The sequence below is a fragment of the Anopheles moucheti genome, chromosome 2 (assembly GCF_943734755.1).
Source record: "Anopheles moucheti chromosome 2, idAnoMoucSN_F20_07, whole genome shotgun sequence".
NCBI lineage: Eukaryota > Metazoa > Arthropoda > Insecta > Diptera > Culicidae > Anopheles > Anopheles moucheti.
The window spans coordinates 61,411,065-61,547,553 of NC_069140.1; the positions used below are offsets into that span (position 1 = coordinate 61,411,065).

General features: G+C 38.5%; 15 protein-coding genes across 21 annotated transcripts; 8 read left to right on the forward strand and 7 right to left on the reverse strand.

Annotated features, from left to right (window-relative positions):
• Window positions 1-26,165: 26,165 nt before the first annotated feature.
• Window positions 26,166-27,330, reverse strand: LOC128298773 (testis-specific serine/threonine-protein kinase 3-like). Its single transcript, XM_053034555.1, has 2 exons — window positions 27,238-27,330; window positions 26,166-27,176 (listed from the first exon to the last, which is right to left on the reverse strand). Exons 1-2 carry the CDS (start codon window positions 27,328-27,330, stop codon window positions 26,166-26,168), a joined length of 1,104 nt encoding a protein of 367 aa, XP_052890515.1.
• Window positions 27,331-31,991: 4,661 nt separating this feature from the next.
• Window positions 31,992-58,562, reverse strand: LOC128310409 (liprin-beta-1). Of its 3 annotated transcripts, XM_053047046.1 has the most exons (10): window positions 58,483-58,562; window positions 57,395-57,737; window positions 47,777-47,985; window positions 38,666-38,890; window positions 35,714-36,091; window positions 35,429-35,582; window positions 33,530-34,062; window positions 32,926-33,459; window positions 32,608-32,853; window positions 31,992-32,231 (listed from the first exon to the last, which is right to left on the reverse strand). In XM_053047046.1, exons 2-10 carry the CDS (start codon window positions 57,492-57,494, stop codon window positions 31,992-31,994), a joined length of 2,619 nt encoding a protein of 872 aa, XP_052903006.1. In that variant the 5' UTR covers window positions 57,495-57,737; window positions 58,483-58,562. The 3 variants fall into 3 exon arrangements, with proteins under 3 accessions (XP_052903006.1, XP_052903007.1, XP_052903005.1); XM_053047047.1 differs by lacking the exon at window positions 58,483-58,562 and having other exon boundaries at window positions 38,714-38,890; window positions 57,395-57,772; XM_053047045.1 differs by lacking the exon at window positions 58,483-58,562 and having other exon boundaries at window positions 57,395-57,772.
• Window positions 58,563-64,999: 6,437 nt separating this feature from the next.
• On the forward strand, window positions 65,000-71,612 carry LOC128303362 (choline transporter-like 2). 2 transcript variants are annotated; one of them, XM_053040304.1, is made up of 9 exons: window positions 65,000-65,162; window positions 67,291-67,413; window positions 67,480-67,643; window positions 67,726-67,921; window positions 68,762-68,865; window positions 69,308-69,705; window positions 69,780-70,095; window positions 70,180-70,837; window positions 70,913-71,612. In XM_053040304.1, exons 1-9 carry the CDS (start codon window positions 65,129-65,131, stop codon window positions 71,002-71,004), a joined length of 2,085 nt encoding a protein of 694 aa, XP_052896264.1. In that variant the 5' UTR covers window positions 65,000-65,128; the 3' UTR covers window positions 71,005-71,612. The 2 variants fall into 2 exon arrangements, with proteins under 2 accessions (XP_052896264.1, XP_052896256.1); XM_053040296.1 differs by lacking the exon at window positions 65,000-65,162 and adding an exon at window positions 66,099-67,189.
• Window positions 71,613-76,219: 4,607 nt separating this feature from the next.
• Window positions 76,220-80,700, forward strand: LOC128297743 (pendrin-like). Its single transcript, XM_053033435.1, has 8 exons — window positions 76,220-76,318; window positions 77,814-78,327; window positions 78,399-78,520; window positions 78,592-78,756; window positions 78,844-78,948; window positions 79,020-79,161; window positions 79,304-79,908; window positions 79,978-80,700. The coding sequence occupies exons 2-8, from the start codon at window positions 77,868-77,870 to the stop codon at window positions 80,425-80,427; spliced, it is 2,049 nt and encodes a 682-aa protein (XP_052889395.1). The 5' UTR covers window positions 76,220-76,318; window positions 77,814-77,867; the 3' UTR covers window positions 80,428-80,700.
• Window positions 80,701-81,738: 1,038 nt separating this feature from the next.
• Window positions 81,739-86,353, reverse strand: LOC128296782 (uncharacterized protein K02A2.6-like). Its single transcript, XM_053032269.1, has 3 exons — window positions 85,613-86,353; window positions 84,159-84,883; window positions 81,739-81,742 (listed from the first exon to the last, which is right to left on the reverse strand). The coding sequence occupies exons 1-3, from the start codon at window positions 86,351-86,353 to the stop codon at window positions 81,739-81,741; spliced, it is 1,470 nt and encodes a 489-aa protein (XP_052888229.1).
• Window positions 86,354-89,605: 3,252 nt separating this feature from the next.
• LOC128297083 (uncharacterized) lies at window positions 89,606-98,483 on the reverse strand. Of its 2 annotated transcripts, XM_053032646.1 has the most exons (5): window positions 98,253-98,483; window positions 94,182-94,872; window positions 93,220-93,765; window positions 92,675-92,864; window positions 89,606-92,535 (listed from the first exon to the last, which is right to left on the reverse strand). In XM_053032646.1, exons 2-5 carry the CDS (start codon window positions 94,306-94,308, stop codon window positions 89,910-89,912), a joined length of 3,489 nt encoding a protein of 1,162 aa, XP_052888606.1. In that variant the 5' UTR covers window positions 94,309-94,872; window positions 98,253-98,483; the 3' UTR covers window positions 89,606-89,909. The 2 variants fall into 2 exon arrangements, with proteins under 2 accessions (XP_052888606.1, XP_052888607.1); XM_053032647.1 differs by lacking the exon at window positions 94,182-94,872.
• A 442-nt stretch (window positions 98,484-98,925) lies between these two features.
• On the forward strand, window positions 98,926-103,389 carry LOC128300488 (moesin/ezrin/radixin homolog 2). 3 transcript variants are annotated; one of them, XM_053036600.1, is made up of 7 exons: window positions 98,926-99,530; window positions 99,603-99,941; window positions 100,008-100,235; window positions 100,310-100,759; window positions 100,866-101,305; window positions 101,385-101,591; window positions 103,240-103,389. In XM_053036600.1, the coding sequence occupies exons 1-7, from the start codon at window positions 99,441-99,443 to the stop codon at window positions 103,262-103,264; spliced, it is 1,779 nt and encodes a 592-aa protein (XP_052892560.1). In that variant the 5' UTR covers window positions 98,926-99,440; the 3' UTR covers window positions 103,265-103,389. The 3 variants fall into 3 exon arrangements, with proteins under 3 accessions (XP_052892560.1, XP_052892718.1, XP_052892642.1); XM_053036758.1 differs by having other exon boundaries at window positions 101,385-101,515; XM_053036682.1 differs by lacking the exon at window positions 103,240-103,389 and having other exon boundaries at window positions 101,385-102,042.
• Window positions 103,390-104,022: 633 nt separating this feature from the next.
• Window positions 104,023-105,265, forward strand: LOC128299301 (superoxide dismutase [Cu-Zn]-like). The gene is made up of 2 exons (XM_053035219.1): window positions 104,023-104,188; window positions 104,652-105,265. The coding sequence occupies exons 1-2, from the start codon at window positions 104,123-104,125 to the stop codon at window positions 105,045-105,047; spliced, it is 462 nt and encodes a 153-aa protein (XP_052891179.1). The 5' UTR covers window positions 104,023-104,122; the 3' UTR covers window positions 105,048-105,265.
• Window positions 105,266-105,344: 79 nt separating this feature from the next.
• LOC128296793 (uncharacterized) lies at window positions 105,345-106,221 on the forward strand (the record flags this gene model as incomplete). Its single annotated transcript, XM_053032281.1, has 1 exon — window positions 105,345-106,221. A coding segment is annotated over one exon (435 nt), but the record flags the coding sequence as incomplete, so codon positions are not given.
• LOC128299300 (uncharacterized) lies at window positions 106,013-107,445 on the reverse strand. Its single transcript, XM_053035218.1, has 2 exons — window positions 107,285-107,445; window positions 106,013-107,206 (listed from the first exon to the last, which is right to left on the reverse strand). Exons 1-2 carry the CDS (start codon window positions 107,399-107,401, stop codon window positions 106,115-106,117), a joined length of 1,209 nt encoding a protein of 402 aa, XP_052891178.1. The 5' UTR covers window positions 107,402-107,445; the 3' UTR covers window positions 106,013-106,114.
• A 715-nt stretch (window positions 107,446-108,160) lies between these two features.
• Window positions 108,161-112,841, reverse strand: LOC128298060 (uncharacterized). Its single transcript, XM_053033792.1, has 6 exons — window positions 112,724-112,841; window positions 109,864-110,418; window positions 109,338-109,789; window positions 109,110-109,265; window positions 108,725-109,028; window positions 108,161-108,646 (listed from the first exon to the last, which is right to left on the reverse strand). The coding sequence occupies exons 1-6, from the start codon at window positions 112,839-112,841 to the stop codon at window positions 108,483-108,485; spliced, it is 1,749 nt and encodes a 582-aa protein (XP_052889752.1). The 3' UTR covers window positions 108,161-108,482.
• A 7,541-nt stretch (window positions 112,842-120,382) lies between these two features.
• On the forward strand, window positions 120,383-122,687 carry LOC128306686 (uncharacterized). The gene is made up of 6 exons (XM_053044273.1): window positions 120,383-120,494; window positions 120,572-120,700; window positions 120,764-121,271; window positions 121,336-121,699; window positions 121,788-121,949; window positions 122,511-122,687. The coding sequence occupies exons 1-5, from the start codon at window positions 120,383-120,385 to the stop codon at window positions 121,923-121,925; spliced, it is 1,251 nt and encodes a 416-aa protein (XP_052900233.1). The 3' UTR covers window positions 121,926-121,949; window positions 122,511-122,687.
• LOC128306677 (insulin-degrading enzyme) lies at window positions 121,810-126,189 on the reverse strand. Its single transcript, XM_053044262.1, has 8 exons — window positions 126,069-126,189; window positions 124,439-125,999; window positions 124,023-124,373; window positions 123,724-123,955; window positions 123,442-123,648; window positions 123,003-123,292; window positions 122,721-122,930; window positions 121,810-122,634 (listed from the first exon to the last, which is right to left on the reverse strand). The coding sequence occupies exons 1-8, from the start codon at window positions 126,155-126,157 to the stop codon at window positions 122,377-122,379; spliced, it is 3,198 nt and encodes a 1,065-aa protein (XP_052900222.1). The 5' UTR covers window positions 126,158-126,189; the 3' UTR covers window positions 121,810-122,376.
• A 404-nt stretch (window positions 126,190-126,593) lies between these two features.
• On the forward strand, window positions 126,594-128,035 carry LOC128297394 (DNA/RNA-binding protein KIN17). The gene has a single exon (XM_053033024.1). It carries the CDS (start codon window positions 126,666-126,668, stop codon window positions 127,836-127,838), a length of 1,173 nt encoding a protein of 390 aa, XP_052888984.1. The 5' UTR covers window positions 126,594-126,665; the 3' UTR covers window positions 127,839-128,035.
• A 521-nt stretch (window positions 128,036-128,556) lies between these two features.
• On the forward strand, window positions 128,557-132,339 carry LOC128297341 (DNA cross-link repair 1 protein-like). Its single transcript, XM_053032966.1, has 4 exons — window positions 128,557-128,995; window positions 129,079-129,973; window positions 130,034-130,484; window positions 130,550-132,339. Exons 1-4 carry the CDS (start codon window positions 128,557-128,559, stop codon window positions 131,090-131,092), a joined length of 2,328 nt encoding a protein of 775 aa, XP_052888926.1. The 3' UTR covers window positions 131,093-132,339.
• The last annotated feature ends 4,150 nt before the right edge of the window (window positions 132,340-136,489 follow it).

Genomic DNA, 136,489 nt, shown 5'->3' on the forward strand with positions numbered 1-136,489 from the left:
TTCATTTTTGATATCTTCATATTATTTGTGATAAATTACAGGGGATTTCCAATAGAATTTTCTCCAATAGTAGTGCTTTTGTATTGTTTGTAATATTAATACATACAATAATACAATAACAGTAATAATAATGAGATAAATTTTCTTATTAAACAAATTGAAAGATTTAAGCTCTCTCTATCTTCTCCCCCCTCCTCTCTTCTTCATTCTCTCTCTTTCTATCAATTTTCTTCTCTCTCTTTCGCTTTCTCTCTCTCTCGCTCTCTTATGCTTCCTCTCTCTTAATTACAATTTAACTACAGTGGAGCGCTGATTATCCGGGTGATATTTAATCGGGTGTCGGATTATCTGTGCAGCTCAGAAATGACCATTCCATCTGTCAAACAAAAAAAAAATTGGAATTTCTTTTAAATGGATATTGGCATCAAGACATCATGTTTTTGCATTTTGCCAGTTATGATTGTTAGTTAGACAGAAAGAGAAACCATGTTGGTTTTACTAGTTGGGGTTCTATGCTTGTTCAAACCGGTGTTATTAAGGTACTCATAGTGCAAAAATGAGCGATTATTTGGGATATTCTATAACCTTGTGTATGTTTGAAAAACAAGAAACTGGCAACGGCTCATTCACAGTAGCCAGTTCAACAAACAGTGCATATTGAAAATAGGTTGTCAGAAATGCCCAAAATTCCAAGAAATGCGACCTAATTGTCATAGGGATGTGTTTTTACCAGCCAAGTTTTAACCTAGTGAACCATAAAGAAATATATGATATGAATATATGATCGAATATGATGAGAGCAAAATTTCTACCCCCCAATGTAACCAGTTTGATTCAGATCATGGATTAGGGTATAATATGTTTGTTAAAACAATTTTATAGGACATCGATCCTTAGATCTCCAAGACGACCAGGTGTTAGATTTTTGGAAGAAAATGACGATTGTTGATGCGTTTAAAAGCGACTCTGATATTATAACAACGACGGTGAACAGCAACGAAAACGAAATGTCAACAGATTCAGAAGAAGGTTCCACTCATGGAGCGATTGATTCACTTACTGCTACGGCATATACAGATGAATTATTGAAGTTTATGGATAAAAAGGATTTAACTGTAATGATAAAGTAGCCCTAAGAAAAATAAAGTAGAAAGCTGCAGTGCAAACTAAAATAACAGATTTTTTTCCAAAAAATAACATGAAATCTTCAATAAAAGCAGTTTATCTTTATAACTTTTAGTTAAAAAATTTTAGCCAATAATTTTGTTCTTAAAAATATTCTTATAAATATTTCTGCAGGTATTTCATGTTTACTTTTTATCATAAGATCAGCTGATTGCACAACGTAGTTATCAAAATTTTGTGCATGTGTATGTGTATACTTGACCAAAGAGCAAAACACTTGAATATTCACTTACACTTTTGAATTTATTTTTTTTTAAATCCTATTTTACAATTCCAGTTTACGGAACACGGGTTCAAAATAATTTGTGAAATGTACAAATGACTAGCACAATGACACTTTTTTTTTAATCCTTTCAATGCTAACGTAACTTTAACACAAGGAATATTATCTGATTTTTTTCGTCAAATGATAACAAAGACAAATAACAGTCGATATATATAACCAAAGATACATAGTGCAGATACGGAATGATTCGGCCTTAAAGGGAAAGTACGTCGTAAAGATGACCAGCTACACGGTCTGTTTTGTAACTGGGCCTGTCATAGACATGGAGTTCGACTTTTTTAAAGAGGAAAAACAATGACTATAGTTAAGATGTGCCTTCTACTCTTTGAACTTATTGTGAATTCAATGAATAAATACAGATAACAGAATTTAAGACTATTAAAAAATTCAGAGAAAGGAATATACCAAAATGGGCCCGAAAACAGTTTATATTTCATATTCAAGGTAGCATTCATCTAAAAAAATTACCTATGTAATTAAAAAAACTCACCCTAACATTGAAACAAGAACAGAAAAAAAAACTAAAAAATAAAAGAAAATAAGAATCAAAAACTAAGGAAGGAGCCGGTAACGTTACAGTATCACGTTTTTTATTTTTCATAAAAGTTGTTTAGTGATAACTGTGATTACTTTTAAAATTTTCACAATTTAATTTCTGGATTTCATTTGACTAAACTGAAGTCTGAGTTTTGTTCTCACTCGTTCCTGTGTTATTAAAGATGTGTATTACTCTCTTATTGATTTCGATTGAAGACTTCACTTTCCCTAAGCGTAACAATAATCGATACGGACAAGATTTTATTAATCAAAATATGAATAAAAAACATGCTAACAAATGTCACTATCAATGTTCAAGATAAAAGCAAATTTGCATCGATGTAGACATGAATCGTAAATAAAAGTTTAATCACACCATACTTTAAAGTTCATATATTTACATAATCATCACAGACCCGCAGAGATTTCCTGAAATGGTGGGTTTGTTCGTCCGAATGCTTTTAACCGAATCGAGTCCACTCATAAACGGGTCACCTATTGCGGACTAGGTCAACATTTTACTGAAACATATGCTGCATGCTTCCAATAAAGAAGCGTGAATCCGATCCGGCCAACATCAACCAAGCGTTGGCTGCCGCAGCATAGCCAAACGAAAACAAAACCAGACCAGCAACCATCCGGTTGATGGATTCAGCGAGAGAATTGGGGGCGAGGTGCAGTAGACTTGCACATCAAAATGTGGTAGTAGTTCACCTGTGTTTGAGCCCTGCTTTCACCAGTACCGCAACTGTAGGTAGGGGATGGCGCGATTCCCATGTATCAGCACATGGTACTAAAGCGCAGTAATTCACGCTACGGAAAAGATGAATACATTCGTTCCATATATTCGAACAGCATATATTTGGTTGATTAGAATTAAAAGGATACAAGTGTGAACAGAATTCTAAGTGGTTTATGAAATAATTATAGCTGATATTATTTTTGTGTATTTTAAAGCCATTTTATTATCTCCACTGATGAGCATCTTTGTATAATATGTTGTTTCTTTTATGAAACGTATCGCATTTTCAAAACAATGAAAATGGAATGTGAAGTATGTAAACAAAAACACCATGGATAAAATACAATTGACAATGCAGGATTGTTGATATCAAAAAATAGATGTAATGCCATAATAAATATTCATTACAGATAATATGGCTCATGAAAATGTGCCAATTGATAAATGATAAATGAATTACACGATACTTTAAAACTCCATTGCATTTCTTTGGACATAGATTGATGATTAATTATGTTACAAATGTATAATATATTGAATGGTATTGATAACGGCAACAGGTTATGTTAACGCTTTATATTTATAAAACGATTCTTCTTATTGTTCAGTCTCGTGTAACATGAGCACAAGTGACACCTTCGTAGCATTCGTAGGACTGTGTTATCTAAACAGTAAGAATAAATGGAAACTAAAAACAGACGTGTGCTGCCCTGCAACGTTGTGTTGGTTTCGAACTTAATCCCACTCACGCTTGACGCGTCAATTGCGTACGCTTGCGTCTGCCCCGATTGTATGAATGCACATTTCTCGCCTTCTAGCTCATCGTTGAACAAGTGTTGTCCCGTAATCCGTTCACCTTCGTTTGTCTGCTATTGCATTCACTGAGTGCTACTAATACCGTGCGCCTGCACCGCAATACTGCGTCGGTGTCCCAATTAGTTCGGTGCAACAACCTGTTGGTTGAATCGCCGGACTGCTTGCCCCATAGGTACCTTGCCCAAAACGGTAAAGTGATGTGTGGCCTTGCGGCTGAAGACAGACTGTGTATGCATTCAAGCTGGCCCTAGAGAGCGACAGAATCATAGCAGCATATTAGAGGGGGTTTTGGTGTTAGGAACAGTCATTATTCGTTCCGATGTATGATTTACATATTATGTTTTTTTTCAGAAATACCAAATCAATAACGATTCAGAAGATTGTTTTTGTTATCGTCAAACAACCAATAAAGCTATATTTAAAAGTTAACAATAAATCATCTTAACATTTGTATGTTAGTATGGGGCTATTATTGCAGCAGTATTTCTGTTTACGTATTATAAATGACTATAAGTAATTTAAAACTTTCAACATTTTGACACCTTTTGCTAGGGAATCATTCATGCCTCCAAACACTCGATCAGCTGTTGATTGTGTAGCCCTGGACGCATGAGAATATGAGTAGCCAAGGGTTGGGGTGTTGTTTTCAGCGAAACCATTGCCACACAATCGCACCAACACACAACCAGGTTGCGCTACCGAGGTCTGATGCACACGTTCGACCTGTCCTCGTTCGGTCGGTGGCTTCATAATTAATTCTTTCCCTGTTTCCTCCTCTCTCGAAGGCTTATACACGATTGCCAAAGCGGTGGCACCGCCAGCGATGATCACGATGGCGAAGGAACGAGCTTTCAACATAGTGAATCAACCTACTGCTGCTCTCCCGGACCTCGGTAAGTTGGTTTTCTGTTGATAGTTGCCAGTTTGGCCGACCATGCGCCAGCCACATCGTAGCTTCAGGCGGGCCCATCTAGTGACCGATGGAGCTGTTTCACAATTCACACCGCGTATTTAGTGCATGCCTACCCTCACCTCTTTTTTACTCTTTGAAGTATTTTAAAAGCGAAGGAGCCATCCAGCCAAACAGCTTCGGCTCTTGAAAGAGGGGTATAAGAAATAGAAACTGCCTCAGATAGTTATCTGCGCCGGACGAGGCTTGGGTAGCGTGAGCAACGAGAAAGAAAATGAAAAATGTGCATAACTAGCAGTAGAAATCACAAAACGTCGTCCATGGTGATGAAAAATGGGAACTTCACTTCACCGACGACCAGTTGGATACAGAGAGGGGCGCTGGTTTTCCAAAGCCTTGGTAAGGAAAGGAGAGAGTCTTTTCAATATATAAAAAATGGATGAGGTCCGTTGCGGCGAACTGCACGCACGCACTACTGACTTCTATTGCTTCAGTAGACCGCAATGTTGCCTCACAGCCTCTAGTGAAAACGTCCATGGTAAGGAACGAGCAATCGGGCTTTCCTTCACGTCGTCGTCACGATGTCCACAGTCTTTGTGTATTGGTGCTCTATTTTAGGCGCATGTCGAAAGCTCCCGCATACAACCGCACTACCGTCAGCCCTAGGGCCTACAGATAGGTTCAACACAGGTAGACTTGGGCCGCACCGCTTTGAACGCCGCTCCCCCGCTCAGTGTGAAAGACTCAAAATACTCAAGGAGCTGTCTATTACAGGCCATGGACTTTGGGCAGGTCCATATTGCATGCGTGGCACTGGATTGGTTGGCCAGTGAAAAGCGCCAAGTCAAGTGTAACTGCTTTGCGCTTTCCATCTCCAAATGTGTCTTAAACGGATACAGCTGTAGAATATATCTAGCCTCGAAAGCAACAAACTTGTCGCACAAGCGACAAACAGCCGTCCAATAATAAATGCTGCTGCCTGTGACAAACAAACAAATAATGTTACACACTTTTTTGAATACAAATGACACATACGAACACACGTGTGCTCTATAGTTTAGAAATGGTCCAGTGTTTAAAAAATCCTTTTTCCTTTGATTGAAACGTTAGTTTATTTTTATCATTATTGAACTTTCTGGAAAGTACTTTATCAAAACGAAAATATTTTCATCAGCAATCGTAGAATATATCCCATACTATTCGGGCCGGTTTTGAAGGTGTCTACGCCTCAAACAGTAAAAAATATCCATCATGCATGGAAGATGTGGTCATAAGTTCGGAATATATATTTTTTTGAAATTGCGTAAGTTGGTTCTAAACGTTCATTACACCGTTTTGATTGATGATAAGCTGTTAGATGTAACAATTACATTACTGTCATTCAATTGGACTGCGAAGTTAGTCCACAAGAAAACACCTTGCACTAACATTCTTCGAACCCAACTCGCTTGCAGCATACGAATGTCATTAAAGGCCGCAAACACGAATATAAACCAGTTCCGAAGGAAAGTGAAAATGAATATTCTACGCACACTACATCGCCGACGCCGTTACTTGGCGCGCGGTTGAATAGTTTGTTGCTGTTCGTCTGGTTCTTTGCCTCCATTCATTTTCACTGTCACTTTTTTCTATATAAAAATGAAAACTTGGAGATAGCGACAAACGCTTAGTGGACTCGCCCAGAATTGGATGCTATATTATTATGAGATCATAACCAACATATTATAACATTGATGAATTCAACAGTATTAACTCTTTTCATTTTTCTTATAACGGAATACCATTAATGCGCTAATAATTCAATGCATTAAATACGTGGCTTTAGCAAGGTGGAGTACTATAGGAACGGAATAAATGAGCCCTAATCTTTCCTAACATAAAACCCGTCGTACCAAATCTGGATGATGCTTTGTAATGAAAAAATCTTATTGAATGCGTGCACAAGCTTGCAAAGCTCCCCTGCTGTGAAGAAATCAATACTAAAGAAGAAAAGTGTGTGTACTGGGAAATCGTTATTGCGTTCCTCCTGGAGCAAAACTCATCGATCCGGTCAGTGAACCCAACCTAACAAAAGCGCCATCTCTTGCATGCGTAAAAGTGCGTTTATATTTTCGCTCTCTCGCCAACATTCTCAGCTTGCATGCGCGACCTCGGTTCAGGCCCTCCGAAAATGCCTACTCAAGGGATTGTACATTATATACATGATGTAGGAAACAGGAGAATCCCGAAAAACACTAGCTTCTGTCAGGACATTGACCTTTCTCCGTGCTACGCACCGACGCAACGAACGCAAGTCATTGACATTGAACAGCTACGGAAAATGGGAAGAGGAAAAGCGAATCGCGTTATGTCTGGGGGACGCAGGGGAGCTGACTGTTGTAGGATCCAGAAATTTTATCGGGACAATGAACTTGAGTAACCCCACGAGTGAGTAGGATATTTAAAGGAGCTCGCGTGACAGCTGGATTATTCTTGCTTGGGAACTCACGAGGAATGTATACTTCCCCAGATGACTAGTGTATGTTGTAGTAAATGTGAGTTCTCGTATTTCTCGCAGCAATATGTTTATTGTTATATTTCAATAATCTAGTAGTGATAAGAGTATTATTATAGATTTTGTTTTTTGCATGAAGTTATGTTAATGTTTAAATAATGAATGTGCAACTTATAGACAGAAACATAGTCAAATAGTTTGCAAAATTTGACTACTTTTGACCCATAAACACCCAGCAAAAATGTAAAAGATAGCGATACGATATTTTGCAAATTAATGTTTCATTTTACTGATGTGCATTATATACCATTGTGTATAGGGTTTTTACAATGAAGATCGAAAGCTTTACACATTAACCACCTACGGAAATTAATTACATGGTATTAGACTACGAAATTACCTTTTGGTTTATTAAAATCTTTTGTTGTGAAGTTTTTTGCATATGATGGGTTGGTTCCACGGCATTTTGTCAACGTAGCTAATCTGGATCGGCTAAGTTAATCTGGACTGACACACTTATATATATGCTGCAGACAGGATGATCAGGTTAGCGTACATATACTGAAGACTTTTATGTCGAGAATACTTGTCGTGAAAAATCCTAGAATGTATAGAACCAGTTTATGTATGCCTTATTTCCAAACTCTCGATCCAAAAACCGATGCACGTAGAATTTTAGAAAACAACTTTACTATCCTTTTGTCAAAGACAGTAAAAAATTAGTGACTTATTCCACTGGGGTGGTACGCTGATTAACGAATTAGGATGGTTAATTTAAACTGAATGACCTCAACCGATTTCAGATGGTATACCTGAGGCGAATTATCAAATTCTAATAGAACGAGGGGTGCAGAGTATTAAGGTTACCTAAAGAATCTAGCTGAAAACAGTCGAAGTAGTTCCGCCCGGGGTCCCGCTGTCAATGGGAGCATCGATCTAGTCAATGTGCGAGTATTACAATCTTTACCATTAGTGGAACTCCTAACAATCTTTCCGCTTGAGCCCTACAAGTAGCATACCTAGTAGCATCCGCCGCTGGCCTGAGCTATGATAATACCATTCTGACCTATTTTAAAACAGAATAGTGATGTCTCATCGTATGATCCTCGTATATGAGAATTCCATCAGCACGGAGAGCTCTGTTGAAGGATTTTTTCTTAGGCGTCAACACATCAACCGCAAGAGGTTTGGGTTTTCCATGTCTGGCTTTCTTTGATTTTATTAACAGTAGAAGGATAGTCAATCATACGTACGGTGGATTGATCAGGATGCAATTTTGCACCTTCCCTGTCATGTGAAACTTGTACCGCTGCAAAATAGACTACCACCGGGACGTCCTGTTAGGTCAGTTGAAGAACAGTCAAATTTTCTTTTGCTCTTTTTGAATTTATTTGTTACGAGCATGACATCTAATGACTCCTGTTATCTCATCCAAGGTGTATAGGTAACTGAAAGATTATATGTTTTCTAGTTTTTGCTAATCGAAGCTATGTCTACGTAGAACCATATCTGTACTACATATCTTAAGAAAAAACTAGTACTTCATGCAATTCATACATTACTCCAGCCAGCGGCACGCCCGACTTGCATGTGAATTAAGTCCAAGATTTGAGAATCTTCTTTACCTTCTTGAACTGGTTCAAAGTGACGACCACGTAATGACTGAGAATCGACATCATACAAAACCAAACATTTTAGTCGATAGGAGTTGAATCCTTGATTCCAGGCTCCTGAGAGTCCACTAAGTTTTGTCCAAGAAGTCGTTCAGCTGGAACACGCAATAAACGCCGTATACGCTCTTCTCCGTTTGCAGACTGGAGGCAACAACCTGCACCGAAAACTAAGCATTAAAGTACGTGACGTTCAATTTGGCGTTAACCGAATGCAAATGGTATCTGCCCTATACCGTGCCCTATCAGCCCCTCCATATCCCACAAATCTGACGATGCGTTTGGGATGTTCGTATTGGATGCAGGAATGCTAATCCATATTGGATTCTATTCCTGGGCTCATTGCACATCACGTGGCTGCTGCAACACGAACAGTATCTTGTCCGAAAAACGAAGAATTATTGCCCCCTATACCAAAAGCATGAGAAGAGAAGTATGTACAATAATAGTTGATTCATCCATTCATTCAATCATTCAATACCAACCCAATTTTAAGTCCATTGAACAATAGAATACACTTTACTATTACACTGAAGCTGCAATTATTTCATTCAAAATCCGAAACACCAGAATGGATATATTCCATATCACTTAAAATTTAATTACATCACTAGTTAAATCACTTTAAAAACGTGTGCTTTAAAAGGTTCGTTTTGAAAATTATTTTTCTTCTACAAATAAACCTTCTTTTCTAAGGTGCAATATCAAGTAATGATGTTTACCCTGAAGGATGTGCACATAATGAAATCATAATAGTCATTCTTACTTCTTGCGAAACATAAATTCATGTTCTTATGTGAGTATTTTAAATCAAATTTATATAAAAAAAAACATGTGTAATGTTCTACACTTTTGTTGGGATTACCAGAATCGTTTCATAATATAAGAGGATGCAAACGGCTTCCAGTTAGATGTTAGGAAGCGAAAATGAAACAATTTTGTCTCATGTCTTGGAATTGAAATTCAAATAGTAGAAAACAAATATTTGACTGTGCAAACACGTCCCACGTTCCTTAGGTTGTCCACTGAATCGAAAATACGTATGATTAATAACTTCTCTTGCCTTGTGGGAGGAAAGACGGAAAAAGTTTATTTAAATGAAATTCAAACAAAACCTTTTTTTTCACTATTAAAGTATTTTATGAAGGTTCCTCTGCTTGTAGATTTAATTGAGCTCGCTAGTTATCCCGGCGTATGAAATTTTATATATAACAATATTCTTTTTGTAAATGCTGTATTTATCAAACTAAAGTGTTCTTCTTTTAAATGATACTAGTTGCGAATTTATATGTGTCTTTCAATTTTTTTTGCTAATTCAATTTTTATAAAGCTTTGGTTTGGTTTGTTTTGATTTGAATTATTTTATTGTTGGTTGATCATTGATTTAATTTGCATGAAATGGTAATGGACAACTGTTGAAATATGTGCTTGTAGGAAATTCGCAGGAAATAACGAAAACATAATAAAATGGTAGAATAGCACAGCAAAGGCAGAAAGATAATAAATGAAAACGAGGTCCAGCAACAGCGTGTAGGTAAGAGCTAGGACTAATTAGGATGAACCATATTATCCAGCCAGTAGGCAAGACCCAGCCACACAAGAAATCGGATCCGTAATTAAAAAAATACAACTTCCTGTTTATGATGATATTTGTAGTTTTTAGGTATGATGATCATTTAAGTACACACTAAATTGTTTTAAGAATTGCAATAATTCTATATTGAGCAAAGTAATTTATTCACGCCTTGCCTTTCAAACATTTAGTAACAATTATAGCTATTTTTTCTGTGAAATGAAGGAATCCATTGATATGTTCTGGTCCGTTCAACAGTGAAGTGGCCTTCACGGCTTCAAGTTGGAAATGAAGAGCTTCAGATTGACCCATAAATTCCATATTCCTCATGCGCCACCTTTTATGTTTTGCTTTGTGCGTCGTGCAACCACCGGTGAACGGAAGGCAGAAAGGTTAACGATATATTGCGAAGCTTGCAACTATAGCAGGAGTCTTCCCAGGTCGGTTGCAAAATCGAAATGGTTGCCGTGGAGGGGAACCTAGGCCCAAACTTGATATTTTCCTTCGTTTCAAATTGTCAAATGTAGGTGAAACGAATGGAAAACTAAAAACAATACTGCTCATGATCCCATAGTGTCCATCCATCTTTCCTCGGCGCTTTGGCAACAATCACGGCACCAGATTCAGTGAGCCGTAGCAGACGCAGCCTGCACGGTGCCCTCAGAATTGGTGGGCCAGCCGTGATGGACGATGTTCCCATAACATAATTTCCACTTCTTTATACGGTAACAACCAGAACCGGAGGAACCTATACTCTGAAACCAAATGACGAACCACAGCAACAGCAGTAGGGCCACAGCATACATTTGCCTTATTAGGTTAGGCCGAAACACTCGAATTGGAGGCTTCCTCGGATTGGAGGCCACCAATCATGCCGACGCTAAGGGAAACGGTTTCGTCGGATTCGGGCCGATTTCGAAAGGTAGTGGAGATAAAGTAACGACGGATCCTCGCTCTGTTCGGGAAACCACGATCAAGTAAGGCACACTCAGCTGATGATGGTGATATTTCACACCCCTATAGGAACTCTGCGCTGCTGTGTAGCAAGCAGGTCTCCGAAATCAGACATGGCGTGGATCGGAATTCTGGCATTGCACACGTTGAAAGCATGGTGGATAATCGTGCCTTAGATGATATAGCCGCATGCACTGTGTTGTACAGTACGAAAAATGTAGATGCTGGACAGGTTACGATAGCAGTGCTGTTTTGCAATACAGCATACTACCAGTGCTACTGAATTGGAAGATCAGCTACGAACAAATTTGATTGGTGAAGAAACGCTCGTTGTCGATGACGATATTGGTGGCAAACTACTTCACGCATGTTTAACCATGATAAGGTTTTATCAATTATTTTGCTGTATTATTTTCTTTCAACGCGCATTGTTAACTAATATTTGCTATTTTTACTCGGATTTTGCAACGAGTCCATCCCAGGAATATTTTCTATTTCCATCTACGATCGTATTATCGATCTTCTTTCCACTTATTTGTGCCCTATTCTTCGTTTCACTCATAGCCGATCATGGCTCTTGCTGAGGGAGCGTTTTGGTATTTCCCCATCACCAGCAACTTTAACAGCAGTCTCGTGACATACTTTCCAGCCACTCAACCAAGCAACCGACCAGCCAACCCAGTGAACTAGTGAGCTCCATAGCAAAGGGGGGAGTGCTGTTGAGGTTGGGTAGTCCATTAGAAACCGGCCGCAGCCTACGAACCCAGTGACTACCTTTCCTCGCCTATTCCTATCAAGCCTTCTCCCATGCCGATTGAAATGTCCCAGTTAAGCAAAGATGAATCAAAGCTCTTTGGGTTGGTTTGGCAAACACGTTTATTTCTTGTATTTTTTGTTCAGATTCCCCGGGCTGGTAGTGGTAGTGTGTGCCTTTTTGTGCCCGTCGCTGTTACATAATAATCCACGGCCATCGTTGGATCTTGTGGAGGTTGAAATGAAGCTAAGAGTGGGAGATGCTGCAGGAGAAGACCGGATTGATGCTGGATTGGATGGGAAGATGAGATCTGACTGTGCATTACTTTTAATTTTTATGTTGCTTTTTTGTGCGTAAAATTAACATTACATCACGAGCCTGAGTATTATTTATACACAAATGCCATTACTAGTGAAACACACTTAAAATTGAAATGTTGCACCCATTTTTATTTTACGTTACAAAGCGTTTTTAAATGCACAGATAAATAGGAAAAAATACAAAAAAAAACTCTCCAAAGGAGAGTTGGTTAGCATCTTTGGTCTATGAATTATATCCCAGGTTGATAAGATGGGGTAATATATTTTTATTATTTTTTTGTAATATATATTCTCATAATTCTCCTTAGTTTTGATCAGCCTGTACTATCTGTCTTTTCCATCTCTGTTCTGTCTCTGTTCTTGTGTCTCAATCGTTGATTTGTCTGAAATGGCAATACATGATAAATTTGAAAGGATCTTTTTCGAGCCAGGATTAAATGCGATACAAATTCTTCACACGATCTTCACACGAATGGACCCGACCAAAATCTCATCCCCGTAGCAAGGAATGACTTTCCAATTAGGTGGTAAAATAAGTCTAGCAAGTCGTTACGTCCAGAAGACAGCGATATTATGAAAGATCAATAAGTTTTTAGTAATAACAACACAAATTATGTACCTCACAAAACTAAACATAAGTACAATACTAAAGTTCTCCTGTTGGCGTAGATTAATTTGAGATTAAATTGTATAAGTAATCATATTGAGGATGAGCTTTATTGTAGTAGGGTTATTTGATCAACCAAATCGTTCTTTCGTCACAGCATTCATCGGTCACGTGTTCGTTATTCGTGCTGTATTATTCAATTACAGTGAGCTCTGCTGCCCCAAGAAATTTGTATCATTTCTTATTCATGTGCAACCCATTCGGGCGCTGTTGAAATGATCTTCCATTAATTCTTCTAATTTGTGTAGGATGAGAAATTCCAAGTAAAAAACAATCCCGACAATTTCAAATATTTGCAAATGTACTGACTTTACCTACCAAAAAACTAGCTGTAAAATGTGTTTCTTCGTATCCTAAATGGCAAATGGAATAGGTTAGCAAGGACTCGAACAAATGGCTTGCACAATTACACTAATTAATCGTCTCCGGATATATTCCAACAACCCATCGCTACTGAAGTGCGTCTAAATATTTGATGACACCTGAGGGATCATTAATGTGCAGGACACGGTAAAAGATGTTCGAAATGAAATGGAATCCTTTTAAATTAGTACACAACCATTACGCTCACAGTGTCTAAGCTCTCCTGTTTTTTTTAACACAAACTTTGTCTTTGATCAATGTTTCTGTAACGCTGCCGTTATCATTCTGCTGAAGGCGATAGTGAATGGATGATTAAGCTTTCAATCACATTCAAATTATGTATGATGTAGCTTTTATTACTTGAATTTATTGTTAAAAAAATCTTATTTTTATATAGGATACCATTGTACAAACCAGTAATAGTTTCGCACCAGTAATGGAATGGAAAAATAAAACGTTTGGCGGCACAGGAACCTTTCTTGAAATTGATTATGGAAATAGATGGCTAGAATAAATTAATTGGTTTGACAAATTGAATGAAAGACACATTCAAAATCAACAAGGCCGGTTCAGAATGAAAACATAGGCGTTTAAAACAGCATGCAGAAATTGAATACTTGCTGAAGCATGTGAGCACAGAAATAGAAAATAAGGTCAATTTCTCTCGCTCTTGTCCACCTTCCCTGTTTGTCATACGGTCCCTTTTGCTCATTGGTTTTCTCTCGCTCAGTCTTTCCCAGTGCATTATCGTTCGCACGAATGCTCACTCACATGAAATGTATGCAAAAAAAAAAATTTCTATGATGATGAGCGTCCAAATCTCGTCCCAACGTTCTGTGCGCCACCCCATCGTGACGCTATATACCGAGGAGAGCCGCGGGCTTCGTTCAATCCATCACGCGGGAAACTCATTCTCATTCGCATACGCTTACACATGAAGCAAACCGTGGGCCAATGACCAACTGAATTACTGCCTGTGTGAGCTAAGCAGCTGGAGTTGGAGGTATGGAAGGTAAAGGTTCCAGACCGTTGGCTAGGCATGAAGTGGCTTATCTAAGCGAAATCCGAATAGAAATCCAGAAAGAGATCGCGAAGACGGCAGCAAAACCATAAATATGTGTGAGGGGCACGATCGTGATACCCCAACGTCATCACGCTTGGCAGACGGGAGTGTACATCGTTGTGGTTCACTACTACGCGCGCTGAATGAATGAAGCGAAAGTGAGTTAAACTGCCGACTACACATGGGCCACGCACGTTTGCGCGAATGAATGCCAGAAAACTGGCATCGTTCCCTCGCTGTGAGTACGATAAACCGGTTTCTTTAACCGATGGACGACCGTGGAAGTGGAATGAATCGAGAACGGTTGCGAGCCCTAAATCTCCAAACTCGTGGTGGGGATTAACAAGTATTTTTTCCAGCCTCGTCATCCCCGTAGGAGCAACGAGATGTTAAGCGAGAGTAAAACTATACCTAAGTACGTAAACGCAACGCACACTATTGGTCATAACAGGTGTTAAGGTGCATGGATTGGCTTAAAAATCTAAGCAAAACTAAATTAGTAAGCATGAGAAATTTCAATTCAAACCCTTTTCTATGTCTTCTAACGGATCGCGATTGTATTCAAGCATTTAAATTAAAACTCTAATAAAACGACACAAACTAAACAACATGGGCAAACATTAGTAAACATGTTTTAAAAATGACATCTACAGCTTGTGATACCCATATGAACTAAATTGGCAATTCCGTCAATTTCAGAGCCACCGGCAAAGCTGTCCAACAACCCTCCTCACAATAGGTGCACCCCTGGCTTGAAGGTCTATGAGCAGATCGCATCGATCATGAACGTCACGCCCTGAATCACCGTAAGCTTAGTGAGACAACCAATAGTTTAGGCACGCCGAAGTACACGTAGTGCGAGAGCGATGCACTACTCTCTGTTTTTGAATTCCCTCCAGTCCGGGAGTGATCATTTGCCATGTCACGGGCTTTCTCCCGGAGGTTCCCGGTTGTCCCAGTTACAATGGCACGAGCAAGAAATGAGTGAAAAAAAAAACACCCCGATGAAGACCTCATAACATCACTTTCTCTTTGTTGCACAGGATGGTAACCAGATCTTCGGGAAATTGCCATGTGCGTTATTTATTGGAGGGACCTGCGATGCTTTGCATGCATGTCTAAATGATTTGCTCGTTTATGCATTGACATTTGCTTTATCATTACATTTTATTGAAAACTTTTAATACTGTTTTTGGTATATCTAACCTTGCAGCGATCGATTATCTGTCGATGCATTAATACGTAACTTTTAAGGCTACAATATGAACTATAGCGTGAACAAGTATAATTATTCTTTCCCATCTGTTAAGAGTATTTTCTCTTTTTGAATATCTGTCAACGGTTTCATTATTCTATTTGGCTTAGAGGACACTTGTGATTATATCAGACATTTGTATTTGTCGTATCATGAATTTCTTTTTTACATTCTAATTTGCAATAGTATTTTTGATAGTTTTTAAAATCACATAAGCGGATGTGTACTTTTTATGCGTAGTTTGTAGGTTGTTAATTAAACAAATATATCTCTCTGCCACGCAGGCAGATATATGAGAGCACCGAGTCACACATATTCAAAAAATCTTATTTCTAAACGTAACCATTAATGAGTTTTGATGATTAAACTGTAACCTGCAATGTTGTTGTGCAGAGATAAACGGTCGTGCAAATTGCAAACTCTAGATTATTTGCAAACACAGAGTGTACAATAGTTGTTCTTGTAATAACTAAGAACCTGCCAATGATTGAGAGCGAAAATTATTCAAATGAGGTCAACGAACCTTCGATCCGAGGGGTTGCGCGATCGAAAGTGGAGACTCAAAACTGGCAGCATCACATGTGCACCGCAATTGCGTAGCACTGCTGAGTTACTCAATTCCCTTCGCGCTCTAGTGTTGGTGCTTTTAATGCACTCACGCGAAGCTACGGTAGTTACATTGAACGACACACGCACGTTGACGACGCGCATCGAGTGCCCGAACTCTTAGGCAATGCTCATTGCTGTGACGTCACGATGTTTTGACTCGTGCACTATTTCAAACTGCATGGTTCAGAACCTGTTTGAGCGATTCGCAAAGCGGACGGGGCATAGACGAGCATATTTGTACAGTCCGCTGCTCATGTTGTGCCACTGCTACTTGCTGGTTCGCGATAGCGCTGCGAGTGCAGCATCGCATACATTGCATACCGAAAACAGCTGATGGTAGTGGTTTTCGTTACTCTTCCCTTGATTCACATGCACTGCCCGTCGGGGTGTACCTACCAAGCCGGGGCTAGTGGTTGCGGGTATGTGTTGCAAGAAATACTGGTCGTGGGGGACGAGCGTTCGGGGATAGTTTTGTGAATGGGTTATTTTTGGAATTTTCGGCGGGATCCAACGGTTACAATTAGATGCAAGAATTCATTTTCTAGTTCAAGGTTAGGAACCAACAATGCACACGTTCGTTTACTTTCTTATCAAGCGCAATTTGTGTCAAACCATGGAGACGCCTAGTGTTTTGTATTCTGAGGGCTAACATACTTTGCTGTTAAGATTACTAACAACTGGCTGGAGCATTTCCAATTTACTACCTTATTTGCTGTATCCTGTGCTTGTATATAATATAATAGTTATTATCTTTACAGCATTAGGCGGTCAGCGCTAAGTGATGGAACTTTGGAAGTAAAGAAATTATATTTATACATATTGATAAATATGTTACTATATAATATGTGCTTTCCTAAAACAAACTAACTTGCCACCGTTTGTATATTTAGAGCTTCCAACATTGAGGTAAATAAAAACCACCGATAGTGGGTTGTTCAAGCCCCAACGATTTCTCATTAGACCACTCCGTGTTACTTACGCCACTGACGGCCCGGGTTTACGTCTGGCAAAATGAGGTCAAAGAACTAGTGCCACTTGCTGTTAACGGACAACGACAAACGAACGATAGTGGAATGAAAAGAGATCGCAATAGCAAAAAAGACACACGCATACATACGTGTCGGCCATAGAGAAGTCTCGGAATGATTCCATCGTATCGATGGCCGCTATAAGAGCCAGCTTATGTAATGTGTGCGTCTTGTTGTGCGCTGAATAATTTGTAAAAGGTCGCAAGAAAAGAGGGGATACAACCCGAACGCAAAACTGGTGAAAAAAAAAAAACCATACACACTGCATACGTCAAAAACAGGCATTGCTCCAAATGGCGGGCGCTAGAAGTAGGCGCGTCTCTTACCAACTCTTGTTGGCCATAGCTGTGCGCGTCTTTCCTACTCTAGCGAACTCTCGTTTTCACCGGCAGCAGTCGGTGGGAGCAGCAATAGAATTTACCCTCACAGACTCCCACAGCGACTGCAGGCCATTTTCACTCGTTATTTACTATTCTCTATGCGCTGGTTCGCTGTTTGCGCCAGCATTTGTCTGCCTGGTTCCAGCACCATCACTCGTCGGCAGCAAGTAAACTGAGCACCCACATGAGAGGTGGCGCGACTCGACAAAACCGGGCGCGCGGTAGAAGAGAAAGGTAAGGTATCGTCGGGCAGCAAAATGGTTTCCAATTTGTTCAACACGATTGCATAATGCATCTGAATTGCGATCGGCCGGCAGGTTCGCGTTAGTATTTCGACCTGTCATAACCTGTCGCGTTTTCTCCAACATCGGTACACCGACCGCGTACGGGCGGCGACCACAACCCATCTATCCAGTTGAGACCAACTCTTGCAGTTTTGTCTCACCTGTTTCGTTTGCATTTCCAGCGCGGCAATGCCTGATGGAAAACTGCTGTTGGAGGCTGTGGAACGTTAATGCACGGTCCGAGTGCCACCCAAGTGGCCTTTCGCCACATTGTGCTTTCCACGTGGCTTTGATTTCGAGTTACGCATCGCGTATTGCCGTATACGACCCATAAGCGCGAACACACCATTTTTTTGCTTGTGGCGTGTTGGTTCCACCACGCACAGTGGCCTAGATAAAAAGCAACTCGGTAGATTGTTTGGTGAGCTTGTGTACGTGTGTGTGTATGTGTGTATTTGTGCTTTTTTCATTCATCTAAAACCTATTGGATCACTCTACTGTACAGGACGACGTCGAGTACAAACTATGCTCTATTCCCTGCTCACACACACTGCACATTTATCTGGGTGCACTCACAGACGGGTGTCACTGCAAGGAGCATTATATAGGTGCGCGGTTGCAACGGAGTGTCTGCCGAGTGAGTACGGCTTGCCCCATCAGCGTGAGCTCCATAGGGCATCTCGCGCGTTCGAGGGCCTAACCTAAGCAACTTGTCGTTGTGTCGAAAGAGGATGGCGTAATGTTCGTTTGTGCGCCGAGCGCGGCAAATCAGGTCACAGCGAAAACCATAACCCCACTCAATGCGCGTGAGTATCGCTTGCACATCAGTCAGTGAGTGTGCCGGGGGTTTGATCTCGGTCGGTCGTCGACTTGTGCCGAGCTTCATTGGTTTTTTACCGTCACACTTCGCCATGCCGCGCGTCCCATTTCGCCACACCTTTACCATTTCAGCGCTCATGCTCGTTTTTTGCATCGGCTCGGTGCAGCCACGGTAGACAACACTAGTGCCGGCGGGGGTTTCAAAAATAATACTAGTGCGCTGCAAACGAACACTTTTTGGCGCGTTCTTGTGTTTTGCTGTGCATTGGGATGGGTCGGTTTGCATTTTCCTTCAATTGTAATCGCTTTTAATTTCTGCGCTTGTTTCATTTTCTCTTTCTATCCACGTAAACGTGTTTCGCTATGAGTGCCAACCCGACTTCGAGCCGCGGCCGTGTTCGTGTGCTTTGCACGGGGGTATGAGTGCGTACGAGCAAATATAGGTCAGTAATGTAAAAGCTGCTTCCACTACTTCTTGTTCGCCGTTTTAGCCGCTTTCTCGCTCCTGCAGTCTCTATCGTTTCTCCACCCTGGTCTTTCAGTTTCTCGCATGCTTTCCTTACGTACGACTGTTTTTGCTCACGTTGGGGCACTGTTGTCTTCTTTGTAGTTTTAACCCACATCATCACATACCATCTTCAACAGTCTTCCTTCCCTTGTTGATGATAATCCACGCAAATCCACCTCGAACAGGACGGTCCCAACGAGCTGTACCATTCGATTCAGAGTAGGACGGAGTTGATCATCCTGTGCCGTTGGGTAAATGATTCAAAAATTCGCACACACGCATACAGAAGTTACGTCGATCAAACGAACGCCGTACAAACGATCAATCGGTGGCGCATGTTCTCGTACGCGGGTTATCGAAAAGGCTGCCCAAATCGTTGTCGCAATAGAATGGTAGTGGACTGAATACAATTTCTGCTAGCCATGCAGAATGCATAGAGTAAAGAAGAGTTGAAGCGAGTGGGTGGGTTGGGGGAGGGTATCGAAGGAGAATAGGCTATACCGATCTTTATGCTGTTTAAGCAAAAGTGGAGAGCGCGTGAATTAATTGCCGGGGTAAGGTAAATGATGGCCACTGTTGCTGAAGCGAAGCGCAAACGATTCCGGAGGAGAAAATCGGTCAGAATGGTTTGCTCTAATTTTTTGCTTTCCTTTCCATTTACATCAGAGAGCAGACCGTATGTGTGGCCGCCTAATGTATGTATGATGATCGAGCTAATCGTCACGGGAGCTGCTATAAGTGCTATTACATCCTTACAGAAATCTAACACTAACTGCTCATCTCGACCAAATGCAGGTTCATGTGGACACATTCAAAAACATTACGCCTCAATTCATTGCAAATATTACATTATTTTTTAAACCTCAAACTTTAACCATTTGTTTTTGTACATGTTTGGCTCCACCATTGTGTGTTTTATCGATCGAACCTTCAATTGGCTAAATATACCTATGTTGAAAGTGTACAATTTCCACTTTTATGCAAGACAGATCTTTCATAAATATTTGAATTTAAGCAATAGGGGTTAACATAATTGAGAAAAAAAGAAAAACATTAGCAATTATTAAACTTAAAAAGCTTTCAATTGACGTCGTTTAAAACAATATACTTTAATTAGACTACTACTGTTACTGCTATTACTAGTAGTACTACTAGTACAAATATATTATACTTATATATACTCACTATTATACTACTTGCAAATTATTTCAAACAACTTCCTATAATACCCTAATCGCATAATATACGAAATCGCGATGGATAGTGAACGTTGAGGTTTATAAAACAGTAACATTAAGTAGTGGAATAACTTTTTAATAGTAAATAGTAAATCGTTATGAAACATACCTTTTTTATCATTGAAGATCGGAAATGTGTTCTCCACTAGGATCTGACTATTCATCAGTTTCAATGAATTTGTGGGTTAAGTAATGGACGCCACTATATTGCTCAGATTTGTTTTCCTTTAGCTGTTATACTTTACTGCCCTAATTTGTAATGTAACTACTACTAACACCGAGCAATTCCGTCCGAGCGCTGGACTAGTATTTTACGCAACAGAACGAACACACCATTCTTGGGGAAACGTCGTAATATTGAAAACAAACAAAAAAACAAAGGAAAACTAACCCTGATTTGGTAGCGTCATAAATTATTTTAAACACTTTTTACTTTCAAAAGATTCCGCGAATTTTTCGCAAATATTAAAATTAAAAAAACCATTCATCACTTTAGGAAGGAAAGAGAGCACTTAGGGATACATTTATTTTTTAGAAAAAAAAAACAAATTTTAAGCCACGTTTGCCAGTAATGTGTCACCTTTGTATCACACGCACATGGTTTTTTATTTGTACGAATCACAGTTCACAGAATTATTCCAAAGGTATGCCATACAATATGCGAGTTTTATTCACACATGCGGAAAGCTGCACTTGTTCAGCCCACACTGTTTAAACTATTTCAAACACTTTTTTTGAGTCAACAATATCGTTTTCATTTACGTATTGCCTCGAATGAGGTTATTGTTTTTTTTTTCTCTAGGAAAAGCTTTCTGGAGTGCGTGAGAAACCAACATAACTGATGCAGTATATCCTTGCTGATGGTTTGTGTCCCGACTAAAGGCTTAATTCCCTGTTTTCCACACTTGACGATGGATTGTTTCAGATTTGTGCATTTCAACAATAAAACACTCCTTTCATTATCCGACTTTAGTAATAACAATTGTAACAAGCTTGAAATTGTTTTTATATCCCTTGATCGATAGGTTTTGTTAATCAATTTCTTATACAACCATACTCAGATGCACACACTCGCACACATACTTACACTCACACACACACGCGAATATCCAAGAAAAAGAAGACACTATCTATTGAAATGAACACTATGCATAAACAACGAAAACTGTTTCTTGATATTTTCATGATGATAAGATGATCGGTAGGATGTATTTTGCAAATCTCGAGAACGAGTTTGGACAGCTTCACACTACCGTTTTCCGTCACATAGGTACAAATAATATATTTTTTAAACAATTTTATCACTTGAGTATGCTAAGCTTGATGATAAACACCCATTTTTAATTGCGCAAAAAGAAGTTCCTAGTGCGGGAATAATGACGCGCCCTATTCGAGCGGAATTATTAACACTCGCGAGCTGGTATTTGTTTAGTTAGTGGTGGATTTTTTCTACACATTTCGTAATCTAATCTTCCTATCGATAGGGACAAATGATTTCATTGCAATAGTTTAGGGATGAGCTGCACGCTTTTATCCACCGGATTGTTACACAATAAGCTCCTTCACATTAAGTGTGCCCTTATCTTTGGCACATATATTATCTGTTTTTCTTCACCTTACTGAATATGTTGCTCTACTTCTGGGTCGTTGGTGCTGTATGGTAAACTGAACTTTTCAATACGTTCTGGAAAAACAAATCATTCACTCGACGAATTTTGGCAAGTCAGACTGAAAGTTTTTCCATGCACTCCGACCAAAAACCCGGCATGATTGCACTGTTTCCAACAGGAAGGTTCGCTCAATTCGCTTCATTTTTGGGTATGCTTGCTCGGGAGGCAATTTTCTCTCAAATGGTAGGAACTGTCAGATCGTTCTGTCAGGACCAAGCATACACAAACATTCCAAGGCACGGCACATCCCTAATAGCTGTTTCTGCGCTCACAACTACACATCCGAAATAAGGAGAGTCACACACTGATCTATGAATTTCCACAATGGCACAATGACGTGAAGTTAGTGAAATCGATTAAATTATTCACCATTTTTGGATCTGGTATAGTGTTACATTTGCATGTAAGACGATACTGGATGTTTGGGCTTGTACAGTGAAGCTGTACTAATAAGCTCGTCCTAGTAAGTAACACTGAATAAAAACAGATGTCTTTAATAGTCAAGAATCTTGGTTGTGTTTGACCCCCATCCCCATAGTTTGCTCCATATTCGATGCGTGTTCACTACACCATCCCGGAGGATTCGAGAATGTGTAAAAATGCACAATATATCCATTTCTGGCAGCATTTCTAACTTCACTGACGTTTGTGTGTATTGATCCCCGTACAGGTAAACTTTATCTAGCGAACACTTTGTAACGCCGACAGGAACCAAACCGTCTACGACGTCCACTGTTAACAAAAGCACGATGATCGAGGGAGGAAAATGAATCCTGCATCTTAGCAATTCCTCATTGGAAGCTTGTTGGTGGGTTAGGTTAAAAATCGTTCTTCGGATCGACCCACGTTTACAACGGGCGACACTCGAATAGTTTATCGTGTGTATCCTTTGGGGATGGAAACCGAGCTTCTGTGAACATGAGCGAGGAAAAACTCTCTCCACAGCACAACACTCTACGCCATATCACGTACATACAGCCCCACACACATAGGCAGCCTTCTCTCGGATTTTTTCTGATGGAGAACAACTGCAAGTGGTACCAGGATTCGAGCAGTGATTAACGTGAGGCTAATTTAAGATATTTTCCACACATTCCTACAGCCGACTGACAGTCGAGCAAAAGCTTTCCGGTGCACTGTTTGAAATGGAAAACCAACTGCTAATACGGTTATAGCGAGCACTGGTTTGCTGTTTGTTATCACACATTTTCCCACAATTCACGAACTGTTATCCTTGCGAATTCCACTCCCAACATGGTAGAAAACATATACGATCACTATCGCTTTCTTTCAGATGCTGCATGGCTTGTTTCGCCTTTTGATAACATACACATCATCACATGAACACGGTGGATTTGAATGGTTTTCAATATTCGGCTCGCTGTTATCACTTTCGAACGTTTCCCTCCGTTTTTCCACTTGTTTGTTATTGTTATTGTTTTTTGTTCACATACGTTTCCCGATTTGCGTAGCGCTACCAACTATGTGCGCATCATGAGACGGAAAATCGAACTGAAACACGATCTCGTGCGATGCCGGCCAAAAACCATCAAGCGCAGGCACTCAACCTGCCGGGAGATCTCACAGCACGCATCAAAAACCAGCGCAATGTCACTCATCGATACCTCCCCAAGTGGGGTTGAGCAGCAATCGCGTGGGGAAAATTGTTTGCCCGAGTGCTCATGAAAGCGAAAGTGCATTCGATGGGGAAATTAGGTGCGCACATGCATACTATCGGAACTCACTCATGGTAACTCATTCGCATGTTCCATGGTACCGGTACCGTTCTTAGTTGATGTCCATCAAATTATTTAAATTTTTGCATTTTTATTACAGTGAATAAAGAATGTTATAAAAACCGTAATAATAAAAAGTTTATTGAACCGACAAAAATTTGAAATTGGCAAAATTAGTTGACAGTGTCCATTGGTTTGACCAAAAATGTATACAGGAGGAACCCTCTAAATCGCTCATTCCATCTCAATTGGTCGAGCGCCGTCGTCTGCCAATCCATTATCCCGGCTTTTGTGGTGGACGCATCTGCGCCATCACTATATCTCAATTTAGACCTACCACGCCTTCTCTGTCCATCTGGACGACCTACAAGGACTTTACGGGCAGGGTCGTCCGGTGTCATTCTCATGACGTAACCAGCCCACCCGGAGCCGGGCGAATCTAATCCGCTGTACGACAACTTCGACCACGTTTTTCCAATTTATGTACAATAATGTATTGGCGGTACACTGGTTCCCTACCAATTATAGCATTGCACTTAGGAGTTTGGTGGAATATGAGGAAAATAATTCACACTAGGTGAGAATTGGAAAATAGAAGTTTTATGTATTCACGCACTGTTTGGTGCACAATGGGCCAAAATACTTCCCCATTATCGACAATTCCGATGCCGGTAATCGAAGATTTTAGCAGATTTTTTACTTTCTCTTCGCTATCGGTGGAGACAAGCGCGGCTAACGTGAGTTTCGTGACTGTAGAATCTTTATGTTTATTATCGTCACATGCCTCCCTCAAGCTGATACTATTTACGCGGACTCTAAATCTGCACTCGATCGTGTCCCTCTTTCGTTGCTTGTTGAGAAATTGTCGCGATTAGGAATCAATTGTACTGTTGTTTCTTGGCTGCGCTCCTTTCCTTGTGAGCGTACTTATCATGTAAATTGGATAACATAAATGTCAACCTTTCCGGACCCTTTGCTCTAGAGTAGGTGATCCCCAGGGGTAGTGTATAACCATAGTTCTGTTATTGTTTGTCCTGTTCCTAAATGATGTTGTTGTTTTTAATTTTATGGAGACTTTGAGCTGGACGATAGTTCTGTTATTGTTTGTCCCTGTTCCTCAGTGATGTTGTTGATTTTATTTTTATAGAGACTTTGAGCTGGGCAGCTTCATTCATCTCTTTTTCCTCATTGATGTTATTTCTGTCTTACCACCAGACAGTTTTCCGTGTTACGACGAAAATCTTCCTCCCAATTTCGTTGGTTGTAGAATGTGTGTTTCTTCAAGGTGTCCTATACAGTTTATCCTTTTGTAGTGTTACCAAGATGGCGGACAACATGGCGGACAAGATGGCGCCCAGGGTGACGGCAAAGATGGCGGACAAGAAGGCGGACAAGATGGCGGCCAAGATGGCGGACAAGATGGCGGACAAGATGGCGCTCACTCTCTCTACCAATAAGTTATTTCAAGTGTTATTTCATTTACCCGTTCCCGCACTCCTTTGCCCTATTCCTATGTACTAAATCATGAGGTAAATCGTGTTTCACTGGTTCAGGACTTAGGTGTATGGCTTGATAGTAGTCTCACCTTAACGCTCCGTTTTGACTCTATAGTTTCTAGGGCTTGGAAAATTTTGGTGCTATAAAATATAGTGCTCGTTATATATCTAACCCATTGTAACCCCCAAAGCACTGTCCTGTTCGTTGGTCAGATCTTTGCTAGGGTTTTGTTCAGTAATCAGGTCTCCTTGAGTCTACATTGACCGCATGTAACGGGTTCAGAGGTCTTTCTCCCGGTTTGCTGTTCGCAGATTCCCATATTAATAAAACAAGTTCTCCTATGAGAATTTAATTTGAATGATAACAAATTACTTCCACCTTCATTTTCATTGCTTTTACCGACCGCTGTTTTATTTGGTTCAAAAGGGTTTCAAACCATGTTTGGCACAGGATGATCTCTTCGATAATCTCAGTGATCTCTATAACCTACCAGCACCATAAAGGGAGATAAGTGATGGATGTCGTGTATGAAAATACTGGAAGGAAACATGTAAAGGAATCGATTGAAAATATCGATGGGAGATTGCCCCGAAGAGAGCTGTTACATAGGGATGATTGTGTGAATTGTGAATTGTGTGTTAAGCGACGCTTTGACCTTCTTCCCCCTAGGAGCCCCGAATTTCGGACAGAGGGGCATCAAAAAGAAGTTAGCCCTAATATAAAATTTGAGAGCATCATCAGTGTATAGAAAATGTTTAAAAAGAAATAATTTAAACAAATACCGTTGAAAAATATTCATTTTCATGTTCATTTGCTATACCTGGGCTTTGAGTCCGATGCTTGTTCTACGAGTGAGGTCCGTAGGGATATTAAAGAATCAGACTGCTTTCTGAAGCCTAATTTTGAGCCAGTTTCCTTGATCGTCGTTACCGATTGTTCGGTATTTTCCATCTGTCGCAATTTTTCTTTGACACGTTCCATATCAGCGGAGGACCTGGCAAATATTCTTGCTTCCGCTAGTGCCGCAAACTCTCCAGCATTCAAAGACCTCAACCGACGATCTTGAATCAACCAATCACAGACCAATACTTCCTCAATCGTCCACCGAATCATGGGATTTGGTTCGAGCAAGCTCCTTACAAGCGTTTTCACTCCTGGAGACAAGGCGTCATTCACACGCGAACGAAACTTCCAAGCTCGTGTCATTTGTTGTTCATACACCTGGCGAGTTTTGCCCTTAAATGGTACGGATTTGTTGAGCAGCATGTATAGCACAACTCCTAGGGCCCATAGGTCCGATGCTTTTGGATTGTAGGGTTTCCCTTTTAGCAATTCTGGCGCAGAATAATCGAACGAACCGCAGAACGTTGTGCTAAGTTGCGGCTGGTGATTTTTTTCAGCAACATATCGTGCAAATCCAAAATCACTCAATTTTACATTCAAGTTTGCGGACAGTAGAATATTTTCGCACTTCAGATCTCGATGTGCGATGCCCGATTCGTGAATATATTGGACGGCCAACGCAAGCTGTCGACACCAAATGCGCGTCTGCGGTTCTCCTAGCGGACCGTGTTCAATAACGAACGATAGCAGGTCACCCATTTCAGCGTATCGCATGAAGATACAAATTTTACTACGACATTTAACGATGGCATGTATGCGGATGATGTATGGATGACGCACATGCAACAGTATCGTTAGTTCCCTTGGAAGGAATCGTTTGCGAAACTTTTCACTACACTTTTTTGTGTCGATCAGTTTACATGCTACCGTTTCGATGCAATTGATTCTTCGGTTGTGATATTCTGCTAAATGCACCTAAGTGGACAAAAACGAGAGACATTAATAACGAAACCACTTCCGCACATGATACCTTTACCTTCGAAAATGCACCTTCACTTATTCGCTTTATCCATCGATAGCCTAGGGCTTCTATTGCTGAAGGTATAGGTTGCTCTCCTTGAATTGCCATTTTACCTAAATTGCTAATTTTATTTCGGTCTGTTGCAAACTGTATCACTGAATATGAAAAGAACACATTAATTTTGAATTGTTGCCTTTTGGTTACTTTGGTAAAATATCTTGCTCCAAATAGTAGTACACCAAATATAAACGTTTCTACGGTACAATCAAAGCTTGCGATGAGTTATGACGTGACGTGTGTAACCAAGAGTAAAATCAATGTTGCAGTTTGAAAACTTTCGCGATGTTTTTGGTATTGCCTGCTAGAAAATTGTTTCATTGTTTTCACACATTCTTATTAATCGCGTATCTTTCCTTTCGATCAAGTGTCTAAACGACCAACAACCAATAACCAATAATTTACCAACAACATTTAGCATTTATTTAATAACCGCGTACATCAGCATAATGAGATCTCAATGTGCGTTTGCATTTCTTTCTGATTAATGAACAGAATACAATTGAATAGACTTGAAATAATATTTATGCCTATATTTATTATATGTGCGCTTGTTTCGTTGAAACGGCATGGCCGTATTGACTTATTTTAACACGTAGCCTGATAGTCAGGCCTTGCTGCGGGGGATTGATCCGGTCTGTTCGTATGAAGAATTTGAAGACAGGCACTGCAACCATCATGCCACCGATGCGCCCCATATATTATATATGTATTATAGTGTGATTATTTTTTATCGTGGCGAAGTGTTTTCAAACGCAATCATACAACACCTTGTTGAGACCTACACGAGAGTGATTTGAAACAAACAAGATTAAACAGCTACAACAAAATATCCTTTTATGTATGTCTACCTACGTGCAGTGTTTGTCTTTATTCGACTTAAATTATGTACCTCGTATAACATTTATCGACTAAGACAACACAACAGATAACAAAAGATAGCACAAAACGTGACAACAAGAAATGGAAGCATAATTTTAAACGAAGCAGACCTTTGTTTTATACGATTCCAGTTCCCTATAATCATGTTCCGATGCATACGATTGCGCTTACCAAGCGTTCGTCGAATTCGAATTCCTTACAGAACTATAAAAGATGATCCATTTCGTGGAATTCTGTTCTGCAGCTACACAGTAGTGATGTGTGGATTCATGAATCCACTCCGGCTCGGACGCCAAAAAACCGGATTGAACTGCGGATTTGTTCCGTAGTTATATCCGGAGCTTACTCCGGATTACTCCGTCGGCGACTCATGGACAACAATGATGTTAGTTTAGTTCATATGTATTTTTGCCCTTTGCGCATTAGTTCACATTATAATTAGATAGATAACCTTTGGAACGTATTCAGGCGATATGCAAAAACAGAAACAGAAAAAGACAACCTGAAGAAACATATATTAACAGAACTCAACTTATATCTAAAAATCTAAAGATATAGGAAAACCTATTACTGTGGTGGAATGTCCACAGCGAAGAGGAGTTTTCTGAACCAGGGCAAATGCTGTAGAAACTAAATCGACTGGGAGGAGGTAAAGTGATTCAAAAGAGATTTGTACAATGCTATTAGTAATTATGATTGGACGTAATACGTTAATACATGAAAACGGTATTTGGGGTCGCCCCGTCTCCATTGATCTGAATCCGAGAAAATATTCATTTTATTAAACACTGTTACACAGTTGCGTTCAAGCAAGAATATTTTTAATACAAAATGTCGTGTAACAAATACACAACATCAGACCTTATTTTATATCAGATGGAAAAGATAATAATTTAATTCCATTTTGTTATGTATCCAATAAATCACTTTATTAACATTTCATGTCATGCATGCAAAAACAATCCACGCTTTGATGCTGTACCAACGCCGTACGCTCACTATTCAACTGTTGGTTTAGGTGGTTCATGCTTCTGCTCTTCGAACTCTCAAACTACAAATGCGTAACTCTTATGTAGCGGGTGTATGCTATAGTACTATATAATTATTACTTGCAATATTATCATTTTCGTAACTCTCGCGTTGTTTCTACGTTTATCATTCGATATCGAATTTTTAGGTGGCTTTTCGTTTCCGTGTTCCACTTGTTTTGTAGTTAAGATAGTTGCTATTTAAGTTAACATAGAGTATTAAACATTTTAAAACCATATATAAATGGGAATTAAGTATAGACATCGGTTGTCAACCTCTTTGAATTTACGACTACTTCCTGTCCTTCGCTCAAGGCATGAAAAAATCATAGTTTAACCATCATTGTACAATGTTGTCTTGCTGTGCACGCACATACACCATACTTATAATTGTGATTAACTACTGCCAATCGGTGCCAGCTTAGTCTCTCTATTCCTTGGATCTCTATGTATTATATGCTTATTCATGTAAATGTTTATTCCATGAAAAGTGTCGTTTAAACTAGTCAAGTAATATTTTCCCCATTTGCCAATTCGATAATAGTCGAATCGAAACATGTTTTCTCTAAAGTTTCCTACTAAGTAATGCATGTTATTCCTCGCTGGCAAAAATCTGTAACTTCGAAAAATCATTGTTTTACCTATGAAATCCCATTGAACACTATTTATTTCAATCCATTAAATACGTTATATTATTGAATGTCGAATGTCGATTGTATCTCGAAAATGATTTCCATAATTCGTCGTCATCGTCTGCCCAGCATTCAGAAAGCTACTTTTGAATGTGATAAACGAACGGATTGATTAGTTTTACTTCTTGAAAAAAAAACATTACTGAAAATGGTAACAACTGTCTTGTTTGGTTGTTTGCTGATGGTAGAGATTTGTTCATTTCCCACACACATACTGTATGACTGTAAAAACAATGTTTTTGTACATATACAAATATCAGATAAAGTTGTGAGGTCGAACGATTATTTATGCAAAAAATGTCTGGTCATGCCACATATAATGAAAGGTTTACTGCAATAAATGGTATCAAAAACGTTATTGATCGACTTTGAATAGCCTACCGCCAAGCAAACATAGGTAGACAATAGTGCAGACCCTTGAAGATATGTTTTGTGTGTATCGCATGGATCTTTTTTGTGGCCCATTGCAAGGGCTGATTATTGTCTTTGGCTTTCATCTGTATGTAACGTACTTTGTTTTAACGTGACCTCGGTTTTATCTAAACTAGATTGTACACCGACATCAATAGTATCTTTTAAGGTGTTTTCATACCACATGTATTCGTTTTTCCTATTTCTTGTTCCTTATTATCATCGTAAAAATGTAACCGCCTTGTATAATCCAGAAACCACTTCATTACCCTGTGTTGAATATGTATGATACGATTAGAGCAGTTTAAAAACGTGCGTAACTGACTTAAGGGTTATCGATTTCTAGTATTTCTAAATCTACAAGTTTCAAAATAAATTTCGTCGGTCAGTATCGGAGGAGACTGTCTACAATAAATTTGGTCCATAGTAGTTTCACTTATTTCGTTACAGCACAAAACTCTGCTGTCGAATCAATGCAAATACGATTTTCTGAAAGCATCATATCATAGCTTAATGACGTGGATTGTTATACCTTTGTGACATCGTCGCAGCGTGTGTTATGTAAATGATTTAATTCGCCTACATTTGCTACAGTTAAGTTTAATGTTACAGCATAAGCATACTAACATCATGTGAATTAACCTGTGTAATATTTTACCACAATGTTCAGCCCATTGTGCAAATGTAAATATTTTTTATAGATGAAATCAATAAACCGTGCGAAGTGATTTAGGTACATCAATTTAGATACAGGTCTATGTTCACGAAACAAATTTACTATTTTGGACATTTCGCTAAATATTTTTTGTATTATTTAAACGTAATAATCAACAATACTATTATTTTTGAATTGAGCCAGTGAAAGAGCTGTTGTGCTAGTTGATTGATTAAGTCCAATGGGGCTGCTACTTATGCTACTAGTTGGCCCATTCACAACAGTTGATGTGCTCGATGAAATAGAAGTCGTCGAAGGTGATGGTAGTTGGCCAGTGGAGGATGAAAAGTTTCCACCAGCAGCGGATTTACTTCGTACAGTTTGGGCGTGATTATTACTGCCAGCATTTGCAAGTGTTTCCGTTATATTGCTTTGATACGAAATCGAATTTGCAGAACTAGAGCAGACGTTGGTGGTTTGATGCTTTAAAAGGTTGGTAGCTGAGTTGGAAGTAAATTTAAGCAACGGATTTGTCGTTAAAGTTGTTAAGACCGAGTTCTTTTTTGCCACTTTGGCCAATATCGAACAATTACTGAATGAAGCTGAATTTTTCACCTGCACCGTTTTGCTTACGCTCAGTGGCACTGTACATGCGGAATTAAACGATGATGAACGCTGCACTGGAATGTTAGATGCATTATTTTCGACCGAGTTTCCATTAACCTGCTTGATAGAAACATTTGAAGGTGAATTGACTTCTTCCAACTTTCTTCCGATTAGCGTCACTGTAGACGATTGTTGTTTTTTCGACGAAGAATTGTTAGAAACCAGCGACGATGACGAAGAGTAAGTAGACGGATTCACCAAACTAATGTGATAAACATCCTTAACTGGAGAGAAGGATGCAATAACGTTGCCGGTAATGTTGGCGCAAGCTGGATTATTGTCGTTATCTGCCGATAAAGAACGGTTGTTGTTCATTAACACACTGCTGAGCACAGGTGAGGAAGCGGTCGACGAAACGGAACAGGAAAACAGCCTCTGCTAGGATGTTGAAGTAGCGGAACTGCGAACTGATATTGGTGAATCGCTGCCACCTCCTGCACTACTAGCAATGCCATTATTTATGAACGACGTCGTATTCATCAACTGCGAACTGCTACTCGACGGCTGACGATGAAGTGAAGCATGCTCCGACCCGACTCCGGAAGTAGTTGTGCTGGTGGTGATGCTGGGTGTGCTGTCGGGACAAGCAGTTGGTACCGTTGAAAGATCCTTCGTCGTCTGTTGAAAGAGTTTTGAATGTTTTTCGCAAGTTACACAGTGACAGAAACAAAGAGAAGTTTTACGACATAAAGAGACAATAAATATAAAAAAAAAACAAACAAACACATAAATGATTGAAACAAAATGAAGAGATTCTGTAATGATTGACTAAGAATCATGCCCTTATTCATTTAAGTGCATAACATAAATAAAAAATAGGATGAAAGAATGTCGCACTGTAATTATTCAATTCAAAAAGTAATAAATAAAAATATGCAAAAATGTCCACTAACATTAGGATACAAATATTACCAAAAATTTTAAGATTCAGTAAAGAATGAAACACACAGTTTAGTCTAGTAGAAAAAATAACGTTAGTACAGATACAACTTACGCCAATGCTAGTGACAATATTAGTGTTAGCAGAAGAAGCATTTGAAGTAAAGGCAGAAGCAGCACTTGGATTGTTGCCGCCTGGATTGGTGCTAGTTGAAGCATAAGCCATAGAACTTGCTGGGTCTAAAATTTCCTGACCTGAGCCACCCATTGGGCACACATAATCGCTCCATTCTTCTCCGCCTAATTGGCCACCTTTGTTGCTTTTTTTTCGTTTCAAAGAGAATTGAGACTTTTTCGGTGTCTAGAAATAAAATTATATACCGTCAGTTAAAACCACATACATGTTGCATTCGATTTAATGTACAAAACATACCTTTATTTTGGCGGAAATCGTCAATGGTTGGAATCCAAGTGTGTTTTCAGCTTCACGTTTCACTTGTATGATGTCGCGTCCCAAAAGGTCTTTAAAATGAGTCGCTAAATGACGACGTAACAATGTTTTGCTTGAGGGTATGTTCAGTAAATCAGCAAACAGTTCGGCCGTAAACTTGACTTCAAATATCATAAGCGCGCCATGTACACCAGAACCTCGTAAATTAGGAGCGTATTCGGCTAAATCGACCGCCCGGAGCCACTCGTGAACTCTTTGAGAAGTCCACAACCTGACATCGTCTTTGGCATTTATGTATACTTGTAATGGCCGACGAATGAGACAATCCGGATTCCATTTTTCACTACGCATAAGCTGTATGCCACGACGAATGCTTGATACATGTAGACAGGACGACATTTGCAAATGAACCAAATCATCCATCGTTAATTTATGCAACATTCGACCATCCATCCGAGCTGCTATGAATGTGTCCTTGTATTGGGGCATACCAATATCATCTAGCCATCGCTGAACCTAAAATATGTAAAAATGTCATTAATTAAACCATAGCATTTGATTACAGTGTAAATTAAAGCTATTTTACCCATGATGTATCCAGTTTTCCGGCGCACTTCAACAGCTCATCATCGCTTGCTGTTCCCGAGGTGTCGGCAATAGCTAACACTATCTTTTTCCGATGCAATGGATTCCGCAACGGTAACTCTTTTTCGAAATCTACTGGCGATGCTTTCATTAATTCGCTTCCGGGCACCGAGCTCAATTTTAACCACCTTCGTAATTCATCTTCATACATGCTTAAGCCAAGATGATCAAACCATAAACAGACCGCATCTATATCCCATTCGTGAAATGGTTTGTCCGGTTTACGATACTGAGACGTTCCACTCCATCCTAAACGAGCGCCAGCAGTAGCACGAACTCCTCCGCGTTTGAATTCTCCATCAGAAGATGTCATGTCATCCAATGTTCCACTATTGCTTCGTTTGATTTTGCCAAAAATATTTTTCAACTTGTTACTCATTGACGGTGATGGTGACGGTTGGGGAGTGAAGCTTCGTGTAGCAATAATACCTTCGGTTTGCTCAGAGCTCCCGATGTCTCGATTTTCTGTTTCAGCTTCAATAACGAAAATACATAGATAATATATAGATATTAGAATAAACAGGTCACGAACACAAGTATAATACAACGGAAAAGCAATTAAACGGCATCTGTTAATGAACGGTTAATGAAGTTACAACCAGACCAATAGCAGTTTATACATAAAAAGCAACGTTGTCTTCAATGATTCCAATTTCATTTGGCAAATAATACGTTTTAATAAATCAATTCAAATTAAATTACGTGCGATCGGGTTTTGAGTCGCGTAAGACCTGATAATTCAAAAATTGTTATAAATTTATTAAAACTCGTAGTAAACATATCAAGTTTAAATTCAAAGCAAATAACAACGTTATGGAATACCAATTACACCGGTACTATTACGGACAGTTATTCATATTGTTGGGTAGTATATAAAAAACACACACATCACTTGTGTAATTATCAAAGCGCAGTACATAGTTTGTATGGCTATGAACAGAGACTATTATAGTGTTATGCGTGTTATTGATTTATGATTTGTCCTTAACACAGCTGATCAATGAATGCTATTGATTATTTCGTTAAGGTTTGGAAAACATCAAAATCGACACACATCGACACTCACATCTAAAACATAATGCTTGTAAATTATTTTAAAAAGAACCACAAATTATAACAATAAGCGTAACATACAAGCCAATGCAGGCATTGAAAAGAAAAGTATACAAAATAAAACCTAGGTTTGGTACAGAAAATCCTCGTAGTTTATCAATTTCGCCGAGTTTTGGTCTCGCATCCTGCTTTGGTTCATAACGTGGCAATTGTGAGGCCAATGCCATGTCGCAGTTTGTCATGGTTTCATTCGGTGCGTTTTCATCGACAATGCATGATGCTATTGCTTCTTCATCTAATAACGGTGGCGATGGCGGTTCAGTGTTTGCGCGTTCTTGCTGCCGGAGCTCTTTATCTAAACGATGCACTTCACTTTTCGTACGGGCTACATCGTCATGGTCAGTGGTTGCAGAATCGAATGCAAGCTCTTGTGCAGATGCTGATGCAGATTTCATATTTTTAAGATTGGATTCAGCACGTTGTTGTAACGCTGTAGCTAGCAAAAGAGCATTCATAGATGTTGACGCTGTAATTTTGCTTTTTGGTACAATGGATTTCTTATTTGGTTGAATACTACCTGAAGCAAAATTGTGATTTTTTCTATCATTAATACTACCAGATAGAGCGTCATTCACAAACTCTACGGTTAGAGGCAGGGAATTTCTATCTGATTTATGTTCTGCTTTTCGCTTAGTATCAGAAAACTGTACACATATTGAATCAACCGGTTGGTTAGATTCTATCTGCGATGGTTGGAAATAATTTTCTAATGAAGGTAAGCATTTACCAAAAGCCACGACTCGCTTCGGGTTGGCATTACTATCGGTGGTTGTCGAAGAACCGCTGGATGTGCTAACTGTCGATAATGTGGTAGCAAAAGCTTGCCGTGGAAGACTACTGTAATGAACATCGATACGCTGCCGATAAGATGCAGGTGGGGTCTACAAAAAATAAATAAAAGAAAGATGTCACAACTGCTGTTAAGAGCCTAATACATTCTAAATTATATTTTTACGAGTTGTATTTTGTCTCCTGTTCCCAACAGAAACTAGAAATCGTTTGAAGCACTTACCTTCGGAGTTATAGGACTTATTGCCGTTTGCGGTAAACTACCGTGACTGCCATGATGTATTGGAGATGAGATCAGCGATGCACCTGGCGCTGAGGGTGACATGCCTACCATTCGGGTGTTCGTAATAATCTGAGGTCTTCTGAGTAAACTAGACGTAATGCTATTGTTATTAAGCACATTTGTTATTGTAGCTCCACCTCCATTCCCAACGGTAAGACCTCCATTCATCAATCCTGCTGATCCTACGGTGTTTGTTACAAAATTTGTACGCAGTTCCAGATTTTCTCTTTCCAGAGCAGCTTGCTGGAGTTTGAGCTCACTCATCGCTGACATAAGCTCTAATTTCTGAGTTTCAACAGAAGATCGCGAAAGCATTTCCTTTAATTGTAAAAATGGTAAAAAACGGCAACATTTATGAAAACATGTCTATCAATTTAACATCATATATATATTCGCTTTTTAAGTGACAAATCTAATCTTAAATAAGTGAAGCATAGCTAAAAGCATAAAAGTATAATATAAAGTTAGTAAATAAAGGAAAGAAAATTAGCATAATTTTAAAACGTAAATTAGAATTGTAAGCCATTCCATGATTGGATAGATTTCCAAATCCATTTAGCTAGAGAATGTTATTTATAAAATTGGGTTTGCATTATGAAGCTATACTTCGTCTCCATGTGAATTGGTGGAGTCTATTAATCTGCCAAGATGATATTGTGGTACGGTTAAAGCGAATCCCAATAATAAAAATCAATACAAAAAGTTTTTTTTACAGGTTACACATCTGGCTTCTTCTTTCGTTTTGGAATGTATCGATCGTGGTGGAGTTATTCACCTTTAAACTAATAATAAAACTGGCTTCCGATTTCGTGCCTTTCTTGACATAATTTAAACATAGCAGGATAGTAGTACTGGTTGTACAGGGTTTGGTACTGGCCCCGTCATTGGAATTTCGGCACCATCTACACCACTGGGTATTATTGTTATCATCAAAAACCGATTATTGTTAAAAAAAAATTACAATTACCACTGATTTATACTTTACTAAATAGCACAATAATGAAGCAAAACATAATGTTTTAAGCTGGCATATACACATTTCACAAATTAGTTAACCCGTTTGAGTCTAATTAAAAGAAAAGAATCATTAAGTACAATGGCAAGATATCAATTGATTGCATGTATGTGTACATTATGTCTGTATGTGCGTGCGATTTTTGATAAACCTGTAACAAGTTGCTAAAAGTGAGAATTGTTTAATACACGCAAAAAATTTCAACAAAATTATTTACGATTCGTGAATATTTCGCTATGCACAATTAATTTTACTATTCCAAATTGCACTCTTCCAAATCGAGCTAAACTTCTCCACATATTGCATAAAAATTAAACTAATATGGTACTAGTATTAAGCAGAAAATATTCGTACAATGAATACCAAAACCCAAACCAAACTGGGTTTCTAAACCCAGTAAGTAATAATAAGGTACAACACAATTCAATGCACATCTGCATTATAAACGCAGCTGAATAGAAATAAAGTGATAGGTATATTTTATAAGTATATCATAATTGTTTTATAGTAACCCGTTAACCCAACGAGTCTTCCCATGACGGACATTGTCATATTAGCAGGGAGTGATTGATCTCGAATGCGAATTATAATGTACACAGGAAAAATGTATTGAACATATACCGCACATCCACATTGCCAAGGGTTATAAAAATCCTCAACCTTCCATACCATGTTTAAAGGACCATTAACGTTATACATTAATAATAACTAGCCCAAATTACCGAAGATTCACATCGAGAAAATCAATTAGCAAACAGAAAAGATAAAAACAATTCAAATGGATCATTATATGAAAAACGCATTATGAATCAAATTATGTAACATCAATTGCAATATAGTCTCTTGAGCAAAGATTAATTGTTTCATTCAGAATTAAACATGTAATTTACAGTATTTTACAAATTTTAATAGGAATACTTTAATCAGAAATCTGAAATTGTTCAAACAACATTTAATTACGCGGGATGGAATCTGGTAATTAGCACATGTTTAGTCATTAACTTACAAACTAAAAACCCAAAATAATCTTTTCAGCATACCCAATAATTTTGCTTTTAGGAAACCAGAGCGAACACACATTGAATTAAACAGTAGTAAAATCAAACAAAACATCTGTTTCAATAATAAATAAAATATACCGCATTTTGGCAACCTAACTGACAAACACTTGGCAACGATTACGTATTTTACTGATGTGTTATGGATCGAGTTTAATATCACAGATTTTAAAGATTGGATTTGAAATTACATATTTCTTGATTCGCAGGCAAGAATGCATACAATTCTCTGTATCATATTTAAGCAATAGTATAAAAGAGGTAGACCAAGTTTTGATTCTTTGACATTTAGTGTAGCATACAACTATTTGCTGTGCATTTATTAAAGCAACTCTATTATGTGATAAACACTCAATACAATGAAAGGAAGAAAGTGGGAGATATCAAACAAGACATGGGAACAAAAAGGACAGAATCTGAAGAAAGGGATTTTAAGACAATGAAAAAATTGAAAAGTTTGCTACAACGTTCCAGAAACGGTTACATAAACAGGAAAAATATACAAGAACCCACTGAAATAGTCTTTTTAACAGACATTTCCTCAATTTTTTTGAAATTTTAAACATTGTTTCTACGGCAAAAAAGAACACCAGTATAATGTGACCAGCAAGTTTGATTTTGTGCACACTTCGAACTTTCTGTCAACAGCTCAATGGATTCAAAACAGTCATGATGATACACAATACATTAACGAACGTTGTTTCAAACAATTATCATCCAAAAGAAAATTACGATAGAGTGAGTTAGAATAACAGATAAAGTGAGAAATAAAATACTATGCTCAAAACAAATAAGAAAAAAAGTAAAATATCGCGGTACTTTTTGTTTGTCAATCTGGATGCCAACTGTTTTTGCAAATACGCTTACTCGCTGGAGGAGATCTTCCGCGTTAGACAGTAGCTGATTCTTCTCTTTTATCATGTTTTCTAATTCACTGAGTTTGGTCGATTGCGATTGCATTTGCTCTGTAAGTGTTTTAACCTGCAGAGCAAGGGATTCTTTATCCTTTTGTAGACGTCGTAGCCGTTCATCTGTATCTTGGCGCTGTCAATGAAAAAAAAAACAAAAAGGAAAGATAATGTTAGAGAAGAATGATGGCTTTCAAGCTTAAATCACGATGCTGGTAATTTATATTTTACACGCAAAATTGCGGCTATAGGTTTTTTTACTTATGAGTACCGTATGCATGGTTCAACGAAATATTTTTTTTAAATATCATTTTTAATTTGGCGACTTCAAACCTGAACATCGTTGCTCCATTGTGGTCGATCCATTGAGCAGCATGGTGGTGGTACTGGTGAGTAATGATAGTAGTTCCGACTGCAGCAACCACTAGAGCAAGACAAATCTTGCGTACTATCTAAGGCACTGTTACTTCCATGTTGATACAGTTCCAGCTGTCGACGATGATAGTCGATCAACCGTAATTCTTCTCTGCTCTGATGGTGGGGATGATGGTGCGGGTAGCCCCAGTAATAATGGGGGTCCCATGGAGATAAAGGAGGAGGTGGGGGCGGCTCCCAAATGCCAGGACTCAGACGTGAGTTGTGCGAATGTGGTGGACAAGAATGATGTTGATGTTGACTTCCACTACCGCTACTGTTGTAGTTATTAAAGCTACCTGAATCATAAAGATTATTTTGATAAAAACAACGAAGAAGATAATTTAACGCCATTAGGCCTTTTGAACAGAAAGGTTTCGATTTGCCAGCAGCCATGCAAATGCTTTCCCATATAGAAGCTCACCTTTGGAATTTAAGCTAAGATTGCTCGACATAGAATCATGTTTGTGCAACGCAGACGAGGATGATTTTTCTTTGAGTGAGTGTGTACTGCGACTTTTACCATCTCGCTCATGACGACTTGAGCTTAAGTTCCGTCGTCGATCTAAACTGCCCGCTTCTCGTGCAGGTCTGGGTGGTTTTCCACTAGGAACAACTTCACCTATGCCTTGCGTAGTAGATCCGGTCGACTGACACTCTTGCCTTTTTTTAGGTGGCATTTCTAGGCTGCGTTGATCACGTGGAACCGATCGGGTTGCTGTTGTTTGCGAAATAGATCGTCGATCAGACTCAACAGACGCCTTTGGTGCTTCTGGTCGGTCATGAGAATACACCCAAGTAAAGTCATCATCACAGCAAGTTGAATCTTCTATGATGGTATGCATCACACATGAAAAAATCAATACAAACAAATTCAAATATGAAATGAATATGTAAACTTTTCATAACCTTTAACAATGTGTCTAATGAATCCGCACTAGATGGAAGAACAGCTATCATCATCATACTAACAAAGTAAGTATTATCAATTATCACTCGATTTTCAATTTGTTTGCACCTGTGGAATCACTACTTGAATTTACTCAAAAGGTTATCTGTAGCATATAAAATACAGACGACGCATTCAAAGTTTCAAGTGTTTGAATCCAAATGACGCCACGAGTGTTCAAAAGTACACTCTTCATATCCCTTGCTTTCTACAGTTTTCTTTAACTTTTTCACGTGTCCACAGTTTATACTCAACAGACTAGGTCGTTAGTGGGTATTGCAAAATTCTGACAAGTAAAATTCTTATTACTGATCGAAGCAGTGAGATGATAGAGCAAGCGCAAAAGAAACAAGTTCATCAAAAACCAAAATCTATTTTTAGAATGGCATTTGTCGACAAACATCAGCAAACAGCATAAGCAGCTTTGTGCCATTTAAAAACTGAGCTTGTCCTTCTGTTCGCAAAAATACGGATATTGAGAAATCGTGTTAACTAAAATGGTTAGACAACTTTATATAAGATAATCTATCTTGATCACCTGCTCCATGATCAGCATACGGAAGCGACTGTTGGCGTTTCCAATCTTCAACGGTTCGAGATGGCTGAACAGAGCCAGCCTGGCCAGCTCGACGTCGACGCTCGCGAGTAGTCGACAGTTTACGAAAGCGACGTTCTATCGGAGATAGAGAAACTGAACGAAGGAATGGAGATCTATCTCGATATCCAGATGAATGTTCACCATAGTCATCCTCCTCAGGTTGGTCGTCACTGTCATTGCTTTCAGAGCAACAGCCAGGCTTGTAATCTCCGTTAGAGTAGTCACCACCGGTTGAACCAATTGAAGCTACACTCCATGAGCTTTTGTGCAATGTATTTGAGGCCGTACTGCTATCAATTGACTTTACATCTTCTTCCAGTAAAAGTAAATATGAATTGTTACTTTTTCTCAAATCACTATCACAATCATGTTGTGGGACATCAGAATCGCAATCGGTGGCAAGTGATCGTATTGAGTTATTAACGTCATCTACGCCACTATTCGTAGCAACGTCTGCATCTTCAAAATCACGCAGCCTTGATTGTAAGAATGCATTTGCTTCTGATGCGATATTAGAACATTTAGTGTGACTATCATGTTTACTATCCACGACCGAAACATCTGCCTTTGCTATATTGCACACGTTTGGAACTGGTGGTAGAGGCAAGTCAATGAACTCGCCATCCTCACTGTAAACGCTATTACGCTCACGGATAGTTTCAAGGCGCGTCACGTCACATATTACGGGGTGACAGCGCGATCTTGTTGCGGGAAACGATTGCGACGAATGCGAAGTATCTGCTGGTTGTCCTGTTGCACATGTATGTTTCTCATTGCACATATCTCTTATATTCTCCATCGATGCAAAACAATTGTAGTACTAATCGTGGATAAGATTTTAGCGCAAATTATCAATAACTATTTTGCTTCCTCTAGACATTCTTTCGACCCATGGAAATTTGTCAACAAACACTTAACAAAGGCTTTAAATAATTATTAGACAGCAACTATTCGCACTAACTGGCAAATGTTTCGCTAAGAAAAACTGAATGCTAACAGATTGAATTCATTTCGAGAGTGTACACCAGCTTTAAACTCATGGGTGATAACACAGATAATGGTAAAGTGCTCTTATCAGAAACTCTCATAAAATTGCCTAATACAGGTGTGGAACACGTATGATTCACAATGTCACAAAACAGCTAGTCTTAATTTCCACATTTCTACGAATGATTTTATTCAACAGTTCATAAACAGGCAACGATTTTATTCTTAAAATTACACACAACAGCGCGCACATATGACCGCTGTCAGCGACAGAAATAAACGATCTGGCTATCTAGCCGCGATCTACGGTTCCGAATGAATGAAAGGCGACGAAACGATTGCTACCCTTTCAAAGACTAACACTATGATGGTTCTGCAGCATGATTTGTATAATCGAGGTGATTTAATGTAGTAGTACGCTACTCAATCGACGTTCAAACACTGCTGCATTCGTTGTAATTGCACCGGGAACGTTTGTATGTGTCACAACGTGCGTTAAGCAAAATATAGACAGTATTAGTGGGTAAACAGAGAATCATCGAGGGTGACTCAATGTATACCATCATAGCGTAGAAAGAGAGTGAAGCACACAATCCGAACAGAAAAAATACACATCTTTCCCGTTGGCCACGAACATTGGTTTCCTACATCATTAAGCCGGCTATGGCTGGCTCGTTATATTAATACATCTGCGCTGTTGTAAAATGGAAAATATCGTCGGATATTTAGGATCAACTAGATAGAACAGAAAACATACCCAGTGGTTTGCATTCTGCGTGTTTGTGTAAAAAGTATGCTGTTCAAGTATTTGTGTTTGTTAAAATTGAATTTCTTTTGATGACGTTCAGCGTGAAACCAATTGCGTCGGGGTAGTTTGGTAATTATGATGACCATATTATATATTCAAACTATGGCGCATATTTTGATTCAACATACTACCAACATTGGTATGACAGCAGGCAGAACAAATCATCCTAATGTTAATCCCCCAAATCAAAAACACACCTTCATTCTTTTGTTATTGAACACTACGTTTTTCTGCAACCGTATCGTTCGATTGCTGATCAAGAAAATTAGGAAATGACAATTGTTAAAATATAAATTTAACAGTTCTTCCACCCTTTTAATCATTTTTTTTAATCCTTACCTTGCCCTGCGCCCGTAGATGGAGTCTTTTGCAATCGGGGTTTTCGGCTGCTACTCTCCACTACCCGACTATTCGGTGCCTTTTGCAAATAGTTTTTCGAATTGGTCCCTAGAGATGTAATTGGTGTACTGCACAATCCTGTTTTGGGATTGTTGTTTATGGTGGAGGCATCATAACTAATATCCATATCTTCTTCACCAGCAGAAGAATGTGAAGTTTCGTCTCCAGAAGACGGAGACGTCGTCTCCGAGGACGACGATGAGAAAGAGTTTGACATCCGTTCAATTTCGTTGCTTAATTTTTTCGACATAAAATTCCAATAAAAGCGATTTTCTGCAATTTTGTAGATATAAGTATAGGTCTCATCAATGAATTCACAATAGATCCCTGCTCACTTACTTGACAGTAAACTTGTAACTTATGTTTTGTAACACTTTTAGAGTCGAGTAATGCTTCTTTATCGCATCTGATGCATAATACTAATGGTGATAATGTTGGTGGTTAATGTAACAAGAATATATTAAACCTGAAACAAAATTGCAATAACAAACAAAGTTGCTATAAGAGTAAAATGCGATACAACTATAATCTTCTTGAAGTATGCATTAATGCATACAAAAGTATTGCACAAACAACCATTTAGATGCATCATTATAAGCAATACGAAAAAGTTTTTAAATTTGAATATGGTTGCAAGTATTGCAATATTTTTTATTTAAAATTTACTACTTTAATTGCTACGATTTCGATTTTTACAATTACTAGTTATAGATAGTGATACTCTAAACAATTACATAGTTACGCAAAAATATTTTTCAACTATTTCGCTGTTCTGTTTCAAATTCACACACACTGCAACATAAAGTATTGCCTTCGATTTACACTTGAACCGAATGAGGTTATTTTTAGATTGCCTGGATTTTCTCATAGCAAGATAACCGGCCGCCTCACAAAAATCTGATACATCTTCGCAGCGAAACCTCAGTACTTGTAATGTATTTGATAATAAGATTCATTTTTCTACATTGCAAACTTTTTTTTTACTGTAAATTACAAAACGTTGATGATGAAAACGGAATGTTTTACGTTTGTGAACAAAACAAATCTCTTTAAAACGCCCATCACTTGCACCTTATTCTACCCATTCATATCCAAACTCTTTATACGTCACCTCGGCATAGTACTGTTATTTCACTAAATTTTAAAAAATACTAAACAATTATGATACTAAAAAACAGTAAATTCTTTACATTTTCCATCTGTCACAACATATTAGCAGTTAAACATGATAAGGTGGAAACAATACTTTTTCACTTCAATATTTTCACGAATCTCTCAGAAACAAAATTTTCTATAAACATGTATGTACACTATTTTGCCATGTTGCATATCTCTTCTGTAGCAGTATCTTTTCTGTCACATTTAGAATTTTTATGCTTGAACTGATTATGCGATAAACCGTACACTCATACCGACACAAATTCCTAACAAATACTATTGGTTACAAACGTTAAATCTGGTTGGTCTTCATAGGCTGACGACAGCCGGGAGACTAATTTCGGTACTGGTTTTGAGGATGTTTAGAAGAGCGCAACAGAGAACACGCATTGCGTAGTGCTGGATGAAAGCATAAAACAAGCACCACAGACGAAACCATATGTGGGGCAACCAGCTTCATGGTGCCTTTTGTTAGTTCAAACAGCGGATAGACGTCAAACAGCAGTTTCAGAAAACTGAGATTAAAATTAAAACACGCTCGACATCCAGCTAGGCGGAAACATGATTGAGCATACCAAGTTGATGGGCCTAGATTATAGCTTTCTTCAATTTTATATTTTCAATAAAACATTCATAGATAGTATAAACTTCTTGTGGTAAGAATAAATTGCGAGTCTTTTCTATTGAATAAATAATCAATACTCAATGTATAAATATTGAGTGTATAAATATAAATAGCACAATAATTTGAAACGTTTGACCAATATTTTCACTTGAATTTACCCTTCGCACGTATCACACGCACACACATATGATTTCGATTAATAAACAATATACATATTCATTTATGAATACGATGTACTACTGTCGAAATTATTTCAATATATTTTGTACATTACACTTTTAATAAAACATAGCAAAACAAACATAACATCAAACGAACACCATTCGTATTAATTCTATGTTTTATTCCCTGAACACTTTCCTTGATTACACACACCAAAAACTGCTCATATAAACAAAATAGAAAGAATTTTCGTTCGGCGTTGAAACAGATGTAATGTAAACATTGACCACTAAAACGAACACATCGGATGGTTTCGATACAATACCGCATACTAATAAATAGTAAGATACTAATGAATAGTTTTTCTTGGTGTAAAGAAATTCTAGGACATACTTGCCACTTCTGGCCTACAAGATTCATTTTAACTACGAGCCGGCTTACACAGATCTTCCAAATGCTACCACCGAGGTCGGAATTTTGATAGTGTAAAAGAACACTTAGGCCAAATTGTAATATAAAATTCATCTGTAAATTGTAGTGATTTGTGTGATATACTTAAACTTCCGAACCAATCCTTTTGAGTATCGGTATTATTTATTTTATATTTCTGGAATATACTTTCTGGAGTGTACTTATACATGACTTTTACAAATCTACTCTTTAATAAAGAAGTCGAGAGTTTAGAATGCCCTGATCGTTTGTAATGCAGTTGAGTATTGGTAAACAATAGTGATTCATTCATCTATCAGAAAAAAATAGTACGGAAAATAGCCAGTCGCTTTACAAATCTTTCGTTTAAATACCGGAATGTTTCCTGGAAATTGGAACTCATATATATAAATTGTACATAATTACAATTTACTTAAAATTGTTTTAAGATATAAAACCAGAATTATATCATTTCAGTTACAGATACACTTACAGTTACAGTTCAATTTATTACAAATCAAAATTTTATCTTAAAAAAAGTATATTTTGTATTGGTATTGACGTCAGTTTCAACTACCCATATACATTAAAAAATGAGCAGAGTGTTGACATTATAACAGTAGTTGTTATTTCAAAAGCATCAGATAAAGAGGTTGGATCGACCCAGAATGATTCTTTTTTGGCACGCTGATAAATACTTTGTGTTATAGCTGGACAAATCAGCTTATTCAGCAACTAGATTCTAGCCAGTGTCGAAAAGATTTAAATGACTTCCTGGACAAAACTTTGTTCATTACCTGTTCTCCGGATTTGAAACTATGGACTGTTTGTTCAATGTTATACAATGTCAATTCGAAACAGGTCCAATTCTAGATAGTAATTTTAAAAATTTCTTACTAAAATAACCATACAGGTCGTGCGTACCATAACTGCGGTGTTTCCCAAAAGAAACATTGTAGACGTTGCTAATAAAAATAGTATTCCAAAACACAAACACTAACAAATAAAAGAACCAAAAAAAATCACCGATGTCTTTAATCAACTGCCCTTTGCCAGGCTAAGGCAACTATCATGGGGTTACAAGAGAATTTTATTCAAATACGTTTTAAAAATTTTGATAAATTTTTGTGATTTTTGTAAATGAAAAAGGCATATACTGTTTTAATGTTGTAATGTCCGTAATACGAATAATACACAATCTTATATTGCACTCTTTTACATCGATCGATTACATCAATTTTGGTCCGGTCCTTTCCTGTGAAGACCGGCGCCGCTACGATCATGCCACCGGGCCGCATTATACGTTATGTACGGTTATTTTTATATAAAAAAGTTTGCTCCACTCGTTAGCAAACGAGACAATTTCATGTCAAGTGTTTAGAACGGCTATGAATAAACACAATAAACTATTACGATACATTTTGTTTTCATTTTTATCAATATTTTCTTCTGTGTTAAATCATTGCATTCTTGTATATTTAGGAATCACGTTTAGTGGACTCACGCAAAGACTTACGAAAAGACCCTTCATCTGACTACCACGAGCGACCTATGCAAATAATCGTCTCATAAAATAGAATCTATTTACGTCGCCCACAAAACATATGCTATAACAAGAATAGCTTACACCTACCACGTTAATACTAAAATATGTTTATTTGAACCGTAAGGACCAGAAAAAAGAACAGGTAAGGCAGAAAAAAATGGTTCCACAAAAAATAAAATTATATTGCACAAAAACTTGTTTAAGTTTAAAAATAATTGGCTCCAATCGCGACATTTCGTTGGGCTGCTCAAAATATAGATTCTGTCATCGTCGACGGTTCCCTACGTTCCAGATGATTTTAATCGCCTTGCCTTCACTTTGTCTAGTGTTTTGCCAGTATCTTAAAACCTACCCATTGACCCATTTTTATTTCAGAAGAATACTTTGCGCATCATTTAAGTAGCGAATAGCACGAATATTGCAGAACATTCCATGGTCGAGTTAATGCCATCAATGTTTTTTTTTTAAACTCGTCCACTTATCACATTCTCTGCTTTGCTTTACTGACAAAATTCTTAACAATGATTGAAGGGTCAAGAGCGTACTTGATAATTCCAATATTTCCACACTTTAATTCGAAGAAATAATAAAAACTGACTATTACAAGTACAGGGTGGATCAAAGTTATGTGTATAATATATTTTCGTAATTACTTTACTGAACAGCGTTTCTTACCAATCAAAACAGAATGTTGCACCACCAATACGAAATACGATTTTTCGTACAAATTTTCATTGAACCATGCTCCAGTATTTCTTAATACTTTAGCTAAGCAATACATCAGAATGATACTTTTATGGCCATGATGAACAAACGAAATAGACACTCTGGAATTCATTCTACATCCGTATCTCTTTAGAACCGTCTCGGTATAAAGGGTTTTAAACATTAACAAATGATGTATAAATCCATAACCAGTAGTAAAAAATATTAGCTATAATACTCACCGGTAAATGAGAATCAAGCCATGTATTGATGATATCGGCCGTTATGGGATCCGGTGAAGGGTGCATACTGGATGATTGTTGTTGGAGCGCCATGGCAAGTGACTGAGCTGCTGCCAAGATTGATGTGGATCGAATACCATGTTGTAAACCAGTGTTAGACGCCGGGTTGTTTCCTGTGTCATCAGGCGATGCAATGTACTCTGTATCACCTGAAATGGACATTTTAAAAGAGAACGAGCATTATTAGAAGTAAACTATGATGAGCATTTAAACTATTATTCAGTCATCATTAAAAGAAGCTGCTTTCAATTGTAGATAGTACAGTAAATTTCTTTGTGATCGATAAAGATTTTAATCACTCTTTCGAAACTAGCATTTCAATATCATTTTGTTTTTGTTAGATAGTAAAATACTTTTTTGCGAAAACATAAGGGGAAAAGAAGCAAATCTATAGCCATGCCGTATTTACCGTAATGATAACTGAAAGCTAAATCATTAAAAATTTAAGAGTGTTTCTTCTCTTACACCTACGACCATCAGACAAGAGACAACTGAAGTGTTCGCCATTTTATGTCTGGCCATAAAACATAGCTGATTTTCTACTGTCAACTGATTCATGGTTTTCGTACTGTCACCATCATATCAACACTATTATTTCATGAACGGAAGTATATTCTCTCTTCTCCACAAAGCACACGGAAGGCGGTTTTAACTAACCTCAAGCAATCGGAACTACCGTCGCTAACCAACAGGTTTTATTCATAAAGGAAGATCTAGCCATCTTGCAACAATAAAAAATATGCATAATAAAGGTTACAGTTGAATATGAATACTTTCGATGGAGATTTCCCTATTCTCGTTTCACCTTATGTGTCTGCGTTTTTCGTAAATGTTTATGCATTTATGCTTTTTAAAATAATTCATTAAAGGGAAATTGGACTATGAACAGAAAACGGACCTGACGTCCATAAAGGCCCAACATATTGCAATAACAACAAGTAGCGTAATTGTAACGATAATTTCGTGACAAACTTCTTCAAACAAATTGACAAATTTCTTTGGACTTCTTTAAACAAACTGCTTTCTGACAAAAATTTAGATACAGCTAGAACTTGCGATGAAACCGGCTCCAAGAATTTGTTTCAAATTTAGTCCTTAGTCTGTTCTAAACTAATGAAAAATGGGCCCATTCCACGGCTTCTAAGCAGTGAAAGTTCTTATTACCTTTGGCTTAACATGTGATCTTGAATGGATTATTTCTTTTTAACAAAACCAAAATACCGGGGCGGTCCGATGGTGTGTTTGGTAGCAGTGACGGTTCCTCACGGAGGGACTAGCCGATCACCCGTAGTACGGACATACTATCAGGCTACGTGGTAAAATAAGTCGATATGGCTTGGCCGTGCAAACACAATATAATAAAATTGAAAAAAAAAACACACGCACACAATACAAACACAAAATTTTCAACGAATATTAGTTAACTGTTACTTAATTTACGTTAACTTCACAACAGACTTCGAAACCGTTAGTTAGTTTGAAGCTGGCTCCAAAAGCAAAACTCTTGCTTGTTTGATGTGTACAGTACATTGTATCGGGGCATATTTGGTGATCGAACTATCTATTTTCACATTTTATCAAACATGAAAAGATTCATTAAGCTGTGATTACTGAATTATTAGGCATAAATAACGCAACAGATTAACTATGATTTATATTAGTTTCTGAGTATGTAATAAGATTCGTTGAAATTTGTATTATAAAATACTTCTTCTTTGAGCCTCTAAGACCTCAAGAGGTTACAGCATTTCCATTTCTTGCATTTCTTAATTTAATTTTTCTAACACACTTGCGTCCAGGGGCCACATATAAAAGTAATTATTAACTGTTCGGCATGTTTAGCGCATGAAAACCAGATTCCAATAATCGAACCATTAACGAGCATTGCTTATAATATAAATATGATTTTTTCAATCGAAAAATTTGACTATGAAAAATGTGACAAGCGTCTTTAAAACAATAATTTCTATATATAGAACTAAAACTAAACCGGTTAGGACTATACGGCCTGTCTGTTAAATAAAAATCTAAAAACGTTCACGGAAACAAACAACAACAAACAAAATAAAAACTGTATTTAAGATAAAAAATATCTAAATGTTAATTATCACATAAGCAAACATTTATGCTCAATTGAGGCTTACAGCTAAGACAACTCCTCCCGGTGAATGAATTTTTAACTTTTCTGCCAACACCATCTGCCGGTATGCTGCCATTTTCACTGGAGTGTGAATTTGGATTGTTACATGCTCGAAACCACCACCAACGGGTCATAGGCGCTAAAGTTTTTTATACGCCAAGACTACAGCTCTGTAGTTACAATAACGCTTATGATAAATACGTTGCTCACTTTATGCGCATACAGCTGAAAGATTCCCACAACACTGAATGAACTTTAATTTGACACTTTTAACAAAGACCACTAAGCACAAACACTATCATTTAAACCGGTTTAAAAACGAACGACACAATATTGTCATAAATGTAATCATAAAAAAATGCTTAATATGTCTGAACATATCGCGCTTTAAGTTACACAAACTCATTTCAAAATAATAGTTCACATCTTAAACTAGGGCGGTTCAATAATTGCGGTTAAACAGTAATGATTCATTATGATTCAATAATGATTCATAATGTGTTTTACAGAAAAATTGCCAATTACTATTTAATGCATACAATTTGTAACACACTTGTTTACATTTGATCAATATTTCTAGTACTGCTTTTATGACTAATAACGAATTAACATTTAACTTCGTCCCTCGCACGGCGTCGGAGTTTTCGATTAAGCATTTATTCAAGATATATGTTTTAATTGTACTTCTGCAATGTAGAAGATCTAACACTTAGATCTAACATCGAAGATTCAGATGAGCTGTATTGTATTATTTACTTTACTTGTAACTTATACTTAGCTGAATGGTAGATTTAGAAGTACACCCTCTTGGCAGATGCCTGCACAAATGCCATTGCAACACCGGTCAGCTACAAAAATATATATAGACTAATTTGTCATTTCTGTACAAAGCAATTTCCACATTCGATGGATATTTCAATTTCAGAATATTACTCCACTTGATCAAACAGGAAGTAAAGAGTCTTTTAATCGTCTGCAACACTATTTAATAGTGTTCCATCCGCATTAAAACTAAAACATAATTTAACAAATCTTCGCAATTTATTTGTTTACATTTCCATGTAACGTTTACCGCGTTATACCATGCAAGGATTTGCATAATAGCTAGAACATGTCTGTAATAATTGCATTTTAATGCTATTCTGTTTAAGTATTTACCATTATGAAACAAGTATTTTACTAAATCTATAAAGTGGTAATTACAAGTACTTATCCCTATCTTAGTATACTGTTAAACATACTGCTTAAACAATACTATAATATTACAATCCTTTGCCTAATGCATATCTGGCTATTAACGACCTATTTCCAGACACTTTATTACTGAAACACGTTTCTTCGGTCGGTGTAATTGCTTGAAGGGAAAAGCGAAATTAGAACAACTCTAACAATGGAAAAAAGTATAAAATAAACGAGCCTGACGGCATGTCTAAAAAGACATACGCTGTTAGTATCATGAATGATATAGTAATGATACTAACTGTAAACGCCACAGGAAGTAAATGTCCTCGTCATAATGTGGCGTCGGTTCTCATTAAAACTGCAAATACCAACTGATTCCGTTTACCAGAAGAGAAAGTAGCGACACAACGTAATTCTTCATGTTCATAACAAACGAAGAACTTCTTCACCAAGCTTATCACAGTTGAGAAACTGAAAATAAACAACACCAATAACCAGCAGGAATGCGTTTGTTCATCGTCCTGAAATAGATATTAGAAATCCAGCTGCGAAAAAACCAGCGGTAGTCTTATTGGAAAGTAATTATAGGAGATAATTAACAGCCTAATGTAATGAGCAACACACAGGCGATATGTAACATATTTTTTTCACTTCAAATATTAGAAATCCAGTAGCCAACCCTAATTAATGTAATATTAATTTGCGATTTAATACATTAATCTGTATAGTTGGTGCACAAAACCTAAAAAGACAACATTATAAAATACAGCAGGTTGCCAAGGGTTATGCTAACTTATTATCTTCTCTAATGTTCATGTATTTGTTCTCGTTATGCCATAGCCCTGTGTACGGGGCGCATCCGAGCGTCATATCGAGCATCAAACTTTTTCATAGGTAATGAAATAGTAACTGCATATAACAATGACAGCAACCAATAGCCTTATGTAAAAGATCTCTATATTTTATTCTATTGATTTTCTAATATTTGATATAACGTTTTACCCCTGTTCTGCCAATTATGTTCTCGTTTTACCGCATTTTCCATCATCATTATCATTTTGTTAGCGTTACGTTCAGTGGTCAACAACCATACACTACCGATATTAAATCACGATCCTTACCAAATCAATTTGGTGCAGTTAAAGCTAAACGTTCAATCAAGTGTAATAAAAACCATCACAAGGATACGAAAGAACGGCTAAGGATTCAATTTGATCAGCGATCCATGTTAAGATTGCATTAGCTATCGATACGCATCGATCCACATGAATTAACGGTGTTTTTGTACAAGCTATAGCAAAATTCAAAACCGCGAAACGATTGTATACCTCAAAATCGTCTAAAAAATGCTCATGCATGATTTTCAACCAGACTTTTCAATCGTAACAGAATTACATAGACAAAGTAAGTTTTTTTCTCCTTCGCTCAATAATAAAAAATTCTTCATCCTCAGCTTGTGCACGTGTAGGAACTTCGCACAAATGATCGGATGATTCAGCACAGTTTTCGCGATATTTAAAACTAGGACATATGATATATTGAAGCCACAGGGATTCAAAACTGTGTTTGTATTATGGATCATATTATGATACTGGATTTGTATTTGTTAAGGATTACACTGTACCACAGAAAATAGTAGATGGTCAGTTTTATGTATAAGATATGACACAATGATATTTCTATATTGTTTACCAAAATGAAGAGTTTCAAACATAATACTATTCAACAGGTAGTAGCAATTCTATGCATTTCACGTCGCGTTTTCTAGGTTTACAATAAAGATCTTTTTCTTTAATGCGCAAACAAATCACGAACACATAATACATGATTAAAGACGATAATACAGCAAGCTTATTACAAGAAAGCTATTTACATATTCCTCAAAGATGAGTCATAATAATAATGCTATGTCATGTAAGTAATGAAATTTACAAGGATATTAATACCAATGCAAGCAAATAAATACCAATGTATCATTCAATCATGTCAAGCCATATTTACTCCACTTATATCATCAACGTATCCGCATTCATCAACTTTTAATCGATTGTATTGTAGGACCATTGAAATCTAGAAATCAAAACGACAAATGCACTGCCAATTTGATTTCTTTTGATTATTGTATCGTTCTGTTTGTACTTTATTTTTCTTGTATTTATTTTATATTCACCTAGTCCTGTATTTTTTCCAAGTTTATAACTCTCAACTTTAGCGTTTTGTTTAACCTGTTAACTTAGTATTGTTTTTTTCTTCTCTCGCTTCTCCACATCCCTTAGTTAGTTAATAAGACTTATTTATATTTATAAAATCCTTGCGGCATACAAATTAAGATGACAAAAATAATTAAATAAATAAATGATGAACATACTGACATGATACTGACATGTACTGACCATCAATTTTAAAATTATCCACTCTATTAACCTTTTTCACGCTACAATCTGCCTTAATCTGTCATGATTAACCACTATCTAGATAAATTACTACAAATGTCAATCCTACATGAGCATGATCCAGTCGAGATTTGAACCAAGACCGAATAGTGTAATTTCACCATTGTTGACCTTATTATTTTACCAGCCCGGTAACTTGTAATTCTCACGAATAATAAAAAAAATTCAAATAGTGTATTTCGTTGAGTAATAGATAACAAAATCAAAATCGATCCGGCCTAGCCGTCCTTTTGAATAATAAAAAATAGATTACAATATCGAGAACATTTAATTTTAACAAATTTTTTGATGTAGATAATACCCTAGCAATATGTACTACACATACAGCTAGCGAATGAATTTCAACACTTGAAAAGTTACAGTAAATAGTAATGTGAATCGGTACAGATAACATTTCTAACAGATGGTAGCTTTCGATTCTGTATCAGAGAAACCTAACAAGTTTCCGCAGATTACCACAAAACAACAGAAAAGCGTCAATAAATGAAAAAAACGTATAATATTGGCAGTAAATCACATCTACTCTATTAAATTGAAACTATTTCACGCACACTTCTTCCATTCATATCTGTACAGTGCTTAATCCTTTTCTTGCGCCCTCGCAACACTTGGTATTCCATTCGTTGGCACATGAACGATATGGTCAAGCCTTATATGGCATGCAAACAATTTGATGGAAACATACTTAAAAACATCGGTTTTGGTTATCGATACACTTCATTCTCAAGAATTTTAAACTTTAGCATCACATGAATCGCTTATAATCATGTATTGAATAACCACAACCACATACAAAGTTTTTCTCGAGAAATCCCAATATTACTGTTGCCCCAATCATACACAAGTTGAAGCTAATTATTTAGAACCACTACGCAAAAAAACCACAAATAAACACAGATTTAGTCCATGTAAATTAAATAATTGCTTTAAAAATCACTACCGAGGACTACGAGACCGGCAATATTGTCAACAAGTATTATCGCAAAAAAATACTTCTTCAGCGCAGAACGGACATTCACACAATAAATACGCAGCAAAATAAAGAAATGCTCTATGGCTCTCGCTACCGCATCAAAAGCTTATATGAACTGAGCAACAGTCTCTTTCTCTTGCCGGAGCGTTATCACTGTTAATTTCATTTCATGTCCACCTGCTCTCTGTGTCAACAAACACGAACTCACAGCATCCAAAAAGGATACTGCAGGACATGCGTCCCATGAACATCGTGGCGAGAGGAACTTAGCAAAGAGAATTTTCGAATGGTCACAAGATTTTACAGCAATCTGGAGGCGGTAGAGATACATTTGATAAACTTTTCTCTGTATGTTTAATTCAATGACGCTATTGAACTCCAAAATGTTTAGCTAAAACACATTTTTCTACGTGAAGATTCATAACATTCGAAACATTGAAGTTACATTACTATCATTTATAATCGGATGACATAATCGGATCGGATTGTTCAACAATATTAAATATACCACAAATTGCGCAAAAATTATAAAAAAGCCAATTTGATCATAAGTATTATTGATTGCCTGAGTTGTTGACAAGACCACTGTCAAGAACATAATCATAGACAGAGAAAATCGTTTTAAAAGCTTTAATAAAATGTATCTGAAAAACGAAGTTTGAAAATTTTAAATGTGTACAATTTCAATATATACTTTATATTTTTGATAATATTAATTTTAGGTTAAAAATATCTTACCGTTTATGGCCTGCTAGAAAGACGCTTTTGGGTCAAAATATTGGTAAAGCTTCCAACCAAGCTTTTACGATTTAGCTTTCTACTTATTTCTGTTTCCTATTTCAATCTTTAGATTTCCTTATGTACACACTGTGGAGGGTACTAGGACAAACTCATTAAATATTCGTGTACTGTACTAATAACGTATATGTTAGTATATATACAGATACAGATATATACATACAGATATAGATCTGGCTGTTTGAACGAAGAATGTAGACAAATGACCTAACATAAGACCTGCGCATACCGAGCAATGCAGCAGCGGCAAGGGCTCTCCTATATAGCAGATGCTTACTAAAGGATTGAGCTGGCTTCAGAAAACCTCGGGTTTGAGATTAACGAGGCAAAAACCAAGTTGATGATGGCAGCATCAACGGCCTTGCTAACAAATCTTTACGTTACGCATGTTCAAAAAAGGGAGCACACATTCGAAGTCGTCCAAAATTTCACCTAGTTTGGGTCAAAAGTCAGCACCGACAATAATATTGATGTTGAGGTACGCACTAGGGTTCTTTCTGCTAACTGGTCTTGCAACTTTTTGAGGAAACTTCTCCACTCAAAACACCTGTTGCGACGAACGAAGCTGGTACTATAGCGTTTATAAAGTTCCAATACTCACATACGCCCCTGAGACATTGACTTTGTCCAAAACTGATAAACCCTCTTAGCCGCGTTTGGCGCGGCTTTCAAACGAATAAAGATTTTTGGAACCGTACGTGTGGCAGGACAATAGAGGAGCCGCTACAATAACGAGCTCTATGAACTGTACGACGAACTCAATGTCGTACAGCGAATTAGACTTGCCAGACTCCGATGAGCTGATCACGTCATAAGAATGACACCGAACGATCCTGTCCGGAAAGTCCTTTTCGGTCGTCCCGATGGACAGAGGAGGCGTGATAGGTCTAAATTGAGATGGAGTGCTGACGTTAATGCATCCGCCAGAAAGGTCGAGATAATGGATTGGCAAACGAAGGCGCTGCGGTTTAGAGGACTCCTGCAGTAGAAGACCAACTAAAATAGTTGATTTTATTGGTACCGAGTTTTACAATGTACAGAAACACTGTTTTATTAACACTCGAAGCTTGTGGTCTTTCATTACTTATAAATGACACAAATGGAGTCACTAAAACTTCTTTGACAACATATGTAGTTATACTTTCGTTATTTTTGTAATGTTTTAAATTTTTGTTTTATCCGAAATGAGATTGATCAAAAATGTGATGAATAATATGTCAGATACAAGAGATGAATTCGAAGGGCAAAGTGACATCATCGTTTTATTGGTAGATCGGTTTAACCGACAAACTACTAGTACCAAATGGCCACTGTCATGAACCAAATTTGAACAGTAGATAATCACTCAAAAAAAACTGATAGTGTTAATAAATAAATTGAGCACTTAATCACTGGTTAGACAATTTTTAAACTTCTAGGGAGAACGTGTCTTCGCGGAGTCATAGGGCAGGGTTTTCCATTAGGTGGCAACGAACTTGTTTAGTAAATTACTGAAAAATATGCACTATTTAATGCACACATTATTACATTGACACCTTCGGTATCGAAATCAGCGCAAAATTAGATTTATGGTTTTCAAATAATTCAATATTTTATGGAACAACGACCAGATCCTACCATTGGGATCGTAAAACCACGTCTCCTCGCACATAAAAATGATAAAAATGTGATGAACAGTAACGTATCGCGATGTCCAACATCGTGTTTTTGGAACGTGTATTTTTAGTGTTACATTCACAAAACAGATAAATTAGACTACTGCCGTAGAAGACTTAACTCGTTTTTAATACTGGAGTTTAAAATTATCAGTGTTACGACATTTCTTTATTAACAGACAATACTGCGCTTATCATTAGGTTGGATAAAGATAACATCAGTATGTAGTATTTATCGAGAATTTTACTCAACAGTAGTAAGGTTGAATTCGAATCGATGAAATGTTTCGTTTGAAAAAAAAACAACTAATTTTATCATTGTACAGCTCATTATATTTTAAAGTTAAATTTTCATACCTGATATGATGCCGTCCATTTGTTTGAGAACGGCTTCCAGCAATTCATTCGCCTCCAGTTCGCTTGATAATAATTTATTTTCAGTCGTTGTGGTTGCCATTATAATGGAGATACCGTTAGGTAACTTCCTGTATTACAGTACGAATAAGTCAGTTCGTTTCACTTCCTAAAACTACGCACGCACTGTCACACATTTATTGCAAACTTCATCACTGAATCTCAACACTTTTTTGGGAAGTCATTTCTGTTTAGCATGGTTTGGAAACATATTATTTTCCGGCAATTTCCAATATTTACATGAAAGATAAGTCCATTAAACCATGACTACATTTGATGTTATAGCCTGCAATACGACGAATATGGTATATATTCAACCAATAAAAAACCCTTATTAGACAAACCAATTTCATCTACCACTATTGCTCTCACGTTTGCGTAATCTATGTTTTCACACTTTTTGCACTCCTGAAGTCTATGAGCAACACAACCTGTGACGATCACCGGGTAATTGCACAACACATAACGGGCTGTCGTTTTTTTGCAATAAGTATAACCTTTATGACATCGTAGAAAGTCCTAGGTTAAGTGACAATTTTCTGAATACACAGAATGCAATACACAAAGGTTCATGATACATATGTTACGATAAGGCAAATATTCTTTGTTTTCTTCGCTACTTTCACCATAAAACTAAGAAGCCTATGAACCTGCACACTTTCTGATAGTTCACAATAACACGTCACATACATGCATATTTGGATGAACGATTATTTAATCTTTAGTCATTTGTCGTGGCGTTGGCTTTACTCCATTGGCTTCAAAACTACTCGTTTTTGTTGCAGGTTATAGGCACAGCAATCGGAAGAATGCGATTATCTACAAACATGAAAGTTAAAACCATAACACCAATTTTAACGTTATCATGTATAAGTTAATACACCAATTGAGTTATTTTGTTTTGTTAGCCAATTTTTTGCCTTTCTGCGACAGCGTTGGCCTAATTTGCCTGATTTCAATGTATGCATTGGAAGATAGTAAACAAAAAAAAGCAAAGTTAAGCTATGCGCGGTGGACGCGTTGCAACTGACCTTGTTACTTTGACGTACTGTACAGTATGTTTATGAAAAGTTCATGCATTAAACATAATGCATAATATACTGTAATTAATACCTAAACTATGTTCATACGCTTTTTACATTACACTGACCAAACTTTAACGACACTTCCGTACACAAGGGCTTTAACAAAAGAACGCGATGTCTGCACTTTTGGGAAACGCTGTTTTGACGTTGAATTTTGGAATGAACAACGTGTGTTCAACGGACATTTTCATTGACATTTACCATTTCTTTTGACTCCATAGTTAATGTGCGTGTACACTGATGGAAACAATTTTTCTAATTTAAATTTTTATACCGACTTTTTTTTCTATAGAATAATATTTAATAGAACCTGCTTTAACACACATGCATACTTTAAAAATTAAAAAATAGGACCTTTAAATAGAAGAGTAAACATTTCCAGTTTTGGTCTTATCGAATATCACATTGAAATATAAAAACCCGTGTTCGCTACTAACACATTAGCTGCGGTAGTTGAGCTCATGGCACAATGTACGTGAGATTGTGCGTAAACTACAGCTCGCAATTCGCACTATCAACACACTCACACCTATGACACGCATGAACGAAAGAGCGAAAATCCTTACAACCGTATCAACCAATAGGAGCACTCGATAATGACTATCATTGTGATCATCACTGCGCGCGCGACAAATGCATGGTGCGCGTTCTAATCCAGATCCTTCTGGATTGTTCTAATTGTAGTTTCGCCTAGCCGCCTGGCTATTATAAAGCGCGATATAATCCTCGATGAAGTCAGTTCGACTGGACAAGAGGCGAATGTAGCTGCCCAGCTTAAAGTCTCTATAAAAACAACAAACAACAACAGCTCGCCTGGACCCACCAAACGATCTACATCTTAATAACGCAGTAGTATTAAGTGTTAAATGATTGTTCCCATCTTGTGTTCTATGTGAAAGAAATCCTTTCTGTGGCAACCCGGCGCCTCAACACCCCGAAACAGTCCGTAATGTTGTGTAGAACTTTCGTAATTTTCGGTATGTTATAATCGTGTTAACCGGCGCGGCCCGGTGGTGTATTGGTAGCAGCGCAGGTCTTCGCACGACAGGAAGAGATGAATGCAGTCGAGAGACTCTAAATCTCTATAAATAAACACAAACAAACACAACAATTCGCACGACTGGACTGAGACAAAATCCCATCCGGACCAAACCCCCGTAGCAAGGGCTGACTACCGGGCTACGTAGTAAACATAAGTTGTTACGGCCTGGCCGTTCTAATGAAAAAAAAAAATATGTTAACCATTCATATTCGAATACAGTCAATACCCGAGTTTCGAGGTTCTCGTCTTACGTGGTTTCGGAGATTTTAAAAATTCTACATTTCTTGGAGTTTTGAATGCAGATTTACATTTCATTATTAAAAAATAATGTTCATGCCATTTTATTAAAATTCTTGAAATAAACGTAAAAATATCTATTTTCAATGGGCTGTATTACGCGGAAATAAGTACTAGATCCCTTAATACGACATATGAACGATATTTTATAGGAAACACGAGATACGCGGATTTCTCTGGGACGCATTCGAGTATCGGGTATCGACTGTAATTAGATCGAAGCATTTGTTAATCATTGAATGACTCTTTTTCTTATTATTGTCGCTCATTAGTGCAGGATTACAAGCTTCAAATCAAGTTTTAGTTTGCGTGGTACTCCAGTGTGTAGATGAACATATTCTTGCACGCTTGCAAATATTTTTGATTGTAGAAAAAAAGGAAACTTTATATTACAACTTGTATGATTTTTCCCTCCAATCGAACGTTCAAGGAAAGTCATCAACCATATAGTGCCGTTGCATCCACGAGCGCATTGCCATTGCTGTACGATGCAATCACAACCCTAGGGCAGAAAAAGAGAGCCGGGAGAGAACGGTTTGCTTAGTGAGCGAGCGCGAGATCGAGCATTTTGATAGAAAGAAAGAAACCGGTCGAACGCACGCACATTTTCATTCGTTATTTAGTTGTGAGTCAGTTTGGTTTGCTTCGAAAATTCCGCTTCACGAACGATCAGGTACGAATAAAGCAAGCATACCATTATTTTGCTGAGCCATTGTAGGTGTTGCCTTTTATTACTATTGCTGCTGAACGCGTCCGGGTGCAGACAAAAGTGTGTGGTGATGTTTGTATGTTTCATTTTTGCATTCAACCGTATAGCTAACAAGTGTATTGTGACGCAACTGTTCAGCATCTAACCAACTCATACCAAAGGCAGGGAAAATGATTTGAAGGGAAAGTGGTTTCCATACCTTCATAATCAAAGTATCGGTGAAAGTGTGGTGATATCGGTAAAGCTACACTTCAATCATTCTAAATACATTCGTATGCGAAAGTTGTTTTTTATCAGAAACTGTAGCACAACGCATCTAGTCTCGTGTGTGCCGGATTTTCAAAAACAAAGAGAGGTCGCAGAACTCTCGATGCTACAGAGACGTAGAAGTGGACAAGCACGGTGAGAAGCGCAGCATCCAAATCTAGCGGTATCGGTGAATAGAAAGTGTGTGTTATCTTTCACTCGAGTGCATACGAAATACACCATGTAGAAAAGGATAACAACATAAACAAAGAGATACTCCGAGGTTAAATTCTCCCTTTTTGCGAGTTCACGTATTTTTGAACGGGAGAGTCTACACTGAAGGCTGGAAGTCAGCGTTCCGACGGTTCGTAAAAAGGCGGTTTATTGACCGAATACGAGCGAACTTCCCAGACAAACTATCAGCTGATCCCAAGCCCAAAACAACGCAAGGAAGGAATGCTTGAAAGAGTTTATTTTATGCTTGCGTGCGTGCTCTATTGACATTTTCACGTGATATAGGTGCACTTAGTTGTTCGTCGTGTAATTACTTGAAGTGCACGTTAAAAACCATGTCAAGTATTTTTGAAATACCTTTTGCACGAACAGATAAACTAATTCATAGCAAACACCAGTATGCTAATTTAATGAACACGAACAACGCTTAGAAATGACACTGAATGATTATGGCAACCTGTTGAGTTTACGTGAAAACTGTTTGAATTGCACACACGCTTACAACCGGTAATATGCGTACAATACGTTGTGCAGCTTCTTTGTTGTCTGAGCTACAGTACAATCGCATAATTGTTTCATTCGCAACCCCAAAGTCTTCAGTGCAGTGTGACCGTGCTTGGAATTGGAATTTCACTTGACCAATTGTGGAGTTAGTTAATTGGCACAACAAGAACGAATGTGTGTTTGTGAGCGTTTATAAATGAGGCGAGGTGTTTGCAGCGTCTACATTAACAGGCATGTGATGCTCACTTCTCTTACTAAAAAATCGTCACTAAAATTTTGACCTTAAGTGTACAGAATAAATAATAAATACTTTAAGAGAAAAGGCGTAAAGTATCTTTTGTCAGTATAAATTTAATAATAAAATCTAGCAATAAGGATCGAAATCGAATCCCTATCGTCTCAATCAACATACATATCGCTCATACATTAATGTGTTTGAGCAGCTGGGAAAAAGAAAATATAGCATCGACAGGCCATCAATTGGTAGTGCGTACCATTTCCTCAAACTGCTGCAGTTGTATTAGAATGTTTCTTTGTATGGATTTCCGTTCAATCTGAACAATTCCTCTTACGGCGGGCACTATTAGAACATGTTTAAAAATAAATAACATCTGTGTTCTGTGGTTAGACCTTTCCCTGCCGAACTAGATCACTGATATTTTCCTACATAAATAGATCATTTTTCTTAGTCTTCTAATGCTTCTTGTTGTGTTACCTAAACTTCCTATTCGCCGCCTGTTGTGGCGAGTTTGGATTCTCCTTGAGTCTTAAGATCTGTTATATCTCATATAAATCAAGAGTCAAGAGTGTGTTTATTCCTTCAAATAGTTTAAAGATATTTTAATTCGGTTTTATCAGAGAGTTTAGGATCCGGAACTGGTATTAAAGAAAACGCCCATTCACTTAGAAAATTCGTCGCATTCAAATTATTTCATATATTTAATATAAACTATTCCTTCCTTATTCCTATGCATCTAATCAGTATGGTAAACCATTTTGCTTGCCAAAGAAATAAGTGTAAATTCATAGCAATGAATTTTTGGTTTTATTGGTCCATTTAAGCGAAAGCCTATATAAAGCCTTTATAGATTTCCAGTGCTAGAAATTTGTCTTGTAGATGCGTATGGTTTTAATTACAAAGATTGATCTGGCGAGTAGAATGTATCCTCATGTGATTTACGTTTCCAATCTATTTCCAATAATTCGCATTTATCTCGACTTTCGGTCAAATTCACCGATTGTTGTAGATAAAATTTGAACTGGAACAGAAAAGTATTGTCTGATTATTCCTACAATGTAAACAATGTGGGTATTATTGTAATGATTAATTTCATATCGGTGCTTCCCTCCCATTTTGATCTAAAACAATTCTTTTAATAAGTATTGGATAAAAGATGATACTATAATAATTGAACAGCATGAAGTTTTTGTAGTTTGTTTGGTTTTTGTAAGTCATTATGACTAACAAATAAACGAATTTAAATTGGAGTTAAGTCTGAAAGTAGTCATATAATAACATGTAAACATATGTAAAACTCCACAATTGGAACGACTAGATCTGTTTCCGACGCGAAAAAAAAATCCTTGAACTTTGAAAAAACAAATACGGCGTGAAAATCAATATACACATGCTCTTTAGTATACATTTTCATTTTTTTTATTTTTTCGATAGGGATAAATATTTGAAAAGGTATTGGTGTCGACGCCGGTCTTCACAAGACATGACCGAGTCAAACTCCCATCCTAACCAAATCCCGTATTATATATAAATATTTATACGTGGTATAAATAAGTCGATACGGCCAGGTCGTTCTAACGAAAAGAAATATTATTGGAAATTCTGATACCAAAAGAATGATTAAAATGGGACGTACGATCAGCCCGTTTTTCATAAAATAAATGAAATTTTATCAACACTGAGAAGGTTCAAGCTAAAAGGATTCCAGAAACTGGCATTTTGCGATTGAAACATGCGCAAAATTTCTGGTATTCATAATGACATTTAAATTTCGCTAGATAGCTCATATCTTTCGACATATAATTACACGGTCTGAAACACAAATAGAACACAATCGGTGGTTCTTAAATAGATATGGAATGTGGTGGTATTTCTATTTTTTCTAGACCTGGTCAATGTGTAGAGTCGATAGTACACGATTTTGTAGCACAATTAGTATGTATGGGCACAATCAAATCCGAATGCAGAATTGATCATTTGTTTTTGCATAATTCATGTCAAGGGATTTCCAGTTATTACATATGGCAATCCATGATAGATAACGTTTCAAAATAACTATTTCATTAATTTTTGCTCCCACAAACAGAGGGGGCGTATGGTCATTTTTGTCGGTCCTGAAAAAACAGAGGTAGGTTAACATCAGATGTTCAAACAAGCTGAGTAACTAAGAAAGTCCCTGGAGGCAGGATTCACAAGTCCTACCAAGAGATTATCAATCAGAGTAATGGTCATATAACGTGTAACAAATCCATCGTCATACGGCAATTATATTTGCTTACCATTTAGATATTGTCTATTACATCAAGTGGCGTGCGACATAACGTACGTACGATATAAGAATATATAAGATATAAGCAATTGAACTGTTCTGTTTTGGATAATATTATCAAAAATACTAAAGGATATTTTTTTTACTGATTTTTGAATTACATTGTTTGATAACAATCATTTAATGCAGTCTTGTTCAATACCTACAAATTTCGAGACATAGGATCTTTTGCAGATTAAACGTTTTACATTTGGTGTTGAGTTCCCGGATGTTGCTAGGTAGCGCACATGAACAGGGGCCAAACTGCAAATCGGGATATCGTGCTATTGAGTAATTGATCAGCTTATAAGCTCATTTATAACATAAACGCTCAAATGTTTTTTTCGCTAAGAAGAATTAATTCTTTATTACTTCCTATTTTCGAGCTCTGCATGTCCAAATACTGTTGCAAAACTGTTGCTGTGTTGTTGAAAACTAATTAGTCATTTACTTTTTGTAGATCTACTACTGACTGCATACGAAAACAGCCCCTTATCTGTGTGTAAACTAAAGCGGCCATAACAAAATGGATCACATTTCTTTGCTTTTCAAAGTTGTTATCAGACAAATAACGATAGATTGCTGTTTCAAGAGACATTTTACACGAATGCCGAAACCTCCCCTACCATGAGTGCATGGAGATGATTCATAAAGCCACACGCAAAATAAAACTACTATCAGTTTCAGTTGGTTGGAAGAGAGAGAACGAGAGATTTGGAGGGATAGAGAGAAAGAGAGAGAGAGAAAGAGAAAAAAGAGAGTGAGAAAGAGAGAGAAAGCAATTATAATTGCTTAGAGTCAGAATGCAAACTAAAGCGTTAAAGATAAAGAATATCTTTACTAAACACCATGCCGTACAATCTGTACCTTCTAACGACACAGGCACAAAGCCAGATACTATTTGGCTCTAACGGCTTGATCATCGTGTAGTAGTAGTGTATAAGTAGCGATCCGAACGTGTGTGAACCAGTTTTGTATTTTTCTTCTAATTGCAGGGAGAACAATTCCTACATAATGCCCTGCTGTGCAAATGGCGATACAGGAATAGGTGAGTTATGTGCATACTTTGCTTTGAGTTTTATCTAACGTTAAAACAACAGTTTTGTTTTGAATTAGTACAATAATGATGAAGAAAAAATCATCGTGTGACCGCTTTATCGTCGAAAAAGTGCGTCCCTGACACTGTTTCCATTATGTGTTTTAGTTATACGATAAGGTGAATGTTTTTTGCTCGCAAGTGCGTGACCCAAAGTGTTCCACAAACTTTAAAATATGGTGGTAGAAACTTTAACTGTGTTTGGAACTTCTTTCATAACTTTCATAACATACAACGTTACACCCACTAGTTTAAATTTATTCGAATCGTTTAAAATGAGTCAAAATTAGTGTGTCGCAACTATTTAAATAAGTTATCATTTAAGGACAGATAAATAGTTCGGATAAAGAATTATGAATAATTGCGAATTTTAAAAATATATTGCAAAAAACATTTCATTTATTTTTTATTGTTAAATTAGGTTCTATCTTAACAGCTATTTTTAAGATAGATTATCGTTTAATGTTTTTGTTCACTTCAAAGCAGTGCTCTATTTCCAAACTGAACTGATACGATGAGGGTATTGAAATTGGATACAATATAATAGACATATTGGAGAGAACAAGATAGGTACATACATGGGAATGTGTGTAGAAGCATGACAATAAGACAGGGAGCGCGATAGAATAATGAAGATAGGCGCAAAAGCGCAATAGAGACAAAGCATAGTAACATCACATCAATAATTAGATATCAAATGCATCCGATGTATTGCCTTTATATGTAATGACCGTGAGATGAACCTGATGGATGTAGCCTCGATACGTTTAAGTACAAAACTGCATCCCAGTTGTGAGGCTAACCCAACTATGGAATAGTTAGCACTAAGTGAAACATTTGCGAATGGTTTGCCCGAAGGGCAGCACTGTACCTTTCGTCGCGTAACGCTTACTTGCATGGTCAGCACCGTGCATGTGTTTGGTGGTGTGCCACTTGCTTGTACAAAGGACGGATAACCAGTAGCGGTCTATAGTTCACTGCGTTCAGCTGTTGATCAAACACCGATGTCGAAGAGTGTGACTCTGACACAACGACTATAGGTAGAGTGTGTTCGAACGGCTCATCGAACGGACGTAGTGTGTAGATCGCGCGTGATCGCGGGTGTTCAGCATAGTGTGCGTAGGTGTCGCTATTTGCTAGCAAATCTTGAATTTGGACGGTACGCGAGCTAGAGTATTACGAAAAACTACAAGAACATTTAAGGGGCTTCTTGTTTGCAGTGATGACGTGTCCGGCATGTAAAACGTAGACAAAAATACAGAACGATTTTCCGCTTACTTGTGGATGATTTTTACGCAGCTGTGTTGATGAATTTATTTTATTTTGTGGATAGTAAGAACTGTGCGGAACAAAGAATTTAGATGCGACAAAAGGTGTTTAAAAGCGCATAGGTGACATAATGATGCGGCTTCTAACGATCGCTGGTCAATAACTTGGCGCTCAATATTTTCATTTGTAAATTATCTGGGTGCAAAGAAAACCACTGGACTGTTGTCTGAAGTTGAAAACACGATAACAATAAAAACAGAACAAAAAGTTTAAACAGTTTTAAATTTTGATGATGTTTCGCTCGCACGTATAGCATCTTAATGCCACAATTGAAAAAATCAACAAAAACTGACTTTGTTTTGTTTATGCTGTTAAGCGAGGTTGTGCATTGCATTTTAGCGCCTTTTACACTTACACTAGGTTCATAAAAGGGCCAATGTGTATGTGTGCGTTGGCTCCATTTGCTCATCACTAACGTTTAGCAGTGCGATAAGAGACTTTATCTTATCATATAACACCTTTTCCATGGTTTGAGAGGTTCCAAAAATCATACAAACTAGTACTGATATAAATTTCGACTGCTGGGACTGCTGTGTGAAGAGTGACTTTGAACCCGTGTTCATAAACAATTTATGCGATGGGATTGTGCTGTGGTGGTACAGATCGTGTGACAAAACATTCTAAAGAAGATATTCAACAGCCTACGGAAAGTAAGCGCCTAATATTAACAAAAAATTATGGAAAAACATTGTTAGAATGTAATGCGTGTATGCGTGTACGAATATTTATTTTACATTTCTTTTATCATCAGGCGAGCCACTTAAATATGATCCTGACTTCAAAGGACCTTTATCGAAACGATCGTGTACAGATCTTCCATGTTTGTTTTTATTTGTCACTTTTCTGTGTGCTTGGGGTTACGTAGCATACTATGGTAAGTATGCGATGTAATGATGGATATGCACAGAGACTAATAGTATGAAAATTAAACTTTTTTTAGCTGTTCAGCATGGTGACTTAAATCGACTGCTCGTGCCGATTGATTCCGATGGTCGGAAATGTGGTGTCGATAGCGAAGTGCATGATGAACCATATCTAATGTTCTTTAACATTACGGAATGTGCCAAAATTGATGTACCGATATCCGGCTGTAGCACTACACAGGTTTGTAACGGGTCGCATTACACCTAATCAAAGAATAGTAATTTCTTGTTTGCATTTAATGATTTAATTTTTTTTATTTTAGGTGTGTGTTAAGCAATGTCCAACTGAAGATTTTGATTTCGAAACCGCTAATTGCAATCCTTCCAATCTTAACGAGATTCGCACAAAATTGATATGCAAGCAAACCGTGAAAAAGACTGATCTAAAAACATGTCAAATTATTGGAGAATACATAAAAAACAAGAGATGTGCACAAACAGTTCAACAGAGTACCTCATGTAAGTATTGATCTAATGGAGTAAATTGATTTTCATGATGATGAAGGCAACAAGTTGTCATTAATGTTTGTAACGCATGGACTGTGTTTACATGAACATCATAGTATCTAAACATAAAAATAGGGTAAAATCAGATATTAATGCCGTCTTCCTGCTGCCGTCTAGCAAGTGACACCGTGTTCCGATAACCAACAACTACTATTACTTGCAGTGGCAAATCGATGCGTATCTAACATTCCTGAAGCGCAATGTGCACTCGTGCCCAAGCGATTCCAACAGCAGACGGGTGCCAGTACCAAATTCCAACTTTCATCTGAACAATGTACAGAAAAACGCAATCTTGAAAACATTTTGGAAGAAAAAATTGTTAAACTGCAATCCTTTCTGGCAAGATACGTGAATAATCTCATATCCGTTGTAACGAATGACAATAGCGTGCATCAGGTTTGTGTTTTTTCCTCTTTTGCTCGTTCTGTTTGTTATGATGTGCTATGATAAAATTACGTCACCTTATGTAGTTATGGCGATTGCTAATAACACAATGAAATGCACTAATACATTACAAATTAACCATTTATCGTCAGTTGTACAGTTAGAATATCGAAATCGATTTGTTTAGGAAGCATTTTCCAACCAGGTAGTTTTTTTTAATAGATGCCGTTTATTAACATGCTCGAATTGATAACGCTGTATTCATCAACACTCTATTATCATTGCTTTATTACTTATATTATCTCCCCTGTCTTTTCTTTTCATATATTCTCTCACACGTCCGTTTATCATAAAATCCACGATATTTTACTCATCATATCACGATCGGTATCGTATACGATTTATCAGTCTCGAAGCGATGCATTCCAGATGTGGGAACAATCAGTAATGGGGCTCGTAATGTTCAGCAATCGGTGGACGAAGCGATAAAAAATTTAAAACTTTTTATTGGGGTAGGTGCACTTTCCGACGGTTAAAGAACGGTGGTTATATTGTGTTGTTTATCTATTGTATTATTATACTATAATGTAATTCTTTAAAAAGTATTACTGCAATTATTGAACTTATTTTCACTAACGTCGATTTTATATTTATTATTTAGTATTAATCCTACTGCGTGGAACAATTTAAATAAGCGGTGTTACCAGTAAGACTAAATTAACTAGAATTCTTTACCGTAAAAAAACACTCGCCCATGATATGGTTATCTTCCTCTCTATTGTCACAAATCGGACGCTAAATTATCTTCATACACTTACGCATACTAATATTATAGAACTTGTTTTAAACTAATTTGGTAGAGTATAGATATAATGTTGGCGCATTTAAATTCGGTAACCTTTATGACGATCCAGTTTGCAATATTATTAATGCAAGCGTACTTCTCTATTGCAGACAAGCCAAATGATTGTGGAAGATATTTTGGAGTCGTGGCGTATGATATTGGTCTTCGTCGCATGTTCTGTACTAGCAAGTTTAATTCTCATAACGATGCTTCGATGGATTGCGAAACCAATGGTTTGGATTTCAATAATCGGCGTCATTGCAGCACTTAGCTACGGAGTGTACTACAGCTTACGAGAATACCAGAACATTCGTGCCAATCCTGTGGCAGCACATGTAAATGTGTCTCCTAATCTCAGTTCGTTAGTAAACTCTTGGTTTAAGTCGGATCAAACCTGGCTTTGGATACTTATTGCCCTATCGATTGTTCTGATTGTGCTACTCCTGGTAGTGTTGGTTCTGCGCAAAAGAATTGTTATAGCAATAGCACTTGTGAAGGAGGGTAGCAAGTAAGTTAATAATGTAATACGATGTTATCGTCAATGTTAATCTAAATGTTTATTGTATTTTTTTTTATCTCCAGGGCTGTTAGCGCTAGTTACTCCACCGTATTTTTCCCCCTTGTACCATGGATACTGCAGGCTGCCGTTATTGTGTTTTCTTTGCTGGTTCTGTTGTTTTTAGCGTCCATTGGCGATCCCGTGTATAAAATCAATGGACTAAACACATCAATTTCTTGCTTGTGCAGCAACGGATACAAGGAAGGAGACATTTGTGATCCAGTCGTATTCAACGAAAATTGTAAAGATTCTAGCAGAGCACATGACCAAGGTCGATGCATTGATGCTGCCTGTCACTTTCAGGAGGTGGATAGTCCTACCATAGTAGGATACTTTCATGTAAATACGCTATTTTCGAAACCTATTATTTATTCTAGTTCAATAGCCTTGCTAACCTTCCGTTCTTTTTATTTTGTTTTTTAGGCCTTGAATGTGGTTGGATTTTTCTGGTGTATTTGCTTTGTATCCGCGTTCAGTGAAATGGTGTTAGCCTTTACGTTTGCCACATGGTACTGGACACGTCAAAAGTCCCGCCTGCCATTTTTCGTTCTAACGCGCGGTGTCACAAGAACGATTTTCTACCATCTAGGCACGCTAGCGTTCGGATCTTTAATTATTGCTATCTGCAAAATTATCCGAGCCTTCCTCGAATATGTAGACCACAAACTGAAAGGCTACGACAATGGTGTGACGCGTGCCATTTTGTGCTGTTGTCGTTGTTTCTTCTGGTGTTTGGAAAGCTTTTTGAAATTTTTGAACACGAACGCATACATCATGTGTGCAATTTATGGTAAAAACTTTTGCTCTAGTGCTAAAGATGCTTTCAGCCTGCTCACGCGTAACGTACTGAGAGTAATTGCGCTCGATAAGGTGACAGGTTTTTTGTTTTTCTTGTCCAAGCTGCTGCTTGCTTCCGGAATGGCAGCCACAACGTACGCTTATTTCGATAGTGATCTGCCGAAAACACCACTAAACTACCCTTTCGTACCAGCTGTGTTTGTGTTCATTGGAACATACATTATTGCATCCATCTTCTTCAGTGTTTACTCTGTGGCTGTGGACACCTTATTTTTATGTTTTTGTAAGTACATTACCATCCTAAAATGATTTACATTCACAATTCTAACCATGTTTTTGCTTTGTTTCCGTTTTATAGTGGAAGATATCGAACGTAATGACGGTAGTGCCGAGCGACCTTTCGTTATGTCTAAAGGATTGTTAAAAATATTGGGGAAAAAGCAAAAGTAAATTATAATGATCACCAAAGATTGCACTACATGCAATTGCAACTCAAATAAATTCAGCAGCAATACATATTGACAATGCGTGGTCCACCATTAAATACCGCGCAATTTGAGGCCAAATGTTCAGCAATCCTGTATATATTTGGAGTGAAAGCTGTTTTAGTGTGTATCTAAAAGCATACACAGATAATTAAATGTTAAGTCTATATTTTTATACTAATTTATACGCAATATGATAGGAAGGATACAAGTAAATGCAAGATAATGTTGAGCAGGCAAAGTAAGGCATTTAAAACAAAGCATGAATTGTGATCGAAATATGAAAGGATAGGGTTTAAAAAACATCCACCATAATATTTTCAATAATGAATAATATATCCATATACTCGTCATCATACGGATTGCAATTTTTGATATCTTACCTTTGTATAATAAAGCACTCATATTGAAGTCTTGATCAAAATAATCAATTAGAACTGAAATCTCTGTGTTCCGGTTTTGCACGTAGTGCGGGGAATTTTTTGCATGAATGTTATTAAACTGCCAAATGTCATGGAGTATTGTGTATAAATAAAACACTTTTTCTAAGGCTGTAGATCTCACGAGCTTGTTATTAAAGATTAAGTATTGTAGAAAGAATAATGAAACTCATATATGGTGGTACTCTTTTTTGAAGTCTTCATGCACAGGGGTATTTTGACATAGAGTGTATTGTTTACAATGTTTTTGATCGATGCCATTTTTTATAATTGGAAAAAATAGTGTACTCATCAAAAACCAAACGTCACGGAAAGAGTTTATACAACAACGTTTCGTTTCGTTCGTTAGTTCGATACTATCAGGACTGCAAACGGGGAGGCCTACCTCAAGGAGTATCTACAGAAACGACTGTTTCCTGTGTAGAAGTAACTAGAAGACATACCTTACAATCTTCATTCCCGACACTATTCATTTTTTTCCTATAGTGATACAAAGCCAAGTTACTCACTCCGGTCAAGTCCATCGAAAAGTACTAAGCCATTACGAAGCAAACACTACGGAAAAATACAGGCAGGAAGAAACAGACATGCATCTAAATACAGAAAAACTATAACCCGAAGTGGAACATATTCTAATGGAGTGATGCTTAAGGTTATGGTATTGAAGATAAAACAATTTGCAAAATGCGTTCCCAATTTATTGACAGTCCTGAAAGTTTTTAAAGGATCGACCAACCAGTTAATTTTCTACAGCGTTTCAACCACGATGCAATTTGATGTGCGTTCTGTTGATAGTGTAGTAGCGATACTTAGCAGATACAGGAATCGATCCGAAACCTCCGAAGGATAATAGTCTCCACATTCCCTTACTCTTACTACATACGTCAACAGTAGTGATGGGAAAAACGGCTCCGGAGCCGGCTCCGAACCCACGGCTCCAAACCCACGACTCCGAACCCACGACTCTGAACCCACGGCTCCGGAGCCGGTTCCGAACCCACGGCTCCGGAGCCGGCTCCGAACCTACGATAACCCCGTAGGTGCTTTTGAACTAAAAACATCAAACTAAAGGGTCTGGAGCCGTTTCCGAACCAAATGAAATGCATGTGCTTTGCTGTACAGAGCATATTTACGCATTTGCTTATTTATTTTTTGTAGAAATACATATTGTGTCTTTACTTTCAACGATATTTAGTTTAAGCATGTAGTTTCCAAACATGTAGGTACCGTAAATCGACCAAAAATTATGATTTTGTTTGGATAATTATTTCAGTAAGTGCACACTGGTCAATGCCAACGACCAAAAACGATCCAAAAACGGCAAATCAAACTTTTTTCCCCGAATTTATTTGCACCAGACGCTACCGTACACTAACACCGTAATATAACACCATGCAACGACAAATCTGTGATGTCATCACTTGCGATTTGGAACCAGCTCCGGAGCCGTGGGTGCGTTCCGGAGTGCACATCACTAGTCAACAGCGTTAAGAACGGTAGCTTCTTTTTCTTCCTGGACCGCCCAAAGTTAAGCATATCGTGCTGACATGGCCAGGTCAGCAATCTTATTCTTGTGCATTGATCCTCAATCCAATCCTTAAGGCTTCACGTACATTTCAGGCTTCGGTCGGGTGTACGCTACACACACCGCCGCAGGTGTCCGTCCGACAATGTCATCCGCGTCATGCCGATTGAAGTGAACGAGTGAAAATTTTACCCGTGAGATTCAAACGGTTCCGACAGCATATTTGACTGCACTACATCCATTGTGGCCCTTAACAGCCTCACTAGCTTCCCAGCTAGTCCGTACTGCTGCATGCTGTCGAAATTCGTACTGCTGCATGATGTTCCATAGCTCTTACATTACATTACATAACTAAGAATTCCAAGACTCCTTACCAGAATTAAGTCTGAGTTAAAGAGTTAGAATAATGATAGTTAATCCATGATTTAAATCACGGATCAATTTTCCATTATTATTCCTTTTGCGTAACGAGGATCGTACCCAGTTATTCTATCTATATAATATGAGGAAATCTTACACCTTGGGAGGATGGGTGATATTATACAACCGACTGTAGCGCGAAAACTTAAGAATGAGGATCAATACGACGAAAACAAAGTACCTGATTGCTGGAGGTTCTGGCCGTGACAAGGAATGCCTGGGGATTAGAATGTCATTTGACGGAGACAATATTGGTCTTGACACTAGATAGCTGAGTTGTTTGGTAGATCAGATATTCTGACGATGGCCATGGCTGGAACGATAGGTTGGCTGAGATACGTGATGAGGATGCAGGATGGCTCATGTCCTACCAGGAAGGTGCTCGTCCGACATGAGGCGTATTCGTTTGCCGAATCTAGTTAAGCTTGTCTTGGCAGAGATTAAATGCTGCCTGGGCTGTAGGACAGCATGTTTGGACCGAATTTCCTGAAAACGGTCTGGTTACTAAAGCATAGCAACACGACGTGCTTTCAGATGAGTGCATCAAGAAACAGCATCGTCGTGCGATATATACTACATTTCTTATCTTAATGGTGTTATTTGTTCATAGTATTTTGTGAAGTATCCATGATTCCTTGCAGTTTTTAACCAGTGGTGTGCCCAGAATTATTGGCGGTTTGTACGTATATGTGTTTCGTGACGCGAGATATCAAGAAGCAATGAAATGCGCGACCTTGGTGTTTTGATAGACAATGAACTGAGTTTTGATTTTTTTAAAAGTAATCTATGTAATTCCATCGTATTTCGACAAATGCAAAAAGAAACAAACATACTGCCTAATAAATTGATGATCGCTGCTAATAATGATCGTGCTTGATCGCTGCTAATAATTCGAAGTGATTTTAAAAGCTCCTTCAATCTATACAGCTACGATCCTGCATATGACACTTCATTAACAGTGTTTGTATCTTTTATCATTATTATTTGTATTATTAGCATGAACCAAGTTAACTAAACCAGAGCTGAATCGGATCTGGATAAATATATCAATTTCCGGAAGACGCTTCGTATACCTCTATCACCACAGATCCCAAACGTAGGACCATTATTCATTCGCTAATCGTTTACTTAAAAAAGCTAAAGAAGTTCGTTTGGGAGTTTACATTACATAGTACCGCCATAGTTGGCAAATCGATGTAATCTGTGAAGAACAAGAATTCGTACGTAAATTATTTATCAGTACTGTTAGCGCACCAGCAACCTTTCTTGTGCGTAGTTGAGTTCTGAGTATGAGCTTATCATTCAATCACCTTTTTGACTAATTTTTTTTTACTTTAACAAAACACAGATTTAAAGGTTCTAAAAAAATGGCGTAAGTATAACTAAATTTAATGGTAAAGGAGATTTAGTGAACAGTTTTCAGAAAGATATTCAGAAGATATTCAGAAGGCTTTTTGGCCACGTATGTGTGGAAGGACATTGGAGGAGCCGCTACAAGGTCGAGCTCTATGAGCTATACGATGAACTTACTATCGACGGGTTAGACTTGCCAGGTTCCGGTGGGCTGGTGGGCCCAAATTGAGATGGAGTGATGACGTGGATGGACGCATCATCGCCGTAAAAACCGTTATAATGGATCGGCATACGACGGCGCTCGGTCGTGGGCGATTTAGCGGACTCCTGCAGATCACGACACGCCGGATGACTCAAAACTCAAGTTTAAGCGACATTGTAATACATTCAACATCTGCATTAAAACGTTCACGGTGGACGAATTAAACAATATACATTGAACATTCCCCAGAACAATGAATCTTCGGATTTCCTCACATAGGTTATTATTCCGAAATCACGATCGTGTTCAGGTAACAATACTTTTTTCCCACCTCGTGATTGTCACCTTCCAACCATGGTTTGAACTTCCGGCAAGTATGCCTTCGTTGCAATATCCCTTAGTTCAATTCTTAATGCGTCGTATTTAAATCGTTTTGACATCCTCGCAGAAACCAAGAATTGAAATACTTTTCACATAGCACTTTCAAGGACTATCTGACAAATATAGAAGGCCGTCCCCATTTCAGCGTAGTTTCGATTCGTATTAGAAATAAATTATTTGCAATAAATGTGTCCATGTCATACCTTTTTTATGAAAATATTGCAGGTTGCATGGCCTATTTGTCTAACACGTATTTTTATATTTTATAGCAGTAGAGCATGAAAAGCTTAAGCTATCCATCGAATGGGGCAATGTAGATACACGTATCAACAAAGCATTAATACTACGCTTACCAAAATCCTTAATGAACACTCGTAGATACATAATTCAATAATACACCAACTAAAATTTGTATAGCGATTCGTCAGAAAGTATGAAAGGTATTGAATGTTACACTGATTTTTTTTTGCAATGGAAAGGATTGTTTCTCGTTCAAAATCCTATTCTTTACCACACATTGGCTAGACAAGTTGCGTTGAAGGTTACCCAATTTCACACTTTTATTGAGCCGTGTTCAAACAGACACGTGAATGATGTAGTTCAAAAAATGACCTTGTCTCGCTTTACAAAACTCCATCAAATCTCGAGCATTCTTCCAAAGATCACTCTATTACACGGGAATGTTGACTCTTTTGATGACCAAATAATAATCGTACGAACCTGCTAATTGATCGTCGCTGATGATTAGCAACTTTGTGATACGATTATTTGAAGAGCGAATCGAAATTCAGGTGTAGCACACTGAAGCAGATATGAGCCATCGATATCTTTGTTCTCAAAAGTTCAATTTAGTCTTTAGTGTACCGTCAGACCGATCAGGTCGTTTCCTAAGATCAATCGGCTTACGACGTCCCGGTAACACGCTAAGCCCCAGCTTAAATAGGTTTTCTTTATTCAGGTGTGTACAAAAGCTAACTTTTTCGCATTTAGTGTAATGTTATCTCAGTGGAGTTCCTCTAACCAACGGGAATGTAATGAACAATTGGTGATCAAACATTGTGGCATTCGGAGACAACAATTAGTGCACAAGGAAAGCTATATAAATTATAGCAGTACAGCGAACAGATAAAACCTTTCCATATTAATTTGTAGTTCTAACAGACGCTTATTAAGAATCGGTAGTGATTTGTTTGCAATGTTTGCCAACAGAATGTTCGTTGGCAGAAGGTGTTTTTTAAAACACCAGTGAAAATATGGCCTAAGTCCGATTAAAGGGGTTGTTATTTACGGATAATAACTTTTCGATTCTGGCACTCAGAATGATACAATTCATGCAGATAGTGAAGACGAGGATGACAACATAGACAATTACATCGTTGATAATGTGCTTGAAAACCCCAGTAAGGACGAAATGGAACAATAATCGGAATTGTAATGTTGATTATGAATTAAACGAATTAGAATTTTTATCATCGGAAAAACGTTTTTCCATAAAATTCAATAATCAGGGTGATCGTTATACATGTGAAAATTCTTATTTATTTAATTTATATTATGACGGCAATGTATTTTCAACACCGCTTGTGTTGAGCGATAATAACAATTGTCACAAGGCATTTCCTCCTTGCGATTTGCCTTATCCCGGGCATACTCGGTTATGTGAAAATTCTTAATGAATGTATTAATGTATATCAATGTAACTATATTTATTTAAAATTGGAAATATAGATGGAATGGAATGGAAACGTTGTTTTACGTTATACTTCACCTTCCGTGACGAGTGATTGAATACAATTTTACAGATCATTTTAAACAGCTATGCGTTTCAATAGCCATTTATCACGTGGGTGCTAATTTAATGACAACATGCAAACGCGTTTCTAGGTTCCACACAAAAAATGCTTTTCACATTTCCTTTGATAGTCGCATATACGAATAGGTTTTATCATTGATCAGTTTACGAGCGCGTCACGATTGGAACAACAACACACGTTGTAAACATGGTAGTCAGCTCACAAGTACAGACGTTTGAATATAATGCATGAATTGTACACGCTGCCGTATGTAGCCTATAAAATGATCATATTATCACATCTGTGAAATGTGTTCTATCAACAAAAATCCTTTCATACATGTTTCGATGTGCACCTGTCACTTTCGGATGATTGGTTGGTGGGTGATGGGAAGAGCGAGGGAAAAGGGTTTGGGGATACACATATTTCCCCTTGAAATTGGTGACAATCTTTTCCAGCTACCTGCTGCTATGTTTGATCAATCAATTGGCCATTATCATGCCGCACTGTGTTAAACAGCAAATATCTTATTATTCAGAGATATCTATATTATATTTGAAGTGATATGTTATGTTCATCCGATTTTTAACTATATCTAACTTTATATGTCGCTCTTGTGTGTACATTTTCTGCCGCAACTGTTTTATTGCAAACTTTCAGAGTATAGAACAAGAGAAAACTCGCGAATAGGTGTTCGGCCGTTTAGCAACAAAGATGCCACATCCTCGCAGCTCCAACGGGGCTGCAAATCCTGCCTATAGTCGTGATGGCAACGAAACGCCAGAAAGGGCTGGTGGCCGACGTTCGAGGCCCAAAATATCGCAGGTTATTGTCACCCGTCCACATTACCAACAGGAGGATCTCAACAATGCCTTCAATTACTTCAAACCGAAGTCCAGTTTCTACCAGGAAGCAATGGAAAGCATGCGCGAAATGGACACCAAAACGTGTGTTACGGGGTTATTTCCGATCTTCAAATGGCTTCCTGAGTATTCGTTTCCTAGCGATTTTATTGGAGACCTCATCAGTGGCTTAACGGTCGGTGTGATGCACATACCACAGGGAATGGGGTATGCGCTTATAGCTAACATGCCTCCAATCACCGGAATCTATACAGCATTCTTCCCCGTATTAATTTACTTCTTGCTGGGCACGTCGAGACATAATTCCATGGGTATGTGTGCCACGCAGTGGGCTGCACCTTGGACAAAGTTTTATTATGTTATACTCCAATTTGCTGCATAGGTACATTGGCCGTAGTTTCTATCATGACCGGCAAAGTTGTCTACAATCACTCTGGCGCGGGTTCTAACTACACCAACCTGGAGGTCGGAACGGCATTGTGTTTTTTAGTCGGTATAATACAGGTAACTGCCCATATCTGGACATGTACCTAGGGGACATTCAAACGAACAAACATTCGTCCTATCACTTGCAGCTTGTAATGTGTCTTCTCAGGATGGGTGCCGCCTCATTTTTACTGTCCGAAGCATTGGTGTCCGGGTTCACCACCGGTGCGGCAGTATACGTGTTTACATCGCAAATGAAGGACATTTTAGGTGTTACACTTCCGCCGCTGGGTAGTAGATTTGAAATTGTTTATGTAGGTAGACGAGAGAAACCGTTCCGTTTCTGGAGTATTTGATATATTTTAAACTAATCCCACAATGTTATTTCCTTCGTCCTAAAGACTTATTACGAGCTTGGAAAAAGAATACCTGATACAAATTTGGTGAATTTAGGCATGGCGATTGTTGCCATCATTATACTGCTGATCAATAATGAAATCATTAAGGTTTGTAACATTATGCTACATGTTGTAAGGCTATAGGTTGTAAGTAATATTGTTTTTTATTATTATTTCAGCCACGCCTAGCCAAACTGTGCATCATTCCAATCCCGATTCAGCTCATTCTCGTTGTCAGTGGTACTCTGTTATCGATTCAGTTTAATCTAAAAGAAAATTATGGATTAAAAGTAGTTGGAACAATTCCTCAAGGGCTGCCGGGTGAGTAATTATCTGTAGCTGTAGGTACTCTAAAGCGTTGGGGTGCACTTATTAGATCATGAGAACTACAAAAAAATGTTAGAAGAAAATAATTAAAAAAAATCAATTCAATAATGAAGCTTCTTTACTTGTCTGTTTCCAGCACCGAAACTTCCTAATTTCGACATTATACCAGAAATTCTAATGGAAAGCATTACAGTGGCGATCGTTGGTTACACCGTATCTGTATCGTTGGGAATCATATTTGCCAAGAAAGAGCACTATGAAATCGGCTTTAACCAGGAACTGCTGGCACTGGGGGCAGGCAATGTATTCGGATCGTTCTTCTCGTGCTACCCATTTGCAGCATCATTGTCCCGTGCTGCGATCCAGTATTTGGCAGGTGGAAAAACGCAAATTACTGGTCTCGTTTCATGCAGTTTACTTGCGGTAGTGTTATTGTTCGTAGCATCGTTTTTCCAACCCTTGCCCCGGTGTATTCTAGCCAGTATTATTGCCGTATCGGTGCAAGGCTTGTTAATGCAATCTAGAGATCTACCAAAGTTCTGGCGACAGGGATTCTTCGATGGCGTTACTTGGATACTTACCTTTCTGTCAGTGGTGTTTATATCGATTGACGTTGGTTTGTTGGTTGGATTTGCACTCAGCGTCTCCAGCATCTTTTTCCGAGCACTCAAACCGTACATGTGCCAGATGGGTAATGTGCCCAATTCGGATGTATACTTGGACATAACTCGCTACGAAGGGGTATGTCACAAACTGGATAGGCTGTTATTTCAAGTGTTACTATAACATTCTTTTTCCACTCTTTTTCAGTTGATCGAGCATCGCGGTATCAAGATCATACATTACAGCGGTGGACTCCATTTTGCATCACGTGCCGTGTTCAAAAACAACATCTGCCAGTTTCTTAATATAAATCTAACCGAAGAAACGAAACGACGCAAAGCTCCAAATTTCATAGAAATGGACGATGCCATCAAGTTCCTAATACTCGACTTTACTGCCCTCAGCTATATCGACCCTTCTGCCATCTCAACTTTTAAAACATTCGTGAAGGAACTGGAAGTAGTCGATATACAAACTCTGCTCGCCGGTTGTTCACCGTTGGTGTTTGAAAAGATGAAGAAATGCAACTTTATCGGTGGCGAGGAACAATACGTTCGCACTTATCCTACTATTCACGATGCCGTCCATTACGCCCAGAAGCAGTTGAGATTGCGAGCTGGCGTTGTGTCGCAAATGATTCAAGAAGTACGTTTGTAAAGCTTTTTTCTCGAGTTTACTGTATTACTGCGTAGAATTTAATGAGGCTTCTAGAAATGTCGCTTTATAAAATTGTATTTAAAGGATGTGTGCATTCAGACACAGCCATCCAGAATCATGAAAATCAGTCAAAGCAATAACAATAAAGAAGTTCTTCGTCGAGAAGTTGATACTATTTGGACATATGAATGATAAACATTTCTCCAGGAGTTCATTTAACCTTGATGTAGCTTAGATTAATATTTTGTAGAATTTAACATTATTCTTCGAATAAAGCGATCATAGAAACTTGTTAGTACCAACGTTAAGGTTTTTTAAATAGATGTTATGGTTAAACAGTTGGGAGCGGGGATACGTAGCAAAAAATATGATAGAACTTGGATTCCTCTTCATAATGTATTTATGAAAAATTATCTTGTGTATAAGATTTTTTTACAAACTCCTGGTTATGTATCTGCTAGGTCATATTTAAATGGCCAACATTGTGGGTCTACACCGTGATCTATAACTTAGAGTACAATTTGAAAGTACTATTAAAAAAAATATTGATAATATTTTTTGTTCGTAATATTTGCTTTGTTTATATGGAATGTTTACAACATATCTATTAAAAAAAACTCGTACTTCGACTACTGCACGAGCTTCGCATGTTACTGACGCACGATTTGCATGGGAATTCAAATCTGATGCAAACGATGTCCTTGTATTCGTTGAGAATCGACTTCATTCAGAATCAAACAAAAAGTCTATAGCACTCAGGGGGGTTCACATCAGGGAAGTTTTGAATTCACAAAGTTTTGTCTAAAAAGTCTAAGAAATCGTCCAGAAACCAGGTTTGGACCAAATTTCCCTAAATTCTGATGAGCCGTGCCCTGTGCAACAAATTCATCATGTTTTCTTGCTTTGGCAGATTTCATTGCAAGTTGGGCAGAGCGATTTTTCCCGCTGGGAGATGCGGCATTTGGAATACTTAGCACGTTCGTATAATAACCAAGAATGCCGTCGCCCATCGTCGTGTTGCCCATCATATAGCTGCTGTATCACAGGTTTTAATATTTTCTCGTAAAAAAAGTTGTCTTTTTTTGCCAGGCTTTTGCTATTGTCAGGCTATTGCTTGCATTAAATAGCTTACTCTATGGCACCATTCTTATGAGTTTGAACATTTACTTCTCCAAAAAATGAAAGGACACCTTTTCCCGGGTGTATTCGGCCGATCAGAATAGAATTAAACATGGCTCATAAATCATTACGCATACTTGACGAAAAAATGGTATTTGTAAATTTTGTGTTGTTAACAAATGAGGTGGTTTATTATCTAAAATTAACAATACAATACAAATTAAAAATTGAACAGATAAAACTCAACACATCAACACGTCCGTTCCTAACGCCGGTCGGGAGCAAAGAGAGAGTTTAGCATCTCTGCCTTTGACGCCGAATGTCAAAAGGGAGTGCTTGACGTCTGCGCCTAGCCCAGAATTATCCCAGCACAGGGTGCTCCCAACATCCCCCCTCCTTAATTACGCTGGTACGACTCCATCCACTGCGGAGGTCTTCGAACACGTGAAGATCTGCGTAGAGGTTGTACCGGCGATGATGATCCACTATCCGCTGTCTCGAAGCCTGGGGATGTCACCGATGCATGTGTCCCACTACACCTTTCCGAAGATGACGATGATGACGTGCACAAGGATGAGTAGGACGAAGAAGACGGAGATGGCAATGACGATGACGATGGTGATGACGAAGAAGATGACGATGACGATGGTGATGACGAAGAAGATGACGATGACGATGGTGATGACGATGACGATGAAGATGATGATGGCGATGTCATCGGGATCACCGGTGATGGCGATTCCATAGGAGGAATTACTGTAGGATCAGTTTGACATTCATCCAACAAAATGTCTAAAGCCATGGAAGACTGTACAGGATCCGACTGAACATCATGTGTCACATGATCATCCTTAGCGTTCATCCGTGGCCTCAACTGGTTAATGTGTGAACGCAATATATGACCGGTTGTGCTCACCACTTGATACATAACCTGCCCAATCCGCTTCTGAATAACAGCAGGGACCCAACTCCAATTGTTGTAATGATGCTTCTTCGCGTAAACGGTTTCACCAATGTTGAATACTCTGGTTCGGGTCGGTCCATCATCGATTTTGCGAGATACAGGTGGGCGCAGTAACTCTAAGCAAGTGCGTATTCTACGACCGAACATGACTTCTGCTGGTGTCCGCATTCCTTCTAATTGCTTGTTAGGTGTACTTCTATACGATAAAAGGAATGTATCCAATGCCTCATGCAATGACACCTCCCCCACCTTAATCTTCTTGAGTGCCCTTTTAAAAGAATCCACAAATCGTTCTGCTTGGCCATTCGATTGGGGATGGTAAGGAGCAGTCTTCATATGCTCTATTCCGTTACTATTGCAGAAGTCAGCAAATACTGCGCTCGTAAACTGCCTACCGTTGTCGCTTACTATCGTATTAGGCATTCCATATCTTGCACATAATCCTCTCAAAATAGCGACAGTCGCAGAAGCAGATATCTGTGAAGTGGATACAATTTCTGGCCATTTGGAATGTGAATCTATCACAAGCAGAAAATAAACGTCTTCAATTGGCCCAGCAAAATCAATATGGATCCGTTGCCATGGTGCATCAGTTTTCTGCCAAAGTGATGGTAAGCTGTGTGCTGGAGACTTAGCCGCAGAAGCGCACGATTTACAGCATTTCACCATTTCCTCTATATCAGAATCTATGTTTGGCCAATAAACGTAGCTACGAGCAATTCCTTTCATCCGCTCAATACCAGGATGTCCTCGGTGCATCATTTCTAGCACATGTTTTCGCTGAGACGCTGGAATAATTAACCGGTCTCCAAAGACAATACAATCCTCGATTGTTGAAAGAGAGTCACGTCTCGCGTGGAAGATTTTAAGATCACGACCTTCTAATATCCTTGGCCATCCATTCTGGACGTAATTAAACACAAGTTGAAGCACAGGATCTTTTCGCGACTCGCGCACTACGTCCTCAAATGCAAGCGGCAAAATCCTCGCTGCATTCTTCACTGAAGCGCAAATATCGTTGTCCAGTTCGATGCTTGCAATCACAAAGTCCTGTTCTGGCTTCTCATGACGATCCATTAAACGAGAGAGCACATCAGCATTTCCGAACTCATTGGTTTGAACATATTCGATCTTGAAATCGTAAAGCAACAACGTGAGAGCGAAACGTTGTAAACGATTAGCTGTATATATTGGTATTCCTTTCTTAGATCCAAAGATCCGTAGTAATGGCTGATGGTCTGTTTGTAGCAGGAAATGTCGCCCAAATAACATTCGATGGAACTTTGTGACGGCAAAAATAATCGCTAGCCCTTCTCGATCAGGTTGACTGTAACGCTGCTCCGTTGCAGTAAGCGCTCGCGATGCGTGTTGGACTACCTTCAGCTTCCCATCTGGCATCCTATGTGATATGGTAGCACCGATGCTTATCGATGAAGCATCCGCTGAAACTATGATGTCGAGCCGCGGATCATAATGTGTCAGCAAGAGATCAGAAGACAAAATCTTCTTAAATTGTTCAAAAGCATGCTGGCACTGCGGAGTCCATTTGAATAATCTTTCTTCCTTCAGCAGCTCATCCAGAGGCTGCCGTAACATCCGCATGTTATGCACAAATTTTCCATAATAATTTATCGCCCCGAGAAATGACCGCACTCCCGAGACGTCAGTTGGTGGTTGCAGCTTGATAATGGCACTGATCTTCTCCGGGTCTGGACGCAATCCTTTAGCGTCAAGCAAATGACCCAAATATTTAATCTGGGACTTGCGAAAACTGCATTTTTCTGCTCGCAAAGTGAACCCGTACTCTTGAATCTTCTGTAATACTGCATGAAGATTCTTATCATGATCTGCCATATCCTTTCCTCCTATAACAATATCGTCTAGGTAGACCGCTACTCCAACCAAACCAGCCACCATTGTGTCCATCAATTGCTGGAACGCTCCCGGCGCAGCTTTTACACCTGGTGGTAATCGGTTATATTTGAATAACCCGCGATGGGTATTTACGGTTAAAAGCTCACGACACTTTTCATCCACCTCTACTTGAAGAAATGCATCGGAGAGGTCAAGCTGGCTGAATACCGTACAGTTGCTCAAGCTAGTAAATATATCTTCTGGAAGAGGTAACGGATATTGATGCGCCATCAGCGCATTATTAAGGCCTGTGGAATAGTCACCGTAGATCCTTATACTTCCGTTCGCTTTTCGTACAACCACGATGGGAGCTGCCCACTCTGAATGCTCCACACGTGCGATTATTCCTCGTTCCTCTAAGCGTTGAAGCTCTTCATTTACAGCCTGTAACATCGCGTATGCAACTGGTCGCTTGGGCCGGAACACAGGAATAGCTTCATCCTTCAGCTGGAGTTGAACCTGCGTTTTCACACATCGCCCGAGCCTATCAGCAAATAGCTTAGGATAAGAATGGCAAAGAGTCGCACTGCTCACATCACCGATTTCTATACGCCTGCAAATTGATGATAACGGCACATCCCACAAACCAAAAACGTCCATTACATCCGCACCTAACAGCATTAAATCGCCTTTCACTACGCGAATCACGCTCGGCTTACACTGCTGCCCTATGCTTAGCATACACTGGAACTCGCCCAATATGTGTAGAGGATCTCCGGATGCTGTTTTGGCTTTTACTACAGGTTGTGTCAATGCAGGTTTTCCCATCTGCAGCCAATGCTTGTCGGATATTATGGTTATGTCGGCACCCGAATCAATCATCATCCGAGTATGCATCCCGTCTAACATAACCTTCACTTGTCCACGTTTAAAATCAGATATCCTGTTAACCCAAACAGTTCTGATGCTCTTTTGCCTCCGACCGTTGGACCATCTAAGCGCGGAACTACAAAATCCGTCCATATGCCCGTACTGACGACATTGACGGCATCTGTGGCTATTGTGTGGACATTTCCTGGCATGATGCCCTTCGCCACACAACCAACACTTAAGCGTTGAATCGGTTTTCTTTTCTTGCCCGGCGTTCTTATGTATTCTGGGATATGCTTTGTGCCTCTGCTCACCACGGACAACACTGACTGTTTTGTCCTGAACACTTATCATTGCCGTATCGTGTTTAATACTGACCAATCTCTTGCATTCGTCAGTCATTTGACTAAGGTTAGTCACTCGTTTGTCCTCCAATCGGCTTAACAGTCGAGTACGCACATCAGCATAACATTCCTCCTTTAGTCCGCACACAAACAATAAACATTTCAGCTCCTCTTCTGATAATCCGCCAAGCTCCGATTCAACTACAGCCTTATTTACGCGACACGAGTATGCTACAAAATCCTCCAGCTTCGTTTTCACAAGATTAAGGCATTTATAACGCCTTTCCATCTCAGAGCTCGGTGAACCAAACAGCTTCTTCAGCTTGTCAACAGTCGCCGCAAAATCAAAATCATTCGGCTTCGATGGCAGTATGTGTGAGACGTATCTCTCATGTTCCACGATCCCAAGCTTCCTCAACAACAGTCGCACACGAGCGGCTTCGTCCAGCTGCTTCGCGTCCTCTTCGAACAAACTGCCGTAGCGAGTAAACCATCCGGCAAATAGTACACGATCATCCGGATTATAACGGAACTCTTTAACATGATTCGCCAACGCATCGATGATTTGCTCCGATCCTGATTGCTGCCGCACATTCATAGTCGCAAGCACTTTGGTTACTAACTGCTCTTGCTGGTGCAAAAATGCTTCTTGCTGCTGGTGTAAGGATATCTGCTGCTGCCGAAAAATCTCCTGAATCCAGTTACTTTCCGCATTGGGGACGCCATTCTGTTGCTGTTCACTATGGCCGCCCCGCGATGGTTCCCCGTTCTCCATTTAGCACAATGAAGCACGTAAAGCTGGTAAAACTCGGTCACTGTTTCTGGCGTAAAACGTTGTTGAGATGTATTTCCTTTAATCCTCGTCGCCACTTTTGTGTTGTTAACAAATGAGGTGGTTTATTATCTAAAATTAACAATACAATACAAATTAAAAATTGAACAGATAAAACTCAACACATCAACACGTCCGTTCCTAACGCCGGTCGGGAGCAAAGAGAGAGTTTAGCATCTCTGCCTTTGACGCCGAATGTCAAAAGGGAGTGCTTGACGTCTGCGCCTAGCCCAGAATTATCCTAGCACAGGGTGCTCCCAACAGTAAATTTGTATACGAACTAATTGATCATTGTGAAAATATCCTCTGATGTCCACTCAGATGTTGATTGTTTGTTTCAGGCTTAGTGGTGGATCTAGGATACATCCATTATCATACGTCGACTCATAAAAAAGTAATTTAAAAAGCTGTATGTGCCCAAACAGTGATTAAAAATTGTAAAAACATTGCTTATTGATACATCCAAGGTTTGATTCGTATCCCACATAACCCAACTCGAGGGGCGGTGTCTAGCCGCGATGAGCCCCTCTAGGTGGGTACCTTTTGAAGGTTCCCTCCCCGTTAACAAAAAAAAAAGGTTTAATTCGTATCGTAGAACCTTCATTCAATGTCCTTTTTGGTGCTCGGAATAATGATCGATATTCGACAACTAGAACTTACGGTATCATATGATTGAGTATGTATGCCCAGGTTCGTAGTCAGAATATGAACTAAAAATAGTTTAATTTGATGGGACCGTGTTCCGCAATTCTTATCAAGGCACTTTAACCGTAGTTTTCCCAACAAAAAGCAATATTTTATTAATATTCGAAATGTCTGATCTTCCATTGCGTTATTAATAACAGAAATAGAGTCACAAAAACTACTTGGACAACGAATGTAATTATAAAACCATCATTTTTTTACAATAAACTAATCTATGTTAAAAAAGGTTGATCAACAATGTGTCGGATTCAAAAAATTAATACCATGGGTAAAGAGAATTCATCGTTTTTCTTCGGTATGTCGGTGTAACCGACAAAATGGTGAAGTACTACTAGAACAAAAAGGCCACAGTAATGGACCACATATCAACAGTAGACCATCACTTAAAAGAATGGCTGATAGTTTTGATAAATAAATTTGTACACGCACAATTTTTTGTTCTTAATGGATGACATCGATTTGCGTGAGGACTATGTAGTGTAAGCTACAGATTCTTTTACGGTTGACGATCAGCGAATGGGAAATATTTTTATGCTGGGATATGTAGCGGAAAGGAACATGGAACGATGTGATTTCCGGAAGATGCCTGTTAGTTAATCAGGGCCATGTCTATTATGCCACATGTTACCTATTATGTGTACATTGATTAAAGATACAGACTGGCGCCATTCAAGCATTGTTTATAAAGATCAGTATTGTATATCAAGTTATATGGATTGAAAAAGGTTGTTCACACTGTTTCCAAATTGAAGGCAAACTTCTTTAACGCGCTAAAGTCTAAAACCGATAAAAGATTCTTCTTCTTTTTCTACACTTTCTTATCTGCAGAAGGTCTATGACGTTCATGCCTTTCGATCGCAAGATTTCGGATGCTAGTTAGTTAGTGTATCTCCTAATCCTTTAATTTATGCTCACATCATCAACAGTTTATTTCTTGAGTCCCTTCGCACCGCAAGTATGCTTTCGCTCAGTTTTATAGTTTTCAAAAGAACAATTTGCTCTTTAAATCATTCACAAACTTTGGTTATGCATAAAATATAAATATCGTAGGCGCATGCGCCATATTTTCCGGGTTTCTCCATTTGGTTGACTCTGCCTACCGTCCACCCGGGATCGCTAAAGATCCTTTACCTTCGGTAATGGGCATTGTATAGAATAAATATATCGAGCCATCTGATCTATTCCTTCGTGTATAATTTATTACTCTCTTGTGTGACTACCTAATTACGGATGTCGCTAGATCAATGATCTATTTTGGAGCTTTACACATGTTTGCGCTGCTTTCTAAAACTCAATTTCGCACTGCATTGGAGCATCTAACATTTAAAACCTACGCATATGATTAGTCAAGTGATGCAAATTACAAGAGAAATGAATAAGTGGTAAAACGCAAGTGATCATAAATAATTTCACATCGTTATATGTTAAATAAAGCAAAACTTTTAAAATATTAGTTTCATTATCGCTGTGGTCAATTGCTTGATTGGTTTAAATTTCTAAAACATTTTCCGACACTAATACGTTCTGAAACTTTGGAAGGATCTTTTGGTAATAACTTTCACTGCTAGTGCTTCTGGAGTTATACAAACACTATTTGACGCTTTTAGCTGTTTCAAAAAGCTTCCTAGCAGATAATAAACGTATTAGAGAAGTTTAAATGAAATGTAGCAACCTTTCGGTGTATAGTTTTGAAACCTTATGATTAGTTCTAGATAACATTGATAACGTCCTGATGACAAAATAAATAGGTCGCGAAAGAAATAATTCAGTATGCCGCCAGTAATAGTGGAAACGCAACATATCTGTACAAGACAAAATCGATTTAAAAGTCAAGAATGATCCACTAATTGGAATAACACACAAACACACAAGCAAAAACAATTCAATGGTAAAAATACGGGCTAGTTCTAACAACTGTCCATGCACAGCAAACAAGCTCTAATTTCGAGTGGAATACAAAAAAACTAATTTTCATATCTCATAACAAATAGCAAATTTAGCAAAGAGCAGTGTGAACCACATTTTAAGAGGAAATGAAACACGCTATCGTACAAGCAAAGTGCGATTAGATTAGTTTTGAAAAATGAGACACAAAATAATCTTAAATGTGACCTAACACACAAAATATATGTGCTTCCTCTTACACCATTCGCATGTCCAATTTCCAATCGTAGCGATTTGGATTCGAAAAAAAAACAAAAAAAAAATGCTTAAGGTAACAATTTGAGTTTAAACATTGTCTCTTTCTAATACGTAACACGTGTCTTTCCTATTCCCATACAAACATTCCACACATTGTCGCAGCATTACTATAAGCATGTGTATTTCCCGGAACAGGAAGTAGATAGAGCACTACGTAAATTTTGAATTCGATATCCTGAACGTAGGTATTTGTCAAACATGTACATCGATATACCAATATTCGCAAAAACGTGTTTCAGTTTGGATATGACCTATATTATATCACAATTTTACTGACTTCGCTACTACGCTAAGCTACATCAACAGCCAATATAATCTTTGTGTTCCTGTATCCTTCGTATTTCTTTTGTGTTTTTTTTTGGTTTATATTTATGTATTCTATTATGCTGTAAACAACTGTTTGATCTGAACAGCCAGTATTATTTCTGGTGAATAAGTGAAAGTGACACTCTAAAACGTACAGCAACAAAAATAATTGAGTATTTTGTATACATTCCCCACAAACCGTTTGCTATGCAACCCCAAATTTTGGGATGGAGGTATAACCATGCTGTTTGACGGATGATGGGAACAGTGAAATTAAACGGAAGCATTAAATGTTATACTCTTGACAGCACTTGGAGCAGTAAAAATTAGTATTGATACTACCGTAGAACTTGCACCCTTCCGTGCGGCATAGCTGATTTTTGCCGTAATGACTACTGTTCACGATTGGTTGTGTTGTTTGATGTCCACCATTTCCTACACCAACACCGATCGAGGAAGAAGACGACGATGAAGAAAATGGATGCAACGATCGAATGGCTTCGTTAGTACTAGCTGATGACCCATGTGCAGTACCTGTTATACCATTATGAGAGCTCCCAAACAGCCCAGTAACTCCAGTGTCTGTAGAATCAGCGGAGCTAGACACTGGGGGAAGATTTACCACACACAATGCTCCGGCACGTGTGTAAGGTATGTTCGTACTATGACTACCGCTATGTCCACTTCCTCCCGGTGAATATACAGTGGCTACAATGCCACTAGAGCTGAACGTCGTCGTACCAGATGAAGATGGACCGGTTGGTGGTTTGGCACTGAGAGGATATTCCATGCACGCAGCAGAAGCTGTGTGCTGATGCTGATGTGACGGTTTATTCACTTCTTCTCCCTTATGATAATGGGACTGATGGTGTTGTTGTTGCTGGTGGTGGTAATGGAGGTGATGCTGAAGCTGTACCGGCTGAGAATTTTGTCGGATAAGCCCAGTCGCATTAGATGACTGTTCCAAACCAGCTTGTTTGTAAGTAGAGGCTGTAGGTAAGGGGATATCGTCCGGTTTTGTATCATTGTAGAACGTGGAGCGTGACAAGTAGAGCGTTTGATCGAGATCATTCAAGCGCCTTGCAGAGGGTAGTTTTTGTATTCTATCGTGCGCATCCATGTCAGCTTCAGCATAAAATTTGGACTTACCCGTACCATAGCGAAGGGTGTAATCCGTCGAATCGATGTCACATTTCGGGTTAGATGACTCTCTTTTGCATTGCATTGCATAGCATTCTAGGCACATATAACTGGTCGCAGCGGTACCATAATTCAAACAGCCAGCATTAATACAATGAACCGGCCCACCTCCATCAACTTCGGACAGCTCAGTGACACCTCCATCACCGCCGTATTCAAGCTCATGGTCACGAAACTGTCCTACCTCGGCGACGTATTTCGTAAGACGCTCGATTTCTTTTCGATCGCGCATCTTTTCCGCTTCAAGATATCGTTCTTGAGCACACTCAAGGTAATTTCTTATCATCTCCTCCTGATACTCATGGCGGCGAGACTTTAGTTGTGCACACAAAATTCGAAACCGCGGATATTCGTTACGATAATGACTTTTATCATTATAATGAGACTTTTTGCCATTGGCACCTCCGGCGCTGTTACCGCTGTGGCTATTCTTACTACCGATTCGTGTAATCGAACCAATGTTTTTACGAAGCTTTCGACTCATTGATTTACCGATACTGCCAAATTGTTTTGCAACACTTTGGAGCTGTTTTGCTGCTTTGCTTTTACTTCCAGCATCTTTCCCACTGCCACTAGCCGGTAATGATTGGTTCGAAGCAGTCATGGAAGTTATTGTTCCTCCAGCAATTGGTGTCACCGTCGAGGATGCAGTTGTGCTTACTGTCGCCATCGATGTTGTACCAACGTTATGATTGTAATTCTCGTCGGATGCAAAAACTATTTCTCCTTCTGCAAGTTTTTTTTCATACTCGTCATCAGAGTAATCATCGTAGTAGATTTCATCGTCAGGACTTTCAATACCGGTGGCATGCACAATGTCCAGATATTCTTTCAACAGTGCTATATGCTCACGATCAGTAAGAATCCAGTTTCCATCACTTCCATCGTATTCCCGCCAATTGAAATCCTTCCCAGGGTCAATACAAAACTGAATCGGAAGCAGTTGATTCGTTTCATCCACTAGTGGTATTAACGCGGGTGGACTATCGTTACTTGCTTCCATTGCTACTAACGCCGAAAAATGTGCCATATCGTATGCGAGCAGCAATGGAGCTCGGTGGCATTCATTGGATGGTACTTCGAAGGGCAAATAGACACCCCCAAACGGTATAGGTGAAAATGCTTCCCCATTAATGTCCCTAAGAAATACATCGGAAACCACGATAATCGTGCGTCGAAGTATATGCGCTAGTGCTAGTACATGAATCTCTTCCAAACTTTCATATGTGGCATTTTCGTCTTCTCGATCGCTGGCTAGCGTTGAACTTGTTCCACCAGTTAGAGCGTCGAAGTTTTTTTCGATCAACAGTGATCGTCGACGGGAGGGACCGGTGCTCTTGGAATTGCGCCTAGGTTCTGGGGAAGCAATGGCCACAATTTCCTCCCACTCTTTAGCCCACTCGGTTTCACAGAACACAAATCCCGCCTGCTTATTGACACGCGTTTGCTGGAATCGCCACCGTCGGTATAGTGCTTCGCGAAATTCTTCCTTCGATAAAATGTCATGCAGCGTACGACGCAACGTCAAACGACGATCGTGAAAGCCCCACATAGCCAATGAGGCCGCGTGCAGCAGGCAGTTGCCATCACCTGTAGTCGCCAGCGGCCAAAGTTTACGGCAGGCTCCTGATTCATACCACCAGTTCAGTCGGTTTGTAGTTTCCAATGAGTTGAGAGTTGAATTTTCAATAAGATCTTTTTCGAGAAATTTGCTGAAAAAAACAATGAAAAAGATATGATTTATACATTTAAATGGCAATATGATAGCAAACCTCTCTCTCTCTCTCTCTCTCTCTCTCTCTCACTCTCTCTCTCTCTCTCTCTCTCTCTTTCTCTTTCTCTACCTCTTACCGAAAATCATCCGTATACTTTGTAAGGTCGGGCAGGGTGAACGTATAATCCGGTGTATCGATAAAATTCAAATTTTTATCATTCTGCTCGTGAATGTGGGCGTGAAAATCCATCTCAAACTCTTGCCTGGCGCGCGAGACCAATGTTACATTTTCGGTAGCACGTGAAATTCCCCGTTCCAATTTCTTGCCTTCAAATATAAAAATTAAGCACACAAAAAGCATAAAACATTAGTTCACATTTTCCTTTCCTTTGATGCTACACATATAAAACATAAGCATATTTAGAGCGTACGAACAGCTTCTAGCACGAATCAATCATTCCGTAAGTTGTTTGGTCGTAAACTTGCACAAGAACAATTAAACATCCATCTTGCATTATGTTTATGATAAATCGCGTATCTTGAATTTTACAAACATAGCATTCAAGTGACAATGTGAAGAAGATAGAGAATTCAAGTATTCCGTAAATAAAGTACAAAGGTAGCATACGACACGAACTGAGAGAATGGCGATATTATTTATGTTTAAAATCGTGAAACATACTATCAAAAATATCAATCGAATCGGCTTTCTTGAGCATTGGCTTCAGATGTACAATCGGGGTCTGTAAAACGGACGTGTAGTTCATTCCACTGTTGCTGCTGCAGCTCTCAGGATTCACATTCCCCACCATAGAAACCCCGGTGGACGAAGACCCGGAATTGTTAAAATGGCTATACTGTGAATTACGATGCGATTTCGCCGCAGATAGAGATTGCATTTGCACGGTCGTAATGTTATTGCTGCTGCTATTGCTAATTCTGTTGCTTTCACCAAATGTGGTGTTTTTGCTTCCGATCACACTTCCGTTAGTAACGTATGAATATTGTGATTCATGAATATGTTGCGTGTGTAGCGGTTGTTGCTGGCGTTGATTTTTACTAAATGTACCCGATGTTAGCATCGATCTCGTTGTTGCTGACGGCAGCATTGAAGAAGTGGAAGCTGATCCGTACAATTGTGGCGTTGATGTGGATGCAGATGAGTGTGCTTTCATTCGATCTTCATTTTCATTTATCTTGTTGTTGAAATATTCCGTAGTCGAAGTATCTATCGAACGATATGTTGAAGTGAAATTAATTTAATATCAAACTAAGCGCAACAGCTATTGAAATGCTCAAAGAAAATGTGGATTTGAAAAGAATTAAACAAGCTCAAGGTCATTTAAAAAGTTGCACAATGTTGTAATTCATAATGCATACAATTAATTTGTTAAAAGCAAGATCAAGCGCAAGGTACTAGCATACATATGGATAATAACAATGATATACAAATAATTTTGTACAATCGTTTTAGTAATAACATTTGAATTTATATTTACTATTTGCCAAACACATCTGTACAAATAAAGCACGACAAAACAAAACCAAGACTTTGCAACAAAATCAGCTCAGATCAGATGAAAAGATAATTCACCGCCATAGAAAAGAATATCAACCAATATCTTAGGTATAGGTCATAAATACCATTGTAATCGATTAGCGCTTTCTTCAAATCCCATTCCCAAGATTTCAAACAGCTGACAGCGTCTTGTGTATTAGCTCCAGTATGGGTGATGAATTCCGTGACCAAATGAGTAGTCTCCATGTTCATTGTTCCAATTATTGGCTTTTATCTCGCGCGAATATTTTGCACTCCGGATTGCTATCGATTGATTAAGTTCACAACGGGGCCGGTTGTTATTTACGACGTGCCGATTGTGATTCTCTCCTCCTGCGCAGCTTACATTATTCTCTACGGAATGATTCATCGACCATATCTAACACCACCTACCGTGGAAAGTTTTTCGAATTCAAAGCCGCATTATCATTTGTTTAATGTTATGTTCAATAGGATTCTACAGTAATACTAGAATAGGTTTCACTATTCATAGTTTTTATCCACACATCGGAGATCGCCATTTAACCAATATTAGCTTGCACACTTGTTGCTGGTTTAGATTTGTTTCGTGGTTGAATTCTTGTCAGCTGTCTGGTCTTAATATTGTTCAGACGTGACGAAACTATCTGAAGCGTACCAAAACTCATTTATTATTCAGTTATTTAGGCGTTTTTTGAGTTAGTGATGCTTTCAATTGAATACATGAAGGAAGTGTATGAGCAACTGCGGCTGATGATTTATGGTGAAGTGAATATGTTTGTCAGCACATGAAAGGAGCTTGAAAAGAAATGAGAAAAAGTAGCACGAAGATTAGTTTTGAAATTATACTTCCATACACTACAAAACGAAGATATATTAATGGTAGAAACAATGTTAGTGTCGCAAAATCTCATATGATCAAACATGAATGAATACACAAATAACGTGTTTTTTAACGAGCTGTTGAATGAGGTACTTGATTACATGGTGTCCAGGATTAGAAGTAAGTAACTATGCTATAAATAGTTGTTATTTAGTTTTGTTTTGACGAAAAATATTTTTTTTTATCCATCATTTATGTATCATCTTGCAAATGGACTCATAGATTGAATATACACATAAACATTTTAGCTCTAATTTAACTCATTTGCAGTGATCCACACTTTACATATCTCCTAAAACACACTATGGAATTCCCCCCCCCCCCTCCCCCCCCCCAACCCAAGATAATAAAGAAATTTAGCGCAGTAAAATTTTAAAAGTGTAATAGATATATTAAAAAGACACAAGCTTCCAATTAACACACTCAAGATACATGAAACATGTATGAAACATACATTAGTTTTGTTCATGTCTGCAATTATTTGACCAAGATTTACGATCATAATTTTCAGTTACTTGCCACATCGATGTATGAAGCCTTGGAAATACAAAGAGATCCTGTATACTTAAAATAGAAAGTGAATATTAAGCTGCATATATTTACATTCAGTGAAAAAAAATATATAAAATATTTTTCAGTGTAAAAATTATAACGTTTTCACTACATTCTTTGATTATTTACAAACTCTATGACAATTTCTTTGGATTCACTTTTCTAAAGTAACTAATAACTAATTAATTCTAAAGTAACTAAAATAATTCAGCAAGGAAATAACTATCAGATTCTCATTTTACTATAGATAAATGCTTAAGTTTCTAACCAGTGTAATGACCAGTATTGACGTACTGTATTATAGTTTCAAAATTGAATTCATTCTAACTAACCACACTAATTACAGTTTTGTATTGTTTGTGGTATTTGTTTCTTATTTATGGCACTAAAAAATTTCATTTTTGAATAAGTCTAATTGATTCGGGACTAATTGTTTGGTCTAGTCCTTTTAGGTCGTCTTGAAAATAGAGATGGAGTGATGGCGTTGATGCGACCATCAGAAAGGCCGGGATAATGGATTGCGCTCGAACCTGAGCGGTTTAAAGGACTCTTGCAGCGGGCCAATGCCGTGAAGCGGCTGTAGCGCCAAACAAGTAAGTAAGTAAGTACGTAAATAAATAATTAAAAGTATCATTATTGCGACGTGTTTGTAATTTCAAACCCGTTGTACTGTTTTTGTCAACGAAAATTTGTTTTGTAGAATATGAAGTTTAGTAAAAAGGTGGATAATCTGCTAGAATGCAAAAGCACGTCAACGTTTTCTTCTTTATACTTGGTTGTACAAACGTTTAACGGTCTTTAGCTGCCTGGGAGAGAAGACTTGAATTACTCATAGCCGATTAATCAGTATTGCGTATAAGGGACACAATCCATTCAAGCTGTTATAACCCGATTTGTACGTATTATTTTTGCGTACAATTGTTAGTCAACCTTTCCTTCCTTTTAGGATCATTCATTCCGATATTCCAATGGTTTTACAACATTTTCCAAAGCTTTAAAACGTTATCACATATGTTGTCCATGACTCAAAAATAAAATAAAATTAAAATCTCCAGCTCACTGGTTGTCTTATTTTTATTTTTTCCATGTCCAACAAATTTTACGATTATGCGAAATTAGCTTTGAACAAACGATGTCATTAAGCCGTACGTTTTCCAAAATTAAGGAATCAGTAAACGATCTGTTTAACAACCCAAAAGCGTGAGCATTACAGTTTCTGTAAATCTAAACGGAGGATTGAAAATAATTCAACAAAAACTGTCTAATGTGTATTGCATTGTTAGTACGGCAAATTCTACACATTTAACATTTAATATAACATTTTTTACAAAATGATACGTCAAATCTTTGATGTTTTCTTATTTTTTTTTTGTTTCGTTAGAACGGCCTGGCCCGTATCGACTTATTTTACCACGTAGCCGGATAGTCAGTCCTTGCTACGGGGGATTGGTCCGGATGGGATTTGGTCCGGTCCGTTCGTGTGAAGACCGGCTCCGCTACCATCACATGCCACCGGGCCCGCTCCTTGATTTTTTCTTATCAGATTTCAACAAATTCAAAAGTAGCAGCACTCTATGTGCTATATATTCTAGCAACCAAATGACATTATGCGATTGATGGAGGTTTGCATAGCGAAAAGCAAGCGTGTGATTATTATTATTGGTTCGTTCGATAGACACTTGCAGCTGTAGGTCTTTAAGGCAAGAGATTCGAACCCACAACCGGTGGTGCTGTTTGTTGTTTTACATTCAACGCAGCTAGGACGTGGTTACTGGATCGCAAACATATCTTTGTCGCCTCAACAACCTCAAGAGGCTTTGGCCTGCCATTTATGGCTTTATTTGACTTTATTTACCCGTATAGCCGGATATAGTCAGTCTTACGTACGGAGGGTTCTGCCAGATGGGATTTTGGACCTGCCCTGTCGTGTGAAGACCGGCACCGTCACTAATACACCACTAGGCAACAGCAACAGCTTATTGTTTATAAAGTGGTTCCTGTTTTTGTCGAAGCATAACACACTAAGTTCTGTTGGCACACAAAATTGGCAGACAAAAACAATGTCTTACAACCCCCACTCAATGCAGCTTGTACCGTCGATTCAACAATCGTTTAGAGGCCAATAGCTTCCGAGCGAGCTTCCAGCCCCAATAAAATCCATCACCTGTATTCAATCGCAAAGTCCAAGGTAAACGAATGTTCGTACATTGTCCCCGTATAATAGCGAAAAAGATGCTTCACATAAAGTAACTGATGTTCACGTAGAGAGGAATACTACAGAAGAATACACAATATCCCAAAAAAACTTACTTCCATCGTTAGCAAATAGCTCAACTCATTCACCAGCCTACTGGGGCAGCTCCATTTCTATATTGTTGTTGTTTAGAACAAGTGCTATCGTTTTCAATTTTCGTCAAACGGCACTTCTCGCGCACGGCAACCTCAAGGACAGGAAGAACTGGCACATTACGTTACATTACGCGTTGTTTCCCCTTTTAGAAACTTGCTATGCCATCATTCATTTTACTTTGCAAAGTACACTCCTCTGCTATGAACAGGCATGCACACATTATCTATTTCGGATATCAATTCCGCTCCGTTTTGCACATAAACCTACTCGCTAAATGATCGACCTTACTTATTGTGAGAATAAATCTAGAGTGTTGCTATATTATCGGAAAACATGAATCATCTCGCACATATTACGCGTTTTGTTTGCCTTTAGACGAGGAATTCCGTTTACCTTGGGGATATATTTATGACCACTTCTCCGATATTCCACTTGTTTCAGAACCAATATACCATGGGACACAACATAAATAAAAAGTAGTTGCTTTTTACAGTTCACTTCGTATTAGGCACACACAAATATTTGGCAAAATGTAACACTAGATAGCAGCAGACAATCGAATTCAACCGAACAACGAATTACGATGAACGATTACAAAACTGCTTAATTTGGAATTGCACTAGACATTCCGCAGGAAAACTTTGTGTGCGTTTTTTTCTTTGCCTGCTAGGGATGTGAATCAGATGGCCATGAAATCGAGCAACAAGAGTGAAGGCCCATAATAACGACAGCATCAACAAACATGTAAAACCTTTGGCATAACTAAATATTCCACTTTTTCAAGCATGATTATCTTTGCAAGTGCCGAATAATGCAATGATCTTTAATTTTCACCACTAAAGGGCAAATATGGAAGCTGGTGAAAGAATTAATTCTAGGTGTGAATAACACGTGTACCCGTGTACATGGCGCTGAAGGAAAATATCAACAGCAATCTCAGACTCATCTCAACCCGACACTTTATACACACGCAAACTTCAAACCGGATTTAGTTGTTTGGCATAAATCGCTTGGAAGCGAAAAGCCCACGGCGAAAAGGTGCTGTCAAAACAGAAAATGATCGAATTGGTTTTTTCCCCGCTGTTGTCGCTTGTTTCCTCTGTTTGTTACGCAGCTATTAGCTATTGCTTGGCTAACAATTGCAACTAAAAACAGTCATAATACGCGGCTAGAAAGAACGGTGGTCCATGTTCGCATAGTTATTTTCATCGGTGCGTACCAATGTTCCGTATTATAACCTTAGTGAAGTGATACAGTGTGTGAGTCCGAGGTTGCGAGCATCGTCATAGACAGAAAGCATCAGCCAAGTTATCGAATGTTGCAATTATTGGCTGAAAGTAACCCGATTCCAAAAGATCAGTAACGGTGTAAGCAAAAGGAAGCTGTGTCTATTCTAGCACACACATTACGATTGGTTCATCGAAGCACGGTTTTGTGCTAGAACGCGTTATTGCCGAGCGTGTTATTTTCTGCTCCGTTCATATATCCAGTTCTATCATTGAACGACGCACGACGGGGCGTTTCCGATTGGAAACGGAAGTAAGCTCAACACACAGAAATAGTTCTGGCCACTGGTACGATATGATGGTTCCCTTTCGACGAAAGAAAACGAACAAACAGTTTCCAGTGAAAGTGTGTACCTTTGATTCGGAACTTGAATTTCACCTTGAGGTAAGCTGTGGCACTAAAAAACAAGGACCGAGAAAAATCCTTAATGCATATATTATTATTTTTTGTTCGCAGCATCGAGCAACAGGTAGATACTTGTTCGAGCTGATATGCAGAACGATCGGTCTTCGAGAAACATGGTACTTTGGGTTACAGTTCGAAGACTCCAAAGGAAATCTGTCATGGCTAAAGATGGATAAGAAAGTGCAGGATCAGAGCGTACACATGACAAATGGAAGCTGCATGTTTATATTCTTGGCCAAGTTTTTTCCGGAAAACGTAGCCGAAGAACTCGTACAGGAAGTTACGCAGCATTTGTTTTTCCTGCAAATTAAACAAGCCATTCTATCGATGGACGTGTACTGCCCTCCGGAAGCATCTGTATTGCTTGCCTCATACGCAGTACAGGCCAAGGTATAGTTAACAATTCGTATCTTGTTCGGTAGGCATTATCTGAACTATTTCTATCAATTTTATCAGTACGGCGATTATGATGAAGCCGTGTGCAAGCCAGGAATGCTGATCAGCGAAAATCTGCTACCGCAACGTGTTATTGATCAGTACCAAATGACACCTCAGATGTGGGAAGAACGAATCAAAACGTGGTACGCAGATCATCGGGGCATGTCCAGGGATGAGGCAGAAATGGAATATCTTAAGATAGCCCAGGATCTGGACATGTTCGGTGTTAACTATTTTCCTATTACGGTATGAGTTGTTCTATTGTGACTACCGAAAGCAAACATTATAAAACCGGTTGTTATTGTGTTCTTGGTTTGCAGAATAAGAAAAACACAGAGGTTTGGCTGGGTGTAACGGCTTTAGGATTGAACATATACAACAAGGAAAACAAACTGCTACCCGTGACGACGTTCCAATGGAATGAGATCCTACACATCAGTTTCGATGATCGAAAGTTTGTGGTCAAAACGAATGACAGCAAAAATCCCAAGCCTGTGATATTCTACTCGCAGAAACTTCGTATCAACAAGCTGATACTAGATTTGTGCGTGGGAAACCATGATCTTTACATGAAACGCCGCAAGCCCGATACGATGGAAATTCAGCAAATGAAAGCCCAAGCAAAGGAAGAAAAGCAACGGAGGCAAGTGGAGCGAAATAAGCTAACACGCGAGAAGCAACTGCGCGAGGCAGCGGAACGAGAAAAGGCGGCAATGGAACAGAAACTAATGCAGCTACAGGAGGAAATGCGAGCGGCCAATGAAGCTTTGGTATCTATTTGTGAAATTATTGAAACGCCACTCGCATATAATTGAACGATTGTAATGTATTTTTCCTTTAACGTTCGTTCTTTTTCCATTGTCCATTGCATTGCAGCACCGAAGTGAGGAAGCAGCGGAATTGTTGGCGGAAAAAAATCGACTTGCTGAGGAGGAGGCAATGTTACTATCGCACAAAGCACAGGAGGTAGAACAGGAAATCAATCGCATGCGTATGACGGCACGCAAAACGGAAGAGGAAAAGATGTACCTGGAACGAAAGACCCAAGAGGCGGAGTTGCTCACTGCTCGTATGATGGAGGAATCTCGCAAGAGAGCATTAGAGGCCGATAAGCTCAAAAATGAGCTGATACACGCACGGGTGGCAGAGAAGGAAGCGAAGGAAAAGTTGTTAAATTTCCTGAGCCGAACATCTACCGAATCTATACTCATAACTCCTTCCTCATCTCCGGAATCTCCAATGCATGAAATGCATTCCTATGATCTCTTGGCTGATGGTGACATGGAGCAACTTTCGTTAGAAATCGAAAAAGAACGGTAAGTATGGACGATACGAGACAGTAGAGGACGTCATTGTGCAGAATTCATGTCTAACGTTAGTTTATCCTGAACCTAGGGTTGAATACTTGGCCAAATCGAAACAGGTACAAAATCAGCTGAAAGAACTGCGCTCCGAAATAGAACAACTAAAGATCGGTGAGAATCAATGTCCTCTGGATGATATCAATGCCGAGCAGTTGCGGCTAGGTGAGACAAAATATTCCACCCTGAAAAAGGTTAAGTCCGGTTCAACAAAAGCACGAGTAGCATTTTTTGAAGAACTGTAAGTTGTGTTTAATCTCTGTACTACACTGTGTTGTCTAGTTTTGACTTGGTTGCGTACGCTTGTTTAAAGTTTGACGTTTTGTGTGCTGAACAAATTATCCACTTCATTGCTTCTTTCCGTTCATGCTGTTTAAGAACATACAGTACATCCCTGGCAATTTGAAATAATTGGTTTGTTATTGCAACACTACGTTCCACGTAAAAAAACAACTGAATATATACATTGCTGTAGATTACTGAGCTACGTATTATTTGTCCACAATTTGATTTTGATCTATTTAACACACTCAGCGCCTCATCACCCGAATTTGAGTGATGTTTTATGGAAATCGTTTGGCACGATTTTAAGATGGCGTTGAATATGTTAAAAAAGTGTTTAAGTTACAATACAACTATCTTAATTTGAAGCCAATTTCAAAAAATCGTTGATTAGATTTATCGCTTAGGTTGATATATATATATATATATCTGATATATATATATATATATATATATATATATATATATATATATATATATATATATATATATATATATATATATATATATATATATATATATATATATATATGATATATAACATGACTTGGAAATTTGCTATATGTTTTTGAGTTGAGTACGAAAGAAGCTATGCTTGTGGTGAAAGTGAAGACACATTGATTTTTTTAGATTAGTTTGATATTAGAGTTGTTACATATAAAAACTAAATTGCAGTTACTGGATATTTTAAATCCTACAACTTAATTTCGTCTTTACTGTACAGTACTGCACGTACTCAATATTTCAAAATTTCATTTACATAGTATTCCAGACTTATGTTACAGTGAAAACAAATGCAGTATTTAGTTGATAAAATAACGATTTGTTAAGCGTATTATCTGAATGGTGTGTATTATAATTTATATCAGATTTCAGAACCCATCACTATGAATAGTTTATCATAATAGATTTTGTTTTATATTTTATATATTCATATGCCAACATCTACAACATTAGCAACATTGTCATTTGCTTCGTTTCTCAAGCATTGTGCAGCGTGTATAATAAAGATTATAAATTCGCATTCGTACTTATTCTCATTTTTTACCCTCACTCTATACATTCACTCTCATTTGTTACTCATTGGTTGATGTTAATTGTGGGGTTTTGTGAGTGTTTGTTTAATGTTCAGTGGTGATTTTGAGTATATGGTTGTTACATGTTTACGGTAGTATTAGACACATACGGGTTTGGAATTGGTTTATCTGGATTATTTGGTTATTCTTATACCTAAATACACAATTTCATGAAATTAAAAACAAGTATGATTTTGTTCTATTTATGTTCCCTTGGAACATAAATCACGTTTCAATTGTTCATATTGAAATGTTAATAATGATGTAGAGTATAAAACATTTAAATTGTGTCAGCGAATCATTCGGTATTCTATGTTATGCTTTATCCGTTGATCCACCATACTAAGTCATGTGTGCATAATGCAATCGCAGCCATACACATAAGAGGTTCACTTTCTGTTATATGTTGCGTTGCAAATGTCCATGTGTTATTAGATATGCATAATGGTAACGGGGTTCGATATAAGACACAACCGAATATTGTTAGCTAAACTAATATCAAACTCTGATGCACCAATCTGTAAATTACAGGGAGCCGGAAGAATCGATAGTATAAAGCATCGCGAGTTATTACAATCTCGCAACCATCATCACATCTCAGGAATGACAACTATTGTAAGGTGCTTTGTAAAAATATCGAACATATCAAATTGAAACAAATGAACCAAACACGTGAAATCGTGTAAACCTGTTTGTCTCCAACAGGTTTGAAAAAAGCAAAGACTTTATTTAAACATACAAAGCCATGTTTGATCATCGACAATAAAATCGAGCTTTATGATTATTAGAATTATCTATTTTTTCATTATTCTGTGTGACACAACGGTAATAGCTCCAATGTGGCCTTCCCATTTGGCTATTGAAAATAGTAAGATGACCAGGTGGTAATGTAAGAATTTTAGTAACTTTGAACATTTATATGCTACGCTTGGAATATATATTGTTTGATAAAATTTAAATAAAAAGAATACCTCTACAAAGCCGATATGGTCAAAACCACGGGCAACCACTGTACAGTGCCATACACGTTATTACACGCACACCGAAAGAATTCGTTAGGTCCTGAACCAGAAGAAAAAATGTGCGCCGAAACAAAAGAGACTACTACGACCCAGTACGGGTGTGTAATATGTGGGGTAATGCAATATTAATGCCGAAACCGTATTATCCAGTCGCAGCAATCGTAGGATTTAGTGTTGTAAAAATTTACCAAGCGCGTGCATCGTTACATTTCTCGTAACGCACTGTAAACTAAGGGATGTAACTCTTTGGTCATAATACGAAAGGCACACTGACAGTTGTCATATATAGTCACATTTCACCGAATTGTTGCGAGCGCTTCTTGCATTGTGTCTGCTGCTAATATTGCTCTTGATACATTTAGTGGTGGATCTGATACTACCGTGATTGCAAAATGCCGCTGAAAGCCGTGTGCGTTCTTAACGGAGATGTGAAGGGAACGATCTTCTTCGAACAGAGCGTAAGTACCGTTTTAGAGTTCAATTTCCTAGTCGCCGGACGGATTGTGTAAGCTTTCCAAGCCATTTTGCCGCGCACCGAACACTCCCGGAAATCAATTGCAATTTTATGTAATCTTGTTTGATGCGAGCACAATGTAAGTTGGGTTGTTTCTAGGAACTGTGAAAATTAACCAATGCATGCGGAAGAAATTCTTTCACCGGTGTTTTTTTTTCTAACTTCTGTCTACGATTGGACAAGAAAAAAAAAATGAAAAAAAGCGCTTCGTCATGACGGATTGCATTTTTTATCACTGATTATTCAAGACGCCATTACGTTGAACTTCATGTTCTTTAGCACAACAATAAGAACGATAATAACAATGACACCTTATCGGGTTTCATAGTTCTCGCAGTACTGTAATTGATAAGCCGTAGGGACTCATTCATTCAATCACATTAATTCGATTCATCCCATTAATGCAGGTGGAGTCGGATCCGGTTAAAGTGACCGGTTCGGTAACTGGTCTGCAGCCTGGAGATCATGGATTCCACATTCATGAGTTCGGTGACAACACCAACGGTTGCATGTCCACAGGCGCTCACTTCAATCCGCACGGCAAAACACACGGAGCACCGTCCGCTGAAGAGCGTCATGCTGGTGACATGGGAAACATTGTTGCGGATGGTACTGGTGAAGCAAAGGTAGATTTGACGGTGACCCAAATCGCTCTTAGCGGACCTCTGAACGTGGTAGGCCGTTCGTTGGTAGTTCATGCTGATCCGGACGATTTGGGCCTGGGAGGACATGAATTGAGTAAATCCACTGGCAATGCCGGAGCTCGGCTAGCTTGTGGCGTGATTGGATTGTGCAAAATTTAAGCAATGCTTCATCATTCAATCAATATATGCCACACTGTCTGCTCGGACGGGTAACAGACAAGACGACATAATACGTTCTTGCATAATGATCAACAAAACCACATGTATGTATGCCCCATCTGCGTGGAAAGTTGATGTAAAACTATTATTAATTCCATTACATGGGGAAAAGGTCTACACAGGTACATCACTGTCAATAAATGAATGAAAAATTCAAATGCGTGTGTTGTTACTAAACTTTGTGTCCGATTTATATGGTTGAAATGATACTCCTTAAACGATCCCCTCCGCCCATTCTTTCAGGGAACTTCCGTAGCTATCACTGGCGCAGCAGAAGGTTTACGGCCGGGAAAGCATGGATTTCACATTCATGAGTTTGGTGACTTTTCACGTGGATGTCTCTCCACTGGGCCACACTACAACCCGGATGGAAATGATCACGGTTCACCAGAGAACAACAACTGTCATGCCGGTGATCTTGGTAACATCATAGCGTACAGCACCGGGCTAGCCAAGATACAGATTGCGAACAAAAATATTACGCTTGTCGGTGACCGAAGCATCATTGGCCGTACCCTTTCCATAACAGAATTTGAAGATGATTTAGGCCGCGGAAACCACGACTACAGTAAAACAACAGGAAACTCGGGTAACTGTGTTGCGTGCGCTATTATTGGTGTCGCTCGGGAAGAATACTTTGCCGAACGATTGCATCTGACCACCGACGAATAGTAGTTATATCGAATGGTAATCATTGGGTTTCGACATGAGAGCATATTATTTCAAATGTTTCAGCGGTGCATCGAGTCTCTGTTTTAAGTTTTTTTTAATACAAGGCCAAGGATTTTATGTTCGTTTGTTGTTTTACTTTTATCAATTTAAATGTTGCCACGGAATGTAACTGTCGACCTTTACATACTTTCGGACGATCGATCGAATACTTCCTGCATGCGAAAATTTGCAGTATTTAGGTATCATTAGTTTTTATTTATTTTTTTTATTTACAATGTAAAAATGCGACTAATCTATAAAATGTAACAACCTGCCTATTTCCCCGGAAGGAGAAACTATGCTTCGACTATGTTGTGAGAATTTCTATTGCAATAGTTCCTCTCAGCATCCGTTACAGTCTCAACAGATTTAAAGCTTTCGCTTTCGCTATCTTCCGTTTTCATACTGCGTTGTATAAAGTTAAGCATCTTTTGCACTTTAGCACTACTGGGACTCTTTCGTCTAATTGGTTGACACAATACTGGTGAACTATCTGAAGGTATTTGTTCTGTTAGTGTTTTAAGTTTACATAGCAAGTCTAAGGGCTTTAATTTCTTTCTTTTAACCAACGCCCTTGCATGCTTCAACTCCAGCGTACCGTTTGAAACAATATCGAGTGGAAAGGGCTGGGCTGGTCTGTCACTACGTTTGCTGCTTCCCATGGTGTGCAATTTACTTTTCGCTAGCGCAACTCTTTTTATCCTTAGTTTCGTAGGCGTGATATGCTCTACAACAAGGTTAACGTTTTTCGGTGCCTTTGGTTTCTTGAATACATCATCTTCATTAATCTTTTGTGGTTTCTCAAACACTTTGAGACATTTTTCCAGCTTACGAACACTGCTGCATTGTGTGATGGGGCTGTACGATGAATTAACATGTGTCATTGAGGTGGATGTTCCATCAACGGAAACTGCCTCCGCTTCCTGTTCCTTCTTCATATCAGACATTGGATTCGACGAGGTAGGAAATAAATCTTCAAGAATTTCATCAATAAATCCGGTATCGAAGTTAGTTGAAGAATTACTGTAATGTGTAGCATGAGAAACAGTTTGTGTTGTTGCCGGTTGCTGGTTAACGTCGGCCACACCTTCGCAAGATAAAAAATCCATGTTGAAGTCTATCGCACCTATGTGTTCGATCGTATTGTCGAAAGTATTGCAACTGTTCGGCAAGTTGTTCACATAATCCGAGGCGAAATCGTGCTGTGATTGCAGTTCATATCGGTACACTGTGCATTCTTCGAAATTTTTAAACTTAAAATTCCGGAAGGGGTACATACAATCATACGCTTCACATTTGTATATAGCTTCCCTTAAGTTCACGAACAGATAACGCACCATGTTTTGTTGATTTCGATTTGAGCAACGAGGACATGGCACAACTTGTTCCTGAAGCGGTAGACATAATGAGGAGGTAGGTAAAGGAAGTTGAACATCGATGCAACAGCCGGCGATCAGTTTGCTTACCTTCGCTGGATCTTCGTCGATGTATATCTTTCGAACAGGTAGTTTGTCCGTACAATGTTGATCTTTGTGTAATTGCTGGATCAGATGCTCAAATGGATTGACCGTATTTCCAGTCATAATTCGATTTAATGTTTGGACTGAAGCCGAAGTGGTTAGTTTATTTTGGTTTTACGGGGTGTTTCTGTCATTGCAATGTGTTTAATTTGGTTGTCAGCAGGACATCATCAAAGACAATCAATTATCATTGCTTTTATAATGCTAGATGATTTATGGAATTGCGGGAATAAACGATATGCTCAGCTGAAATCAATTTTGAAAATAAACACTTGATGTTGAAGAATTAAAAAATACGCCATAACATCGTTGTCCATGCTCAATCTTATTATTTTTTGAAACCCTTTTTGCTTATTCAGAGCCACTGACTTTCATTGACAGCTGGCTTGAAATCAAAACAGAATATGCAACTTTCTTGCATGGTCAATGCTCGATACCAGCAGCTGCACGGTTGGAGCAGGTTGAATGTTTGTGCAAAAACGGCCGTCTCTACATTTACCGACATCGAGCAAATTAAATGGTAAGTTTTAGTTTGACTTTAATTGGCTGATGATAACTAGTTGATCATAGCTATCCAAATCCCATATTACTTGTCACATTACCTTTACTGGCTATATGTACGAAGAATCGTTAAACTCGTAACGAAAGTATTCAACGTACTTAGAAGAGAACTTCTTCGTTTCGGATTGATAAGTGCAAACACATGCGGCGAAAGTTCGATCGTATTTAAAAAATTTAATTTAAGTTTTTATTTACATTCAAGAGCAGCACATATATGATAACATACCAATGAAACGGCTTATTATATACAACAGGGCACAAAATGCATTGAACCGCGATCGGAATGATCATGCATCAGCAGTTAATAGCTGTGCTCATCAGCCATTCTTAACGTGGTATTGGCGAAAGACAAGAGCATATTTTAAAAACGAAAAAACAGACAACATAAAAAGAAGCCAGCTACAAGTCATAATAAATAAGGGGAATATAAATAGTAATGCTACGAGAGCTTCTCGCATCCTATAGCAGGAAGGGTGGGATAGGTTGCAATTAACTCCCAGGAACTGGTATGCCATCAACTAAATCATATCCTCCTTCGTTTGGGATGATCAATAGGGTGGTTTTTGTGTAGCGCCTTTGGATGTTATGCTTTGCATTTGAAGTGATGTTTTTTACGCGGGATTCCGGTAGGCCCATCGGTCAGTTCACATATGTGTAAACCGATCCTTTTCAGTGGATGGCATTTTGTTTTCGGATTACCCCATCTTCCGTTAAATTTCATCCATTTTGGCTGTAGTGAACTGCGTCCTGCAAATATATGGTAACCAATAAACACGTGAGTGTGGCAAGGAACACACTATTTCACTCATCCATTTGTTGTTCAACCTTGGACACCATTCTCGTAGATGACCTGAACGTTTCTCCACGTTGTCCAAGGCAAACCGAATCCGTTAATGTCATAGAGACGGGGAACGCGAACAAATTTGTGTTTCCCGGGCGCAGTCCACAAACCATGAGAACCCTCTGCTGCAAAAAGCACGGGATGATTGCTTGATGTAACGACCGTCTTGGGAAAGGTTGGCTGTTGAAGAATTCCCTTTCTCGTTTCCTGACTATGATATTCGAACGTCCCAGTTAACCTTTCGTACGAATAGAATGCCCCTGCATCATGTGCCGACACGTACATTTCCTGCAATGAAGGAAATCAATATTAGCTACTACAAATTATTGCAAGGTGTGAGGAAGGTAAGATAACGTTAAGACTGCTTACATCTGGTTCCTTTCTTCCCCGAAAATACAGGCTCATATGCTCCCAATCGCCTACGTGGCTGCCAAACTCTTTCTTTGTACCCAGACACATGCCAAAGATTAAAGGTATCGGCCATGGACCGAACGGACCCAAATCAATGGTACACATTATTTTACCCTGCAACAAGACGATCGAGTAATTAGATAAGTGAGTATTCGACAAGCAGCCTATTTATGACAGTTGTCCTACCTGGCTGTAGGGATAGAACATCCAATACGTAACATGAAAGTGTGGATACTCATGAGACAGTTCCGCGTGATATCGTTCAGTATCATGCCTCCGCTCGGTGATCGTTTCCCATTCTTCGTTTTCCTCGCTTCTCAGTAAACTTTCCACGGAATCGTCCGTGTTGGAGTTGGAATTGTGCTTACCGTTTCCGTTGTCGGAATCGATAATAACCTTCCTACCTACGGTGATGTCATCAGCATCTTGGATCGGTGGTATATCTGTGCTATCAGACGTTTTACCAGGGAGTGTAGTTGGCTCCACCAGGTCTCGTTTTCTCCGAATCAGACGGATACTTTTTTCCACCTTATTCATCGTCTGACGTAAGTTTGGTTGCAGTTCAAAAATGTTTTTCGGCGTTGGAGCATACGGATTTCGCTTGTACTGTGGCCGATCTTTTGCTGTGTATGCCACTTCTAGAATAGATTAAACAGTATGTATGAAAATAGTTACAATGTACAAATTCACAAATGGATCGTGTTTGCCATACCGTTTTCTTGATTGTTGTTTTTACTATGAAGCAGATGGGTCGAAGGATATGTGGTTGTCGTTGCTGGTTGTGTAAACGGTAAGCTAGATTCCGGCTTGTGAGGCATTTCGGAGAGCGGATGCTTGCACATGCTGACCACGGCGTAGATTGGCACATTTTCATTGAGCGGGTTTTGTCCATGTAGGAAGGATTCCTTATGAGTGATCAGCTCATCGATGTCGTTGTTGGTCACCAGGTACCAATTTTTCGACTCATTTCCAATAGGAAAATTGAAAAGCAAGTCCAACGATATAGATGGATCCTTGAAGTTTCTTTTATTGCGAAAGCGGCCCTGACGCTGATCTACCGGATCGTAGTATGACAGTTCGTTAGTCATCCCATCGTCGTAATGTTTGAGATCATCGAGTTCCGTAATTTCGCTGCCCGGATAAGCTGTAACTACCTTTGCCTCTTCTGCATGTACGTGTTCGAGAAATTTGGAAACATCTCCGGGCATATACTTTTCATTCGGTGCCAACCATACTAACGGTGCCCATTGTTTTACTAGCGCCTCCACTACAAAGAGATAAGTAAAACGTACGTATATTAGATAAATATATTTTGTAAGTCATATTTTAATTAATTTTAAACAAATAGATAATGATAATGATACATGGATTAAAAATAAGTAAAAAGATATGGAAAAAACATGAATTAAAAATAAGTAAGACAACACTACTGCAGTTTTTTTTGGTTATAAATTTTTGAAAATATTTCGTTATGGCTTCACCATCTATCATGTTTACGTCTACTACTTTGGATGAACTATTTACTAGGCATATCTACTGTCTTACTAGACTTATGTTAGCACGTAACCGGTTCGTTAGACTTGGTTGCATAGGACAAAGTTCACATGAGATTCGTTGCACGACATTTCAACGCGGGTCGAGATCATAGAACCGAAATCATTTTTAAATGTTTTTTTTACTGTTTAAACTGGAGATTAACTCACAGGCTTGATTTGATAACAGCATTTCAATGTTCTGAATGTTTCTTCTCCACTCAAAACACCTGTCGCGACGAACGAAGCTGGGACTATATAGAACCTATAAAGTTCCAGTACTAACATACGGCGCTGAGACATAGGCTCTATTCAAAACTGACGAAACCCTCTTAGCCGCGTTCGAGAGTTGTGTTCGATGCTCAGAAAGATTTTTGGCCCCGTATGAGGGGAAGAACAATAGAATAATCGCCACAATGACGAGCTCTATGAGCTCTACGGTGAACTTACTGTCGTACAGCGGATTAGACTCGCCAGGGTCCGGTGGGCTGGTCACGTCATGAGAATGACACCGGACGACCCAGCCTGTAAAGTCCTTTTAGGTCGTCCACGGTAAGTGATTTAATGTTCTTAATAAATGGCATACTAAATAACTATGATCCGTTTCGCTGATTTATGTTACCATGGTTCATCTCTTGCATATATTAATGTATGTTAATTTGATTTAGGAAAAGGTGTGCAAGTACATGCGACGCATGTGTAGGAATTAATCTAGTCATATCCGGAAATGGCATGGAGAAAATGTCTGAACATTGTATACTCTTCAGTCCATATGCGACTGTCAATACTGCAAGGAGCCGAAATTCTGAATAGTAAAATAACATAAAACGGAGTATTTAAATTTAGCTTTTCTTAGAAACGAAAAAGTAGTGGGGAGTCATTCAAATCTGTAATACGACTTTCAAAAGAGTTTGGGCCCCCGGTGATCCCCAGAAGGGTATTTTAGAATTTATTATTCTTTGAAATAGAAATTCAGATTCATTCATTCAGCTAAAAAAATCATTCGAATTCATGGATCTGAAACAGATTCACTCAACTCTAATCGGAATGATAATTAAATCTATTAATGGATGATAACGATTTGGGGGAGAAGGTTGAATTTAAATTTGGAAATGTTCAATTTAGTAATCTGATGATCTGAAATTTCAAGTCAATCGGTAGTCTTCAAGAAATTCTTGACCCCGATTCGGCAAACGTTATTGCGAAGATTGAACACATGCGTTTTCGCATGAGGATGAGTTTACACTTTCCTGGTAAATGGATTTTGAAAATTTGTCTCAGTATTCTTGCTTGGGTATTGAAACAATCAATTGTTTGAGTAATAGTCAGAATCAAAATAAGTTGGAAAATTGTTCTTGCAGATATGGAGATATGTTTTTGAAGATAGTTGAGTTGATACATTATATCACTAGATGATCCCGATCATGAGTGTGGAGGAACTATGTGTACTATGAAATCTACACAATTGTTCAGAAAGTATCTAAAAAATGTGCTACTTGTGCTTAAAACAATCAGTCCCACCAATTCTCACAATGGTTCGGTTCAGGGAAAAAGTGTTCGCCGTATTACTCTCTTTTTGCCATACGTGACACCCAAAAGGCGAAATGTGTCTGTCTGTCGGGTCGGTCGCATGATCCATGAGTGAACGTCGCTTTTCTCAAAACTTTCACTTATTTCTGCAGCCCGAACCACGAACGGGTTTGTGAATTGGCAGCAAGCAATGCTTAACAACAACCAAGCCAAAGTCAAGTTCAACGCAAGGTTGGAGAAAGAAGGAAGGAAACGACTTCAACGAGTACGAATAGCTAGCGGACTAAATCGATGAATTCCTAGACATGCAATCGAATGCACAACACATGCGTTAGCCAACAAGCCAAATGGTCAATTCATGCGAGAAAGGCGATAGTGACAAGAAGTTGCTGGAAGCGTTTTAAAGCCATTGAGTGAAAGGACTCAAAAGTTTCGGAACACTCTTGCTTAAATAACAGAGCAGCTATTAAAGCGTGCAAGTTAACGTCCACCTATCCCACTGCAACCTACCTTTTTCTCGATCCGACAGGTGATGCAAGTCTTCGCTTTCTAATGACTGACATTTTAGTGCTGATAGTAATCCCAAAAAAATAAAGCAAATACTTTTGTACGGTTTCACAAAGTTCATGTTCCCGCTGGAGAAACACGCTGCTCAACACCGTACGGGGATCGGATGCGGAGTTGCGCGATAGCTTAAGCATAAGGGCAGACGAATATTGTCGTCTTTTTCGCGAAACACAATCTGCACAACACTTTGGTGGTTACTTTCGGTCACGACGACGCACTTCCGCGAGGGAAAAGGTTGAAGCAAATTTCACACGCGTTGAAATCTTTCGATCATACTGGTCAAGCTGGGAACTGGGAACCCTGAATGTGATTTAAATGCCAAGAATCATTACCACGATTACAGCATTACTGTAAACACACCCACACCAACTCTCTCTCTCTCTCTCTCTCTCTCTCTCTCTCTCTCTCTCTCACACACACACACACACACACACACACACACACACGCTGACACACAACTGTACGAGAAAAGTTTAACACACTGCAACACCGGGATACATCAGATATAGGATGATATTCGGCATATGTGGCCAGTAAAATTGAATTGTTATGTACCGTTTTAAATGAAAATCCCGTTCGTTTGATTTTGTTTAAATAGCGCACTATGGGCAAACTGGCCCATAGAAGAGTACTCTTTTGGAAAGCGGCGAAACCGTTTACCGGCAATCGAGACTGGATAGGGTTTGGTACTTATTCCGAATCGGATATATTCGCGTTCAGTTGGACAGACACCATAGTGCCAATGTAGAATAAAGTTGCGCGCAGACTACACACCAGTTGTTGCGAACCTGCAGTACCACTGAAGACAATCACGGCCCATCAGTGGAATGCCGCGCAAAGGCACAACCGAACCGAACTGATCGAAAGCCACGCTATAAACTAAACGGAGCTGCGTACGAAATTTCTGTTCGCAGCTCACCAACAGCTGATGCTCGTTCATGAATTGGTGGGTCTGCGAAATACAGAGCTGTTCAAAGTTAGCGCTTCAGGGTTGTTTTAGCTTTCGACATTTTTCAAGTTAGAGAGTCCAACAGCTGTGGCCCATATTTGATCATTTTTATTCATTTTTATGTTTTTTTCGTTAGAACGGCCTGGCCTTCTAACTTATAGCGACTTATCGACTTATCCACGAAGCCGGATAGTCAGTCCATGCTACGGAGGATTGGTCCGGTCTATTCGTGTGAGGACCGGCTCCGCTACCACCAATAATTTTTCATAACACTGTTTTAAAATTTCTCCAATAAGAGATATTTTTTGATTCGTTGGCTATATTTTATAAGTCTGAGTCATCATACATTAATGAATATTGAACAATAATACTTCAATATTCAAATTTACTAAATTTTCAATGCTATGCAATTTCAATGCATTCTTGTAAGCAGAGTACTCCACATTGACACTAAAGTCTATCTATCGAAGTTCGTTTTAACTTGAGTAGATAAATAAAAATAATCTACTTAATACTTGTACGAAATCGTAAAAATAATAATGATTACTTAAGCTTTGTTATGGGCGTCCCAGTGGTGTATTGGTAGTGGCACCAATTTTCACACAACAGAACTGGTCCAAAATCTCATCCGGAACAATCATCTGTATGCAGGATTGAATATTCGGCTATAGGAAAATAAAGTCATAGTATTGTTGCGTAATGTGTTTAATGTTATTTGTTAGTTATTGAAATTGTTTTTTGTTCAAACAATCATATTATTCTAAATGTTAACTGCGCTTAATAAAGCGCATGTAAAATTAAGCCCAAAAAATTAAATCATAAAGATCTCCTTTATATTTATTTAAGGAGAAGAAGCGATTTGTTAGAAAAAAAATTACAACCTTAATCCGGTTGAATTATTGGAATATGTGCTTTCTACACCTTCAAATCGAATATAATATACTGCACCTGTTGCTCTACGCTTTTTGTGTGCTTTACTGTGAGCAGCGTGAATTCCGTGCTCTTCTCGCTTCGGTGATGAAAGCAATGTTAACGGCCGTGCCTAACAGCTGGAGTAGTGTGGTACGGTAGTGCGTTAGTGTTAGTAGTGCGGGTTAAACAACGGTTGCCGGGGAATAGAAATGCATCGTATGCTGGTAGTGTTATTTCGTTTGCTGCAACTCGGTGGACCGCAAATCCGCGAAAGCTCGTGTGGAAAGAAGGAATAGGAAGACGCTGTTCATGGGTACATGCAAGCGTGGTCAACAGTAGCGCGTGGTTGTGCAGTGCTACGCCACGGTTTACGAAAAAGCGTGATCGTGTAAGCTTTCTGTCTGCTTCATCGTGCTGCTGATAAAAAAAATGAACGACCGAAGAAAGAAATACACATGTACACAAAGGTGATAGTACGCATGCAGCGTGGTGGGTCATTGTAGGTATATTGCTGAGCGATCATCAACCGATTCCCACTCTTCGAGCCTTTTATTCCGTTGGTCGTGTAATTTGCGTATCAAGAGCTTCCAATTTCAACCGTTTATCAAGTTTTGGAGCGATCTTGAGCTACTTTGACGCTCATTGATGCGGCAATCACGAGGCCAGCGAACCATCTTGGGACGGAATATCAAACAACGGAACATTGTGGGCAAAGGTTCGTCTGATCCGCCAAAAGCCTGTAAATAAAACTAGTACAATCGATCGAAAATTATCAGATTCTTAGTTTTCATTTAGTGAAGAGAGCCGTTTAGGCACAAAGTTAGTTAGTTAGTTAGAGTAAACATTGTTAGTTCAACCATTGTGTGTAGTGTACGTTTTATGTATGTTAATCTATATTCATGAAATGTGAAGCATTGCCAAACGTAAGACAATTGCATTAATGAGCAACTGAACCCGGCCACCTGACCTCGATTATGCAAATGGGCGATTGATTGGATGACGATGAGGCTCTTTAGCGAAGATTTACGCTGGGCAACTACTGAAAAAGAGCGTTCATCACCATATGGCACGTATGGAGAGATTTCATAATAAATAGATAGGACCATTATTACGCTCGACCGGAAAGCCGCCCTTGTGCGGCGATGTTGTGCCGAATCAATGAGCAACATGTTTAATAACTTGAACGTATAGTACATGATGCACCAGCTGCCTCCCTTGCGGCGTTGATGGATTGATTTCGGTCGAGATACCGGTTTGTATGGCCTAAATTTGAGAGTAGAAATATTTGTTTCGTGCATTATTCTTCATTTGGCATTGGTGGAAATGTTTATATTTTTTCGTGCGGAAAACAAATGTTGGAAAGCATTTGTTTGTCTGTCATGCTTAAGTACAGAATGCTTACCGAAATTTTGCTTACCGAAACAGCTAAACAGGTATAGCTTTGAACCGTACTATACCTTCCTAATTAGCACAAACGGATGAGAAAGTAGAATTGACCTATTCACGTTTTGTTGAAAGTTTTCACGCGATATTATTAAGCAGACAGAATGACGAACCACAGCGACTTTTATTGATCTACAAGTCTTATCACGCTACTTGTTAAAGTTGTGAGAAGGAATATTTTACTTGGTTCGTTGTTTTGTTCGCATAATGTCTGGTTATGGTTTCAAATTCTTACTGCAACAGTAATAAAAGGCAAAGAAACATTAACTTACAGTTTGTCATACAAAAATAAACAAAATACAAGGGGCCCGTAACCGGTTGCTTTTACCCTCGAATGAAGCCAGAACGATAAATGTCAATGACAACAACAATTTGGAAATCATTCCAGCACTAGCAACGGCATCGTTAATGTATGCAACATAATGGGTGTCATATAGGTGTCTGTTTTAAAGTTGATTTCTTATCATCTAGACGCTCTGCATTAAAATTAGAGATAATTTTACAATAAATTTGAAAATAATTTTCACAACAACAAAAAATCTTTTATCTGTTAAGTTCCCTCGAATAGTACAGATATCATTAGTGTTTGTTTAAACGTTAGTACATAAGCAATTTGCTCTGGAAATGAAATTGTTTATGTTTTTTTTTCTTAAAGCAGAAAAAAGAAAAAATTATGTTGCTTGGAGAAAGTAAAGTTGGTGGATTCGTTACGAATACGATCGTCTTTGAGTTTCGTATGCATGCTGCGGCTCGTCAGAGCGCTTAAACCGGATTCAGTGGAATGCACCAGTGCTTTGAACTACGATCATGATCATGACAGCATGAATGATATTTCTTAAGCATAGTTTACATCCGCTAGCAAAAGGCAGGAAGCAGACAACATGGAATGAATGGTATTAATTATGTTTAGATAATATTTTAATTATGTATTCTTTATATAAAGATATTATTTCAATTTATTTTGAAGAATCGAAAAATACATTAACTGTCTTGTTTTGAAATAGACATCTGTTTGGTATTCCATATAACATCTTCATATCGTTGTTGAATTTTTGAATTCTAATCCGTTTCATATGATAACATAACATAGTGGAATAGCAGCACCAACTACATGTGGGTTGAACATTAGGCAACATTAGTCATTAGGGTAGGCAATTTGGCATTAAGTCGTAGACTGAACATGTTTATAGATGTTTTGAAGGGAAGAAGAAGTAACGCAATTTTAACTGCAATGCCTACCTGTTTTGCTATTATCACTTTTATTTTTACCGGGATGATGAAAAGCCGGCACAATGGATTGGCAGACGACGGCCCGTGATCGTGAGCTGTTTAGATGCATCCTGCATCAAAGCGAAGCGGTTGTAAAAAAGACAGTAGTATCTCTATTGTAGGACCGTTAAAAAAACTGTTCATTCTACTATCTTTTTAGTATCTTTAAAACTGTTGTTTAATCTGAATGTATGTTATATATAACAGTCCTTTTTGTTTTATTATTATTTGGACCCTAGAGCAACGTAACAAATAATAATTAATTATGAAGCCACAGTTTAAACAGTAAACAGAAAATCCTATTCATTATATAGTTGTACTACTTTTATGAAATAAGCGAGCAAGCAAGCATATTGTTTAAGGATGTATCCGATTTACGCTAATGGATAAATCTAACGCGGTTAACGACAGATTATGCGTCATCGTGCAATCAGCCATACATATAACGTAACAAATAATTGCATCATAGCAAAACGAGCGTAATGTGCTTGACTTTTTTGCCTCTTTTTTTCAATGTCCTATTACTTGTTACAAGTGCTGACGTCCAGTACATATCCCTTCCCAAAATCTTTCCATCGATACGAGTTGAGCAATACGTATGTGTTCAGCGGCAATGCTTTATGCGTCCTCTATTGTGCGAAAGCACACTGCTCCTATTACCCACAGGAGAGCGCGGAACGACGCTCCCTGATCAATCAAATATTTAGGTTACGGAAAACACCATTGAAGCTGGTAGATGAAAGTTTGCCATGCTCCTCTCATGAACAACATAGGCACCTGCCAAATGGACCAAACACATACACCTCACCAGCGCTATAATATCGTATGGTATTTCTATTACATATAAGTTGTTGCGCATTTCTGCACTTAATATGACAAACCACACGAGTAAGCTGAACGGGAATTTAAGTAAACTTGAACCTATTTCCAACTTCACATATAAAACATGTTTCTTCCGACATCCATAACTGTGTGACACAGGAAAAGGGAAATGAATCTATTCATGTGGTATAGCGCAAGGTGAAATGGTAATCCATTCGAATTTGGCCACCGTAACGCTTCCGAATTTAAATTAATTCCTATGCGTTCAAACCGCCCACACGATTACGCCCGTATTGCGCCACACTTGCCGGACGTCACTGTTAGGAATCGGCTGGACCTAACCACCGTCTCTGTTGCTAAGTTTGCCATCTGACTTATGCGTCGAGGAAATAAAATCAGTGAATGGAACGAGCAAAACCTGCGAAATAACCGCATACCCGCGGAAGGAGAAGACCTGCTCGAATCAGGGCAGTGTTTACTGGGGTAAACCAAAAGCAACAGCTAAAAATTGAACTGGATGTAGCAAAATTTCTTATCATGTTTACACATTTAATGTGCCACAAATGACATTAAATATTACTGTGTTGTATGATTCTTTGTACTTTTCCAAAAATACATTGTATTTATCCAAAACCCGCTCTAACGAGATTTTGGATCGTAAACAATTTTGGATCACTACATGAAGTACCCTTACTATATATCTGAAATAAAGACAGTACTTAATTTGTACGCGCGATATAATCGACTTCCATGTGCGACAAATCCCACGAATCATCGACCAACGGTGAAACGTTCCTAGAGGCCGGTGCATCACTGCTATTATCTTCTGAAATGAAAGTGAAGTCAACTTTAGTTGTATTCCTTAAATATTATGTGTATATGTATGCATATGTATATTTATATGCTCAAAGTTTCTGTGTCCGCGCACCAAATTTCCTTGCTAAATCTTTAAAAATACGGTATTGACTAGTATGGAAGATTTCTTTGTAATTGAAAAAGTAAAATTAACCACCCTACCCTAATCTATCCTTAATCCCTTAGCCCTTAACCCATAATATCTAAACCCTTAATGACCTAGGGAGCAATTTTATAAGAAAATCTTTCACGATTTGGATTCACATATTTTTATATCGATTTAAAAATTATGTAAAGGTGAATGTGAAAACGTAAAATCAAAATGATTACTTGTGCTCTTTTTGAAAATATGTATTAAATGGTATTATGTGTTTAGCCTTTTTAATTACAAATAAATCGTCCAACCTGATCAACACCGTATATTTTGGAGATATTTGGAGAAACAAAGCAGTTAGAGTTTCGGGTTGTAACTGTAGGAGAACTGTAGTAAACTTTGCCAACAATTTGAGATTATTTTTTTTTAATTCCCTGAAATTTGAAAGTATTCCAAGAATAGACCTTCATAAAGTATATTAAGAAAATTTGTATCTGACACACATTGTCGCACATTAATTTACAACACTTCTGTCACAATTTTTAATTATAGTTTACATTAATTTGTTTGGTCGTTATTTGCGATGGTTATTTAAGCAAGAATTTTTTTTTCCGATCACATCAATGATCGCTGGACCGATCGATACTAGCCGTTTGGTCATTGATCTGAGAACATAAAAACACGAAGAACAACACACTGCCATAGGATCAGCACAGGTTTCGATTTAAGCAAATATTTGGAAACGTTTTGCGAACAACCTTCCATGCTTCCGGTCGCATCGATACGCTTCGTAACCTGCGATGTTCTTTCGAACATTTTCGCATATTCGCATAAGAATTTAATCGTGTGAAGTACGGCGTATGTGTGCGTTAATTGCTTTGAGTGAGGTAGGGGTTTTGCGATTTCAGGTTTGAAGGTGCCATTTATTCCAATCCTGACCAGCTGCTGGTGAAACCACGTTCTACGGAAATTCCCAGTACCGCTTTCGTGAAACGGGCGCCAGGCGCAGTGTTTGTATTTTTGTATATTTTCTCTCTTCCATCCGATTAAAAATAGCACTGCTCAAAATCCCCACGCAATTAATTCCCCAAGGAGGGTCTCTGTAGTCAGCAGTACAGCACACGGTTGCACTTTCAACCTAACTGTTGTAAGCGTAACCATAGGGCAGTGTCAGATGAAATAGTTATTGTGAGAGTGTTTAGAATTATTTACACGAATTTGAAAACAGTGCTTAACGATTAACGAGCATTCGGTCATTATGCACGTGTCTTTATACAAGTGTAACAAGCGAGTGCTTCGTACGATTATCATGATGCATGTGGCATACCTCCTATTAATCGCGCAAATCGTATCAGCTGCGGCGGAAGAAAGTAAGTCATGCGTCTAATTTTGCAACGACTCTCATACGTTATGAATGTATACATTGATGATCTGGTACACTTTGCAGAGCCGAGTTCAGATGCGCCAGATTCACCTTACGAAACTCAAACTGCCCAATGTACGATCACTTCTGGTGATATTGAAGCTAGCGCACAAGCTTCCATTAGCAAAACTCTCGTAGGAGTATGCGGCACAGGTACGATCCCTATTTCATTCATCCAGTACATCTTATCTATCTACAGATTGTTCAAATTTGTAGATGAAATGTTGGAGGCTTTTCGAACCTTGGAGATTAAAATGCTTGAAGAGATGTACAACCTTCGTAAAATGATACGTGATCCTTATTTTAATCCTCCTCCGTTACGTCCATCCGTGTACAAATCGATAAAAAGAACTACAACAACATCGAACACATCTTCGAACACAGCATTACCGCAGGCCACTGTGGAAAAAGCACAAGGATCGGAAAACGGAGCTACTCCATCTTCCAGGAACAAGAATGAGTCATTATCAACACAATCGGCAACTGCACCATTCTCGCAGGTTGTCTTTCCTGATGAGAATTATGATGATGAAGATGAAGACGATAGTCGTGAAGCCTTAACCAGTGGAAAAAAAGAAAATAGTGGACTAATTAAATCGATGCCCGGATTGAACAACAATCACACTGGGTCACGCATATCGCTTGACGATACAAAGTTACCACCAGTTTCTTCACCGATCGACTTCAAACCTATCGACAAACCTACCGAGCAGAAGTTCCTCACGTAAGTGTTTTAGACGCTTATTATTATTTATTCAAGGGTTTAATGGAATACCGCATCTTAACAGTGGAGGACTTCGAGACTATGAAGTGTACCGCTTCAACAACACCGTCATATCTTCGGGCGACGCGAAAGTTTTTAAATATTTTTGGAAAATTGAAAATTTTATGAAGCGTGTTCGGGCCATCACTACTTTAAATGGAGCAACATTCTCTAGCCCAGTTTTTGTGATTTCGGGATTGAATCTTCGATTACACGCTAAAACGACTATGAAATCGAATGGCGAAGTACTGTATGTACAACTGGAGCAGCTATCAGCGTCCGATGATGCACTACGGAAAACACCTAACGTTATTCTAGCTTCCGGTGCCCTTTACGGACAGGTAGAAACGAAAAAATTTTTCCGTCATAAGATTATGATTCTCAACCAAGTAAGTAGCATCAATGTTTTAGATAAAAAAAACTACTGTTTAGTGCGTTCTTTGTAAGCATGATAATGCTTCTCGTTTTCTATTTTAGGATAAACCTTTCAGTGATTTGATCTCCACGGATCTTACCAACACTAACGCAAAATTTGAGGCTCCACTCTCAGCATTGACGGCAGAACCATATCTTAAGGACGATAAGCTGCTAATAAAAGTTATCATATTCCTTTAAACGTACGTACGGCAATTTAATCGAGTAAGTATTTTATGTTCTCGGATGTACTAAGGACGGCATAAATTAAGCAGGACTGTAAAGCATAAATTGCATAATATTGTTACATAATTATATTGAATTAACGGCGAGTATATTAGTCTGTTTATTTAACCAACAACACCAGAATAGTATATTAGAAATTAGACTGTCCACTATTTTGCAATTGTCTTGCGCCATCAATAATACGTTACGTTTTGTAGGTTGGCTAAACAGAGGGAATAAGCAAATCTTATGAAAACATGTGTCTACCACATTGTTTGTAATGCAACGCCATTATCTTTTTTCGATTTACAACTATTGTTTGGCTTTTGCTGAATTGCTGCCTTGTTGAATTACTTGCATTATACATAACTGAACTACCCATCCATTACCTATCACCCTATGTGACTGGCCAATATAATCAACTTATTTACAGTTTGCATCGCCCTCCTTTTGGCATGATATCCATGTAAGGTTGAGCTAAAGGATAGAGCGAGCGAGAAGATTTGAAGCTGGCTAAATCCGTCACTCTGATAAAGTCCTTAATCACTGTATTTTGTTCAGCCGTAGGTTCTGGCTCTACTTCCGCTGGTGATTCCTCGACATCTGGTGCAGTACCTCTGTCAGCAGTGGAAACTACGTGAATAGACAAAGTACTTCTGGATGGTGCGCCGATTAAAATATGTTCCTACAATGATGGACAAATGATAATAAAAATTTAGTTTAGTTTGTTACGGGGTAGATTAATTTTATACACAAATGATTTTATCTCACCTTATAATAATCGATGACTTGTTGCTTCGTCAAAGTTCGAAGTTTTTCAGCTTCTACTTGTGCACGATTAAAATGATACTGTCTCAAGGATATTTCATGAAGATATATATTGAATTGTGTGATCAGCCGTTTCGGCTTCTCCAGGAACAGTGCGATTAACGCTTCCTTGTGGTGGTTAAACTCACTGTCTGTCAAGTTTTCTAAATAATCCTATATTTTAAACGGTAGTTTTTTATCAGTAAGTGAATTCTTTAGTAGTTGAATTCATATACACAAACTTACCAGCATGTCGTTGAGGAAATTTTCGATACGTTCTTCTACATACGTAGGATGACGGAGTGACTGCACTATGATTCGTAGACCACATATCCCATTTGCTTTACGTGGTGCGCAGAACACGACATAACCCAGCTGTTCTTTAGTGCGCAACTGAGAGTAACACTTTTCGCTTAACAATTGCGATAAAATGTCGACGAATATCGAATGAGGCTCTTGCTGGCCGCATTGCAAGTATAGCTGGGTGCAGGAACTCTTATGAAACTCGTTGGTTGCCTCGAACAAGAAGCTTTCACCTGGTGAAACATAAAATCATTTTTATTTACATATTGCCAATTGGTACATTCGTTGAGAGAGCCACACGACACCTATAATTCTCTAGATAGTAGTATGGGATAAGCGTTTGTATGTGAAAGGCTTTTCAATATAAGCTATTATTTTTTACCTTTTCCGATCTTGTATTCACGCTTCGGGAGTAACTGCCTAGCCAGTAGCGGTACAACCGTGACATCGGTATACTTCATTTTGTCTTCTACCAATCGCGTCATTTGCAATGCTTTCTCCTTGTTTACGTTTCCATAAATAAAACATTCGACGTGCATTTGGGACAGTAGCTGCTCAATGAACATTTGAAGACGTTCTAAGGTAAGTACTGTGGGAAAGAATTGCAATAAGAATAAATATTCTGGGACGTTAAGTTACCGCTCCTCGATCACGCTATACGCACACAGGGTTGAATCCAAAAGCTCTTGTCTTGTCCATGCCTGTTCTGTCAGGAGCAATGCTAGGTAATAGATGGCATGCTGATTAGGCTGTTCTGTTTGATAGTTTTTGAGGCTTCGGACATATTGTTCTTTCAATATATCGAATCTGCGACGATCAATTTTAAAGTTGAACATACTATCCAATACCTTTTCAAGCAATATTACTTGCTTGTGACTGTAGCCACCAATAGAAAGCTGCAAAAATGAATTAAAACAGAAATCTATAACCTGTTATATTGATGCTAATCTCGCAAACACTTACGCTAATACCAGAAGTTGTATTGCTAACTCCAAACCCTAATCCTGCCAAATCTGCTTCGAATAAAAATTCATTTAGTTGATCTTTGAGCAGCTGTACAAATAGACGAGTCAGGTTGCAGTTCAAAGGGTTGGAGTACACGATCGGGCTGTTGAAATCGAAAGTCATCAAAGCCTTTGGTTTCAGGAACTCTACATCTTGTTTAAACCATGTCCGGATCATAGGCGTATCTTGTATTACAGTTGGAAAGTTATCTATTCCACTGTCAAGGGGCAGTAATTCAAAATCAGTCGGAATAAATGGATTGGGCTCGGGCAAATTGAGATTGTCGTTTAAATCTGGCGAAGACCAATACTGAAAAAAATGTTTTCGTTAACACAATACTGTTTAATTTCGACCACATTAACCACACTACTTACTTCCAGTATTGAAGGTTCGATTTTGTACACACCGTACTTTGTACCGTACCAACGTTCTTCAGCGTTTGCCAATGGTTCGCATTTTTTACCCACAATAATGAGTCGTGCTTTGTCGGGAGTCAGCTTACTAATTAGATCTTCCACAAGATCAGGCCGCCATTCGGTAATTAAAAAGTGCGCCACTAACACATCTTCCAACGGAAATAAATGCATTGAGCTGGCCACTTTCGTTACTAACGAGCTGGGATATTCTTTGTCCTTGAACCGAAACAACATCTCGCACAGGTTGCAATACTCTTCAAATATCCATTTTTGAGGCTTTTTTATACGTAACATATTGATGTACTGGAAAATGAGCTTTGCCGTGTCATCGATATGCTTAAATCCATCTTCCGTTAAGTCGACCATCACATCTAAACTACCAAATCCTCTGCCCAGACTGCAGTAGCCACTACTTAACTTGTTGCACCAGCCGCGAGCTTTCAACTCCGATAAAATGCTTCCTTTCCCTTCATGCCCAATCAGATGGCTCACGTAATTTTCCGGACCAGCTTTGTAGTACTGTTCTAGATCTTCCATCTGAAAGGATATAGTCAACGATCTGATATCTTTTACGGGTACTATATAAGTTTTCGTACTAAGTTGCTCGTTGCCGTACGGCATATCTGGCCATGAAGGAGCAACTACTTGTTTGTTTTCAATTGGGTCGAATATTTTTACCACCATAGCTTCCAGTTCATCTAAGCTTTCTTGCCCGAACACAGCTAGGCTCATGATGTTTGATGAGTACCACGTATTGCAAAACTTTATCAGTTCATTACGTACGTTAATGTTGTTCTGTTTCGGACTTTCCGAAAGCGTTTCCTTATTACCCGTACCAAAACGACTGTAGGCGTGTGAGGGTTTGCAAAGGGACTTGGTCACCTGCTTGATTCGCCACATGTCTTGTGACACATTTTTCTCATGCTCCGAATTTACTGCATTAATTTCTCGCTCTGTTACTTCCTCGTTGAACAGCGGAGCAATAAAGAATTGCGAAAACCGATCCAGTGCATCCTCTAACTTGCTGGGAATAACATCGAAATAGTATTTCGTTATGTCGGAACATGTGGCGGCATTCGAACTTCCACCATGGGCTTTCAAAAAGGTTGTGTATTCGTCTTCTTTGGGATATTTCGCTGTACCGAGAAACAGCATATGTTCGCACAGATGTGCCAAGCCCAGTATTTCCGTAGGATCACTAAGATGGCCTACCGCGACGGAAAGAGCGGCGGCAGATCGGTCCGTAGTAGGATCGGATATTAAGATGACTTTCATTCCATTAGACAGCTTTAAACCGCGATAGTCACGATTGTCCTGGATCGATTTAGTGATGGTATTGATACGCTCGATTGACGCATTTGCAGTAGATTGAGGAAGAGACATCGATGAATTCGACAATTGAGCTTTGCTCGTTAGTTCGGTTGCCATATTATCGATCGCTTTCGCGTTCCTGTAGCTTACTGATCGGTTATTATGCACTGCTCTTATAGTAAAATTTGTGCTGTAAAACAGTGATTTCCTGTAAAAAAGTAAAAGATAAGGGTTGATGACAAAATCGATACGATATATGTGTGGCAGTATGGATTACCTTAGTTGGATGTTGCACAGCCTATTGACATTTCGGACTATTGATCCGTTAATAATATAAGTACTACGTAATACCACCTGAGCTAACATTAACACTTAGTTAAGCTTAATTTTCGAGATCTATGCTCAAGATTTATGTTGTCAACAATAGCAAACGAACGAAATCTGTACAGATGACACTACAGGGAGCAGTGCCAGAACGGCATACAGCTGGTCGAATAGCGTTTGTACGTCACATTAAGGTTTTTTTTCCAAAGGCAAATATTGCGTGAGGAAAATGATAACTTCTGAAATTTAGATTAAAGATGTGTGAAGATAAAATGATTGAAATTAAAAAGAGGTTTTAAAATACGTACCAAAGATATATCTGTACTAAAACAAACAAAAAATTAAAAAAAATGTATTGTGGTCGATGGAAGGTTGCTAACCCACTGTGCGTTAGTTTAGATTATTTGGTAAATGTCATGTCGAGCTCAATGCCATGTTTTTAGATGCATTTCATGTATGACAACACTGGCACGTAAACAAACCACCAGAACTATTTGTAGCTGCAAAAGCTGTAAAAATTTTCGCGTAAAAAACATAAAATTTGGTCAAAATGGGCAAAGGAAAAGCGGAAGTTGGTACGCCAAAGTATTTGGCAAATAAAATGAAGGCCAAGGGATTGCAAAAGCTTCGTTGGTATTGTCAAATGTGTGAAAAACAGTGTCGCGATGAAAACGGGTTCAAGTGCCACACCATGAGCGAATCGCATCAGCGCCAGATATTACTATTTGCGGACAATGCTGGCCGTTTTATAGACGGATTTTCTTCAGAGTTCTTAACAGGATACCTTCAAATATTGCGGCGTCAATTTGGAACAAAGCGCGTTGCCGCCAACAAGGTGTACCAAGAATACATTGCAGATCGTCACCATCTTCATATGAACGCTACCAAATGGCATTCGCTGTCCGACTTCGTGAAGTATCTGGGCCGAAATGGTCACTGTGTCGTGGATGAAACGGATAAAGGATGGTTCATCACCTACATTGACCGCGATCCAGAGACATTAGCTATGCAGGAAAAGGTGGCGAAGAAGCAAAAAATGGACAAAGATGATGCGGAACGGCTGGCGGAGTTCATTGAAGAGCAGGTTCGTCGTGGGAAAAATGAGGAAGAACCTAGCAGCTCAGGTTACTCTGAACTGAAACGTGAAAATGAGGAGGAAACTATAAAAATTGACTTAAAACTAACGGGTAAACTTCATCAACAAGCTACTCCGTCAGTGGCAATCAAACGTCCTTTCGATTTGTTGGACGATTCGAAAAAGGAGAAAAAAATAAAACCTTCACTTAGCAGTGGAGAGACGAAAAAGCTATCTGCGCTGGATGAGCTTATCAAAGAGGAGGAACAGAAAAAGGAAAAAAATAACCGTAAGGACTATTGGTTGGCCGAGGGAATCGTAGTAAAACTGATAACCCGTTCCTTGGGCGAGAAATATTACAAAGAGAAAGGTGTCGTAGTGGAGGTGTTTGAAAAGTATCGTGCAAAAGTTAAACTGCTCGAAACGGGAGAAAAATTGAAGGTAGATCAAGCCCATTTGGAAACCGTTATACCTGCTGTTGGGAAACAAATTTTAGTTTTGAACGGAGGCTATCGTGGTTGTACAGCTGCGTTGAAAGCCATCAATACGGAACGGTACAGCGTAACAATTGAAATAGCCTCTGGACCATTGAAAGGACGGTTAGTAAGCAACGTTGCTTACGAAGATATAAGTAAACTATTTGTTTGAAATCCAGACAAACCTTATAGGTGTTATATACATAATAAATCTGAGAAACACAACAGAGTACACCTGGGATAAGGTGACCTTTCACTGATGGAGAAGCAAATGTCTTCAAGCAAATGAGAATTGTACACTAGATTAAGCTACCTTTAGTTCTAAACAATAAGAACTGGCCGTTCTTTTTGAATAAAAAAAGTCTCAGAATCACTGTCAGACGTTCTGAATGATTCGTCTGTCTGAAATAATGATACAGCTCGTGAAATATTACATTCGTTAAGTAATTAAAGGCAAACTCTACCTTCTAGCAATATACCTCAATTATTAACTAAAAGATGGATTGTTGCACTTTGTTAAGTTCACTTGGAGTCTGTAAATGCGCTTGTAAAATATCGTTCCTATTGATTATTCAAATTTTATGCCGCTAACGAATTATCACAAACACTTACCATAATTCTATTAATAGGAGTACTTTAACGTAGCAATTAACAATGGGTATGAAAGTAAACGCCATAGAGTATTAATTGGGGCATTTACATGATATATTCACATTCATATTAATATTTACATGAAACTATTTTTCATCAAATCAATTTTCTGCAATACCGAGCTTAGACACCCCTGAAATGTCAGCAAACCGTTGCAGCGCCAAAATAAACGTCAGTTCGTGTAAAATCGAAAACAATCCAAACAGTTTATTCAGAAACGAATAAACAAATTGTTAGTTATGGCAACCTCACCGCCGAGAAGAACTTTACGAAGTTCGAATCGATTATCCTTATCTTTGACTCGTAAGAGAGGGAAAACGAAACAAAACTGTTCTCAAACTGTGTCGAATGCATCACAATCGAGTGAAACTTTGCCGAAATGTGTGGAAATCCCTGATATATCTATTGCAAATCAGGAAGTATCAGTCACGGAGCAACAAACAAGTGGTTTGATTTCAGAACCGGTTGGCCAAGAGAATGCTGCGAGTACCTGCACAAAATCTGTTAGGAATGATATGTGTTTGCCGGAAACTATCATTATACTAAGTGACGATGAAAATAATAGCGAAACCCCATCGAAGAGATCGATTCGGGAGTACTTTACTCCATCGAAACATGCAAGCAATAGTTCAGAAACGTCGATGAATTGGACCACTGGAGGCAAACGCAGCAAAACTGGTATGGTGCCGTATAGATGGTACTAATGATTAAATGATTAATGTCATTAATTTGTTTATGATTTGGTAATGACTTGTTTTTAGTTAACTCATCGGTGAAAAAGAATGGCTCACAAACGGTTCACGGAAAAGAAATCGGCAAAGTACGTCGTAAGATATGTCCCAGCACGAACATCAAGATGTTAACAAAGAAATACTTCGACAACTCGCAAAAACGAATAACTAACTTTTTCGACAAAGAGGATGATCCGGAACGTGTTGGATATTGTCGAGTACTGAAAGAATCGGTAATGCCAGCGATCATCACAGGTGACATGGATGTGGAAAAAATGCTGAATGTAACAGTAGATGAAAGTACAGAAAGGTTGAGCTTTTCGCAACACGCTTCACCTTTCACTATTCCGGAAACAGCTTCCGAGATGAGCACATCCCAAATTATGGAAAGAATCGAACGAGTGCAAAGTGAATGTTACGATCCTGTACGCGAAGACTGGAACATGGAACGGGTAGCATTTCCTGTTGAAGTACCAACATTGAACAACAATGAAGAAATTCTGGATACCAGGCTGCATAAGACTGAACCAATCGAGCGTGCGAGCGGCATATTCCAAACACCAAAAAACAAAGTAACACCCGCACCAAAAGCATCCCGCAGCAAAGATGCGATTGGCGGCAGAAGCAAAAGTGGCAAAAAGATCATTTGTCCATCGTACAAAATCATTGCTGGAACCAATTTTGCTGTTGATGCGTTTCGTTACGGTGATATCGAGGGTGTTACGCACTACTTCCTAACGCATTTTCATGCAGATCATTACATTGGATTGAAGAGAACATTTTCGAAGCCTTTAATAATGTCTTCCATAACGGCTAGGCTTGTAAAGACATTTATAAATGTGAGCGAAGAATTTTACCGCGTGATAGATCTGCATCAGAGTATCATCGTTGATGGTGTCGAAATAATAGCACTGGATGCTAATCAGTAAGTAATCGAATGAAATTATCAAAAATCCGTCGATTAATTGTTTTCTACATTCTTTAGCTGCCCTGGTGGTATAATGTTTTTGTTTCGCTTGCCAAATGGAAGCAATATGCTACATACGGGAGATTTCCGAGCATCTCCCGAAATGGAAGAGTATCCAGAGTTTTGGAATTTCCCGATCGATTGCATCTACCTAGATACTACGTACCTTTCGTCAAAGTACGCTTTTAAGTCACAGTGGGAAAGCGTTGCGGATGCCCGAGAAGCTATAACTGCATTCCTAAAGAAACATATCGGAGAAAAGGTGTTAATCGTCTGTGGAAGCTATCTGATAGGCAAGGAGAAGGTTTGGCTCGAGTTAGCTATGACAACTAGAATGAAAGTGTGGACGGAACCAAATCGATGTAAAGCGCTAAAAGCGATAGCAGATCCCCAATATCTGTCAGTGCTTGTGGCAGATCCACTGAAAGCAGATATACACGTGCTGGCCATGAAAAAACTGTCGTACGATGTAAGTATGATGATTTCATAAAACAATTTTTTAGCAGTATTTCATGGATTACATTATTTTCACAGGAATTGAACGAATATATGAATCAGTTTCATGACCGATACGATTGTGTAATTGCAATACGGCCTAGTGGGTGGGAGAAAAACAGCAAACCACAGTACCGAGGGCGGATCAACATCGTGGGAATAGAATATTCGGAACATTCGAGTTTTGATGAGTTGAAACGCTTCGTTCAATTTATAAGACCGCGTGAAGTGATCAGCACGGTGCCATATGGAAATTCCAACCAAAATCGAACACCAATAGTGCCTACCTCTTGGTACCAGGGAGATATTCGCCCACAAAGGAAAGCTTTGCAGCTATCCATAACTAGCTTTATCACACCCGTGAAAGGAGTTGATGTAATTATGCCAAATGTAGCATCCTCCAGCTCACAGAACTGTTCCTTATCACTGCGGACCAAACTAGAAAAGAATGTTAACACCGAGAGAAGTACGACCGACGTAGAAGTAATTGATGTTAAAGATAGTGAAGATGAGGAAGATTTGAAATCAGTTCAAAAATCAGAAAACGGAGAACTAAGCTACGACAGTGATTGGTTACCATAGCTCCTGCTCTAGTAATAAATTGATGTTGAGGATTCTGTAAAGGAACCTGTGTGTGGAATAATAAGGCGAACGTAAGCGATCTTATAACATGTATTTAAATGTATGTAGTTATCCGCTAGTCATTTTTGGAACGGTAGAAAATATGCAAATCATTTTTCATTAACCTTCGAACCTTCAAATTCGTGGCTGTGCTGCTCTTTACATCATTATACATGTGACTGAATCCAATTAAATGTTAGTAACGACATGTGACAATAATAGATAGGAAGTGTTGTTCGGCGGGGTTTTAGTTCGCCCACGCGCAGGAAATGGCCCTTTAAACGTAGCCTCTACGGATGGGGAAGCGAACACGAACGCTACGCTCGTTCTTGTCTCCCAAGTCGAAATGACAACCTTTTCGCTAGTTTGTTCTTCACGATCGGGAACCTTTGCTGTAAGAGGTGTTCATATTGGTTGATAGGGTTGATCTGAGTTTTGGTTCGCATTTCGAGCCGTCTCGTGGTTAAAAGCAACCCGGAAATTGTTACGTTTAGATTTGATATTCTTGAGCTCTGAATTGCTAGAGGTTTATTTCAATCGCGAGCGTTCTATGTTTATTTAACAAAGTTGCTTAAATTTAACGGTTGCTTACATTTACATTTACAATATTGTTTCTTGAAATTATTATTGTTTTAGTTTCTGAACGTGAAACATTGACCTACTTTACGAACAGCGTTTTACGAACGAATTGGGCGCGTTGGGCGCATATGAACTTGCGTCGTAACGGCACAACGAACAAACAAACAAATTTGTTTCCCCATGTAGAGCACTGTCACTTACTCGGGCGCTTCAGCGCTTTCGTAGCGGTGAACGCTTTAGCATTTCTGTAGTGGCAAATGCATATTTTCTTTATTTAATGAGAGTAGACTCCGTCTTTCTAGCTACCCGCTTATGCGTGCGTTGTGTACGCAACAGGAATTATAAAATTTTGAATTGCATTTCCCTTGTTAGAAAAGGTGCATACACGTAATTCCTTTCTCGTTATTTATTTTTTAAAGAATCTTGCTAGCTGCTTGCAAATAACTCGAAATTTATTTACCAAAAGCTAACATAACAATAGCAGCATAAATAATAGCATAACAATTGATCGAAAAAAATAATTGTAACTGATAATCTTTTTGGAAAAGACGTCGTTAGGATTATTACGAAGCTATAGGAGCGTTTTCATGAATTCTTCGAAGTGCTACATTTCGACGGGGGATGTGCCATAAACATATAGGACTTTGAAAGATTACTGACTGTTATCAACACATGCAGCGTAAATATAATGCTTTGGACTGTTAAACCATTTCTTTCTGCTTCTGAACTTCTATTTTACCACCTAACAAAGTGAATAGTGATATAAATTGGTCAATAGTGATTAGTGATTGATCAAGTTTGAGCGCTTATATCAAATGAGTGTTTTAAAAATAAGTCTTTCAATTGATATAATATTTTGATATAATATATATGAATGTTTGGATCGAAGGCAATGAAAGCAGCTGTAAAATACGCAAAATTTGATCAACTTTATAGTTAAGTAATTTTGCAAGCTTGATTGACAGTTCAGTGACAGTGAGTGAAATGAACTGAATAATGTGAAATGAGTCTATGTTAGTTGGTATAACGTTTTTATGTTTCCAATGCCGTACGATCCAGAGTTCGAAAAGGCAAATGATTAGTTCTTTATTTCGCCACAGTTCACTCGCTCACTCACTCACATTCTATGCGCTTGAATAACGAACCAAGTTGCTGATGCTGTTGGTTCATTGTTCCTTCCAGTGCAGCGGGCGTCATCATCACGGTTCATGCTCGTTATTATGAATCCTCATTATGATTATCTCAAATCCCTTGCGAGGGAGTGCAGTGCGGACAGAGAAATTGTCTCGTGAATGTGTATTGCCAGCGTTGATGAGATCCTTCGTCTTTGGGTTGACGTGCAAAACAACTTACTTTCTTACTACTTCTGCCCATCGACCAATTCAATGTTCATGTTGGTTGATTTGGTAGGTTTTTTTTTGGTTTGAGGTACTTCGCTGAATACTTGCATTCACGTGCACGCACACGCTGAAATATTCTTACTAGTAGAAAGTGATGAAGATCGCCTGTGGGAAAAAGGATGAAGCTCTTGAACGTGCACAAACACACATTCGCGGATAATCTCGGTTCCAAGCGAGCCCCTTCTCCATTTTGGTTTTAGCTTGAAAGTGCAAATTTTTTGCTCCATTATATCCTGCTAGATACGTCCGTTCCTTTGCTGCCTCACCGGTTGGTTGTTTTCCGTCTGATGCGTTGGGAGAGCGTCAATTTGGTCCGCATCTATCCGTCCATCACGATGATCGTCAGTCTCAACATTATGCTGGACTCGATTGTTGATGGAACGGGTATTCTTTTCTTGACGTCTGAATTCCTGTCGTACCGCATTAAATTACGTACGAGCGTTGCAAGCAATATGGAAGGAAAAGAGCAAATTTTCTTGATAGTGTCTGTCTTTGTCTACTGTCGGTTTTTGTTTTGTCGCAGCTAAAGTATAATATGAAATACCACCCCGCGTTTTGCATGTCTGCAGGTAAGTCATCATCTTCGTTAGCTGCTCCTACTGAAGCGTCGCTTTGTTCGTTTTTATTTAAAATTGTTTAAGCTGTGTGCTTAAATGGTCAACCCAATGGTCAACATTGGTTTTAGTTGATTTACAAATCAGAGAATTTATAAAATTCAGTTTGTTAGGCTGGGACGACCTGGTCGTCTTTAATGGAAGTTGGTTTAGTTTATTTAGTTTCTTATTATAAGATTATATATAATATTTAATTAATAATACTCAATTAATAATATTTCATAAGAGTCCAATTCATTTCAATTGATAAATTTTTGAGTATAAAGCTAAATTATTTATCTTGAGTTGAGGGTTTTATAATAAAACTAAGGCTAGGTTTCTTCCATATAATGATGGGTTTAAACTCTTTAATGAGAACGAGATCGTTGGTGTTGTGTTGAGGTGTTGTTTTAATCTTTTCAGACCGGCCGCATGTAGTATGTGGATTACAACATGCGAGACTTAAAACAATTATGCATTATTTTGCACATAGATGTACTAGTAAATTGTTGAATATGAAAAATTCAAAATGACATTTGTTTATTGAATTACCCATTAATGCAATTAAATAATAATGGTAATATTTTGATATGAAAATAAATAAATTAGGAATAACTAGTTCAGTTTAAGCGTAGAAATAACTGTACGTGTGCGCTTGAGAAAAAAGGAGCAATGTGTGCTTGGAAGATCCCCAATTCTGGCAATCTCTCCTGAAATCGAGCAAAATTAAAGCCCACTCACAAAAAGTAGTGAAAATTGAAGTAAACCGAATAACAAAAACGAAAAAGATGCGAAGCAAGTTAATTGCAGTTGATAATAACAAGTCGACGGGGACATGGAGTCGCCCGGTGACTGGTAGACGGTCAAGCAAGAATAGGTTCGATGGAAATTAGCACATTAAAGTATCCTGTTGTACAGCATACCGGTAGCCGCGGTAATGGTTTTCTTGACCGGTTTGTGTAAAACGCTCGGAAGGTGATGTTTTTTGCATGTCGTTTCGTCTAGGTTCCGTGGTTGTCTGTGTGTCCGTCAGCAGTTTGCACTTCATTTTTTGCGATCTTAGAATCGAAACCGATTTGCTAAGAGGTTGGTTTTGGGAGAAGAAGATGGTGTGAATGAATTTTTTGTCTTTGCTTTGTCGGACTTTCAGCCTTGTCAGAACTGACCTTCGGCTAACAAAAGGATCTTTATGGAGGAACAAAAAAAAACTCCACCGTGTTGAAGAAAGTGAGAAGTTCGTTGGACACCGCAATAAGTTCAGCTCGAACCAAAGCTAGCGACTGCGGAAAATTTCTGCGTGGAAAATTTTACTCAATTTGAGGGTTTGAATAATAAATTAAATTATGCTTTCGATTTCACTTGACCTAGCTCGGACTGGACTTCGTAGTAAAATGTTGGTTCCGACACCGAATGACCACAGGGCTACTATACCAGTTTGAACGTGACAAAAAAAAACAAGGTGAATTGCTATTCTCTTCTTTAATATATCTAATCGGACTAATGCATCGAATGAAGATATCGTACAATCTTAAACGTTTAATGACACGAGAAAAAGATACTTTACTACAAAAACGATTGATACATAGAGAAAATGGGCTTGCATACGTTTCCTTTAAAGAAGGAATTCGACTGTTTTCATGATTAGTTGCCATTGTATGGAATCACATGATCTATTGGAATAATATATAAGTTTCAAGCTGTACTTAAATGGGCAACCAACAAACTACGGCCTAACGAAGAGTCGACCCAGCGATAGCTCTCCATTAGAACTGGGTGTTCAGTTATTACCAAAATGAACTAATATGTCATAGATTGACAATCTGCAAACACTAAGTGTACCTGTGCAATTAATTACGGTTTTAAAAATCTGTAAAGTTTAGCAATACTCAATACTTAAACCACTCGTACCATTTCATACTTTAGGCATTAGAAACTTCCAGTACTTATAACCAGTATAACTATTTATTATCATTGAAAACGACTGAACGGTTGAAAAAAAAGCAATGGAAAAAAACCATTCTGTAGCAACAGCAGTTACTAGAAATGACAGCATTTATTTTTGGTGTGTCCCATATACATTAAATATGATGACTATTATCATCATTTACTCGCCAAACACCTTGGTCAAACTACTTCCTGTAATGTTCACTTAAAAAACGATGATGCGTCGTGTTATTAAAGATTCATGCACTACGGCCACCAGGTGTAGAATATTTCCCTGGCGCTGCTGGTTGTTTATTTTTTGTGTAGTTGTTGCCACGGTTGTGCAATGTTCATTATGGTCCAGAGATTGCGTTCTGGCAGGACGAAATATAATGCCGAACAACAGCCGAGTATTGGTGCAGAATACGGCAGGAAGCCTGACCATGATGATGTGCTGCTGTATGCCTGTATAATTAGAATGATCTCATCATCAGCTGCCGGGGGTTGGAATAGGAAAATCTCAATTCATTACATTTTCATGATCTACCATCACGCACATCGTTGACGTGATGGTAGTATGGTCATGACCGTGCAAAAATTAGAGGAAAAAAAAATATGAAAAAATAACTTTCCGCATTCGGATTTGATGCACAGGTTGTGTTGGAAGAAATGTGAAAGCAGTACGGGAGAAAGTGTTCCTGCTCGTACAAGATTTCAGTAATCCGCGGCATCAATTTTTATGTGGTAATGTTGGCAGTTTTTTTAGGTTAAATATTTCTTCAACGCCACCGTCCGTTGTTCGTAATAAGCTATCTCCCGTTGGGAACGTTTTTTAGTACACATCTAAGAATGAGTCGTTCGGT

What these genes read in the sequence shown, in the direction of transcription:
- LOC128306686 (XM_053044273.1), top strand. Translation starts at nt 120,383, where the DNA reads ATGCACGTGTCTTTATACAAGTGTAACAAGCGAGTGCTTCGTACGATT. An exon ending in ATCAGCTGCGGCGGAAGAAA is followed by an intron (nt 120,495 to 120,571) that starts GTAAGTCATGCG and finishes TACACTTTGCAG; the next exon opens with AGCCGAGTTCAGATGCGCCA. An exon ending in ACCGAGCAGAAGTTCCTCAC is followed by an intron (nt 121,272 to 121,335) that starts GTAAGTGTTTTA and finishes GCATCTTAACAG; the next exon opens with TGGAGGACTTCGAGACTATG.
- LOC128297394 (XM_053033024.1), top strand. Translation starts at nt 126,666, where the DNA reads ATGGGCAAAGGAAAAGCGGAAGTTGGTACGCCAAAGTATTTGGCAAAT.
- LOC128298773 (XM_053034555.1), bottom strand. Translation starts at nt 27,330, where the DNA reads ATGGCAATTCAAGGAGAGCAACCTATACCTTCAGCAATAGAAGCCCTA. An exon ending in GTGAAGGTGCATTTTCGAAG is followed by an intron (nt 27,177 to 27,237) that starts GTAAAGGTATCA and finishes TTGTCCACTTAG; the next exon opens with GTGCATTTAGCAGAATATCA.
- LOC128310409 (XM_053047046.1), bottom strand. Translation starts at nt 57,494, where the DNA reads ATGGCAACCACAACGACTGAAAATAAATTATTATCAAGCGAACTGGAG. An exon ending in TCCAGATTGACAAACAAAAA is followed by an intron (nt 36,092 to 38,665) that starts GTACCGCGATAT and finishes TTACAATTAAAG; the next exon opens with GAAATGCTTTCGCGATCTTC. An exon ending in TAAGTCCTATAACTCCGAAG is followed by an intron (nt 35,583 to 35,713) that starts GTAAGTGCTTCA and finishes TATTTTTTGTAG; the next exon opens with ACCCCACCTGCATCTTATCG.
- LOC128299301 (XM_053035219.1), top strand. Translation starts at nt 104,123, where the DNA reads ATGCCGCTGAAAGCCGTGTGCGTTCTTAACGGAGATGTGAAGGGAACG. An exon ending in CGATCTTCTTCGAACAGAGC is followed by an intron (nt 104,189 to 104,651) that starts GTAAGTACCGTT and finishes CCATTAATGCAG; the next exon opens with GTGGAGTCGGATCCGGTTAA.
- LOC128296782 (XM_053032269.1), bottom strand. Translation starts at nt 86,353, where the DNA reads ATGGAGAACGGGGAACCATCGCGGGGCGGCCATAGTGAACAGCAACAG. An exon ending in CTGACGAATGCAAGAGATTG is followed by an intron (nt 84,884 to 85,612) that starts GTCAGTATTAAA and finishes GTGAAAACGCAG; the next exon opens with GTTCAACTCCAGCTGAAGGA.
- LOC128300488 (XM_053036600.1), top strand. Translation starts at nt 99,441, where the DNA reads ATGATGGTTCCCTTTCGACGAAAGAAAACGAACAAACAGTTTCCAGTG. An exon ending in TTAACTATTTTCCTATTACG is followed by an intron (nt 100,236 to 100,309) that starts GTATGAGTTGTT and finishes CTTGGTTTGCAG; the next exon opens with AATAAGAAAAACACAGAGGT. An exon ending in GAGCGGCCAATGAAGCTTTG is followed by an intron (nt 100,760 to 100,865) that starts GTATCTATTTGT and finishes ATTGCATTGCAG; the next exon opens with CACCGAAGTGAGGAAGCAGC.
- LOC128297341 (XM_053032966.1), top strand. Translation starts at nt 128,557, where the DNA reads ATGGCAACCTCACCGCCGAGAAGAACTTTACGAAGTTCGAATCGATTA. An exon ending in AGGCAAACGCAGCAAAACTG is followed by an intron (nt 128,996 to 129,078) that starts GTATGGTGCCGT and finishes ACTTGTTTTTAG; the next exon opens with TTAACTCATCGGTGAAAAAG. An exon ending in ATAGCACTGGATGCTAATCA is followed by an intron (nt 129,974 to 130,033) that starts GTAAGTAATCGA and finishes TACATTCTTTAG; the next exon opens with CTGCCCTGGTGGTATAATGT.
- LOC128297743 (XM_053033435.1), top strand. Translation starts at nt 77,868, where the DNA reads ATGCCACATCCTCGCAGCTCCAACGGGGCTGCAAATCCTGCCTATAGT. An exon ending in GTAGATTTGAAATTGTTTAT is followed by an intron (nt 78,757 to 78,843) that starts GTAGGTAGACGA and finishes TTCGTCCTAAAG; the next exon opens with ACTTATTACGAGCTTGGAAA. An exon ending in ACATAACTCGCTACGAAGGG is followed by an intron (nt 79,909 to 79,977) that starts GTATGTCACAAA and finishes ACTCTTTTTCAG; the next exon opens with TTGATCGAGCATCGCGGTAT.
- LOC128303362 (XM_053040296.1), top strand. Translation starts at nt 67,117, where the DNA reads ATGGGATTGTGCTGTGGTGGTACAGATCGTGTGACAAAACATTCTAAA. An exon ending in ATTTAAAACTTTTTATTGGG is followed by an intron (nt 68,866 to 69,307) that starts GTAGGTGCACTT and finishes TCTCTATTGCAG; the next exon opens with ACAAGCCAAATGATTGTGGA. An exon ending in CCATAGTAGGATACTTTCAT is followed by an intron (nt 70,096 to 70,179) that starts GTAAATACGCTA and finishes TTTGTTTTTTAG; the next exon opens with GCCTTGAATGTGGTTGGATT.
- LOC128297083 (XM_053032646.1), bottom strand. Translation starts at nt 94,308, where the DNA reads ATGAACATGGAGACTACTCATTTGGTCACGGAATTCATCACCCATACT. An exon ending in TTCGATTGATATTTTTGATA is followed by an intron (nt 92,865 to 93,219) that starts GTATGTTTCACG and finishes TTATATTTGAAG; the next exon opens with GCAAGAAATTGGAACGGGGA. An exon ending in AAGTATACGGATGATTTTCG is followed by an intron (nt 92,536 to 92,674) that starts GTAAGAGGTAGA and finishes TGTTTTTTTCAG; the next exon opens with CAAATTTCTCGAAAAAGATC.
- LOC128298060 (XM_053033792.1), bottom strand. Translation starts at nt 112,841, where the DNA reads ATGAACTTTGTGAAACCGTACAAAAGTATTTGCTTTATTTTTTTGGGA. An exon ending in CCTGTCGGATCGAGAAAAAG is followed by an intron (nt 110,419 to 112,723) that starts GTAGGTTGCAGT and finishes ATCTCTTTGTAG; the next exon opens with TGGAGGCGCTAGTAAAACAA. An exon ending in CTACGAGAATGGTGTCCAAG is followed by an intron (nt 108,647 to 108,724) that starts GTTGAACAACAA and finishes ATATATTTGCAG; the next exon opens with GACGCAGTTCACTACAGCCA.
- LOC128299300 (XM_053035218.1), bottom strand. Translation starts at nt 107,401, where the DNA reads ATGACTGGAAATACGGTCAATCCATTTGAGCATCTGATCCAGCAATTA. An exon ending in TCGACGAAGATCCAGCGAAG is followed by an intron (nt 107,207 to 107,284) that starts GTAAGCAAACTG and finishes CTACCGCTTCAG; the next exon opens with GAACAAGTTGTGCCATGTCC.
- LOC128306677 (XM_053044262.1), bottom strand. Translation starts at nt 126,157, where the DNA reads ATGTTAGCTCAGGTGGTATTACGTAGTACTTATATTATTAACGGATCA. An exon ending in ATACAACTTCTGGTATTAGC is followed by an intron (nt 123,956 to 124,022) that starts GTAAGTGTTTGC and finishes TCATTTTTGCAG; the next exon opens with CTTTCTATTGGTGGCTACAG. An exon ending in TGAATACAAGATCGGAAAAG is followed by an intron (nt 123,293 to 123,441) that starts GTAAAAAATAAT and finishes ATGTTTCACCAG; the next exon opens with GTGAAAGCTTCTTGTTCGAG.